This window comes from Falco punctatus (assembly GCF_963210335.1).
Source record: "Falco punctatus genome assembly, chromosome: 2".
NCBI lineage: Eukaryota > Metazoa > Chordata > Aves > Falconiformes > Falconidae > Falco > Falco punctatus.
Genome location: NC_137581.1, coordinates 61,249,119 through 61,393,297, shown reverse-complemented (window position 1 = coordinate 61,393,297; position 144,179 = coordinate 61,249,119). Strand labels below are relative to the sequence as shown.

The 144,179-nt window shown below is 39.9% G+C and overlaps 3 protein-coding genes and 1 long non-coding RNA gene across 5 annotated transcripts; 2 read left to right on the top strand and 2 right to left on the bottom strand.

Annotated features, from left to right (window-relative positions):
- The first annotated feature begins 55,840 nt into the window (after nucleotides 1-55,840).
- Nucleotides 55,841-65,354, top strand: ARGLU1 (arginine and glutamate rich 1). Of its 2 annotated transcripts, XM_080376227.1 has the most exons (4): nucleotides 55,841-56,336; nucleotides 60,442-60,667; nucleotides 63,090-63,173; nucleotides 64,430-65,354. In XM_080376227.1, the coding sequence occupies exons 1-4, from the start codon at nucleotides 55,981-55,983 to the stop codon at nucleotides 64,592-64,594; spliced, it is 831 nt and encodes a 276-aa protein (XP_080232353.1). In that variant the 5' UTR covers nucleotides 55,841-55,980; the 3' UTR covers nucleotides 64,595-65,354. The 2 variants fall into 2 exon arrangements, with proteins under 2 accessions (XP_080232353.1, XP_080232354.1); XM_080376228.1 differs by lacking the exons at nucleotides 63,090-63,173; nucleotides 64,430-65,354 and adding an exon at nucleotides 62,605-62,865.
- Nucleotides 64,686-72,337, bottom strand: LOC308059230 (uncharacterized protein). The gene is made up of 2 exons (XM_080376229.1): nucleotides 69,327-72,337; nucleotides 64,686-69,177 (listed from the first exon to the last, which is right to left on the bottom strand). Exons 1-2 carry the CDS (start codon nucleotides 69,935-69,937, stop codon nucleotides 69,105-69,107), a joined length of 684 nt encoding a protein of 227 aa, XP_080232355.1. The 5' UTR covers nucleotides 69,938-72,337; the 3' UTR covers nucleotides 64,686-69,104.
- Nucleotides 72,338-72,475: 138 nt separating this feature from the next.
- On the top strand, nucleotides 72,476-121,894 carry EFNB2 (ephrin B2). The gene is made up of 6 exons (XM_080376226.1): nucleotides 72,476-73,182; nucleotides 73,389-73,631; nucleotides 95,057-95,340; nucleotides 112,431-112,523; nucleotides 113,257-113,370; nucleotides 114,983-121,894. The coding sequence occupies exons 2-6, from the start codon at nucleotides 73,504-73,506 to the stop codon at nucleotides 115,363-115,365; spliced, it is 1,002 nt and encodes a 333-aa protein (XP_080232352.1). The 5' UTR covers nucleotides 72,476-73,182; nucleotides 73,389-73,503; the 3' UTR covers nucleotides 115,366-121,894.
- Nucleotides 98,365-103,322, bottom strand: LOC308059231. Its single transcript, XR_013926179.1, has 2 exons — nucleotides 99,670-103,322; nucleotides 98,365-99,636 (listed from the first exon to the last, which is right to left on the bottom strand). It is a non-coding gene; the product is annotated as an uncharacterized lncRNA (long non-coding RNA).
- Nucleotides 121,895-144,179: the final 22,285 nt, after the last annotated feature.

The following is a 144,179-nucleotide window of genomic DNA, read 5'->3' as shown; positions in this document are numbered from 1 at the left end:
AATTAAAAGTGTGTTATTAAAGTCAATGCTGTTTTATTAAAAGGAAAATCAACCATACCCATGAGAGAGCTTGCCTGAGAGGAAGACTGTGGAACTGTTAAAATCCTGGTCTGTTTTGAAAGAGGTCGCTTGACCTCATGTTAGCTGTCCCAGCGGTGTGCCCAGCCTAAGCTAGCACAGAGCCCTTGGCACAACCACCTTTCTAAGCACCTGCCATGCAAATGGCTCAGCTTGCCAAGGTGTAGCAGGCTCCCCAGACCCAACAACGTGTGCTCACGGCACCATTGCCCTCACTTTTGACCCTGCCTTTGCTCAGCACATGCCAGCAGTGGACCACCCCAGTGCTGAAGAAGGGAATTGCAGAGTCGGGAGTACTAAGCTGGAGACTAGAACCTGCTCGCGTTCCTTTCTCCTGCAACTTGTTGGCAACAGCACGTTGCTTCAGTGGGCCCAGGTACATCTGCTCCATACGCAAAGGGGAGACGCAGCCAGAAACAGCCTAAGGGTGGGGTTGAATATATACAAAAATTGATGGGGAGCTAACTATCCAGAAGCACCTGGAAAGATGCTGCCCAGTGTCCTAAGATGCTGGGAAGCCTCAAGACACACTAAGTCCTGTATTTTGCTTACCTGTCCCTATGCATGCATTGACTATTTGGTATAGTTATTTAGTCCCTTGCTCTTTTGGGGGGAAAGCTTATGTTGCCTATGTATGAGCTGTGTTTTGAGATATCCCTAAGGGCAGTGCAAGTTGAAAGCGATCAGAGGTATCTCAAGCATTGGATTTAAGCTGAATTTAGGCATATATGACAAAGATACAGTATCCTGAAAAGCCTTCTTCAGCTGCTGCCTAATTCTGGAGCTACCCAAACTCCTTTGGTAAGGCTGTGGAGTTTTGTGGTAGTCCAGAATACACAGAAGTATCTCTGCTTTCACAGGACTAAGTCAACAAACAATACATCCCTCTTACCTAAACTAGATTGGAATAAAAATATCAGACAGTTCTCTACCTATTTTGACATCATGTTCCAATAAGCATTATCAGAGCATACCTAGGATCTATACACAGCATTAGGGCCCACACAAAGTGTGCTGCCTCCCTTTAAGGTAAAGCCTAATGATTGTTACATTCAGTCAGGATGTAGAAAACAGATTCAGTTGCCTCCTTTATTGAACCAATGCAAATCCACAACTATCATCTCCCCTAGAGAATGTTATAACCACCAGGATATAGATTATTCAAGATAAGGGCAGTCTCAAACCAGTACTGTTGAAGCAGTGCCACTCTGCACAATGGTTAATTGTAGCCAGGAGGTCAATTTAGCATTTCTGAGGCTGCATCTGCACTCTCCAGTTTTAGGCACCCCTCTGCAAGGAAGATGTTAAGAGACTGGAGCAAGTCCAGAGGAGAGGTGGCAAGACGAGTATGTGGCATATGAGGAGAGGCTGAGAGAACTGGGTTTGTTCAGTCTTGAGAGAAGGTGAAAGGGAAATCTTACTGCTCTCTGCAGCTGCCAGATGGAAAGATGCAGGGATGACAGAGCCAGGCTCTTCCCAGAGGAAAAGCACAGATCTTATGCGCTGATGGCATGAGAAACAATGGGCACAAGTTAAAAAAACAGGAAATTCTCTTTAGATGCAAAGAGGAGAAAATGCACCATGGAGATGGTCAGATGCCTAAGCAGGTTGCACAAAAGGGTTGTGGAATCACTACCTTTGGAGACACTAAAAAATTACTGGGCAAGTCTCCCAGCAACCTGATTTAGCTGAGCCTGCTTTGTGAGGGGGACTGGAGGTGATGCCCTCAGGAAGTCACACACAGCCTCAATTTTTCTATGATTCTGCGACTCTGTGAAAGAATAACAGAAAAGCCTATTGTAACCTCATAGTTGGAGCACCTGGTTTGCAAAACGAGATCTGAACTCTAGTCCCTAGAACCAAATGTCTACTTACATATGTGTATATACACACACAGGCACAGAGGGAGGTATTACAGCTTGGTTAAAATGGTAGACAAAACTGACCCACTTCTTTTTAAAATGCCATATATTCCTGACTCCTGGACAGAGCTTGCATTCCAGGCTGCAGATTATACATGAAGAGGAGCATCTCAAGCAACTTCAACTGAGAAAACCAGTGAGAGGGATTTGAGACATATCCCCAGTCTTCCAACTGGTTAGATTTAGGCAGAATTACACCCATTTACTGACCCCAGGTAGCTCCCTCCCTCTATTCCAAGATACCTAATTTTCTCCATGCTTTTGTACAAGAAGCCTGTTTACCACATTTTCACCCAAGTCTTTGGGTGGCTTAACTGAACCATTCCCTAGCACTTAACAGTTTTCCTACACACATATCAATAGTCTTGAAAAGTTTGTGCCTTCCATGAACTAAATTCAAAAGCGTTCACCTGTTATACTGTCAATTTCTAATACACTTTACAAAAAGGCATTTTAAACTCCTGACCTTCAAGTTAGTAGATGCTATAGTACTTAAATTATCAAAGTGGACACTACCTCGTTCAGAGATAGTTTAATCCTTATAAATACATGCTTTATTTGATATTATTGTTCTCTTTCGGTCTCCTTATAGGTGTGTATTATCTGTTATCTCTTGTTTTACAATGTATTCTCTTGAGAAACTGTGAAAGGGAAAACTAATTTCCAGTTCTGTGCTTTTTTTTTACAGACCTCACCACATGAGGTCTTTGTTATGGCTGCAGGCCCCAGGTGCTACAGTTACATGATATTATAATAAACATTGATATTATTATAGACTTTGTAAGACAGAGGGATGTGTAATTATGAAATTAAGCAGGAAGATGCTATAGTCAGTGAGGACTGAAGTGTAAGGAAATAGCTTCAAGAAAACGGAAAACTGTTTTTATATCTCATTAAAAATAGGCATCAGAATTTTAGCTTCTTATATATCCATATAAATAGAATAGACTTCACCTATGCAAAAGCCTCAAAATTATCTCAGCATGAAAATAGTATTTTGCACATGCAAATCTATTGTAAATAATTTTTAAAAGATTTTCACCTTTGCTTCATGTAATTAATTATTGAAATAATGCTTCTCTTACTGTTCTTACCATTCTTACTGAGTGTGGAGGTTCTGAACTATGTATTGCTCATGAATCAGTACTGAATTTGACACTGGTAATATAAGTAGAGGTGGATGTTTAAGAGATTTCATGCAGGCAGGAAATGTTGATATGTTACAGAACAAAATAAATTTCCCACCGTGATAGGTAGGTTGGAGTCTATTTCCAAACTATAGCAGAAGTCTTTGTCTTAATGTCGCTAATCATATTAGCTAAATATCACAGCAGGTAAAAACAGTTTTCAATAACACTGCTGAGTAATTTTCCAGCTAGTTTCATGCTTGGGATAATCTTATTTTTTTCTTTGTAAGTCCTGCATGGATATACTGGGGCAATTATCTTCAGGCATTTGGAAACTAAGCTAGCACAGCAGCTTGCCAGTCTGCCTTAGTGTGACCCACTGTGGTGTTTATGTTCTTGCATGCCAGTTGTTATTAGCTCACATGTGCGTGGAATACCATTTTCCTCTTTATTGGTTTAACATAATGGTATACCATGGGGAGTGTTTTCCAGAAGGGGCAGGATCTGAAGACCTTCCTTCAAAGCAGATATTTTTTATCCATACACAGGAAATGTCATTCATTCCTCCCATTTTATTTTATTCATGAACACCAAAATAGGTATCATGGAGGCTCTTATAGATTAATAGATAATGGAGAAAATAATTGCAATTATCTTCTGAGAAATCACAGTTTGCTCAGTGTTGTATAATCGTTTTCTCAGTCCAAGGCATTTGTACAATAAAGGCCAGATTAAGACTGTCCACCACAGGAGAAGATAAATTTCACAGTAAATTTCTCAGTAAATTCAACAACCACAGGCACACGGTGTCCTTCTCTAACACTGTGATTACATCCTTCTCAGAGGTAGGGCTAATTTAAATGTCTCTGTACTTCCCCACCATAAAGCTGCTTCTAGTCTGCCCCTTCAGCTGGGCGTGGTGAGTCAGGTCAGAGAACCATCAAGGTTTAAAGACACAAATAAAACAAAACAAAAGAACAACAACAACAACAAAAAGACACCCAAAATCCTCACAAAAGAAAAGTTATTTTTCCTTTATCCTAGTCTAGTGCTTACTCTGCCTCATAAACAATTGCAGAGAAACACAAGGAGCAATGCATGGGAGCAACAAAAAGGCAGGAATGGCAAGGTCCCAAAAAGAGAGAGAAGCGAAAGGCGTCTTGTCCCCAGATTTGACCAGAATTTGAAGTTTTCATTAAAAAGAGAGATAGTATCCTAATACGAATGAGGAAATGGAAGTTAAACCGCATTCTGCAACATACCATACAGCAGTATTACATTCCTCTGGCTAGATAAGGGAGAGTGCAAGCCTGTAGTGAGGGACCGTAGATGCATAAAGGTCCCCTTCTGCTTTTTCTTCACTCAGCACAGAAGGCAGAACCCCTTGCTCTGCACTGGGAACATGCAGACTCCATCCTGCAGCAGAGGACTGAACAAGTTGCTCAAAGCCACCTGCCCCTCTCAAGACACAGACCTGCTGGTGTGTGGAGGGCAGTCTGCTCCTTTGGGTCCGGTTATTGGCAACTTCTTAAATTAATGCTTCAGCTCTGCCTAAGCATGCCAAAAATGTGCCAGACCAAGGAGTAAAAAAGTTAAAACTGCAGGGCTAGAAAATATGAACAGCCTTGCTCAAGTGAGCTGTATTAATTAAAAAAAAAACAACAACAAAAACCAGAAAAAAACAAATCAAAAAACAACAAACCATCCACAACCTGGGAAAGGTCTAATAATGCTGCAAGAAACAAATTTTTGCTCCTGTCTAATGTTACTCCCCCCGTCTCCTCAGAGTCCCTGAAGTTTCAGTCTAATCGTGCATGTCCAAAGTCCTCCGTAGCATCCAGCAAAAATGGGAGTTGGCTTAATGTCCCTCATGGTACGCAAGCATACGCTTACACAGAAGGCTGCAACAGTTCAATCAGTGCTGATATGCTTTGAAATAATTATAAATATGCATATCTCATTCATTTTGTGTTGTGGGTTAAATGTTACAAGACAACACAGAGAAAATGTTTTAGGAAGCGATTTGAATAAGGACAAGCAGTTAAACTGCTAAATGCAAAGATACTAAGAGATCCTGAAACAGACATGATTCTAGACACCCAAATGGACAGAACCCCTCTAATTTTTATTACACCTGCCTCTTGGTAAGAATCCAAACCCCAAAAGCCTAGTTTCCAACAAGACTTATCATGTGGTTCTTTTCTGTTTAAACTGAAATAGAATAAAGCAGAAAATTATTTTATATATATACTTTTTATGTACTGGGTAATCCATACAGCAAAAAGACAATTTTATGCCCCAGCCATGGGGAAAACTTGCGTCAGTGTTTGTGCCTTATTAGATGTCAGAGGACCAGCCTGTCAGCTGTGAGTAACATCATGTGCAGGTTTCTTGATAGCTAAAAAAAAATTACAAACAACGACTAGGAAGATTTTACTTTGCTTTGCATTTCCCCCCCTCTCCTCTCCAGTTAAGCCATTCATAACATACTTGGCCCACATTCTCTGATCTTTGCCTCAGTTCATGGCCAATCCCATATCCTCACTGAGGGCATTAAGCAGGTTCTCTACTTGGCTGCTGGTTTTGAGACCCACATGAGAAATCTGTACCTTTCATACACCTACCTCTCTTTCTGATTTGAAAGTTGCCCAGTGGGTAACAAAGTTATTAAGGAGAGAAAAATAAGAGTGAGCAGAGTGACAGGCAACATGGCAAGAGCAGCTTAATTTCTTTTGGAAACCAGACAAAAATATCCTTGCATATCCTAAATGACAAAATTAAGTGGAAGGCAACTTTTCTGGGCTTCCAGTCTAAACGGAAACCAGATGTTCCAGGGTTATTTTCTCTGGTCCTTCAGAGAAGAGTTGTTTTGTCAGTAAGTTGCTTCCTCTGTCATGGCCTGAGACTTTTTCCGCTGATATTCAAGTGCACTTAAGGCTGGGAGGGGGCAGGGCAGCCAACAAACCTTTCTCTGCATTTTGGAAACTCATTATAAAAAAACAAGTTCAGCAAAAATAAGTGTGTGTTCATGCTTTTGAGTTTTAAATCTGTTTTCTTCTTTCAGATAAGAACAGCCAAATCCTCAGCTTGTCTAAATGAGAACAGAATCATTCAGCAGCACTGTGTCAATTGAAACCAAGTGACAGTCCTTGTATGTAAAACCTGATTATTTCCCACACACATCAGGTTTGATAGTTGTGCTGGCAAAAGGGTGGAAGCCACTTGTTTGGATATTGCTACTGAAATAGAGAAACTGGTCTTAACTCTCCAGGCTACTGATTTGCACCTACAGACAATCAGGTGGCAATCCCCAGGGCTGCAGTTATGGAAAGGTACTGGAGAAGGAAGGCATGTGGAAGGCCAAAATAATAATAATAAAAAAGTAAACTAGGCAATATTTAAAAAGAAATATTATCTAGTTTTATTTAAAAAAAATAAAAATAATAATAAAAGGAAACCTAGCACAATAGTCATTCCATCAGACTTTCTTCTGATGGCAACAGAAGAAATAGGATTTTATTGAGGAGGATAAACATCTACTAATTCAACAGATTGTTATTATATGTTGGAGATGGCTAGTTCTAATTTGGGTTTAAAACACTCCGGTTTGGAGATTGATGCAAAAGCTTAATTTTACATGCTGAAAATTATCAAATAACATCCTCACCTTCAAGAAATCGGTATTCAGAGGCTTACACATGCATTTAGCCTTACATGCTACAGTCATGCTACAAAACAGGATGTGTAAAAGTTGAGCTAACATCTCTTTTACAGGAAAATGACTGTAACCGGTACAACTGAGGACACTTATTCTTTGAATCCAAGTCTTAATGTCAGTTCCGATGTTGATACAAGCAATGATAATTCCTTACTCTTAATGTAATAGGCCATATCAATGTATTTTTCTAGATCAAACATGACTATGAATTACATATGAAGATTTGGAGCATTTGTGTATTCTTTGTTTCAGGGTGGGTTTTTTCCCTTCATTTGTTAAAAATATTTCCTTTACTAAAAAGCAATATGCAAACTGAAAGGGGAGCAACATAAATTATATGAAGTGCTAAACTATAAACTATTGTAAAATATCTACCAGGCTACTGGGGGTATTAGGGTGAGAAAAGAAAATACTTTTAGGTAAATTTGACAATATTTAACAAGCAAGAGAGGAATTTACACACACAGAGGTAATAATTGATACAAGGAATAATTACTTTTGAACATTTTCATTTTTATTTATAAGGAAGTGCATTTAATGTATTCCAGGATATTGTTTACAAAGGTCATCACAAATACATATAAACACAGCGGGGGAAAAAAACCTAAGATGAATGAATCCTACTTTAGAAAACATGAGCTTCTTCCAGGAATGTATTATTTATTATTTATTCTACAATGATAGCAGTCTTTTAATATACTTGTTACGTGGCTAAAGAATGTCACACTTGGATTTCCTGCTTCAATAGACAAGACATATTGATACCCTAATAATAAGCATTCTAAACAGAGCCTTATTTTTATCTAGGTCCACTGGTTTCTCAATTCTCAAGCCAGAAATGGAGACACTAATTTTATTTTTTTTTTTTCATAACATGAGAATCTTCATAATGGCCCCTATGCAGAAATCAACTTGTTCATTTTTTACGGATCCCTCCTATGACTCTATGATTTCATGTAAAGCTAGCACTTAGTGTGCTGACATTTGTATTTCTTGATTTGGGACCTAGCAGTAGAAACAATCTTGCAATCTGGATTTTTTGTATCCCTCAGGAGAGTCGTGGGAAACTGTATTGCACATGTAGGCTCCTTTTTATGACCCTGCGCGTTCAGTCTGAGTCAACTGGGTTTGCATTTTTAAAAATGGAGGCAATGCTATGCCCCGTCTTACAGTGATGTTGCACAGCTGTGCACAGACTGAGCCCATATTACTGTTAAAATGAAGTTTGACAAGTGCGATGAACACAGTATTAAATGAGGCAATAGCAAGACTTAAAATAAAGAAACTACAGTTCCCCTGCTTATGTTTTAGTGACCAAATTAAGCAGTCTGTAAAGGGTATTCCTATACATGTACCCTCCTCATCAGCTGTCCAAGTTCATTTTTTAGGTGAAATTAGCATTTCAGTAGCAAAAATGTCAATGTAATAGGAAACTATATCACACAAGAGTCATAAAAGGTTTCAGCTTTCTAAAACCCCTACAAAATTTTAGAATATCAGTTTCAGAAAGACCAGGAAAATTTATCTGAAAAATGTTTCCTGACAAATAGAAATAGACCTGTCTCTACCAATGTCCAAGATCAGTTCCAGAAGTAATGGGTCTATTTGAAACTGAAGGTAGAAAGCACAGGCAAGCTAGGACAGGGAAGGCATACAAGGAGAAGTGTCATTCTAAGTTTAATTAAAATGCGTACCCATTACCTCATGCCTCCACTACTAGCTGTCATTGGAGACATGACTCTGGGCTAGACAGCTTGTTCAGACTGTGGTTTATATACAGGGCTAAATGCATCTGTCCCAGAGAAGGACTGCTCACCTCTGGGCAGGTGCTGCAGCGTGCCTTCACAGACATTACTTGGCTGTCCCCGGCTAGAGTAGACTGGCCTCATACTCACTGCATGGCGTTTCCTATGGGTCTCACCTCCGTCCTGTTTTGGTGGGGCCAAACCTAGAACACAGTATTTTTTGTGTGCGTGTTTTTCCAGTTCAAAGAGTTCAAAATGTGAGATCAACACCTCTGTCCACCAGCACAGCAGTTATATGTCACATACTAAGGAAGCTGTTGTATGTCCTGGGACATAATGCAAAGGCATTTGGGGAACACAAATCTTGCCAGGAGCATTAAATAACCAAATTTATTGACATCTTGTCTTTTTTTCTTATACTGAGGGGTCTTCAAGGTGAACTATCCCCCAAACCGTAGCAGGGTTTTGTCTGATGGAGAGCTATTGGCATGCTTCAAAAGGAAGCCAGGGAAAGAATGAATACTTCCAATCCGCAAGGCTTCGGCCCATTTCACTCTGTGCAGTTTCTTATATGGATGGACAAAACAATTACGCTGCTGCTGTAAGAAGTAACAGGAGTATCTGAGACAGCATCCCAGCTACACATCTGCAATCAGGACCCTACTACTGATCCTTTACCTCCACCCATATATCATTGTTTAGTTCATACCTGGATAAAAACCAAAGCAGTACCTAGATATAAATTACTTCTAAAGAATGCAAATGGGTGCCCTGTTCAAACACTCAGAGCTAAGGAAATCAGGTAGGGGTAAAGAGAGAAATAACCTCATAGCACTCCTTCAGAAGCTTGTCAGATCAAGTCACAGGGAAGGCATGGATATTTATATATATAAACACAGTACCACTAAATAGTGATTAGATACCACTGTGTAATGCACATGGATTGAATGTGAACAGCAGTATGCCGTGTGAGATTGTACAATGAAACCACAATTGCAATTATTAAACTTTGCCCAGACAAGCACATCGCGGTGCAGGCAAGTTATTACTTCCCTAAATACTATTTACCAATGTCTAACTACAGTAACCAAATGTTTGGTTTGAACATGTATTTTAAAGGTTGCCTTAGCTCAGCTATTCCAGTAGCCCTATCTCCAGCAAAACCCCAGCCTAGAAAAAACTTGCGGCTGGGAAATTTTAGGGAGGGACTTCATGTATTTGTACGAAGCACCGAGGCTGAAGACCTAACTAGGAGTGCTGGTGTGTGACTGCAATTTAAGTGATTCTTATAGTTCCGTTTAATTGAGCTGTTAGGTAAGATTCTGTTCTTCACTGGAAACCTCTACTTATACCAACCTGTTAGCATAAAATAACATCAGTTACTTTTCAAAAATATTTTTCCAAGGTGTGGACTGACTACATTAGTGAATAAAGATTGGAATAGAAAAAAAAAAAAAAAAAAACAAAACCCAAACAACAAAACGGGGACGAGTGTGTGTGTGATTGAAGTTAAAAAGTACATTAATCACTCCAGAAATATAATTTGCAAATTCATTGTGTGAAGTAATTAATCAAAGCATGGCTGAGTTATAGTACTTGAGAGACTTTGATCTGACAACTGGAAGAAATATAAAGAAACTACTGGGTATCAAGCTACAGTGTTAAGACGCAAAATGTTTCTCCATGCTAGTCACAAGCTTAATTACTTCTTTTTTTCTGCTGACAGACCCAAATTAAAATAAATGGGCCACATCGAGACAAATTTCAGATGCATGGAGCACTTAAGAATATATTGTTCCCATAACACAGGAATACCATGGAATTTATTAATAAAGCTGTTCATTTTTTCTATTTTAGATGCTTAATTTAGAGATTTTGGTGTTGTTTTTATTTTTACAAGAGTATATACGCCTACCCAGATTTACAGCAGCATATGACGAGAAAAACAAGTTATGGTAAAAAACCATAAACCGTAGTCAAATATTAACCAAACTGCCTTAATATTGTCATTCCTTACTTGCACTATGAATTTCAGTTTGAATTACACATAGATTGTTCTGCTAATCTATATATGCTTGAGATTGCTGAAAGTGACTTGAGATACTTTTAAAGTACCTAAATGCACTTCTAGAGTGACTAATTGCGAGAATAAAAATGAAAATACAAAATATTTCTTGTAAAATGTATGCAAATCTATGTCTCACATTTAAAGCTTTTAGGAAGTAAATTACACTATTGCTAAAGGAAATTATTAAATCAGTGTGTGTTGCTATTATACCCTGTGAAAAAACCGCTGGGGCTGGTCCATCGTACTGGAACTCCTATCAATAAGCATGCAGTCAGAAACCAGCAGTCAGGATCAGCATATCCAGGGTCAATGCTTCTAGTCATTTGCCTTAAATGAAAAACCACAAAGCTGAAATTAAGTGTCATTGTTACATCGCCTGTGTTATGGCTTTTAAAACCACAGAAGTTTATTGCCTAGTCTGTATCTAATAGTATGGATGATTATTATGTATCCAAAAAAGCAGACAAGTTAACAGCAACATATAAGAGCATTCCCCCTACCATCCTAATCCTGATTGATAGGAAGGTCTTGAATTGCTCTTTAATCTCCAGGGTAATGATCTCACTCTTTCCCTTTCCTCTTTCTCATCCTCCCAAAGCTACCTTCCAGTACTATTTCTCCCTCTGTTTCACACAGTCTCTTACCTTCCTCTCACAGTTTTCTTCCCTGAGTTATGTGTAATTTGTATATACCAATCAGCCCAGACAACACATAATGGCTTACATTAATGAAGAAGTAGAGAAAAAAATCTCATTTTTCCCATTTGAGTGGCTAGCCAAATACAGACACTGCATTGGCTGCTGCTGCTGCTGTTTTTTAGCTGTAACTCCTCTGCATGTGCTACACACAATGGCAGTGAAGGAGGCTCATTCTCCTGTTCCCACCAAATTGCATGAGCAATTATGCAGTCTTGCAGCAGTAGGCTCAAGAAACACTCCCTTTTTGCGTGTGAGCCTGTGGTGCTTGTGGGTAGGCTGGAGCTGTATGAAGAAGGTGAACTATGTAAAAGGAGGAGAGCAGTAGTTAATGTACCAGCACTTCCTCTGGGAAACATACCTAAAAGCCAGGCAATTCAGAGGATGTGAACATCTTTTTTCTGTGCAATTCACTAGTGAAGTTACCCTTAAATAGGGTTTTAAAGCAGACCGTTCTTAAAAGTCTGAGACTTTAAGTTCCCCAGCACCTGGGATACACTGGCATCCTTAGATCTTACTTCGCAGCAATGAAGGAGCCAGAAACACACATGGACTATCAAGCCTGAAGTATCAGTCCTAAAGCAAAAAAGCACAATCTTTCTGCAAACTGAATCACAATCTTAAAGCAATGAAACGTCTCAATAGCAGTTCTAGACACAATGTGCTTTGCAAGCCTGAGTCTCACCATATCCTTCCTGAGGCCCTGCTTCCTTCCAGACATTGCTGCTGGTTCACAGGCGCCTGATCTCAGCTCTCAGACTATGATTTGCTGAGTTCTTATGTCACCAAAACTTTTTTTTTTTGCAATCCATCTATTCCCACAACTTTTCAAAGGTTCCCTCAATCTCTTGCAAGGCTATGAAAGATGGTACAGCAGTGGTGAACAGGAGAAGCAGAGATTGTTTGGAAATTAAAATATTTTTTTAAAAAAGAAGACAAAAAAAAAAAAAAGACAATGAAACAAAGCTCTTGACTCCTTCCTTGATCTACATGAGTCCATATAAGCAAATAACAATAGGGAAAGCCATACCTCAAATGGGATGTACTCTTGTTCATACCAGTTTCTTTCAAAAGTACACGTATGTCTAAAAACCTAAGTAATGATTTTATTTTTAAAGATTTCAAGCAAAAAAAAAGCTTGTCTTTTCACCCACAATGAGCAACTGATTAAGTAGTTTTCCAGAAGAACTTAATCAGGGAAAAAAAGGATTGCAAGGACACTTGAAAAATCGTCATGGTTTAACCCCAGCCAGCGACTGAGCCCCTGGCAGCCGCTCCCTCACTCCCCCCACAGTGGGATGCGGGAGAGAATAGAGAGAGTAAAAGTGAGAAAACTCGTGGGCTGAGATAAAGACAGTTTAATAGGGAAAGCAAAACCCATGAATACAACCAAAACAAAACAAGGAATTCATTTGCCACTTCCCATCAGCAGGCGGGTGTTCAGCCATCCCCAGGAAAGCTGGGCTCCATCACGTGTAACGGTTACTCAGGAAGACAAATGCCATAATGACGAACGTCCCCACCTCCTCCTTCTTCCCCCAGCTTATATATACTCAGCATGATGCCATATTGTATGGAATATCCCTTTGGCTAGTTCAGGTCAGCTGCCCTGGCTGTGTCTCCTCCCCATGTCCCATGCCCCTCCAGCCCTCTGGCTGGCAGGGCTGAGAAACTGAAAAGTCCGTGACTTGGTATAAACATCACCCAGCAACAGTAACAACCAGACCCATCAGTGTGCTGTCAGCATTGTTCTCACACCAAATCCAAAACACAGCACCGCACCAGCTACTATGAAGAAAATTAATTCTGTCCCAGCCAAAACCAGGAAAAAAATAAAGCATCAGTCAATCCAGAACATCATTACCTCCGGTTATATTTCTTGGAAATTTGTTCTTATGCACTTTTTTCAATATCTTACAGATAGAAGGCAAATTATGTGACTGTAGCCTCTTTCCTCTTGCCTCAATTCCATTTTCTTTCAATAAATGTGTTTACCGTGAGAAAACAGAATAGAAGTATTTGACGCTGAAGACAAACCTGGAGTGGAAGTAGAAGAGCAGGAAAGCAGTGAAAAGGAGGCAGAATAAGGATCTTTATGAACAAAAGGAAAAGGTAAAGGGACACAAGTAAGTAAAACACAAAAGGGAAAAAAGGAGAAATGGTGAAATGTATCAAATGGTAGAGAAATTTTTTTGACAGCAACCTAACTTTTAGCTTTAAAGGACAATGTCTAACTGTTGCATTAACTAATAGTCAGAGCTTTATTTTGTCTGTACAAATAAAACTCATAAGTTCTGGTACCTTTTAGCAACTTTTTTTTTTAATTATTTTCTGATGTCTTTTTGTACCTCACAAAGAGAGGTAAGATTCTTCTCTGTTGGTACAAAGCATTTCTTTGAATTTTTGTAAATTCTTATGTTGTCTTACCACACGTAATGTGAATGTTACACGTCTGCAGACACTTAATCTTGATTTTCCTCCTATTGACGTTCAAACTGTGTAACCTTAATTTCTCAAAGAAAAGTGAACAATGTTCCACAAAAAGAAACATCTGTTTCTTTCATCACTTCGCTTTACCAGCAGGTTATTTCCAGAATCTTCTATCCTCTTATCCTCTTTCGTTTGAAGGAAATGAAAAATTACTGATATGATTGCTAGGAATTCTCCTTTAGCAACCTTTGAGGCTCCTTGAAGTTGTGAGGTATCCAGTGAAATCAAGTCATTACAGAGAATGTACACCACCATCCATGGTTCTCCATGTTCTGAATTATGAGCCTATATGAGATCAATATCAAGTCTCATGAAAAATATTATTGCTCTTTCTTTAAATAAAGTCTTCAGCAAAGACTGTCTCTGTCTTAGGTGGCTGTGGATACATTTAATTTGTTTCTTTTTTTCCAAATTGAGTAGTTTTCCCCAAAATATGTATCATTCTGTATCATTACCAGATAACATTACCATTTTGTACCATTACAAGATGTCATTCAGTTTCCATACTGTGGACGTGTTAACAACTGAAGATTTCCAAAAGCATGGATCTGATCCCTTTTAACGTCCTTTCCCCTCATAGTTAGAGCTTGGGGTTCCTCAGTACCCTCTGATTACCTTTCCATGGGGTTCCATGGGGTTCTTTCTTGAATGTGAACTGGAGAAATTTCTTAAATCTGGTTGTCCAAGAAAAAAAAATATTCTTCTCTCTTTTGCATCTGAAAATTCATGGGAAATTTTAAAAATAAAATTGCCAACATTTTTGTGAAACTCTCTAGAGGAGGACATTTTATGGTCCAGATCTTACAGTCAGAAAACAGAAAAACGAAAGTTAATGTCATAAACCCAAAGTCAAACAGGGGAAAAATGTGGTTGCATGTGGGATAGTACCTGAAAGTTTTGGATAGTATCCCCAGCTCCTCAACCTCTTAGGTTAGGCTTATAACTTAAGCTTCTGGAAATTTACTTCACTGGCTCTGAAAACTGTTCTCTGTGCTGGTATAACATACCGCAGAAAAAAATGGAAGACATCAGAAATTTGTGATTTATTGGTTCGAGATCTGCAAGCACTTAAATGTAGAATGAAACAGGAGGGGGAGCTCTCAGTACACCGGCCAACGACAGAGGCACGCTCCAGCGCAGCAATTTTTCCCAAGCCACCCACGAAAGGTGGATCAGCTCTCCTTTTGCTTTCAGCAGGTAAAAGGTATAATTTTCTCACCTGGAGAGTGTAACCTTCAGCATTTACTGGCGCAATAGTTATCTTAAAATTGTGTCTTCCCTTCATTAAAACCTTTCTTGATCACTGGTAATATATGGTACCTTGTTGGATTACACAGGAAAAAGTGAGCTAATTATCTTCTCACCTTTGCCTTGTTGATAAATATGTAACTTGGTTCAGCAAGCAACTATAGCAAACAGCTAGAGAAAGAGCACGGACACCAGTAGCAAGGCAGAGATTCAAGAAGTGTTGTACAGCAAGAGAATCACGCGCAACTGCTTTCTGCCTCATTCTGTCTGCTAGGTCTTTACTTCACATGTTTGCAGATCAGCACCACAACCTTCTGCCCTGTGGCCCTAAATGCCAAATGCAAACCACGCCTCAGTCTGTGATCTACCGATGACAAGATCACCACTAGAAATCACATCTCCTCATTGCAGCTCTTTCCTCATTTATTGCAAGGTGCTGCACTCACTCGGCTTGAAATCAAGTAGACACTTGGGATGTCTGAAAAGGAAACAGCTAATTATAGAGTTACACATGCAAGTAACAGGGCAAAGAAGTTAATTTTATAAGCAAACCCAGAATCTATCGAAATCAGTCAGGAATAAATCATCCAGCTATTGCTGCATAGCAATTTTAGAGCAGGTTACAAGAACATGCAGGAGGATTGAAACAAAGGTTTAATAGGCTAGACACAGAGGGTAGACTGTATATATTTTGAATCATCACCATTATAAATCTGTAATAAAACAGGACGATTTCTAGAGCAATAACCCTAGGTAAGACATGTATGACTCAGAAAAAAATCTTTAAATGGTTCTAAAATTACCTGATTTTACTCACCTGGTAATTCTGCAAGTATTGTATCTTCAAAAGAGAAAACAATGGGACATTTTCTATCCTTTTATTATGAGTTGGATTCAGCCCACTGAATACGGTAAAATCAATAGATTTTAGGTAAGCTACAATAAGAAGAAAGGCTTAGAGAAAGATTATGAATAAAAACAATACTTGAGACCAATCAACAGTAAATTTTGATTATTAAATACTTACCAACTGTTCATGATTGGTCTCTGAAGTCAGAAAAAACAGCTGAATTAAGTCAAATGATAATACCAGTAAGAAATCTGAATAGGTGGCAAAAAGAGTTCCCAGGATAGTCCAGGGAATCGAAAGAAGATTTAGATGAGGCTTGCTTACTTTAGCAAACCAGATGCTGAGAAACAAGCATACACTACAGAAGACAAAGAGCTAGTAAAGCTGGAAAACCGAAGTTCATCCAAGTATGATCCAAAAAAAAGTAATCTTCAGATCAGACTGGAAAATTAGAATAAGGTTTCTAATGGCCAGAGAAGTAAAACAGCAATCTAACTACTTTTAAGATCAAACTGGATACATTTCTCAAAATACGACATGGCTGCCAGCAGCAGCAGAGAGCTGTTACCCAGGACATTCTTTCTTATCTCATGTCCTTAACAAACAGCGGCCTGTCAGCACTGGTTGGTATTCCACAAACAGAAAAAGAAGCTAAATTTGTCAAATGCACTTTAGAAGTAAATTATCCACTGCAAATTATTCACTAGTTTTATTATTCTATAACTCATGCAGTGAATGTAGTTCATCTAACATTAATGAATTCTCTTAGTAGGACTAAACTAAAGATTTGTGGTTAAGCGCTCAAATGACATGCATTAGACTCTCAGGGAATGCTGGCTACTATTTACTTCCCTGACATCGAGATTTTGCAGTTTGTTTGGTTTTGGGTTTGGTTTTTTTTTTATTTTTTTCTCTGGGACACATATTCTCTCCATCAAGGATATATGTAAAAACTTCTAAAATGAAAATGTACTTCGAAAGTAAGAACTGCTGGGTCCAAAGCCTGTGTGTATTGATACATCCTCAAGGCCCTCCACTGACCTAGCATCTAGTCTCTCTGATGAAAGCTATCTACATATGATTTTATATATATATTTTTATATATATATATACATATAAAGTTATAGGGAAACATCTAAATAGTGATCCCAAAGTTGTAGAAAAACAAACACAATAGTCTCATTTATCTGTGAAAATGAAAAAAAGAGCATCAGCAATGGAAAACATTAACTGTTGTGGCAAAAGCAGAGACCACGCTAAATCAAATTGGAAATGAAGACAGATATAAAAAAATGAGAAGTTCTATACTCTGTCTTAATGGAAGGATCTAGAAAGTGGCTTTGAAAAATGCTCAACCACTAAACAAAGAATATCCAAATGGATAGACAAGAATTCACTAAAAATTGGCGAACGGGCAAAGGGAATAAAAAGCAAATTGATCATAAAAATTGCAGTTTTCAGCTAGAAAAAACAGACTGTTAATAATACAAGAAAGCAAAATCTCTTCCACAGTGGGTGACTTCCATTTTCATCCGCAGCTTTCAAACATTTTGACAAGAAAAATGCATATATAAGATGATTTTCTTTTCAACCAAATTTTGGGTCAACCACTAACAAAAAAGAACTTGTTTTCAGGCTATTAATATTAAGCATCACTCTGAATGGAATTAATAGCAGAATGGAGGAGGATAAACTGGGATCAGAGAAAGATGCTGAAGCTTATTGAAGGGTCTGTTTGTCATCACACCTAGGCGATTTGCCATAGCGTCCTATGAATTTACTAAATAGGGGCTTGAGCTACAGATTTGGAGGCGTGGGTGTTGGAGTTTGATGTGTAGCTGTACTTAATTGATAGAAGAGCTTTCACGGGAAAGTTTTGTTTTATTTATTTGTAGTTGTTCCTAATTTTCTTTCTGATTTGGATCTGGTTTACTTGTGGTATATAGATAAGAAATTATTGGTTCAGTCATGCTGTTGGTGTGAATGACATGGCTTCTTGTTTTGTTTGCTTCTATCACCAGCAACATGCTTGCTGCCAACACTGTTCCTGTATTTTATTCAAGGATGATTCAAGATATTAAGTTGTTATTAACAGCCTTAGGAGCAGGAACAGAGGCCATGTATCAGGTACACATGCTGAAGCTTCATTCGGTCTGCTGCTCCCTCTTTCCAAGACAACAGTGGTTTCTATTTCTGCAAAGCATCAGAAATGTGGAAGGCCCCTTACTGACACATGTTATAGAACAGCCTTGGACAGTAGCTGGAGAGCTCTGAGCTCCTGGAAGCTAGATCTCACGTTTCCTGGGGTACCACACACATGTATTTTTGCATGGCTGCTTGTTTTTCACAGAGCTTATTCCTGGCATTATGTAGTGTTCATGATCCAAACCAGTCTTCAGGAATGGAGGTATGAATCACTGAAATGAGCCTGGGCATGCTACAGTTAAGCAATTTTCCTCTTGTCCAAATCTTCTGAATCTGCATGGTCCAAAAATGGCCAAGTGGAGAAAGCAGAAGAGCCTACCCTTACTCAGAAGTACTTAATTTACGGTCATGTACCTTTAAAATTCATTATCCATTTGCAGATACAGGTCTTTGTGCTCCACTGTTTACACTTCTAAATCAAAAGAATTCTTTACCTAGCAAATTTAAGTGAAGCTCGGGCTCTGCAAGTGGAGCGACCCAATCAGAAAGAAAGAGAAGGAAATAAAACCAAAACAGTGAAATGACCCCCCTCGTTTCCTCTGAAAGAAGAAAGTTAAGGTGTGGGTCATTTGCAGATTTAGTTTTGGAGCACGTTGGGAGGTACTCGGCTACAGCTAAAATGGCTGCCATTATAAAATCTTGGGTAGATGAGATGCATAGTAGATAAAGTGGTAACCAGTGTCTCCCTTGGAGCACTTTAACAACTTGGTCTGATTTCGTAAGCGGTCTGATTGTACATGTGCAAATGCTTCCATATAAAGGTTAGGCACCCATTGTTATTGCAGCGTCTGTTAAAAAAGATAGCCATATCGGTTGCTAGGAGATGGCAGACTTCTCCTGGAGAAAAATCACTCCTGATAAAAAAAATGATTTTACATAAAGACCCTCTTAAATATAAATATCTTTGACAGCAGCTATTATTATTCACTGAGCTCCTTCACAACTGAATAAATGGCAGAAAAATATATTATTTGAATACCATTATATCCTAAAGTGTTAAATAGATTTTTCTCCCTTTTCTCCCCTCCCTTTTTTTGTTACTCCGAAGTGGTATTTGCTTCCAGCTAAAATTGCTGCCTTCCTTTTTCTATAGACCATTCCATGAAAGAAACATTCAGAGAACTGAGCTCAAAAATTGAACTCACTTGTCTTCCCTTCCACCATAAAACCAGCTTCACTTAAAATGAATTGTACAGTAAGATAAACACTTTATCAGGAAGGAACTTGGATGCAAAAAAAGACAAAAAAAAAACCTGCAGCAAGTCTTCACAAATGGATGGCTGGGAGAAGGCAGGTGGGAGGCTGTGCCACATGAAAGCAACCAACCGTCCAATTTCATTTCAATAATGTTTGTAATTTTCTTCCTACTGGGGTGGCTGGAAGTACAGCTGCCCTATAGTTGTGTCCATGTGCTCAGCTTTTGGTGAAAATGACCTTAACAAATAAAACATGAAACAAACTATATACTTGCTGTTTTAAACTTGTGTAGTCAATAAATGAAACAATAATCTTTCCTAATTTAGTGTGCTCATAGTTGCTATTGTGGACATGAGAACTCCCCAGCTGCAGAACACAAAGGCATGCTGCCTGCACAATATGGGGTTTCAGCAGCTGTGCTTTCCATTGACTGGAGCTGGGAGAAATGTAGATCAAATACCGACAATAAAAGATCGATGTTGTAAATATTAGCATGAGAAAGAGTGCACCAAACTCTGAGTGTGTCCTTTTTTTGTGTGGTTGTAATAAAGTTTCTCAAGAATTCTGCATGCAGGGGGCCGTGTGTGTGCACGCATGTGTGTGAAGTGCCTCCGAATCAGGCAGCAACATGTTTCCTTAAACAAATATTGACAGGAATCCTTCAGTTTATTTGGAATTTTCCTGAGAAAGCTGCAACAATACGGTAATACCTCTTCACTGCTTTTCACACAGTTGTTTCAACTGTTGGCACCAGGAAATCCTTATTGTTTTAATCAATACCACTTGGAGTGATGACATGTTTCTTTTTTTCTTCTAGTGACGGACACGGTGCATTTCCTTGCACAAAGTTCTCATGAGGGGCTTTCGTGCTGTGCTGAGTACATCCAACAGCAAATGTGTATTTGCCAGAGGGCTGAAATAAAGGGTCACCATTTTTTCCTCCTCCATTTTTTATCCTGATACTTTATGCTTCATTGCTGTACTTTCAAATTCACAAATGACCCCGAGAAAAGCAATGGGACTACTGTCAACAGTTATAATGAAACATCTGAGGAATATCTGGAAGCAGGAGTTGTTCATTTAGTGAAGCTTTGAATTTAACCTTGATGCTGCCTTCCTCTTCCGTCTCCTTTCTACTACTTTCACTTGAACAAAAACCATGCAGTAATGCTTTAAATGCATTCTTTAATGCTTTACATTAATTACAGACTTGATTAAAGTTATTAAGGTAATTTGAATGTAATATGTGTATACTCAACTAATATACTATGATGAATGTTATTACAGCACCATACTTTGCTCTGCAATTGGATACAGTATATAGCGCAAACAGAAAGGAGAGCTAAGAAATGTCTTCTCTTAAGGCATGTGGAAAAGAACTCAGTCTTTGTCACTGTGCTGGTGACAGCAAGGGAATACTCCATTTCTACTGCTCATAGAACAGGCAGGGCCCTCACTCCCTGTTCCCACAGACCCCAGGCAATGAAGGAATTCACCACCCGCAGCACTCCTGTCAATGTTTGGGGCAAAAAGAAAAAATGCACTTGTTTGCATAGTGCTATACGTGTTCACTGCCCAGCACAATGAATAACTGTGCAAAATAAATATTTCTGACTTCAAACTTTTACAACTTAACACATGCCCTTTAAAGAGCTTAATTGCAGCAGCTGCACATCCACTGATCTGCTGAAGCTTATGTGTTTTGACATCCTCTTCATTCCTTTTTTTCTGCCTTGATCAAGTAAAATTGTAGCTTCCAAGCTTCATTCAGTTAAGTATTGCAAAGCAAACAGCATTTTGTGCTTTCCTTTCTCTTTTTTTTTCCCCTCTCATTTCTTCTCTTTTTCCATGACTGAGACTTCCTGTTTACCTCTCACAGACCTTGGCATCACCCTTCAGTCCCAAACCTCCTCCTTCTGTGCCATCCTGTACCACTCCATACAAAAATGTATCTTTGACAGTAGCTTTAATGAAAGTGGGATTAAAGCCCACTTTATTTGTTTCACAAGGCTCAAGCCTATGAGTTGCTGAATGCATTTTCTTCTCATTGATGCTTGTGTATAAGTAACTGCATCATGGTTTGCATTTCTGTAATTAAGGCTCAAAAAGCCCTAGAACCATCTCATCTTATTTTGCTGGTGTAAAACCAATGAGAGTAACTGAAAGAAGTAGCAGTAATGCACATTTTAGTTTCTGAAACAGTGTAGGTATCACATGGAGCATACAAATGGTTGGATTGCTGGTTTTTTCAATCTCTGAACTAATTTCTCTGTTTCAAACATGACCGGTCTAAGATCTCAAACAGTCAGTTCAAGGAGGGAAAAAATCATTACTGACACTTAGATCTTGCAATAATGTAATAAATATGTTTTCCATTCTGCTAAGTTATAAATCAGTCACGAGGTAAATGCCTGAAATCAATTATTTTTTAGAACACTCATAATTAACCATCTTATCTGGGGCAAATGCAGATCCTTATTCCCTAAAACAATGTTTAAGGGCAAATATCTTTATCTGAAAAGAGTAGAGATCATGGTCATTTCCCTGGAAATTGTTCCAAAAGTGAGAACTCTATGAGTTGTAAATTATTATTGCTATGTTGGAAGATTAATGAGGACCTTCCTAAAAAAGTTTATAAACTGAAGAAAGAATTAAGGCATGCATAGCACTTTGTGTATTTGTAAGACTTAAATTCAATAGAAGAAAGCATACAATAAACATGAAGGGGGAAAAAGCAATATATCAGGAAGAACACCTACAGATTACCTCCTTTTTTTTGTTCCAAGTGTACATAAATTAATTGCTGCTTCATATACAGAAGCAACTTTGGACAATGGGACTATGACTGTAAAATGCTCTTCAAAAAGAGCTTTGTGAGATTTGTCCATGTTAAGTTTGAACAAATTTTTTTCTGAAATTCCTTTTAAAAATGATGAACAACTCTAGACAGAAGGACATACCTGGTTTTGTGTTGTAGTCAACCACGAAAATTAAGAAACACATTTTGAAATGTCTTGAACTACAGCCTATCTGACTATGATGGACATTTGGTTTTAACATCACCAGTGTTTAATGCCAATTCTCTAACAAATGCATGTAGCTGGGTAGGACACAGCCGGGTACACAGCCGAGTACAGCACAAAACTTTCAAAGTGTTAGGGATGGTAAAATTACCTTTGACTTCAGTGAAATAGGACATACTTCACTTAAATAACTGACTCACAACACTTTTGACATTTATCCCATCCATCTCTTTAAAAACACATCTAATTAGTTGAACTTGATCCAGGCAACTTTTAAAAATTGCAATAAAAATAAATAAATCCCTTGATATACCCATTTTACTAGCAATAAATAGAGAAAAGTCTGAATCTAAATGCTAGCTTTGACCCCTGCTCCTGGCACAAAGTTAATGTGCAGAAGGAAGGAAAAAAAAAGAAAAAAAAAAAGTCTTTTATCAAAAGTCAATTCAAAGCTCGATATAAAGTTCAAACCTTTTGCAGCATACATTATCATTAAGATGAAATATTTAGTGGCTCTATATTCTGGTCATCTTTTGACAATAACCTAAAATGTCTCAGAGGTGGCGGGTGCTGGAGAATTCAGTCACTTTTTAAAGAATATCTCATTTTTCAGGAAGAATGGTTGAAAACTGCTAATTTGTATTAGCATACCATTAATTAAATTGCACTTCCCATTTTAAAGTCCTGAACAAATTTTATAAACATTAAAAATTTTAGCTGCTTTGAATCATTTACAGTAGCTTTATAAAACCTTGAAGCATTGCTATTTAATAGCCATCTCCATCTCTTGCCCAGTGAATGGGTATAACTCTTTGTCTTGTGGACAATAGGAAGTCACATTTTGGGCTTCATGCAATATTCTTCAGAGATAAGTTCATCACAAATTATAGCTACTAATAATGTTTCAGGCTTCCCTATGTGATAGTCGCAAGGTGAACACAAGGTTGGAGTAAAATTAAAGTAGAACCAATCTTACACTTTCTTCAGATTAAAACCTCACTAATATCTAATATTTGAATTTAAGCAAATGTTTAAAAAGTAAAGCTCTTGTGTTTATTATATGAGCATTAAAGCAAAGTGGAATTTGGATTCCTAAAATCGCATTCCATTCACATGGATATACACACAGGAGAAAAAAGATTTTAAATGCTTGTTTTTGTTTGAAACTCCACTCATGGAGATAATTCACATGCACGAGGCAGGAAAAAAGATACTTCTCCGTGGGGTTTCAGAACAGCACTCCAAACAAAGAACACTCTCAGACTTTCAGTATCATCATCACCCATCGTGTTACATTTCCATGAGACTTTACCAACCAAAGAGGATTAGGCTGATCTGGTATCAAAGGCTAAGATCTTTGATATTTCATGTCCATTGCTATCAGCCATACTTACAAAGAGTGTCTTCTCCGTGACGAGTCCCACTCCAATCAGCAGGTTCAGTTGTGACAGCTAGTCATCACTGGAGCAGGTGACAGTGTGCCATTGCAGGAGACAGCAGCGGGGAATCCTCTGCTTCTGAGAAGTATAGCCCAGGTCTCTCTGCTGTAAAGGAGAACATAACCATGGACACCTTTGCCAGATCTTCTGATGAGCGTTAAGGGCTTGGGCCGAGCATGGCTCCCTTGTCTCATCCATTCCCTTCATCTTTCTTTTCTGTAATGCCACAGAGAACAAAAGAGCAGCTATTTTGCACTTGCCTGAGTAGAAAGTTCTGGATAACACTTATATAATGCAACACTTGAGAAGATAACCATAAATTTTAAGTATATATTTAAACAAATAAACTATAAACTTTTCCACCTGAATATACGCAGAGCAAAACATTAAGTAAAAATAATGGGAATGAAGCTGAAGTTAACTTAAAAAACCAGCTGCATTAACAATGGAAAGCTACTTTTTTTTCTTTTTCTTTTTTTTTTGCTTTTAATTCTCTCTCCTCTGGCAACAATGTTCCAGAGAAACCAGCTTCACAGAAAATGAGCAAGCAAACAAGTGTCTAGTGACTAGACCTACACTGGCAGTAAGGACTGCCCAGATCAGATCTAATGCCATTTTGAGGCTGATTTCACAGAGGAAATGAACCCTTTGATTTATTTAATTTATTTGAATATTTGACTGACTCTTGTTTCCTTGTCTTCAGTGATTACTTTTTTTTAAGTCTGAGAGTAAGATCCAGATTGTTGTGACAATTGTGAGAACAAATCACTATTTATACATATACTTAGAAGAAAAAGTGCTACTGCTGATAATTATGAAACTGGATAAAATCAGCAAAACATGTTGCATGGGAAACCAGTTCTTTCCTCTTCCTTTACATCTCAAACTTGGAAACAGAACTGCAGTAATCTATTGGTGATACAGTGATGTAGGCTCTAGTACTTCAGTCAAGTCTGTTGGACTCCACACTCTTACCTGAGTGTTCATGTAATTCTGCCTTTCCTGTTTTGTAGGAATGTGAAGATGACTGACTCATTTGCACAAAATGTCAGCAGCTAGAAAACTTGAATAATTTTCCCTTTTGTTCACAACCACCTAAACTGTGTAAGAAATAACTCTGTACGCTTTGGTCTTGAAAAAATCCACCAGATGACTCCTGGCTTCTTAAATGTATAACTCACGCCTCAGTTAACCTGTATTTCCTTGAAAATACCAGCCCCTGATTGTGTGGAATTGAGGGTAAAAAACTACTGGGGAAGGGAAGCCTCAGGGATCAGCTTTCCCTGGAGCCAGCTAGTCACACCTGCACACATACACGTACACACATACAACCCATGCTTCTCACAGCAGAGTTGTGTTTTGTGTGCATTTTATTTTGTTTTTACAGTTAAACAGAGGTTTGCATGCACAAAATTACAATATTTTTTTCTTAGTTGCATTATGAATAAGGGCCACGGTTTGTATGTTTGCTCTTGAGTGACAAAACATGGGTATTTAAGAATAAACACTAGAAAGAAGGGATACGTTTTTGGTTTTAAACATCTGTTTTAAAGTGTTATGAGGGAATGAAATTAAATTTAATAATCTCTCTTCCTTCCTCTACTTTTGAAATCATAAGACAATGTGGTAGGACATGTGTTTCAGATCTAGTGTGGTATTTTCAGATGTAGACAATTCATTATCCGTGGTTCTCCTTTTCTGCATAAACCATGATTTTTCTAAGTACAAAATTGTCCGCTAAATTGTCCCCAGGTTACACAACACAAAACAGCATTTGTGTATAATAAGTCATTACATCCACCTGTTATAAGATAGTGTTTATTCTGCACATTTTGTTTTCTCTGTTGGATTACGGCCAGTAAACTCAATAGTTTGTTGGAAAGCAAAGGATCTTACATGTGAAATTGTCCAATTTATTATATGTAAGTTTAATCAACTGTCAGCCCTTTTTCAAGGGAGTAGAAGGGAGGTTATTCCATGCTTTTTAATGGATATTTTTCCAGTGAAAAATTAATTTTTAATATCTTTGTCATATCCTAACTCACATGTGTGTGTGCTTAATTCAGGCCACAGGGTGTGAGCTAACTTAGACAACCAGCTACAGGACTTCTGCACCCACATTAACCACACACTTGAAAATGCTCATCAGTTGCACTATCTACCTGCTTTTTCTGACTTACACAATGTTTTCTGGACAATTTTGATCATACCTGTGCCCATCTTTATGCCTACAGCAGTATGCCTCAGGGCATTACCCCTTCTTGGACCAGATCAGCCCAACCAGGAGAACTTTACCACACAGAAGCTAAATCTTTTGACTGAATGTCCATTTAAATCAGTCAGTTGAGTACAAAGCAGCAAGTGACATAACATTTTTTTCTCTCCCCCGCAGAACAGAACTGTGCTTAATTAGGCATTTAAGAGAGACTTAACTTCTACAGTTCTCACCACACATGTTATTTTCAAGCAGCTCAATGATCTGAAACACCAATTAGTTTCAATTCACACCTATTATCCTCCTTTAGTTCACCCTTAATTCAAAGTCCAAATTCCCTTCCTTGTCAAAAAGTGATAATTTTGTCTTTTTGTAAGTGTTTCCTCTGAAGTTCTGAAAACTATAGTGCCAAATGCCATTACTTAAAACTTCATATGGAGGCCTTACACCATTTGCCAAGTTCCCTGTTTTCATGGCTTTATGCTCAGCATATTCTCTTGCTTTCCCTCTGTTAATGAACAGTGTTTCAACTCCCTTGAAACATACTCTCTCTTCAACACTCCTCTTCCTAAACCAGGTATAAATTTTTACATGACACCATAGTGACACCACCAAAGGGGACTAAGATGGCTGCAGTCTCATAAAACACTGCAAGTAAATGTGACAGAAGTTAAAGCAGAAAGGCTGAAACATCCCATCTTCCCGTTTCTCACACATCACAAGCCATTCGGCAATAACATCAGAAAAGCACTCAGTGTTTAATATAAAAACAGCAGAAGCTGTCAAAATCTACATGAGTTAAGGATGCTTACAAAAAAAAAAAACCTCCTCTATTATTTATCAGTTAATTTCCTGACCACTCATATTCACCAGTCAATAGTCCAAAGGTGACAAAGGGTGAGGAATTTTTTTATTTTTTTTTTTTTTTACGACATATGCTTATCAGCCCATAAAATCCGTGATATCCACAGATCTGTGGGCACAGGTTACGGTAATCCCTTATTTGTTCCAAATATTATTATTACTTAATACCTAAAGTAATGGGGGGGAATATATATTCCTTAAATATGCCTTTTGTCTGAATGTCTTTTCTGCAACTTAAATCAGGTCACACTTAGTAGAAGAATCAGAAAAAAACAATTCAGTATCAACATAGGCACTTTTAAAATGCATTTGTTATTACTATATAGCACTATTTTTTCCTTTTGAAAAGTAATGCTCGTCAATTCTGCTGACTGATTATCTTAATTGCCCTTATTAACTTCTTTAATAGTTTATTCTACATAATCATAAAATTGCTCAGCTGTTGCTTAGTTTGTGAATGCTTATTTTTAATTTTGTGAGAAATATAAGAGGTGGGATGACATTTCAAAACTCCTGCTGATGAACTGACAATACAGAATTACCCATCACTGCCAAATAACTTTCCCTCCATATACAGTAAAAGGTTACTTACCTGTGCACCTGATGCTCTTTCATACACATTGTCTATACAAATTAGCATGTTGCATATACTGCTTCCAGCCACTGCAAAACAAAAAATAAGTTAAAAATTAATCTTTTCTGTTAAGCTGCCAGTGTTGCTCAAAATCTGCTGGAGTGCCTTTTAAGTCCAGCCCACCATCAAATCTCTACACATTTCATGTCTATCTGACAAGTTTTACATGTGATTCTCTTTATTATGGTGACAGACTACATAAAAATGTATAGTGTTTGTATTTTTTTTTTAAAAAAACAAACCACAAAACAACAAAACAAAGCCGTTTTGGTTGTTTTTTTTTTTTTTCCAAAAAGTGGAGAGACAGTTCTACACTTGATGATGGGTTTTTCAGAAAAAGATGATATGAATCTGTTGGTTTGGCTGGAAATCTGGAACTACCTCCAATATGAACTACGGGCATGTCTTATTTTGGCACAAATGTAAACCTCAGTTTGTATGTATGCATGCTATATGCTACTGCCAAACAAACTATCTCCAAGCTCAGTCTTATAAGTCTCTACCACACTTGCAGTCAAATGTACGTATCAAAGGAAAAATTGAATTATCCCTCATATCAGCAGCTGAGAGATCTAGCATATGTACAAGGGTCAAAATATGCAGACAACTGTATTAGAGACACATATAACCTCAACACCAGATGAAATCTAAAATCCAGACTAGAATACATCAAAGATGGGCTACCCACTTGAGACAATTTTTATTTACATTTATAGAACTACCTTCTCATACTCATTTTCCAAAATGGAAAGGCTAGACAGTACAGAGTAACAGCAAAGTATTCAAGTCCCAGAATACTGTTAAACAAAATGATCCTTCTCCATGTGCGAATTTGCACAGACTCTCCACACCATTTGTAGACATCAAAACAAAGGAAGGATAAATCTTACCCACAAATGTAATTAATAAACTTCATATTTGTACAAGGGCAGTAAACAATGATTAACAAAAAACAAGCAAAGCACACCTGTAAGTCATAATCATGTCCCCAAACCTATAAGGAATATAACTGCACTTACTTTGCCAAGGGTTAATTCTGGATAACTCAACAGCACATTTTCCAGAGATTTTTGATCCAGATTGCAGTTAAATCTGGCCTATCACCAAGGATTCAGCCTCTCAAAATTGAGAATATTCAACCCCAACAGTCACAAATGCTCAGCTTTTCATCTACAGTTCCTATCAAATATAGAAACATCTTTCATATGTTTAGTTTTTACACAGATTTCAGTACTCCTCAAACTTATTTTAAACCATTTCATAGCTATCCTTCCTGCCTGTTAAACACATCAAGTGCTTCAGTGCCAGCTGGTGTCAGAAAAGAAAGTCTAAAAACAAAAAACGTACTGCTGGCTGTCTTCTATCCTTGCTGGCATCCACTGCTTGAAGACAGATTAAAACACTACTTGTAGCTCTTCCAGCTTTCCTCAGACACCAGAATTTTATAGTGGGATAGGCAATTAACTGTCCTGCTTTTCAGCAAGGGGCATTTTCTGAGTTCCATTCCTCAGTTCTGTTATGACCTTCTAATCTAATCCCCTTTTGTTCGCAAAACAGCTTTCTATGTAGCAAACAGGTTTCTTTTTTTTTAAAAAGGCAACTGACAGGGAAATGCAAGGTTGTTCCAGTGGACTTCATTTTTTTTTTTTTACTCTATTTTGGTTCGAGCAGCCAACAGGGGCAGGGGGGTGGGGAGGGAGAAAAAAGAATAAATTTATTGTGTGCATTCAAAACTTTCAGCTGATATACTCATTCAACCTGGTACAGTCTCCACCTTCCCTTCTAGCTCCCCCAGCTCTTTGTTCCCTTACAAAGACCAGGCTCCAACCACCTTAGTTCCCTCCATGCTCACCACAAGTGCTGGAAGAGATGCTAAACTTCATCAGCACATCAGATGAGACAGAGGCATACAAATCTATGTGTACAAGAGCATTATGATACTGAGAAAAAAGGGAGATTACATAAACAGTTTCAAACTAATATGCCTGAATTAAGCCCTACTTAGGCATTCAGCAAAAAAGATAATTAGGAGATGTTCCATTTACTCCATACGTTGAACTTGTTTCTTTTGTTGAAACCATAATTTCTTCAATTCAGTGTGACAATTTTCCTCTAGGCAGGAGGTTTTGTACATACAAAATATAATTGCTATATTTTGTGAGAATTAAGAAAATGTCTATCTCCTACATCATTTAATATTTTTCCACTGGTTTTAAATGTTAAGATTCCCCTTTTGCAGAAGATTTTAGGTGAGGTTCTAGAAAAATATGTTTAATTTTATGATCAGCTGTAAAGTTCCAGCTTCTCAGAGACTGTTCATGTATAAATTACACATAAAAATAACATAACCGAGCCAGGTTTAAAAACAAAACAATGCCACTCAACTTCTGTGAACCAGACTAATGACATAGGTCTAGGATGTTTTTGTCCCTGTTTCTAGGCATTACATGGTGCCAATGAGAATACAGTTTATGCCAATCTTAATCTGGACATGGGAAAGAAACAGCCAAAGAGATGTAGCCAGAACTGTTTATGAGATAAACAAAAAGTTTACTGCTTCCCACAGACTAGGGAAACAGTTGGATTACACATCAGCATCTGGTTGCTCCAGACAATACTACCAGGAAGTTAATGAAATTGGAACAAGGAAATTACTATGACTCGACACTCCATAAAAAAGTGTAATTTATCATCAGTAAAAAAACAATGGGAGCTTTGCTGATAAATTAACAAAAGAAAATATAAAGGCTGTATTGCTGTAACACAATAAATCAATTTTTCTCTGGACAAATTAGTTCTGTTCCAAAAGCTGATGTCACCTAAAATTAGAAAAGCTGCAACCTCACTCTGATGAGAAATGGTGATCTTTTTGGATTACAAGCACGATGTGAGGCAAGATGTTTATCGAAGTTTCAAGGTACTCATGACATCACCTTCAAATGAAAACTCTATTAGTTTTATTCTAAAGAGGTTTGATATCACCAAGGCTAGGAAACCAGAATACTACTTTCAGCATTTAGGATAGTCTTTTCCTCCCACAAAAGGCAAAATGTTTCTGTTAAAAGACTTGTTTCTCAGGAATCAAAATTGGGCTGCAAGTTTGGTGGCCAGTCAAAATATTCTGAAACTTTGGAATTCAGTTGCCTGAAACTTCTCCACTGGGCAGCCTTCATTCAGTCCACATTGTCTGTGGAGTGTTTCAAGATGTCTCAGATGAAAGTTTCTAAGCAACACTTTCCTTCAAAGCCAGAAAATGTCTGTTTTGGGAATGCACTTTTCATTCTCTTTGGTCACTTCCACAGCAGATTTATTCCTGAAAGGATCTGTTATGGCACTGCAATGGAGTGGACTATTTCCATTTCAGGCTCTTGGAGTATCTTCAGACCACCACAGGAAGAGCATACCTAGGTTGGTACACCCTGCGGGACAATACTTATTCACTAGGTCTCCCAACATGATTTTTCTAGGCTGGTCACATCCCCGTGCAAACATTTGTGTGCCAGAAACCTAGCATGCCCATGACCTACACAAAATTCCCTGTCTGAATCATATCAGTAACTGCCAGCACTTCTCAACAAAAGGAGGAAACTTTGGTGATGGTCTGGGCTTCTTATTCATAAGGCATATCTGTTCATGTGCCAGCACAGGAGTGGGCAGCAAGAAGACGCCCTGCAAGCTCAGTCTCCTCCCACTTGCAAATTCAGCTTGCCTAAAGACCACTTGAAAAGGACGGTCCTACACAGTGTGCCTTCTCTAATAACTTCTCATGCATGTGTCTAAGGAAACAGATGCCCCATACCTAGCAGGACCCTCCACTGGATCAGTGCAAATAGATCACAGCAGCATGCAGAAATATAGCTCTGTGGGGACAGTAAGGGATAGGACTCTATGTATATATGTTGGGGACAGAAAACTGAGTTCATGATGGAGAATCCCAGTTCTCTGGGAGTGTCTATTAGAAGACAAATATAAAATGAAGTATGTTATTCCCGTCAAAATAACAACAACAACAATAATAATAACAATAAAACAAATCCTATTGTGTTTAGGTTTTTTCTGGAGCATTCTTCTTATTTTTGTTACCACTGAAGAACAGACATTCGCTGCCAGCCCTCAGACTATATCCTCAATGTCCTTAGTCATCTTGAAATCATTCAGTAGCAGTAGACAGGACAGTCTCTTCTTCCAAGGAACCTCTACTTAAAATTAGGCCCACCTAGAGTCAGTACTAAGTTGCTTTGCATGACAACAGATTCCAGGAAAGACAGGAAACACTGGAAAAAGCTTCTTCTGTAAAGACCCTCCAAAGATATTCCCTAAATTAATGGTATCGTAGCACCTACAATCCTTGGCTCTAAGCAGCACCGAACCACACTAAAGAAAGACACAACAGGTGTCCCTTGGGGCTGACCTTCAAATCAAGATGAATGAGACCTCTTTTTCTGGTTATTCAACTGCCTGAAGTAAGTTATTTCATTCCACAAGGGAAATTCCAGTGGGAAAATAGCACTCAAACCAAAGGTCTTGCAGACTAGTGATTATCTTTTACTTACATCCCATGTATGTTCCCCAAAACTGAGCTCATGGGCTCTTAGGGAGAAGCTGGGCAGTGGGGAAGCTTGCTTCAGAGATGTGTATGGTTTGTCAGAGCTTTTCAGACAGTTGTCAATATGGAAAGTAAGCTGTCATCAGATCCCTTGGCAAGCCAATGCATTTCACTAATCTGGCAGAAAAATACAGCAGAAGAAAACCTGACTACTTTCCTGCCAGACTAGTAAGACAAATTGTCTTACTGCAAAAGCTGACACAAGGGTGGAACCGTATGTCCAGAAACTGGCGCAGGGGCACAAAAGAGTAAGGAGAAAGGATTGGGACTTCCAGTTTTCTTGGCAACTATTACATTGGCCACTTACCCACACCCTGGGTACTTACCCAATTCGCATCACAAGACAGTAAGTACTTTGGAGAACGTGCAGCTGATAAAAGACAAAGGGCAGGGCTATGCAGCAGCATTTCATTGAACCACTGAAGTTCAGGACCTTGGTCCTGGCTCTCCTGAAGTCAGTGGCACAGTTATGATCTGCTCCATCTGGTTAGGCTTACTACCCATCTACCTTATCAGAAACCCACTACAGTGTTTCAAAACCAATAGCCACTCAGAGGAGTATTCATATATGGGATTAAAAATATACAACTGCAGATAAAGAAAAAAAACCCAAACCCAACAAACAACAAACCACAGCAGGATAGAAATGCCTCTAGTATTTGAAGCTACAGCTCTCCAGAAATATATTGTCTCATTATCAAAAATGCTGCGTATTGATAAACTTTTACCAACATTTTGTCACTCCATAAAATTACTGCCCTGTGATGGTTCCCACTGAAACTGCAATAATTTAAGCTGTATAAAAGGCATGTATAAGTCATTACATGATTTAAGCCACAGATATGAAACTCCCCAGCCTCAAAAATACAAACAGTAGCATTGTAACAACCCAGGAACTGTACCAAAAGTTAAACAATGCCTTTGGACATTAAAGATAAGGCATAGAATAGGCTAACAAACTACACAGCTGATGAAAACAGTAGTGAATTGAAGACTTGAACAAAAAGCATTAAAAGGAAGAACATCTGCAATACTGAACTACTGGAGGAAGCAGAGGACAAATATCCCTGTTTCTTCAGCGGCAGTCTATATCCTCACAACAGTTAAGTCAAAATTGAATTCACCTAGTACTGCCCAGCCGGTAAGTGTACAGAAGCCAAGGATAATCATATACAATTTTATAACCCCATAGACAAAACACTAATCACATAGCTATATGGAAGAGAGCAGAACCATTGGGGGTTTCTTACTCCAAGTAGTCAAAAATATCTGTGAAATATAGGAATCAATCTTTCAGAGAGAAATAGAAAGTATCCTTATTACTGAGAATGCTTTGCTGACAACTCAGTCATTACACACACGCTCACACATGTTAAAGCTAGGAAGGACCACAGCATGTATTCCGACGGATTTCATGCATAGTTTATCACAAAGTTTCTTAACAGCTACCTTTTCAGCAAATTCATAACTGCTAGAAAGACATCCATCATACTGTAAACACTTCCAAGAGATGGAGGTATAGCGCTAAATGTAGCTAGGGAGGGAGCCCAGGAATTAGACCTGAACTTCTACATTGCTTAACTGTTATTTCAGTCCCTGGATCTGTTTTGGGCTGCTCCAACTAACCATATCCAGTACCATACCCCAAAACTATATGTAGTGCTACTCAGAGGATAGCTTACTCCAGTGACTACTCACAAAAGCAAAACAGAGGTGAAAAAGTTAAGAAAGGTACATCACAATTTACTTAAATTCTTCTTGTCATCAACAAGAAAAAAAATGATACAGCAAACATTATTTCAAAATGGCAATTTTAATTCAGTAGCTTTTTGTCCTAGCCAAATTTGAAGAGCCTGACTCAAAATGATATGAGGAGGAATCACTGACTTCAAGCCAAATTGACAATGGGGAATTAGGTAGTGAAGGTAGGTAGGAAGTTAGTAGGTACTGAAGAGTCTCAAAAGAGAGTGCTGCTGAACATTGGGTTCTACATAAAAGCATCTTAAATCCTGATTAAAACCACAGGTTATATTCTCCCTATTAAAACAAAAGAAAACAGAGTAAGATTTAAGAGTAACCAAGCCTCATAATGATACTATTAAGACTTTTTGTGAGACACTTAAAAAGAACATGAAATAGGGAAACATAGGGCTGTGACCAAATTTTAATTATTATTGAGTGGGGAGAGGCCAAAATAAAAGAGCAATTGAATCAAATATTAGGCCAATTAAATAAAGCAGACCTCCTGTACTGCTAGGTAAGGAAGGTTCTATGATCTATATTTATCCAGATGATGTTAAAGTAATATGAAACCTACTGAAGGACACTGCAAGCCCAACACCTCAATCTTGTATATTGTACACTCTGAAGCCTAAGATATGGGTTGGAAAGTCTAAGACTCCAATTCCCAAGTTAGTTCGTTTGGTTAACACAGCATTGATAAAGGGCACTGTTTGCTGATCACCATAATGAAACTGCTCCATACAGGATGCTCAGCCAAGGTAATTAATGAATTTAAGAATTTCTGGGCCATGAATGCCAGCGAGACATTTGACTCAAGAGCATTTTTTTTGTCCAAAGGTTTTAGAGGAATGCAGATTTAAATGGATCTACATAGTGTATAGAAGACCAGTGCACCCATGTGGATAATTAATCTGCAATTAGATCAATAAGGCTAAACAGATGGATAAACCATGAATATTGTTATGTGTCCGTTATTACTTAACTGAGCTATTGTATTTTTATTAAATTATTGTATTTTATTAAATTATTGTATTTTTATTAATTTATTAAATTAAGGGATTGCTGCTGTAAAAGGCACAAAGATATCAGAACAGGAAAAAAATCACTTTCCCTGCTGATGATGTGAGAGTCTCTGTTAGAGATTTATAAAAGGTCTGGCTATGTTTATGAAGGCTTAGGGAACAGTTTGGGATTGTGGTAGTATAACATGAAGTATGCCAAATCTGAAGTAACAAAAAAGGACCTCAAGCAGCAGCCTAATTTTCCCAGTGTCATTTGAGCAGAATGAAAAAACAAACAAACAAAAACAACCAAAAAACTATTTAGGGATGTGTCATTCTTATTGTACCATTTTATTAATGCTGAACCTCTAACCAACAAAATATACTGTGACCTGAGGAAGAGATACTCTGTCTCATGTAATAATGCCATCTAGTTTAGGTGAACACATGTATATGCGAGGGTGACAAAAAAATTCTTACATATATTTATTAAATTCTACTCAGACTCTTGGTGTGTGTATCTGTACATGCATAGGCTTTAAAAGTGTTAGAGAAGATACACAGCCATAAAGTATTTTATGTTAGGGAAAGGAAAAGCGTTCAAAAAATTGCAGCAGCGTCTAATCCAGTTCAAGTGCAGGAAAGAAAAAAAAGATAAGGCATAATGGTTTTAGAGCCCTAATAATATTTTACAGCTTGCTCTCTCTCCCACTCTGTGTACAATATTCAGAAGTTCTTGTGCAACCTCTGGTAAGATTCTTATATAGCTATCTTGGAGACTACATGTCTTTCCACAATCAGCTACCACTGCCTGAACTCTGCAGTTAACTGGGAAGCATATTCCCTCAGTAAGAGAAGGCAATTAATCGAGAAGGATTTTCTCTCCAGATTTAGGACCTCAGAGGCACAGTAGTTTCCACCATTCCCTTGTATGGAAAATGACCTGGTAAACACTGCTCCCCAAGAACACGAGACTGTAACTAAAATTTGGGAGAACGAAATGTCACAACCATATAATTCTTCTGTGTCGTCATTGCAATTAAAGATTTTATTCCTAATGCTGCCTACAAGAACAGCATGAGAAGCGGTATCTCTGAATCCCAGCATCATTCCGCTGATGTGAACTGCATCTCCTGGGTGTATGTAACAATAACCTGGTTTTGTACAAAAGGCACAGAGGACCATAAGAACTCACAAATTATATATGATTGCATATCTAAATGTAAATGAATTACATAATTACTTTCACATTTTTAGGATGATAGATTTCATCTTCAGAACTTAATGTGTTTGTTAATGTAACAAACCTCAAACTCCTCTGCAGTAAATGCTTTTATGTACAGCAGGAAAGAAATATGAAATGCTTCAAATGACAGCCCAAATGCTGTTTTAGTATCAGGAATAATTTAGTGGTCTCCCTCAGCTTCAGTGGCTGTTTAGGTCAGCTAAATTTGTGAATCCTTAAAAAGAGAAACGTGATCAAATGAAATATAATTCTCTAGTAAAATGTAAGTTGTTGTAAAGCTGTATTTTATATACTAATTCAACCCAGCAGTTAAAACTTAGCTCCCCGAACAACAAAAAGTTTTGCTGAGCACAGTCCTTCCAGCTTATAAACTGCTCCTTCCCCCACTGTCTTCTATGTAACTAGGCAAATACAAAAGAGACCAATCAAACAAGATTTTTGTTTACCTTTCACTGAGAGATAGAAAGTGGTGAGCCTGCATATGCTCCTTTGTCCACAGAGAACATACACTAGATTTTGTTTGATACACATTTTAAAAGTTCCTTTAAAGTTTTCACTTCTTAGAGAATGGTTGTGTTGCTATAGCTTTTGGCCCCTTGCTAACAGCAGCTTTTCCCCCCTCACTAGAATTTGAAGCTTTTGATCTCTTTTATCTTCTGCTTGCTCATAGTCTAAGAATTGCATCTGTGGCAAAGCTTGTCCTCTTAAGAGTCCATTGACTTATTGCTAGAAAACAAGGAAATAGCTTTCTTTTCACTCTGAGTCCCTGTTGAGATAATAGATTCTGAAGGGACACAGCCTGTGTGGAGTAATCAAAGCTATTGTTCATCACTGTTTGAAATGCACAGTGAAAATATGCTACTGGAGGGGGGTGTGGGTCGTGGTGGTGGTGCATCAAAAAAAGCTTCTACCTAAGAGATATATACAGACAGCAACCCAAAGTAGACCTTTCTTAAGTATCATACATCAGGTAGCACCAGGCTATGCTACAACTTGGACAGTAGCACATATTGAACATAAACAAACAGCATAAAAGCAAATACATACATTTTATTTAATTTCTGTGCTGCAGGAAAGGCAAGGCATTACTAGCACTCATCTTTCCGATTCAGAATGGCGCAGCACAGCTCACCAGACTGTCCCATTGTAAAACAAGCCCATGTTTTCAGACTGATTTCCCAAGCACTAGCGACTTCCATAGCATCCTTACCAAAATATCTCCCCAATCAACTAAGAAACAATCAAAAACCTTATCAGATAAAGGGGCTTTTTTTTTTCTCCCACAAGAGATCTTTTCTTGGAGAATCAGTTACAAAAAAAGAGAAGTCCAACTGCCCTTGAACTTAATAACATCTGCAATGATGCGTTACTACTAGCAATGAGTACACCACTAGTATCAGTAAGAATGATAACAATGAGGACAAAAATAACATCACATTATATGGTCAATCAAAAAGCTGTCTCTGTCTACTAGTATGGACAATCTTCACAATTTCATCATGATTCATGGGATATTTAACATCTTTTTCTTTAACACTTAACGCCCAGTGTTTGTGATGATACTACAGCCCTCAGGTTTAATTTTGAAAAGTCTGTCCCATGAAATTTCTAAGAAACATTTTAAAAAATAAAGTATGCATTCAGAAAAAAAGCAAAACAATCCCAAACAACAAAACAGACTCAAGTATTTCTTATTTTTTGAATCTGCACTTTTTAAACTAGTCCCCCAATTTCTGCATATTTGAAGAGGGATTCAAACCTCAACTTAAGATGTTGCTCAAGGCAGTTGTGTAGACACCAGCCACCAGCACCACCCCTCCTTCCCCCACACACACAAAAGAAAGACAGGCAGTTGCCAGGGATAATGGTTCCCACTTATGCTGCCATATGTTTCCTAGGACAGGATCTCAGCAGGTCTCCATCTTGTCTCATCGGCTATTTAGGGGCCTTAATTTACCCCTACACTTAGATGAGAGTTCCTCCACTCCAAGTTCTAAACTAAGAATAAACTAACAGTTAAATCTCCTAAGCAACAAATGAATTAAATAATATTAAAACAACAACAAAAACAAAAAACCCACCCAAAACCAAACAAAAAACTGTTCAGAAATAACTGCATTTTAAAGAACAGTTTTAGTCCTGTTATAATTCATTACTCATATAGGATGCATGCATTAGGATATATAAATAAAATAAAACAAATTAATTAATCTTTGATTTTAAAGCAGGGTTATGAAATCACTATAATTTTGTATTATTACAAAACCAAAATGATTTCAGGAAAAATGCTTCATCATCTTTTTACCACTAATAGTCCATTAGTGCCTACAACAGCCAAGCCACAGAAGGGTTTCACTTCTTGTGCATGTTATCACATTGCAAAAAACCAACAAACTCCCTCACTTGCGACAATTATCAAGAACCGAGTTCTGTGTAATGAACTTGCCTACTCTGTGATGTTTCATGTGCTCCAGTTCTTACATGATTTCACAAGAAACCAGCATGCCTCTAATACAGATTTTTAAAAAGTCACGTTTTACATTACAATTATTACTAAAGGAAATCATTACATAAAACGTTGAATCGCTCCAGTGACACTGTATTTTTCTAACGTTTTTTTACAAATGAGGGAATGCCTTCACTGGAATAATTCTGTTCCCACCAGGGTTTGCCAGTTCAGAGATGTACTACTGTAAGGTTACCCAAGAAAATCTGAAACTCCCACAGCTTGACACAAGTAACATACTGCCAGAAAGCCTCTCCCTTCACAGAGCTCTATTATTACACATATTTGCAGCCCAGCAGGGAAGGCTAGCAGTGAATCACGTACAGTCACTGCCCCAGGGAGATGATCCCTTCTTGATGTCAATCACAGTGAAGATTCTCTCACTCTTTCATTTGCAGTAAGGCTGCAATGGCCAAGGGAGGGTTCAGGAATGCAGTTATCACAGAGCCAGAAGAGGTCCTCCTTAAATGATGCTCATTTAGGGCTTAAATATAAAGCCAAACATTTCACTTTAAAGGAATATTTTACTAAACTTTACAGAAGATCAAGGAGAAAGTTCCAGGGTTCTATGATGAGTGGTGTGCACCTCTGCTGCTATGCAAAATATATTCTCTGCAGCTGAATTAGTGAAAACAGCCTCTGCCTTTCCTAAACTCAAGATAGTTGGCTTCATTTTCTACTAAGGCAGCCTAACCTCATCGCGCATACACAGAAAAAGAAAGTGTTTGGAGGAGTGGAAGAGAAAACATTGATGCCCACATCTAGTCGCAGAATGGTAAGACAGGCGTTCACTTGCAGCATCTTCACTGGAACTATCCGGGATTATTCAGTCTGAGGCCTGATTTTGAACTTTTTGTAATGATGACAACAACAGCAATAATGCATTTGGAACCACCAAATCTAGCATAATAAATAGTAATGCTGGAATCATCACTAAACTTACCATAAATGTTTCCCTGACATTAGATCAGAGCAGAATCACCTTGGATTGATGGCAAACTTTGGTCTCTGCAAGAATCTGTTCAGTAGGGGCATCAAAAATGCTGCTCTCGTAGGTCTTTATACATACAGAGCCTATTAGGGACAGCTATGAAGGCACGCGCTCAGCTAATCATCATACCTGTCTTTCTGACACCCATCTTAAATGAAGTTCCCCAATTTCACAAGGATTTGGGTGTATTTAAAAGACATGTACTATAAAACAGTATCAGGCTGCATTTATTCACTGAATAAGCTTGCTTTCAAATATTTTTGTGAAACAAGTTATTGTATTTCTAATCATAACGTATTATTTTCATCGTCATTGCCACCACCATTATTACTCATTATTAAATTGAAACACAGAAATCAGATGGGCAAAGAAAAGGCAAAAAAATAAAAAAGGATTAACAAGAAGTCTAAGACTTTAAATAGGCTGCTGTACTTTCAAGCCTACCTGCCATTACAAATACACTTTGTTTCTATAAACAAAAATTACTTTAACCCAATGATGAAGTTATTTCTTCATTAAGGAAATTAATAAGCTTTTCAGAGACTTGTGGATTCAAATGTGTGGACAATAAAGGGAAAAGTGCTCATTTCTGTGAATTGTTAACTTCCCAGTGGCTCCACTCTAACATGAATGCTGTGGAGATATTACTTAAGATCGGTTTTATCATACAAAAACTGTGGCCAGCAAAAAGGATCATACTCCATTTTACTTGTCAGTTTCTAGGCTTTATATGGAATGTAAGTTTTTACATCTTTTTACTTTGTTAATGTTTTAAAATATTTCATGTTCAACTACCAGCAAGTACACAGCTGGCATACTCAATTACATAGAATTATAGTACTTTTTATTTATGAGGATTCTAATCTTGCACTGTTGTTCAGTGACATAAAGCACCCTTAAAAACATACTCTGTTTCTCTTGAAATAGTTCTAAAGAAACTTAGAGATATTAAAGCAATTTCTATTGCAGTGTATTACTGTGTAGTACAAGAAAGTTTATCTCAACTAAGAAAATTATTCAAGACTAGTTATGAGTTGGTCCACACATAAGCTAACCTCAATTTTTTCCCCTCATGAAGGTGTGGGTTAATACTGCTTGATTTAGCTTAACTAGGCAAGTTTAATTTTGATAGGCACTGAGAATGGATGCCAGCTAGGTAAATCAAGTTGGGGTTGGGGAGAGATAGCCTCGATTTTATCTTGGAAAAATGTCTAAGTTAGATAACACGGCAATGCATTATCCGAGCTTAGTGTACCTATCAAAGGCAAAGGCCTAATTGAAGACTTATTCTCACACACTTAACATAGTCCTTTATTTACATATCACTGACAGGAGAGTGCCAAGAGTCCATAATAAGACAATCTGTTTCTGTGAAATAATATAATAAACTAAAATATGACAAGATGCACAGTAGCTACTTTCTACTTAAAAAAAAATATCAGAGGTTAACAGTATGTATTGGAAACTTTCCTTTTAATGAACTGTTTTAATGCACATTTTCAGGAATGTAATAAAGCATCTGAAGCCACAGAAAAAATTATGATCTCCAATGAAACTTAAAAATGGACAAACTGGTTCATCCCAAGATATATATACAAAAATAATTGGACTGAGAATTTACATGTCAATTTCTACTTAAAAAAAAATTTAGGGACTATTACAAACCACTTAAAATGAAGGTTCACAATGGAAATGCTGACCAACTCACAGGCTGGGCAAAAAATGGATTGAGAGCAGCCCTGAGGAGAAGGACTTGGGGCTGCTGGTGGACGAGAAGCACAACATGAGCTGGCAATGTGCACTTGCAGCCCAGAAAGCCAAACAAATCTTGGGCTGCATCAGAAGCAGTGTGGCCAGCAGGTTGAGGGAGGCGATTCTCCCCCTCTACTCTGCTCTTGTGAGACCCCACCTGGAGCAGTGCATTCAGCTCTGGGGCCCCCAACAGAAGGACATGGACCTGTTGGAGCAAGGCCAGGGGAGGCCCATGAAGATGATCAGAGGGCTGGAGCACCTCTTGTGTGAAGACAGGCTGAGAGAGTTGTGGTTGTTCGGCCTGGAGAAGAGAAGGCTCTGGGGACACCTTACAGCAGCCTGCCAGTACCTACAGGGGGCCTATCAAAAAGCCTTTTGACAGCTTTTAGAGGGACTTTTGACAAGGGCAGGTAGTGATAGGATAATGGGGAATGGCTTTAAACTGAAAGGGGGTAGATTTAGCTTAGGTACAAGGAAGAAATTCTTTACTGTGAGGGTGCTGAGACACTGGCACAGGTTGCCCAGAGCAGCTGTGGGTGCCCCATCCCTGGAAGTGTTCAAGGCCAGGCTGGATGGGGCTTTGAGCAACCTGGTCTAGTGGAAGGTGTCCCTGCCCATGGTGGGGGGTTGGAACTAGATGATCTTTAAGGTTCTCCCAATCAAACCGTTCTATGATTCCACGACTATACTTCACCAGTGCTTGCTAGACACGTAAATGCTCACACTATGTAAGAATGTGACACATTCTTTGATAAACCCTGCTTCCTTAAACAAAAAAAATGAATGATCACCTTTTCCAGCTCAGATCAGGACAGATTTAAGCACAGAAATCCCTATCCTGGATATTACCTGACTTCCCAGAACAGCTTTGAAGCAGGAATTTTTCTAAGCCATGAGTGAAGATTTATTATATGCAGCATTAAGGAGGCAAGAATTACTCTCTTCAATTTTTTGTTAAAAGACCATTCTTTTAAGAGGTTTCCATGGCCAAAAAATCATTGCAAAATTAAATTTCTCTTATCAGGGCAAATCAAAGGCATTTGTTTTACATTCTATCCAATATAATCTGCAAAAATATCAATCTAATCAAGTCACACATAGTTTTCACTACAGTTTAGCAAAAAGTAGTATCTGACTCTCAGAAATGAATCAGATATATGGGTACAGTAATTTTGGTACAGCAGTAGGCCAAGGCCAAATATGAAATAAAATTCATGGTTAATATAATATACCTTTAGCCTATGCTGTTCTTAAGACTTTTTCACTAGATCCTTTCTACAGGGAATCAAGCAGCTTATTTCTGATTCATGTTTTCTCCTTTTCTGGGAGTGGTTCCCAGTGTAGTAATCCTTGCCAATAGGACCAAATCGTGGTTATTTTAGAAGCATGTTACAGATTTAGTCCCATGATTCAAGCCACCATCTGGTTCTAAAGGGGAAAACCCTTCTCTGTGGAGATATTAACCTAACCTGTCTCCAGTCTACACTAATCATTATGTTAAGGACAGAGTGAGTCCATTAACCCAAATGGAATGGGTGGAGGCTTTGATAAACCAGTAATAACAGGCGTCAGACTAGTCAGAGAGGATTGTTCTTACTTACTTGCTTTCTTATAAAAGGGAACTTTAGGCTCACTCAAGAATTCTGTTTCCACTGGGACTGAAAAACCATGCATTTATTTCCATCAAAGGTAAGCGACTGCGTTTAGTGTAGTGCCCATAAAACAGGAAATAGAATGTTGTTCAACAAAGGTTGACCTGCTCCTGTAGATTTTGGTCAACATTGCTTTTGTTCAGAATGGGAAGCAGGGTTCCTCTAATTGTACCATTCCAATTCTTCTCATTGCAGCCTTTTATATATTCAAATGGATGCATCCATTTAAAGTTGTCAATGCTCTGAAAAAATTGCACAAGCAAAAGAAGTGTTGAGAATTGGAAGAAAGCCAGTGACCTTCAGTAGGAAGAAAAAAAAAAAAAGCAAGTACAATTCACATTCACAGGGCAACAGTTTTCAAACACAAGTTCCCTAGACCCTGTTCTAGCAGTGGGTTTAAAACAGGCTTAACTTTCATTAAGAACACCATGCAAAGAAATTCAGACAGGAATCATTTGCAACAACCGCACACTGGACCTTCAGGACTGGGGACTGTGCTCTCGAGTGCCATCTACTGACACCTAAACCATTAACCGACTGTTCAAGCATCTCGTGTACGAGTACTCACGTCAGAGCTCAGAGCATGCATGCAAATACATACTTATTTAGGCTACTCCTATTGTAGTCATATTCTCTTATGAATTTTAGAGTAGGGAAATCCAAGGTGTCTTGCAGACTGTTTTTAGAAGGGCGTGCTAATGTAATATTAATACAATCATGTTGGAATTCATCTTTAATGCACACAGTCAGACCACCATCCAACATCCACAAGCATGAGTGCAAATCCTTTTGCCAACCTCTGAGAGTCTATCTGGAGCTCTTAAAATGGTCTTTTCAATTCAAAAGTGTTAGCCAAAGTACATAATTATAGGGAAAACTCTTTATCGCATCTTGAAACAGGCAAGAAGAAAACAGGTTTTCAAGCACATTTTATGGACAAAGGAAAATAAACTGCATATAGCACTATTACAAAATATTTGAATTATTTACTTGCCTTTTCCTTCCACGTATCTCAAAGAATTGTAAGAGACTGAGAAGCATTGTCATCACAATTTTCTACAGAGGAAAACCAAAAAAGGAAACTAAAATGTGGGTGTTTTTTTTCTTACGAGCAAGGCAGTTGCTGAAATGGGAAAGTATTTCAGGAATTCTCACTTCTACATGCTATTTTTCAGATCACTGTTTAAAACAGCATATTTGAACTGATTCCTTTCATACTAATTCAGGAGGTTGACATTTTTAAATAGCTGCATACAAATGTCTAATGAAAGATAAATTTACAACCTCTTTGGAAAATACCACTGATACCTAACTGCAGAGCTATGTCAAAAAAGAACAGTTACCTTCATTCATAGTACAAATTCATGTCATAAATTAACACTACAAAATGAAGCACAGTTAGTTTCATACACAGCTGTATGAAAGGGTCCCTGCACAATGACCACTATCAGTCTTCAGATACCAACTTAGCTGCAGGTTTGGCTTTCTTTCAATAAGGAAAATATATTTAATATTAAAATACCTAAAAATCTACAAGCATAATAAACCCCCAGTATCCTTAGAAACAAATCTGCATCGCCTGTGTTTTTCACCCCCATGCTGCAACCCAGTTCTAAAAGATGATTCTGCCTGTAACATCTTTTCAGTTTTATAATCTGTTTTTGTAACAAAAAGCTCAAAGAATTCAAAGTGATGTTTTTCTTTTTCTTCTGTTCTCCAAGGTAACTACTCTAAGGGGATGTAATAATCCTAAAAGATTGATTCATTTAGGGGGTAGTGATACCCAACGTAGATGCAAAGGAGATCGAAAGAAAACTCAAAGAGGCATTAAAAAAAAGCAAAGGACAAGACCCTGAAACACTTGAAGACCTGCCCTAACATTAATAGCTAACATAAAATATTGATACCTCTGAAACAAGGCCAAAAAAAAAAATCAGGAAGGAAGATCTAGCCAAATGGCCTTCCTGCAGATGAAAAGCAGTGTGCTACAGCACTTACAAAAGGGCAGTAATAGGTGTTTTGGGAACATCCAAGCTGATGCATTCTCTAGCCAAGAGGACTGAGCTTGTTACACAATTTAACCCTTTCCAACAGCATTAGTTTGGACCCTTATCAGAGCACTGCCTCCCAACCACTCTCAGCATGCACCAAGACTTAAGAAAGTGATACTTGCCGTAGTGTTTTCTATGTAACACCCAGTGAACTAGGAACAAACCATCCCACGACTCAGCTACATGCTGCTAGTATGGATAAGATCACTGGGAAGGCGGAACTGTTTGCACTGTGACAAAGCTAAACTAGATGGTGCCATTCAGTGAGGTTACCTCTGAGGAAGTACAGAGTAAGGGCTGTGACTGCATAGACAGGCAGATTGAAAACAGGACCAGAGTACGCACAGCTTCCTTCTGTCTAGCTCACCACACACCTCTCCATTAAGAAATAATAATGCCTATTACAATTGGCCTTAACAGGCTTTGCCAGTTTGAACATAAAATGAAACTGTACTGGTTTTAAATAGGGTATTGCTGCTGTACAAGCATAAATATTTCATTAATAATGTATTTTTCAAGACTATATGGATCTCTTCTTAAGTTGTGATTTGGTGATATCTTTTTTTGCAACAGCAAGCTTTGCTCATTTGTTTCCTGGTAGATAAACTTCACCGTTCAAGAAAAAACATTATACATGCCCTCCCAGTACTGATATTCCATTACTGTTTCTGTCACTGAAGACAGTGAGCAAAGGAAGTTACTGGCCTGTGATTTGGAAACTCCCTTGCCTACCCTAAGCCATGAGGCTGTAAACACAGCTCTTCTGCAGGCTCTGTTCCACATTTGTGAGGTAGAGATAATAGCAACTCCGTGCTTGCTTCACAATAGTGGTGTGAAGTTAAACACAATAAACCCTCAGGAACACTGTGGTCATAAGAACAGTAAAGTAGCAAAGGCAAAAAGTCAGGGCATATTTATTTTGCTGGCACAGTGCTGCTCTCAGAGTAAGTAAACACATCCTTAGTGTAATGACAGGTAGGGTTGCAAGTGAGATGCAACTGGCCTGTTGCTTTTAACTGGTATTGTTACTGTTGCTAGCTTTTCAGGACACTGCAATCAAATAATTATTGTTTCCTTGGTTGCCAACTATTTTTCTTTTATTAGTAATACTGATCTTTGTTTGTTCTTCTTCCTCCCATGGGAAATTTCAACATGCCTGCAGAAGGGATGTTGTATGACTCTCATTTATAATGGGATGACTCCCTTTCTTCCCAGGGGAGACTTTCTCTTTCCATTTTTTTCCCCTCTGTATTTGTAGATGGGGACACCAAGTCAAATCTCTGCTGTGTTCACATTCATGTGATCTGAACGAGACGAACAGATCAGTTCTCATACATTTGCCTAGGAGACGTACAGCCGAAGAGAATTCATCTCAGACACCATTCCATTTAAACTGTTTAACATTCATTCTGGGAACATTAGCAACAGACCATACAGAGAAGTAGTATCGAAAATACATTTTTGTGGTTTTTTTTCTTTCCTTAATGCAGTGTGTGTTTCCTGGGGGTTTGCATCCTTCATTTCTTTGCTTTTTTGCTCTTCACTTCCTACTTGTTTTCTCACCATGCTCATTCCTTTCTCACCAATGCATGCATTTTACTGCCTGTCCCCAATCTTACTCACTCACAGCTTATTTCATGTGGGTTTGTCCTCCTTAGTTACCTCCCTCAACCCCCACCCAATCATCCTCTTTCAGGTATGTAGTTTACTTTGCCTTCTTATCATGAGCTACTACCCTCTGTTCTAGAAAATCCTTTTCTTTCACTAGGTCATCATATACTTCTGTCACTCTCATTTGTAGCCCCTAGCTCCACTACTGGCAACTCCTGCTGATGACAGATGTCACAATCAGCTGCAAGCCTGCTTTTGGCTCTAAGCCTGAGGGAAGCTCCAGACTTTTTTCACATTTGCTCTTTGCAGCATCACTTTTATACAAATGCAGCAAAGTCACCTTTTCCTGAAGTACAACTTCGTAAGAGACTTTCAGGTCTCTCTGCACCACCAAGACTGAATACCTGTAGAAACAGCTTGAGGAAAAATTGCAGACAATGCTATCCGGCGGGGTGAGTAAGTGTGGATGGCATTTTGCCTTGGGAGTCCTGTTTTGAGCAGTCGGAGCATGTCAGTGCATTATTTCATTGCCTAATATACACAGCAGGAGCTCCAGCCTTGAGTGTGCAGACGAACCTTCATCATACCAACCCTAAGCTACATTCATCCTCCCCCACCATCCAGTGCAATACTTTTCATCTCTTCCCATGCCTCCTGTGCCGTTCAACCTCAGCATTACCTTCCCCCACCCATTTCTACCACTTACCTTTGGCAAGCCAGGAAGAATACCTAATTGTCCAACAAGGAGCTAAATGAAGACAGTCTAGGGTGTGCTAACTCATCAACCAACTAGCAGGAAAGTCTACAAATTCAGATTGGCTAGATATACCAATGCTATATAGATTCAGATTGGCCAGGTGCCTATCTACCCGATGCTGGCAGCCACATACCAGTCTTCTAGCCTGCAAAAAAATGGCTTAAGGGGCTATGTCTGTATAGATCCAATGTACGAAGTAATTGCGTCAACTTTTGGCCTGTGCCTTCTACACCATCTATGTGCTCCTGCACAAAGAAGTAAACACCAAAGGACTTGCTAACTCAGCGCTACGTGACATTAGCGGCTATACCTGCATTAGCAAGTAGCACTTTACAATAGAAAGTCTGTGAACTAATGCAATGGCTGCTGAGAACCAGATGCCCAAGCTATATGCTTTTGGGAAGAGCTTTACTTTCCCCTAGCTCTAGACCAGTATTGCAGACTGAAAGATCAATAGCAGATGGAGTCTTAGAATACATCATGCAATTTCAGAGAAACATAGAACGGTTCAGGTGGAAAGGACCTCTGGAAGTCACCTTGTCTAACCTGCCTTGCTCAAGCACAGCCACCTGGTTGCCCAGGGCCATGCCCAGAATATCTCCAAGGATGGAGATTCCACAACTTCTCTGGACAACCTGTACCAGTGCTGGGTCACCCTCACAGTAAGAAAAATGTTTTGTTATGTTTGAACAGAACTTACCAATTTCAGTTTTTATTTTAGACTTAGTTTACCCAGTCTGAGACCACTCCAGTGCAATCAAATCAACATTCAAGAGATTTATTTCAACAGCAAAAAAAACCCTAGCTGAAATGCTAATGTAGATTCATTCACTGGTGGTTCTACTACAACCATGTTCTGCCACCCATATTCACAATCAGCAGTGCCTGACTTTACAAAGTGGTGTTTAATACAATATTTTTTTAAATGTATCAACATGGTATGGGCAGTTTTCTTTCTCCGTAGCTGCTTCCCTGTCTCCAAAAACAGGACACAAAGAAAAACACAGAGAACTGTCTAAATACAAATATAACACTATGCTGTGCATTGCAATGGTTTAAACCATAGGAGATACGCTTCATCCACTTGGTAATAATGCAAGTAAAATATAAAGGAGAGACCAGTGCATTCCCTTCCACATTTACTTCACTTTCCACATTACCAAGACTGTATCCCAAGAATTCATAAAGCTGCAATTAGCATCTGTGGCAGAAACCTGAAAACTTATCAAACTTGTATGCCAATACAAAACACTATCAATGACCAGTAACCACATACACATTGATGTTAGCTGTATCTCTAAAGTAGGACATCTAGGCATTACACAGTCCATGCATTTAGAAGCCTATTCCACTCTAACACTTTGCCATCTCAGACACAGACCCAAACAAACCAGGCCTGAAGCCAAATTTTGAAATCAACACACAGCAAGGCTGATGGCATATTAAATACACTGTGCACAGACTCTACAGAGTGTACAGCCACGTACAGCATAACACAACACTACACAAGCAGTGGGTTAGATGCTATGCATGCTGAGGGTGCCCAGCGTTCAGAGCTTTGTGATCAATCAAGACAGACCTGTTCTAGTATTGCTGAAGTCACGATTATGATTATAGCTCTGTGGCAGATCATCAGTTGGGACACTGAAGTCAGCCAGGTCACTCATGAAAATACAATTCAGTTTGACCTGCACAACTGCAATCATTGCAGTTGAAAAATTATCAAACCATCTACAGACAACTACTACTGATACAATTTAGGAATAAAAGATTGAGGAACAATAATACAGTCAAATGACACATGCCACCAACTTTTGAAGTCTTCCAAAAAGAGTGGAGAGACATTCTAATAAAAACTCCCAGAATGATGGACTTCAAAATGTTTATTTCTTGCTAGTATTTACTCTTCAGATCAGTAGGAAAAATATCTACAAGTACAGTCTCTCAGCTTTTCCCATTTTAATGAGATTTTCACAAAAACTTTCAAAAAGTTTAAAAGCTTTTGTTAAAATTAAACTGTATAACACTGCATCATGTCCAAACGCTTTATTCCTTCAGCCTGTAACCTAACTAGTCAGGGAAATGTATTAATTAATCAATTTGCAAAATGAAGTGCTACTTTTGTGAATACAGGAGACAGAATCTGGCACTCGGAAGACTTCCTGCTAAACTGGCTTGCCCATATAGACAGTATATTTGTCCTGCACTTTTTAAGAAAACATTTTAGGAAAGTAGTAACTGTTATTTTCTGCCCATTGATATGTGCAAATTTTAATTTTAGAGTTCATCAATTTGCATGGTGGTAAGAAAAAAGAAAAAGATTTCATCTGACCTTTTTTGATAAAATTTTAACAGAATACCTATTAACATACAAAAACGCTTCAGGGTCAATTCCCATTAATTGTAGTAGCACTGATTTAATTTTTAAGTGTACGTAGGATGCTTTTCCCATACCTGCAACCCTATTTTTACCATAAACAAGTTGCTTCTTGACTACTTTTGTAAAAAAACGTAATCGCTCCCAGTCATTTTCATATTCATAGGGAAAAAGTGGTACTGCTAGATATATTAGTGTGTTTAAAGAAATTGGGGGGGGGGGGGGGGGGGGGGGGGAGGGAGGGAATAGGAAAAGTTCTAGTTATTAATAAAATATGCAAAATATTCTGGATATAGAATTTCCACAGCCAGTACTTCATCCAAATAGTTTTTCAAAATCAAACAAGAATTAGGAATGCATAAAGTACTCATGCTAACTAGGAGTCACCAAGCCAAGCGGAAATACTCTACAGGGAGGCATGGCTGTCGCCCCGTTAAAGCCAAGGTGTCTGAGTCAACACCATAAGGGTGGCATCTCCATTTATTTAGGAACCAAAAATTAGAGTCCTGCCCTGAGGGCAGTGCCTACAGTAGCCTTTGAAGAACTGAGCATGGCTCATCCCTTTTGAAACACAGCTGCTGTGGGAGGGAGCATGTTATGCAACACCCAGGCAGTTACAGCATCTGCCAGTTTTTGTGCTCTGGCTCTCAAGATTAGCTGTTTCTTTTCTCATGATTATTTAGCAAAACTCAAAACCAGTCTTTTGAATAGACTTACATCCTGGGCAACTTGCTCCCCCCTTTCCAGAGTACCACAGTCCTTAGGGTTACAATCATGTTGCCTCCTGCATCTGAACAAGTCTATTTTGTGTTTTGTGAAATCCGCTTGGTTTCAGCTGAGGAAGCAGAAGGGGACTCTGCCCCTAACTCCCTTCTCACACTCCTCCAGCCTAGACACTGGCCTGGTGATTAACATACTGTCATGGGAAGGAAGAGACATTGATATGAATGAGGACACACCTGAATCTAATTTTCTTGCTTGTCCAACTAGTCTAACCACAATGCTAACCACTGGATCATGAGCAACCTGGTTTGGAATAACACTGTCCATTGCTACTCTGGTTTGGTTTTTTTTTGTTTTGTTTTGTTTTTTAGGTTTTTTTTAAAGGAAATACCCAAGTATTCACATTGAATCAGTCCCTCATGGGGCTCAGATGACACCTCAACTCGTTTCTGACTGGCTTAAGGCCCTAGCTACACATACCAAACACTACAATTGCTATGAAGTCTTTCAGATAAATCAGAATATGCCTACAGAATTAAAGTAGCTCTGCGATTGTGCAGCTGCTGAGGAAGGTTGGTTGGATTTTTACTAATGTCTGTCTTCAATGAATCAAGTCTTAGGTCACATATAAATACTTACATGTAATATTAAATCTGCATACTCCATATAGTATGAATAATTTTAAATAGATGTTTATTATTAGGAAAAGGCATATCAGTATGAATACACAGCCAGTAGATCAGTATCTCAAGTTACAATCAAAACTTGTATCCACTAGTTTTAATAGTATTCAAGAGCTTTTGTATAGGACCTAAATGGACTAGGCAATGTGAACAAAGCAAGTGAATGAACGTTCCTTTTCCTTTCTTCCAAGTAGACAGAAGAAAGTAGTCCAAACATTCAAAAAGTGGTAAGAGGATTTACATAAAAATCATAAAATGTCCTGTGACATTTGATAATTAATGTAATTTAAATATTCCCACATTGATCATTATTTGGAAATTTTATTTATTTTCTAAAACTAAATCCACATGGGAATGAAAACGGATATTGTTTTAAATTAATTAGATCATCATACATCCACACACTAGTCCTGATTACTGAAGCTGTGCCTTTTTTCATATACAAATTACAAAACACTTTCAACAGCATTCTGTATAGTATTGTTAATTTTCCAAGGATATGATTATCATCCGAACATATGGAAAGAGTATTTCAGCTAAAAACTATACTTATATGTACAGTCTACCCAGCCTTTCTCTATAGGTACAAAGTGAAAACCCTTCCCATTTATTTAATTTCTCATTGTACAAGGTTTCCTCTCCATTCTTGCAATTAAACAGGGTTTTGGTTTGGTTTTTGTTTGGTTTTGGTTGTTTTTTTTCCCTTTTCAAAGGAGTCCTTTGCAGCAGCAGTTTTAATGACTTTCACTCAAGTTTTAGAAAAGATACTTCTCTTTCTGCCAACTGTTCCATGCTCCTGCCTTGCCTTCCTCACAGCTGTTCTGCCAATCTCCCAGATGCTTCCATCTCCCTACCTCTGCATCTTAACAGCTCAGAACTCCAGAGCTTGCTAAAAGAGAAACAAAGCAGCTGACAGGGTACATATAAGCAAAACAAACAACTTTGCCATTAGGTGTAACAAAAAAAAAGTTACTAAGTAATAAGATTTCCACACCTGCATAGCTTCTGTGATCTATGTGACATAAATCACAGCACTGACTCAATCTTAAAAAAACCAAAACAAAACAAAAAAACAACCAAAACCAGCAATCCTGTATACATAGTTTCTAACCTTGTAATAAACTCAGGCTAAAATAGCTACTTTGGAAGAACCAACACACATTTAAACTACTTTTTTTTTTTTAATACCTTTCAAAAACTTAGCTCTTTCTGTGATACTCCTGCCTTCTTACTATTTTGATCCAGACTATGCCAGATGACAGTAAATTATATACCAAACGCCTTATCCTATTATGCTCTTGCTCTTTCTCTACTTACCCTCCAGACTCCTTCCATTTTAGACCTATTACAAACATCTTACATCCAGCTGTGCCACACTAACACAACCTGAAGTAATCCGCCTTTAATCTCCCAAGATTCCTCTTGACCTAGCTAATGACAAAAGTGATAGTGTAAGTGAAAGTATGTATGATCTGGAGATTATCAGAACACAGTATCTCCACAGAGCTACCCCCAAATGCCTACAGGTTGAGAGATTTCATGGGATGATAGTAGCCAAGGTAAAGAAGGGTAAGGTGCTTTAATTTTGCCATTTGGCTGTCAAATAAGGTGTTTTCCAACTCTAAGGAAACTGGTTTAAGCATCAAATTATGCGTTTTAATATACTGAGATATATTAAAATGGAGAAAAATAATGCAAAACCACAGGAGTGCATAGAAGTAAAGTATGGCTACCAAATCATGAATAATACAGATTTACACATGATTAAGAAAATTTTAAAATAAAATATTATTTAATCCAGAAAAAAATTACAATCAAGTACTGAAAATTTTACACAGGAACTGACAGGGGAAATGACCACCATCTTTTTCAATTAACTGAAAGAAGAAATAAAGTTATTTAACAAAACAAGGTTCTTGAATTTAGAATTTGTTAAAACTTCTTTTTGGTACTGTAATTTCATACCAATTGTAATTACACCTTGGAGTAAAAAAACCCCTAGTATTAATATTTTATTACTACTAAGCCAAGAAAAATAAGGTGATAGGATACAAAAAAACCTACCAAACGTCAAAGTAAAAAAGAAATCAGAAATGTTCTACTAGTTTGTCAGCTCTCAGAAACGTGTTTTTTAAGAGGAAAAGGAGCTTCTTCTAGAAGTAACGTAATTTAGTCCTCAGAAACAACAAAGTAAGCAAACTAATGATCATAACCACTAAGCAGTAAAAATCTCATGCTCTTAATTCACGTTTTTTAAAAAAAAAATATATGGAGCAAGACAATAATGGATTGGGGAAAATGATATCATTATACTGTACTGTATAATTTCTTAATTCCACACAATCTTTCATTGTGAATTATCTCATAAAATATTGTATATTGCATTTTATAGCTGTGATGAATCAGTATTACTAAATAGGAATAGAATTCTGCAGTTCAAATTGCTATTTCCTCAGACAACCAAGGTGCTAAATATAGGTTCTGTTAATAGTCATTTACCAAGCAGAAAACTCATCTTATGGTGAATATTTTTAAAACTCATTTATACTTATAACTGACTGTAAAACAATTAGCGAAATCCCACCCACCCTTTTTTTTTTTTTCTCCTACATTCCAGTTCAGGTTTGGTACATTCAGTATGGGATGTGGTACTAACAAAACTATGTCAGAACTGTTAACCAGAACCTGTTGTATCATAGAATTTAAAAGCTCCAGTACTCAAGTGCAGCCAAGCTGCTGTAGAAATTGTGTTAGCTGGAAACTCACCTACCCAGTCTGGAGCTAGAAGGTATGATTGCCAACTTCCTTAGTTACCTGTTGCATGAACTTCCCTGGGGCTAGAGACAAACAAGTGTACCTAGGGTCTGTAACTCTGGAATTCCTGTCATGCAGGTTTCACAATGTCCATTACTCTGATGTTACTTGCAAAGTGGTCTGTCAGAAACATGCTTCAATTTTGTTTATTTCTGGTACTAATTACAATAAGTCTGAATTTTAAAATAAGAAAGTTGTCCAAGAAAAATAAGACAAGTTAGACGAACGAATTAGATGAAAAAAACCTTTATATTAAACTAGATTTTGTCCACTGTCTAAAGGAACATTTTGGAAAGTGTACTTAAACTTATTAAAAATGCAGACCTATTTAAAAAAAAACTAAACCAGAAATCATGAACGATATCAAGGAGAAAATTTCCACTGAAAATAAAGAGGAGGCTTAACTATCTATAGCTTGCACTAGTTCACCTAAGATCAAGAATAACATCAGTTCCAAGTTTTGTTATGGCATAAAAAGACTAATGATTGCTTGTGTGGCACAACTGGGATAAAAACCTTTGTACAGGGACAAAAAACCCTCATACAGGAACGCCTAATGAACCACTTGTTCATGTACTCTGCCTGACCTGAAGCTGCTTCCTTTGTCTACAAACCTGTTGTTAAAAAACAACAATAACGTGTACAGGTAAACTCACCCTATGGTAGTGCAAATACAGAGTCACTGTGCCACGTTAGAGATTAGGTACCATGAAACAGATGCCAGTGACAATGTGGTTCAACAGAACACTCCAAAAAACGAGTTTTCACAGTTTATTGGGGACTTTAATGGCTTTTCATAACTTCTTTAACCTGCAGCGATAATTCGCTCTGTCCTCTATATCAAAACAAAAAAACCAACAACCGAAAAGAAAAACAGAAAAAAACTTTAAAAAACTTTAGTTAAAGAAAAATATGCTAATTCCTCCTTTGTGGAGTACCGCGGCCGTGGATGCGGGGCCACCCCCGCAGGCCGCAGCCGCCCGGACAGGGCACCGGCCGAGGGGCACCGGCCGAGGGGCACCGGCCGAGGGGCACCGGCCGAGGGGCACCGGCCGAGGGGCACCGTACGGACGGAGCACTCCCGCGGGCAGCCCTTGTGCTACAGACATGGGCAGCCCACAAAACACCCACAGACGGCACTGCACCCACCGGCCTAGTCCTTTTTCCCGCTCCTGGTCCTAGTCCACCGCTCCTGGCCGCTTCCCCAAGCGACCTTCCGGGCTAGGTGGGCCTCCAAGTGCCTAAAGTCCCCCTTACCTTTCCCGCCTAAGTCCCCCTTCACCGGGGGCTACGGGGCTGCCCTCACTGCGGCTGGGCCGAAGCACGACCGAACCTTACTGCACTAACAGCAAACGTGCCTACAGCGCGGCAAGGACGCTACTGCTGCTGGGGACACTGGCGAGCAAAGCAGGTCCTCAACCACCAGCCGACCCCAAACAACCTCACCCTGACCCCCTGAACCGCCCCGACGCCAAATAACCTCCCCGAAACGCTTCCGCCACCGCCAACCGCTGCATGCCGAACGTACGCTGTACGCATGCGCGGAATAGAAGCGCCGCCGAATGAGGCTTCCTCTCCGAGCGACGCTTGCCATTGGTTGCCGAAAATGAACGAGTGCTTTCGTGCTTCTCCGGTGTGACTCCAAAGGCGGGAGGGGGGGGAAGAGGGAAGCAAACGGCTCGAACGCTGCGCAGTGCATTGTGGGGCGGAAGAGGAGAGTCACCGCTCTGCTAGGGCCGCCATCTTGCCTGCGTCCGGACTTGCTCCCGTTTTCGGGGCCTGCTCCTTCTCCTCGCAGCGCAAAGCGGTGGAAAGGGAGAGGACGAGGGGCCCGCCCGAGCGGTGCCGATGCGTGTAGAGCCTCCTCGCACCTCTCTCGAGCGCCGCTAGCGAAGGGGGCGGGGGTGGTCGGGCGGTCGCTGGCGCGGCCTCTCCTTTCCTCTGCCGGGATGGGTCGGTCCCGCAGCCGTAGCTCGTCCCGCTCCAAGCACACCAAGAGCTCTAAGCACAACAAGAAGAACCGGAGCCGATCGCGATCCCGCTCCCGGGAGAAGGAGCGGGCGCGGAAGCGCTCTAAGTCCCGGGAGAGCAAACGGAACCGGCGCCGGGAGTCCCGGTCCCGGTCCCGCTCCAACACGGCACCCTCCTCCCGCCGCGACCGGGAGCGGGAGCGCGATCGCGCCTCCTCCCCGCCCGATCGCATCGACATCTTCGGGCGCACGGTGAGCAAGCGCAGCAGCCTGGACGAGAAGCAGAAGCGGGAGGAGGAGGAGAAAAAAGCAGAGTTCGAGCGGCAGCGGAAAATGTGAGCCCCGGGCCTGGGCTGGGGGTTCGGGGGGCGGCGGTGGGGGGTGGGGGTGAGGGGAAGGGGGAGAGAAGGAGCCATGCTGTGCCCCGGGCGCCTTTCTCTCCGTGCCTTCCTCCTCCAGACAAGGGCAGCCTGCGGCAGAGGTAAAGGCGCTGAGGCCTAACTCCTGCCCGTTTTCCCGCCATCCTGCCCTCTCCTAAAGCCGGGCTCCCGCAGGTGCGTTGGGAGCCGCCCCCTCGGGACGCGAGCCTCCCGCACGCTGCCTGCCTCGCCGCCCGCTCTGCTCGTAGCCCTTGCGCCGCTGCTTTCCTGCGCTGCTTGTAAACTTCGCTCTGCGCAGGGGCCCTCCGCGCCCCGGTGGCTTTGTGCTGCACTGCCACACTGCCTGCCCCTCCCCTTCGTGGCGTGGAGCTGGTTGTGCGTTGAGCGGAGGCATCTGGAATTGCTCGACTTAGGGTTTTAAGAAGTACCATGCAACGATTATATTAACACTGAGGGTTTTTTTTATTTTCTTGCCAAATGGGACAGTGAGATCCGGTGACTTGTTTTATTTGAAGCCTTTTCTTTTTTATGTTTTCATTGCGGGGAATGTGTTTATTTATAAAGTCTACAAAGATAGATAAATTCTGTTTTAATGAATGTTGGATGTGCATTAAGATGTTTAGCAATATTGTTAAGTTATGAAAGAGATCTTTATGCAGCAGAGAGAACAACGGTTTTAACACTTGTGATAAGAGAGATTCTTGCTCTTTGAATGTTGCCCTTGCTCATTGGAGCGCTGAATCCAGAAGTAGCACATGTTTGTATGTGTGAAGCCAAGTAGTTCTGTTAATTCTCAGGTGGACCTTTGAGTTTTATTTCAGCGATATTGTTCTAATGATGTACTAATTTCAGTTCAGAAGGCTTGATCACCACAAATTGTCACTTGAATTTTTGTTTCTCGATAACCTCCTTTGCTGACTTCAGAATTTGACAGTGATGTCATCAAAAACTTTCACAGTAACACAGACACCTGTGAAAATGTTGAAGGCTTTTTGTGTCATTGATCCTAATTTTGCGGTTTATAATTTTATTCAGTACCTAAATTAATAGAAGTGTTCCATACATATCTGTGATAAAGAACTGGAATGTGCTTAACAGTTTGAGAATACAGTGAATCGTTTATCTTGGTATTCTAGAACTGTTTTAGTTCACATGTAAGTAATTTTTCTATACAGGTTTTGAAATTTTAAAATACTCGTGAAGACTCTGTAGGAGGAATATGACATTTGAGTGACATTGGCAACAATAGTAAACTTTTTAAGGGAGAAACAATATCAGAAAAGATTGGGTATAGAATTTTGATGCTTCTAGAATACACTTTAAATTTCAAAAAGGAAAAGCAATAAAAGTTAGAGTAGAAAACTGGTAGTTGAATAAGTCATCTGTAAATTGTGTTACATATGTTAACATATACTCGTGTTAGTGAAGGAAAGCAGTACTTTCTTGTTGACTGAATTAACTAGTGGATAATTCATATATTGAAAGTGACTTTCTTATGTCTGTTAAAATCTTAATACATAGCCTAACTTCTGCTTTTTCCTATAATGCTAGTTTTCTATAAAGGCCTTGTGAATATAATGGGTTTTTTCCCTCAGAAGCCTGCTGAAATGTGAGCAGTTTGTTTTCTGGAGATTTTATAAAATTAGTCTTTCAGAAGTAAATGGAGCTTAATAAAAATACTTGTACATTAGTGAATTTATCTGTTTCTCTGGAGGTCCGGGTGGTAAATTTACACCTATATATAGGGTAGTCTTAAGTCCCTACCCTTTAAAAAAAAAAAAGTTCATATAAACTACAGAACAAATGGTTGAGATTTATGTCTGTGTTTGTATTTGATTTTCTTGATAAACTGAAAGCCATCATATATATATATATATTTGTAATATTGTCTTTGCCTGTGAATGTGAAAATATGTTTGCTTGGTTTAATTAAATTTGAATGGAATTTGTTGGGGTTAGGATTTAAACATGTGCAGGCGCAGTGCTTTAATTTGAGTACATTGTCAGTTGCTGAGGATATTTGAAAACTTCAGACATAAGTGTCAGGGGTATTTTTGTATGTATGTATTATCTTAATTCAGTTAGCTAACTTTTATTCCAGATTTCCCTGATGTTAGATGTAAAGCTAAAATAGTTGAATAAAACATGTGAACATGAGCCTTCTGAAGAATGATTTCTGTAGAACAGCCTCTTACCTACACTAAGCTTTATCAGTACAGGACAATGAGAGTACTCGCTGCTGAATAAATAGTCAGAAGAGGGAATAAAAACCTTTAAAAATAAAAGGGTATTTAGTATATAAAGGATGTTTAAGGATTTGTCCAGAGAGGATCATAGGTAGTGGCATGGCAGAGTCACACTAACAGGATAAGGTTGATGCATTTTTCTGGATGGTGGTAGTGATCTAGGTTTTCATTTTGGTGGGGTTTGTTTGTTTGTTTTTTCTGAAAAAAAAAATCACCTGAAGGTATTTTGTGTTGCTTCAGGAAAAGTGAATGCTGGCCTATTGTTCTACCAGCTAAGTTTCTTATCTCTTGAGGAACATAAGAAGGGTAATTGTCTTCTGGGGCTGAAAGTTGGTAAGTTGAGGGTTCCAGAACTTTGTACTGAAGGAGATAGATTGTCCATTAGGTTCAGTACACTTTTGAAAAGAGGATACATGTACCATGGAAACTGGAAGCTTTTTCACCTCAATATTTCACATGTTCATCTAGATTAGTAATCCATATTTCATTATCTTCCTGTTGCATATTTGCACATTATACACTGGGAAATCAAAATGTTAATAAATCCCGTAACATTTTTTTTCTTTTTAAATTAGTTAGGTTTATGTCTCTCAATATAAATAAGTTAGGAAAATGGAAAAATTATGAAAATGACAGGATATTAAGATGTTACAACAGTAGTTGTTATTCTAAATCCTGGTTTCTGAGGCTGACGGGCCAGAAGATAAGTTTTTAAGACTGTTCTGTACTTCACAGAATACTTAAAATGAAAGTTCAGTTTCAAGGTTAAAAAGAACAATCTTCTTCCCAAAGCCCACAATAATTCTATATAAATAGTACTATATGAAAAATAGCTATACAATATTTACTTTTATTGGTCTTTGGATATCCAGTTGCGATTTGTACTAGCAGTTACTACCTGAAAGATTTTTTTCTGATTTGGTAATAAACCTGCAAATTGACCTAATCTTTTTGTATCCTTTTTAGTGAAAACTTAAAACAATGATCAGGTTAAGTGATAATCCTGCTGCTAAATAAAAATAAAGACAAGATGACATTTGAAAATATTTCCAAAATTCAGATCATGAAAAACTGTGAAGTTTACAGGGATTTGGTTAGTGCTTGGTATTGGTATATTTTATCTTTCTTGGATAATTACAGTAGCAACAGAGTGCTGCAATTAAGAGGTTAAGGACAGGTGAGGTACTTGAAATTTGATAAGGGAAATGATTGGATAACTAGATTAGAGATACAACACCTGGAATTCTTGTTAAAATTTTCAAATTACATATGTTACTACTTCTGTCTTCTATTTTAGTTATTAGAGATTAGTTTGATGCCTTTGAGGTGAGGGCTTTAAGACAAGATTTTACAAGAGATTATTGCTACATACAGCCTAAAAATGAGACCATTTAAATTCCTGAAGGGTAAAGGATAGCCAAAGTTTGGTGTGGTATTATTTTTTTTCTTCTTTTTTTTAAAACTTTTTTCTCCCCCCTCACCCCCCCCCCAAAAAAAAAAAAAAAAGAAAAAAAAAAAAGATCAAGAAGTAGTATGATAAGCTGTCTCCTTAAACTTAGTCCCTTGAGATGTGGAGAGATGCTAAATATGGTATGGTCTGAATGGGTTCCCTGCACTGGCAACACTGATTGCCTGAATATTCACTTTCTTTAAATGTAGGGCAAAACATTCTTTAAATATATATGATCTGTGTGTATAAGGTATAAAATATTAAAAGTGATTCAGTAGCGTGGCTGCTGCTGTGTACTTGAAAGAGTTTGTTTCAGTGCATTCATTGTTGATTAGAAAAGTAATCCTTGTGTTTGCATTTTGTAGTCGTCAACAAGAAATTGAAGAGAAACTCATAGAGGAAGAAACTGCTCGAAGAGTGGAAGAGCTTGTGGCTAAACGTGTAGAAGAAGAGTTGGAGAAAAGGAAGGATGAGATTGAGCGAGAGGTTCTCCGCAGGGTGGAGGAGGCTAAGCGCATCATGGAAAAACAGTTGCTCGAAGAACTCGAGCGACAGCGACAAGCTGAACTTGCAGCACAAAAAGCCAGAGAGGTAACGCTCGGTCGTTTGGAAAGTAGAGACAGTCCATGGCAAAACTTTCAGTGTCGGTTTGTGCCTCCTGTTCGGTTCAGAAAGAGATGGAATACAGCAAATCTAATTCCCTTCTCGTATAAACTTGCATTGCTGCGAAACTTAATTTCTAGCCTATTCAGAGGAGCTCACTGATACTTAAACAGTTATTCTCCTAAAACCTGAACAAGGATACTTGATTTTTAATGGAACTGACCTACATATTTCAGAATTGTTTGAAACTTTTGCCATGGCTGCAGGATTTATCAGCGGTCCTTTCATTTTTGGGGAAGGGTATTGAAAATCTGTAATTATGTATCCTTCATTTGTTTCATTTTGTTTACCTAGACTGTAAGAGGCTTTTGCCTTCAGTCAGGCAAAAAGCAGGGTCCAGCAGTGAGCTGCAGTACCTGTCTAACAAATAGGTGTCTTAACTCTTTGTTTAAAATGAACATTTTCCTTGAGCATACATTGGACTAATTCTGGGACTTCGAGCATAAGCCCATCCATGTCTTCACGAAGGATCTATGTCCAAATCATGATATCCATTTTTAATAACTACTAACAACTCCTTTTTTTTCTCTAGAAGTTATAAAAGAGCAGGTTGCCCTTGTCTGAAGTCAAGCTGAACATGTGACTTGGGGTTGTTTTTTTTGTTTGTTTGGTTTTGGTTTTTTTTGTTTGGTTGGTTTTGGTTTTTTTGGTTTTTTTTTTTCATCAGCAGCTGGAGCAGAAGCTGAAAATGTCTTTCTGTGAGACAGTAACTTGCTACTAAAGGCTTTGATGCCTGCCTGCACCAATCATTCCAGGATCCAGAAATTTCAAGACAGACTTTAAACTGTAATGGAAATTTCTGCTAAATAATCATAAGTCTCAAATGCCTTTTTCACTCTGTACCTCCTACATAATTTATTTTAAATTACTATTTTGATTGGCTTACAAAAGGAAAGACAGTAGCAATGAAGCTTTCTCCTCCATACTAAACATGACTTGTCTGTAACATAGCATCTTTAAAAAAAAAAAAAAAGACAAAAAAAACCCCAAAACCGGAACAGTGAGTTACAACAAATATTAAGAGTATTAAATTACACTTGTTTTACAAATTCAAACCTTACTGTGAAAGAACTTAAGTTGAATTTAGATGTCTGTAGTCAGCGTACATTTCATATATAGAGGTTCTCACTTGGTCAGATGGATGACTCTTTTTTTTTTTTTTTTTTTTTTTTTTTTTTTTTTTTTCCCCCTATTGTCAGTGTGATGTGGAGAAGTCCCATCAGTTTTTTATAATGCAGAATAAACTTCCATGCCTGGAGTGAAGTGTGCTAGCTAGTAGCTGGTTACTAGTCATAGTAAGAAGTTTTCTCTTCGTATGCTTGCTTTGTTCGTATTAACTTTTTTTTCTTACACAGACACAAACCTCTGGCTAACTTTAAATCTTCCAAATATTAAAATAATTGGGATATATATTATGTGAACTGAAAAACCTCAAAAAACTTTCACGCAGTCTTCATATTTATGAGTTGCATAACAAAGTTCCATAAAATTCACCAAGAAAACAAGAATTACAAGGCTTTATTTCCTGATCTTGCCTTCCCTGGACTCCTGAATTTCAAGTTCAGACTGCAAATGACAGTTTCAGCTGTCTTAAAATTGTCAAAATACTGAATGTTTAGTCCATTCTCCCCATGAAAGAAGCCCATAGCTCCATGAAGTATGGATTACCATTTGTATTTTTCACTAACAGTAAATGTATTTTTCTTATTAATTGTTTGCCTTAGGAATGATTTACATATTTTTGTTCCTTCTTATCATAAACATCTGCATTCCTCAGCTCAGCCTTCCTTGTATGTTGTTTCTTTATAAATGGTTGAGCTGCTGATGCAGGTATTGCCAAGCTAACAGTACAAATCATTTTAAAGAGGAAGCTGGCGCGTATGGCAGCCGAGGAGCACACTCTGCAGGACACTGGACAAGACAGTAAATATTCAACTTTTAATGCTGATTAAAGGAGTATAGGTAAAGAATACGTAGGTATACTTAATTGGTGAGACAAACTATTCACTTTATTTATATTTTCTATATTACTTTTTAATTTGGTAAATACTATCCAGTTTTTGTAGTTGTCCTTGTTGATTTGTGTGATAATAAAATTCTAGTAATAAATTGTCAGGATTCTGTGATTAGGGAGGGTTTAGTTGATTGCTGTTTGGACTGGGCGGGATGATTTAAATTGAGTACTAGAAACCAGTTTTAGTGGCTGCACAATTTACCGTTGTGAGACAAAATAGGTGGCTGTAAAGCTACCACTTTAAGTCAGTTCACAAAAGAATTCTGAGAAAGATTAGTGAACATACAGAAAGGGATGTTTTACTTTACTAACATCTTGCCCTGTCCTCCCCTTTAGGAAGAAGAGCGTGCAAAGCGTGAGGAACTAGAGCGAATACTAGAAGAGAATAATCGAAAAATTGCAGAAGCACAAGCTAAACTGGTATGTGGAGATGTAGTTAACTGTTCTGTAGGGGAATACAGGTCCCTCTGCCTGATTTGCAACATAATTAAAATAAACAGATGGACCCCTTTCTAGATTTTAACTTACCATTGCCAGTTATGTCAGTAGCGTTGCTTTCCTTCCCTTGACCATAGGAGACCAGATCCTTAGCCGTAATACTAGTCTAAAAAACTAGTTCAAGTGTAGTTAGTTCAGAGGAAGAAAACTGCCTTCAGAATTTTAAAAATACATTTTTAACTATATCTCACAGGGAAGGTTAAAGTAAGTTTGCAAACTTGTTCAGCTTCTAGAACAGAAGTGACTAACTGTTTTGTTGAGCAGGACAAGTACAAACTGGATTTGAGAATAGTATAATGTTGATTTAGAAGTGTTGAAAGGAATTTTCAGCATAAGCTTAAGATGTCTATGTTATGAAAGTCTAGCTTATGTTGGTCTCCAAGCCTATTTAAGCAGGTGCCGGCCTCATGAGAACTTTTAATATGTTTTAGCTGATTCTAATCATTAATGATAAGCCAAACTAAGCTTATTCTAAATCCCAATTAACTCTTACCGGTTTCAGTTACCCAAGTAGTTGCACGTTTTTCAGGTAAAGATGATGCTTCTTAAAACTGCTTGAACTATATCTGCTTTAGATCTCTTCCTGGTTTACCCTTTTCTCAACCCCCTATGGTGGAAATAAGACAAATAGAAAATTTAAAATATTAACTGACGTAATGAACAAAATAAGCACCTTGTAGGACCACTGGAAGAGCTGTAAGAACCGTAAGTCAGTGTAAGGATTGCCTTAAGCAAGATCAAGTAAAGATTGTTCTGAATTAGGAGGGAGTTTTAGATGGGTTTTGGAGTGGGGAGACCTGTTTGGCGGTCTGTTACTTCACTGTATTGTGCTTTCATCTGACACATGGCAGGTGTCGGGGGAATATCTCTATATGCACACTGACTTCTTTAATTAAAATGTAATGTGTTGTTTGCTAGGTAATGCTGAAAAACATTGCAAGTAAGCACTCAAGATTTCAATACATTAGCTGTAGACAGTTTTCAGTGTTTCTTCTAAACTCCATTCAAGTAGCCATTTTATGAATAGTTTCACTGAAACCAGCTATGGCATCTAGCTCAGGTAGAACTGCTTACATACCTGTGCAGGACTGGACCTGTTTGGACATTAATATGGACTTGTAAGTTGCTTTTATGACTACAAAATATGCTGGCCTAAATTCTACCATTTTCATATATAGGCTGAAGAACAATTGAAAATTGTTGAAGAACAAAGAAAGATTCATGAGGAGAGGATGAAACTAGAACAAGAGAGACAACGTCAGCAAAAAGAAGAGCAAAAAATGATCCTGGGCAAAGGAAAGTCTAGGCCAAAACTGTCCTTCTCACTAAAAAGCCAGGATTAAATTGCAGCTCTGAACTCTTAAAAGAAACAAACAAAAAACCCAACAAAAAAGGAAAACAAAAAAAAACTTTGTATGGTAGCTTCATGTTGAAGTGTTGGTTGGTTTGGGTTTTTTTTGTTCTTTTTGTTTTGTTTTTTTCCTCTTTTATTTTTTTCCCCTCTCTTTTTTTGGTTTTTTTTTTTTTTTTTTTGTCTTTTGAAAGTCTGGAAAGTTAGCTTGTTCTAATAGGGGCTGTGCTCTGCAATTCTTAAATATTTTTTTTTTAAACTTCCATTAAGTTAAACCCTTATCAGATCATTGTTGCCTTTTAGAGGGTAATCTGTTCTCATCAATTTTCTTTCTGTGGTAGTGGTCTGAAGCAGATCAGGTCACTTTGTGAATTGTGGATGATCTGATAAGGTTTTACTGACCTACTCATCAGAGTTTGACTCTGATAATTGACAGAACTTTATACTGGGTATTGCTGACTTTTAATATTTTTTATTTTTTAAAGTCAGTAAATACATGAGTAAATTGCCATAGTATTACTGGACCTCTGTGGTTTATTGTTAAATCAGTGTCCTATGATACTGTCACATTGTTGCGCTTGATGTTCCTGATACAGGTAAGGAAATAGTTTGTCATACCTGCTATGAATACATAGAGGGAGTTCAGTATTGTCTCTGTTAGATTTGTTTTTATTACATTGACAGCATTCAACCAGCGTTCCCCATTGTGTAAATAAACCAATTTGCTGAATAAAGTGAAAGTCTTAAATTCATATGTTTAAGTAAATTTTTTTAGTACACTTCTATAACAGCCGAGTGACAATTTACATTGTTAAATTCGAGACTATAGTGGTATTTTTTTTTTTTTTTTTTGCTTTAAACTGTTGTGGCTTCTCCTATTTATAATGCAAAATTACACACAGTAAAAAAAAAAATCCCTGCAGTTGTGAATGTTTTTGATGGCTGCTGCTGCTGTTTTCATGAATGTTGGTTTTTATTCTGACAGAGACTTATTTCAGCTGTAGTATCATGCTTAAACAGCTGTTTGGCTTACTGCACCCGGACCAGTACTTCAATATCTAATCCCCTCCAGTTCACCTCATAATGCAGTATATTGTATAAGTTAACATCATTACCATATAATGAATCTGATGGGTCCTAAAGGATTTAAAAATGGAAGTTTTTTTTTCCCAAAGAACTGGACTGGCTAGCATACTTGAAGTGAAAAACAGAAAGTGAGATTCTGTCGAAATACACTGTTTTATCCAGAAGGCAACTGTTACTCATATACAGATCTTGAATGTTATCCATTTATATATACAGGTTTTATTTTGAAAAATGAGAAACTACAGATTGAAAACTATATATAAACTCCCCTTTTGGTATATAATTCTTCTACCAAAACCTGGTTACTATAGCTTGTCCAGTTCTAAAACTTTCTTTTTCCTGTTGGTGTGCAACATCTGTAGTAACCATAAAACAAAAACTACCAGTAGTTGCCTGAGCATTTGAATATCACTGGGCAAAGTTGGAAATCATTCCTGATGTTCCCAAAGGATCTGTTTCTGTAGATTTGGCAAGTTAAATGTGGGAGCAAGTTGCATGTGCCACTGAAAGCAGTATTCAACGTGCTTTGTATGAAACCTGGGCTTGGGGGCAGATTGATGTGTATCGCTTTGTCCAGTATGTCAAGAAAAATGTGAAGACAGTAAAATACCTACACTATTACTGTACTTAATTTGTCTAATCTTGTATTACAAAAGAAGGTTGAAGGTTGCTTAATGCATAAAAACAAAATTCAAAGCCAAATAAATTGTGTACATGACCTGTTGGCAGGAGCAGGCTGTATTTAAAGCTCAACTGATACCTGTATTTCTAAAACAGAAAACATCCCCTTTTCCCTTATGAGAAACAAGCTATTAAAAGTCAATACTCAAAACAGACCTATGCATTTTTGTTTCCTCTCCTCTTCCAGAAGCAAGACACTTAAGTTCTCATATGTGCAGCTGTTGTACCAAAGCATTTTGTCCTACACTGCTAATTTGATGCTAATTAGTAGCATTTGTTCCTTACAGTTAACATTGCGTAGGCTTAGACTTGAGAGGGTATTTTCAGTCACACCTTCAGGACTACTGTGTGGACAAAATATCCAGTCACAGTTAGGTTTGCCTTTTTTCCATTCTACAACTTGCTGCCTGTGTTTCTTTCCCCCAACCCTCAAAAAAGGGAAACCAGATACGTATTTCTATTTTTCTGTTGAGGCAGAATTTCAGTTGGTAGAAACTACTGTTCTAAAGCATTCTGTATTTCATAGGGAGGTCTCCTCGACCTGGTGTGGGCGGACATCATGTTTGCATTATTCTGGGGTTTTCTTCCTTTTTAAAATGGAGGGCCTCAGGGATACACTTGATTTCTAGGAAAATAAAGGTGGACACAGTTTGGGTAGGGGGTAAATTGACTTTTGATGATAAGAACTCGAGATATTCTTGTATTCCCTTAAAACTTGATACCTGTCTGATGCAAAGTAGGTTAGAACGTAGACCAGCATTTGCATAGTGATTTAACTGAGTATGAGCTGTGTGTGAGTTTGCATCAGGATATGAACCTACCTAGAGAAATTGCTGTTAAAAATTGTGTTGGGTGTTTAATTTTTCTTCCATTATAGTTACAAGTTTCAATTTCAGATTTTGGTTAGGCAGTTTTTTGGTTTGTTCTGGCTTTTTGCGAGGAGGTGGGGGTTTTTTTCTTCCCCCTTCCCCCTGCCCCCAGGAGGCATTTTTTGTTACCACCTATCTTGCACAGCATTCATTTCCCTTACATGATGACAGAAGAGGTCTTAGTTTTCCCAAACCCTGTTCATAAATGTCCTGGAGAATTATTCTAATGGTGAACAATGCATCTATCCAGCAGAGGCAGGGGAGAGTGGGAGTGCAGCAGAATCCTAGCAGTGTGCTGTTACTTTGGAGATTTGTTAAACTGCCCTTTGAACTTCCCATGTTTGCTATCATCATTTGTCCAAGCACAAGCAGAAAGCTGACTGCTGTGAAATGTGCTGGAGAGCTGGTGTCCTTGAAGCTTAGCAAAGCAGAGACGATTAGGTTGGTGAAGATGTCTAAGCTGCCAAGCAACTGCATACCTACGTACAGGCAGATATGTCAGTATTACCTTACTGAAGTATCACTACTTCATCCGCTCCTATCTTGTCTTGAAAAAGAAGGATCTTCATTGTCTCTGTTCTCCTAAGCTTTGTGTCGCCTCATACACGTCACCATGCCTATTGCCCTTGCTGACCCAAAGATTATAAACTCCTCTTTCCAGTGCTACTAACATGCCCTCTTACGATCCTTTTGAGCTTCTGTGCCATTTTTTGCACGTATACTGAACGTGAAGGTGTTGGTTGTGATTCACTCACTGTGTGAGGTGTCTCAAACATCTTCAGAGTATTTGGGGATGTGTCATCCCTTTGGCAAGCAGGAGGAGAAGGATGAGCGCTGTGACCGCAGGGTCTCAGCTCAGTGCAAGCTCACATGAAATTCAGGTTGATAAACACTTTTCATTTTGCGTTACAGAGGTACATTTCAGGAGAGAGCTGTGGAGCTGCCTGTCTGCCTACGGCTCATTCCAAGACAGGAGAACCTGGTCAAAGTGCCCAGGCTGGTGCAGTTTCAGACCAACAGGCCTGTCCGGCTGGAGCTGAACCATAACTTTTGCACATCTCTGTTCCGTTTTCATGCTAGTACTACCAAATGCGTGTGTTCTGGGTTATCCCCCTCTTCCCAACGCACTGTTCTGTTAGCCAGCTGAAGAGTGCTGAGCCTCTGTTGACATTTCCACAGGGAACAACCTGGTCAGCTCTGCTGCACAAGGGGACGTAAACCCTTAGAAAAGGCTGGTCATATAGAAGTTTGATCCCTGGTCTTGTTTCCCACACCACATATCTCATCACAGACCACAACATAATGTAAGATTTTTGTTTTCTCAGGGTAATACTGGGAACCAGTGTAAAAATAAGTCATAAACAGAGAAGTAAAATGTATGGTTAGGACGTTCCCACTTATTTTCTGATTTTTATTACAAGGCTGCTTGAATTCTGTGGCTGTATTTAGGAACAACCAAGCTCATTTTCTAAAGAAGCTATGGTTAACCAAGACTGCGGTTATAAAACAGACATGGAGAAGGCAAATTAACATCTACATATATACTCGCTCTACAGTAAATGCAGAAAATGTATTGTTATGGTGTGAATGAGATTTTAGGAGCCGTTTCAAGTATCCAGCATGTTTGTATAAACAGTAAACAATCCACTTAAATCAGTAAGTGTTAATCATGCCATCATTTGTCTTTATTAAATTTAGCAGTAATTCTATAATCTCTTCGACTTTCAAAATGGTAGATTTTCAAGTAATGGTGAGTGATGGTAAGCTGTTCCACTTAAAATATTTCACGTCCAGTGTATTCTCACTGCCGATGTTCAGACTGATGTTTAAGAGAATCAGGGATTGTGGGCCCGATCCTGATCCCATTCAGACGAGGTGCCTTTTTGTTACAGATTTCGCAGGATCAGAGCCAATGCCTATGTAATTATTGCCCAGATCACTGTCGGAAAGAAGCCGAAAGGGGGTTATTCAGCAATAAACCCGATTTTTGCTCTAAAGCTGGCTGAGGCGCAGGAAATAAAGGTTTAAGCAGTGCAAATGGCAGATTCCAGGTTTTTCCCTGAAGGATGAGGGAAAAGCAGGTCTCACCTGCTCGCCGGCCTTGCGGATCCGGCCATCCGTCCGTCCTCCGGTCGGGGCGGCCCGGGCGCGGGGGGACGGGGCGCCGCTGGCCGGGAGCGGCAGCGTTTCCTCCCCCCGAAGCCGGTCCCCTGCGAGGTGTCCGCCAGGGAGCCGCGTTCCCCGCGCAGCCCGGAGTATCTGCGGGGCCTCCTGCCAAACAGCCCCGGAGAGCCGCTGCGGCGGCCGGAGCCCGCTGCTAACTTCCTCACCTCTGTGAGCTTTTTGGCTTTTAAACCCCGGTCCCCAGCCCGCACTCTCACGTTTTCTCCGTGTCCGAGGCGATTCCTGCTGCTTCTCGGAAGCGAGGCGGGAGAGTCGGAGGCCGATGCGGCGGCGGGTCGGGGACAGGGATGGGGAGGGAGTGCGGCCGCACCGCGGCTGCCCAGGGGCTCCGAGCGCCGCCTGCCGCCCCCGCCCCCGCCCCCGCCCCGCCCGGCCCGGCCCGGCCCGGCCCGGCCCGGCCCGGCCCCGCAGGTTGCTCCGCGGCGCACAAGGCGCCCGCCGCCCCGACCCGGCCGCGGGGATCGGCCCTTCGGGCAGAAAGGGCGACCCGAGTGGAGCAGCAGTCGAGCCCGCATTTCCCTAGATGTCTTAACCTTTGTTGCTTGGCTTAGCTCGGAGATAAGTTCCCAGTTGTTCTCCAGGTTCTTACTTACAAGTGATTTTTATACACCTTCCCCGTGCATCACCAGGATGCTGGGGAGTAGAGTAAAACAGCTGTATTTACCTAAAATGATTAGCCGCTGGACAATAGAAGTGGAATGATATATTTAGCTACAGGAGGATATTTTCAGACAATACCAGGGCTCTTCATTTCCTCTGGTTTACTTAAAGCAAGGATACGGGGAGTTAGAGGTCACCGTTTACTCACAGCTTTTACAAAACACCGCTCGTAACCTTTTGCTTCAAAACAAACAGAAGCAGCAGCATCAAAAAATTGAGGTAAACCTATCTTACACGTCTAGAAGCATTTATCAGGCTCAGTGTTTACATTGGCTCACGACTGGATACACCCCACACATTTGTTTAAAAGTTCAATAATTAAGTACTTTCCTCCCCTCACTGGCGAAGCCCTCCTTTGATGCCCCTCGATGCGCATAGATAGCCTGTCTCTGTCTCCCGCTCGAGTGCTAAGTTTCCGTCCCGGGAATCAGATCCTTTCCCACCAAATTGCGTCGCCGGATCTGCAATTCCTTCCTCACTGCAAATTAAATTTAATTAAGCAGTTTACTTAAAACGTATTCGATGTTTTGTGTGAAAAGCAAACTGATTTCTTTGTTTCCCTGAGTGGTAGTTTTCATTAGAGAAGCTACCTAACACAATTAACACAAAATCTATGGGGCATCGAGCGCGCCTCAAACCTCCTCTCCCCTCTGTTGGGAGCGGGAGGAGCATCTGTGCCAGGCGGGGCGACGGGGGCTGAAACACCAGTTTAGTTAAAATCGGGGGGGAAAGCCAATATTTTTCTTCCAAATGGATCAGGGACATAAATTGCAGTGCCAGTCGTTTTCCTTATAAGGGCTTCTCCGCATTCGTCTAAAAGCTGAACGAGCAGCACCACTAACCCGATTTTTAAGTAAGTGCCCATATTTCTTGGGGAATAAAATGATGCGAAATGGGCTCTTTATTACGGTCTTGCCTAGCATGCTCTTCGCGTGCCTTAACTAGAAGGTAGGGAAATGGCAGAAAGAGCGCCGTAATTTCCTGGGATTTAATTTTTAATCCTTTCTGCAGATACTATTTTAGCAAGAAATCCCTGCTAGAAGAAATTCGGTAACCCCCTTCATCTTACGGGAGCGACTGTGACACGACACAGCCGGCGCTCAGCCGCGGCGCAGCTCCGGGCGCGGACCGTTGGCTTGTGCCGCCTCCCCGGCCCGGTGCCACCGCCCGCGGCAGCGGCACCGGCGCCTTACGTCGCATCGGCCGGCCCGTTTGGCGGGATAGCCGCGTAGGCGCCGGGCAGGGCAGGACCCGCGGCAGCCGCGGCCGGGGGGGACAGCCGAGGTGGACCGCTGTCCCCTGCGGAGGGCTGGCGCTGGCCGCTAGTGGGAGCTGTGGCCCCGTGGAAGCGCCGCGGCGCGCCGGGCACCGAGCGCGGCGGCGGCCGCACCCGCGGGGGCTACGGCACCCCCCCCCACTCCGGCACCCTCCACACTGCCGAGAGGCCCTCCGGAGCCGCTGGGGAAGCGTCTCCAGCGCTGCCCGCGGGCAGCTCCCTCTGCCCAGGAATTAATAATAAAATTAATTAGAAGGGCCAGGTGTCGGCGAGATACGTGGGGTCTGAAAAAGAACTGGATCCGACCCCCTCCCACCCCCGCGAGGGCGGAAGGGAGGGAAGAGGCGCTGAGCCATCCCCAGGGAAAGGCGAGGGAGCCCATCCCCTGCCTGAGCGCCGCCAGCTGCCGCTGCTCCGCGCCCCTCTGCGGGGGCTCCCCGTGTCCGACTCCTCTTTGCGGCGGGACGGCCCGCGGCTTCTTGTTGCGCAACCAGACAAACCTGGGAAGCTCGGAGACCCCGTGGAAAGGGTCAGTCGGGACCGAGCGTGGGAGAACCCCCTGCCCCCCCTTCACCCGGCGGGGCACCCGCAGAAAGTTGAGCGGGGAGCTCCTCGCCAGCGGAGGGCCGGCCCGTACCGTCCTTGCGCAGCGGCGCGGAGGTGGCCGCTGCCGCGGAGCGCGCTCTGCGCGGGGGCAGCGGGGAGGGTGCGGGGAGCCCCGCGCCCCCCGGCCCCGCCGCTGCCCCCCACTCTTGAAAGAGCGGCACGCTCGAAAAACGCTTAGTTTTAGCAGACACAGATTTTGGGGGTATAACTAATTTCACGCTATCCCGCCCCCCTCCCGCACAGCCCCTGCGTGACTAAGAGCGAGCGCGCCGTGCCCTCGCCCCGCGGTGGCCGCCCGCGGCGCGGCGGGGCCGGGGCTGGGGGTGTTACCTGCCGGCCCTGCTCGGCCGGGCTCGGCGCGGCCCCGCCCGCCGCCGCGGCGGTAAGTGACACGCGCAGCGCCCAACCAGCGCGGCGGCCCGGCGGCGGCCCTATGAGCGGCGGCGGCGGGGCGGCGGGGCCGCGCTTATATGGCTACGGCGGCGCGCTGCCGCCGGCCGCGCTCCTGCGCCGGGGACTCGCCGCGGCGGCAGCAGCGGGAGGGGCATCATCGTCGGCATCGCGGGTTGACGGCGCCGCGGTGGGAACGGCCGCGGCTGGCGCCGCTTTGCCTTCCCTCTCCTGCGCGCTGGGCTGCGCGGCGGCGCAAGTCCCACGCCCGGTTCTCCTCCTCCTGCCGCCGCCGCGCGCACTGCGGATCGCTCAACGGGAGAGTGAGGGACGTTTTGACGCTGCGACCACCCCCCTCCGCCCCCGTTTTGTGTTTGTGTTGGGTTTTTTAATTTATTTTTAAATTTTTTTTCTCCCCCTCTTTCTTCGCCTGCTCCGCTCCGGGGTCTTTGCCAGCGACAAGGACAGCAGCGCCCCTGGGGAAGCCGGAGCCTTGCGGATGCGCCTCCCCGGGACCGGGGGCGCTGACTCTCGGAGTGGATTTATTGACTCGCGGTTGCTTCCGAGCTCCCCCAAACAGCCCGGGCTGGTGCCTGTGCGGATTGCAAACTGCAGGGAGCAGTGAGAGACACGCAGGAGGAGCCTCCTGCCGAAGCTGTGTCCCTTTCCCTCGACCCCTTTATTTCTCTCACCACCTTTTATTTTACCTTTTTTTTTAAAACTCATTTTCACGCGAGCCGTAGACACTGTGAACGTGTATGGCGCACTGGATCCAAATGGGAGTTGGCAGCTTGAGTGGTATCTTCCAAGGCAGCCAGGAGACCCCCAGTAAGAGGAAGGACTGAGGCGTTTGCATTTTTTTGTTATTGCTGTTGTTACTTCGGAGGTAGCTTGGATCTTACCTCGCAGGAGAATTTCCTACATGCGAGTGGCGTACATGACTCAGTAGATCTGCTTGCAGCTCTCACCGAGTGCATCGTCGACCCTTCGCGTGTGATTTTTAATTTTTTTTTTTTCTCCATCTTCCGTATCAGTCGTCCCGGCTGTTGGGATACCGAGCACCCACTTTGCTGTCGCTGCTCAGGTGCGGGGGAGCCGCACGGCGGAGTTGGCGAGGCTCCGGGGAGGAACTCGGTGCCGCCTGCGACCATGGCAGCGCGGAGGCGAGACGCCTCCGCCTGGAAGTACTGTTGGGGAGTCGCGATGGTTTTATGCAGAACTGCGCTGGCGAGGTCCATCGTTTTAGACCCCATATATTGGAATTCCTCCAACCCCAAGTAAGTTTCCATCCCGCTCCCGCCCGCCGCCTCCCCCGGGGGCTGGCGCTGCTCTCCGCGGCGGTGCGCGGGGTGGGGGGGGCGAGCGGTGCCTGGCCGCCGGCGGGGACGGGGCGGGGGGCACACGGCGAGCGGCGGCCGCCGGCGCCTTCGGCCTGGGCTGGCGGCGGGATCCGGCCTTCCCCGCGGTGGGCAGCCCGTGTCGCGGCGGAGCTGCGCCGCCGCCGTGTGCCCCCGGCGGGAGGGTCCCGGGAGGGAGGGGGAGCGGCGGCGGGAAGGGACGGGACGGGGCGGTGGAGTGGGAGCGGGGCGGCGGCGGCGGGCTGCAACCTGCGGGCGGGGCCCGGGCTCCTCTGCCGCGGGGCCGCCGCCTCCCCCGGGGCCGGAGCAGCGGCGGAGCCGGGCCGGGCTGGGCTGCCGGGAAGGGGTGATACTCTTCAGCTTCTCCGTCTGCAGATGCAAACTCATCCCATTGACTCCAGCGAAGTTACATCTGCTTGTAACAGGGCTAAATTTGGTTGTGGAGTTGATGGTATCGAGGCACATGTCAGTGAGTAATGAACTAAGCATTACCCATCACACAACCATTTAGTGTCATGCTTCATTAACAAACCCAGGCAACAAAGTACATGCGTTCCCAGGACTTCACTACCAAAGCACGCTCTTAAATAGAGGCATATCCTTAAAAAAACCCCAACTTCCTAAACCTATATATACAGTTACTGCTGCTGGGATGACGAAATTTTGGGGAAGTGGACCCCCTTTTTAAAGGGAAACCTGAGGCAGTGATGAAAACCTAATTCTACTTCTCTTTTTGTCCCCTTCTGTTTTTGACAAGCGAAATAAGTTGGCCTTACGCAGTTGTGAAATCCTTTGAACTTTTGTGATTAAACCTACTAGTTTAGAAAAAGAGAAATCACGGTAGGAAGAAACAGTCTGTAATGAGTTCAGGGAGTTCAGCACCGGAAATGGGTTAAAACAATTTATTGTAATTCGTGCTATATCTTCAGTTATACGTACGTAAAAGCAAACCATATGCATTCTGTTAATTGGATTTGGAATGTCCCATTAAATCCAGTAAGTACATATCTTGTGTTCCCAGGGGACTTTTTAGAGGAAATGTTAGGTGGTGATGAGATGAGGACGAATGGAGTATTTCCTGGATCAGGGATTAATTCTGTGTAGGTGGCAGGATCTCCGGGAGTCTGCTGAAGGTTTCAAAGTTTGATTCAGGAGCAGCGTCTCAAGTTTATCAAGTAGCCTTGCGTCACGGTAGTCATTACCTACTGTTGTTTCCATTGAAGGAGAAGCGCGCTGCAGATTTCTGCCAGTATTTTTCAATAATGGGCATATTTGCTGTATCTCTCTCCTTCCCAGAAAAGTTTTCTGCTATTTCATTTTAAAAAAAAGGAAGAAAAGTAACTGGCAGGAATGCTGTGGACTTGCTCAGTTCAGCGTATTTATTCCTAACATTGTGTGACAAATGATCATTTTATATATGCGCCAGGTGGGAAGCCAGTCAAAATAAAACCAAATTTAGCTCCAGTCTGTGGCTCTGCGCTTCTGTGACGCTGTGTGTGTAGCTAGAGCTTTCCTTCGGCTTAGGAAAGGTACCATGTAACATTTGAGAGTAAAGAGACCTGGCCGGTTATAAAGCAGGCTTTATAATGCTGTTTGAATTCTCGAAAGTCAAAGGCTACGAGCCGGGGTTGCGTTGCATTAGTGGGCCTGCTGTGCTGGGGGAAAGCGGGCTGGGCTCAGCCTGGGAGGAGGGGGAAGGCTTTCGGATACCCAGCCCTGATGGGTTATGCCTACAGAGGTCACTCTTCCAATGCAGAAGAGCCGCTGCTGCGGCCTCTCCTCTGCCAGCCCCAACCTGCTTTCCCTTTCTCAACTTACCTTGATAGCTTTTATTAGCCATCAGTGAAATGAAAGTATCCGAGCAGCTGAATTCAACCCATCTTGCAGAGCCCGGGGATATGCTTCCTTTATCAAATACAAGTTGTGTTTCCATTTGGCTAATTCTAAACTATTTGATTACAAAAAAGCTTTGAATGTTGTTAATGGTAGATCTAATGATAATATCTAATTACTTTTTCAACTTAATGCACGCTTAAAAATAGGTTGTGTTGTTGATGTAATTGAGTTTTCCTGAGTGATTCATTGAGGCTTAATCACCACAGTGAAGGAGCACACTATTAAAATTACTCTTTTCAATTGCTGGGGCTAGTGATTTATAGGCCACTTGGAGGCCCGTGGTTTGAGGAAGCTTACAAATGCATTGCCGATATTGCTGCCGGTGAGACAGCTTCTCTTCTCAGAGCAGGATTTCTTACTAATTCTTGTCACAATTGTTTGCCCGAAGGACATGGAATAATTTCTTCTTAGATGAGGTTGTCCTCACTCTGGATTCAAGCTGAATGTTAGCTTGAGAAGTAAGCTGCTGAATGGATCTGGGGATCATATAATAATAAAGGTGCTTTCTAGGTTTGAAATAATAACTATCTTTGGTGCTGGTTAATTTATTCAGGGAAGCTGTGCATTTAACTCAATTGAAAGCTTCAACACATAAATCTGCTGAACAGGTAGGCAATTAAATGCTGGGCGAAGTTGTTAGTCAGGTTAACATAAAGTATGAAATAATAAATTTTAGGTTAAGGTGAATGTATAAACTGAATTGGTTTTGCACTGAGTTTAAGAGGTTATAATTTTCTAGCAGGTGGCTGGGACCGAGGGCACGCAGTAGCTACATGAACACTGAGCTCCCTCCCCTGGAGGTCCCGGTCCTGTTGTGTCCTGCGCCACCCCCCATCCCACCCCCCACCCCCTTTTTAGAGATTGGCTTTTACTGCCTCCACCAAATCACAAAATTGAAATGACATGCATTAAATAACTTATGCTTGTGACTTTAGACTTTACAGACTTCTCATCTGAAGAACCTTAGATCTCATGATCTTGAAAACACCAAGGAAAATTATTCTGTAGACTTGACTTCTGTTGACACTTTTTAATGGAGGACTTTCTGCCTGTGTTGTTTCTGCCAAGACAAACAGTGTCTATAGATAGCACGCATTACCTCAGTTTCACCTCAAGGTGAAGCTCAGCACTGCCTTTGACACACAGGACGGCACATAGTGTTATGGGGCACCTTTCAGTCAAATGGCGGAGAAATCTCATTCAAAAAACCCACTGCTAATGTCTTAAGTGTCGCTGTTCCCTGTGTGCTATAGGCTGGTGAGCAAAGTGGTTCTCCTTAGTGACATGTGGAAGGTTATCCTCACAAGTGGTGCCTTTGACACTGATTAAGTTAGATTATATAGCTGTTTTTTTCTCCTTCTGATAACCAGTTATATATGGGATATTTCACAGCCTGCCTCTGAATGAATGTTAACATGTCAGAAACTGATAAAATAAACTGCAATTGATGACCCTGTTAAATGTTCTATTCAGCAGCATATAGACTAGTCTGCTTCTCATTGTATCTGGAATTCTTATTTTTGTAGGTAAACAAATGCACATTCACTACAGATTGAATAGCCCCTTGAACTATGCTCTGCAGTTTGCATTTGGGTTAATCTTGTCGGTTTTAATATAGAGAGAAAAAAAGGAGAAAGCACCAGGGGTGGAATTGTTAGTGCTTTCACATCCACATTCCTCACATTTTGTCAGGATGATAAACTGTAGGTAATGGACAGCCGTTGTTTCACAGGACAAGCGAGCCAGCCGGAGCACAAAGAGCTTGCTAAAACGATATCTCACAACATGTTTGGGAGCCTTTCAGCTAGACAAGAATTTATTTGGGAGTCCTGTGTCATGGGACCTCAGCAATTACAGCTTCAAGCTGAAGAAACAGGAGTGGAAGGTTAAAATGATTTAAACACATGCTCCTAAATTGTACCCAAAACATAGCTGTTGACACTTGGCATGCTAATACAAGGAGTGAGTGGTGGCTTCCAGTCCATTTGGTATCTCTGGAGTTCGTAGCCAAGTCTCCAAAGCACAAGTGAATTAGCAAAATTAATTCAGAGCAAACTGAAGGCCGAATTCTTGAGGTGGTTATTTTCTCCAGCCTTTTATATGCGGAGTATAATTGCTATATTATTTATAGTAGTTATCTTAAAGCATGTTATCTGTAAGCTGTGTGATGTTATTTCACTTTGTTTAATGAAGTAATGGCCTTTAGAAAGGCAGTGACTAAAAGTCAAGCTAAAATCACTTAAGTTCTCCCTCTTCCCACGCACAAGAATGCCTCCTGCCATCCACACCCCCCCCCCCCCCCCCCCCTTTTATTGAAAGGAGATAACATTGCTTTAGGTGTGACACTGGGGATCATCTCAAATTCGGCCAAGGTTCCTGTAGTGGGATGTCAGCGGATAACCTGAGGTGACTGCTGTGACATGCTGGGAAAGACAAGGCCTTGCAGCCCTGTACACCCAGGGTTGCTTTTGGGGCATTTTAAAAAAAAAGTATTTTTTTTTTAGAGTCTGGTCTTGTCGTCGTGCAGACCTGCAGTACTTGAAATTGCTTGTTGCAAATGAGAAGAAAGTGTTCTTCTGAGAAAAAAATAGGGATTAAAATGTTATTCATGTGGGCCTAATGTCTACCTGCCTTGGTTGCTGACATAAAGAAACCTGTTTTTCTGGTCATTTATCATACATCTACATGGATTTGCCTATGAGCTCATTCTTTGTGAGGCGTTGTGGAAACTTAAATAGGAATGTTAAACTGCTTGAAATATTTTGATTAAAATATGCAGTGCTACAGAATATAGACTTTTAACCAGAATGCTGTTGTCATGAGTGAGAGGAGTTGTGGGGTTTCTTTTTTTTTTTTATTATTTATTTTTTGTGGGTGGGGGGGTAGTGCTGCATGAAAAGCAGAGGAAGGGAGGATGGCAAATGGACAGTGTTAGAAGAGCTTGGAAAAACTCCTGTGGCTTCATTGTCTCTTTAAAGCCAGAGAACACAAAGACAAACGCAGTTCAGCCTTTCTCCCATGATGGAAAATGTAAACCGTTGACACAGCTCCCATGTTTAACTTGTTTAATTCTCATTTTAAATTCAGTGCTATACCAGCCGTGTGAACTCTGAAGATTTCTTTAGTAATCCATTTTGTAGTTCCGAATCAAAAACAAAGTGAAAAGGTCTGACACAATTTGCTTTTATTTTTAGGCAAATCAACCCTGGTCATAGTTAATAAGGGGATTACAACCCAGACTAGGTCTTTACAGATGTAATGTAAATCAAGGGCAGAGTATAAAGAAACTGATCCCTTTTGATTGAAGTATGGTAAAAAGGCATAGAGAAACTAGCAGCAGTAATCTGATTGTATGGCAATAAAACCACCATTTTCTGTCTTTCAGATAAAAATAATGTGGTAAATCCATGCAGTTCATAAGATGTGAAGGTAGATAAAGGGTGATGCCATGGCAACATATAGATTGGCTTGATGTTAGAAATGACACGTCTCTGAAAGGGGTGTTGGAAACTAAGGGCCTTGCTCGGGGCTGTAAGGTATTATGTGAGAACTGCACAAAACTTGGGGGCTGGGATTAGAAAGTATGAAAAGCCTACTTGTGGCTTGGGATGGTTAAAGCAGTAAAGAAAAGCTGCTCAGTTCTTGCTCATTGGTGGCGTATAATATGGTAAAGATAGATTTCATTTACTGCTTTCTGCCGAGATGGGGACCGATTAAAACTTAAGATGGCTGCAATTGTTAGGTGTGGAAGATTTTCCTTTTTAACTCCTGCCCTAGCAGCAGCCTCTCTGAAGAATTAGTTGCACTTGGGGTTTGTTGCCTTAATCTATTTGGGCTTCGGGCAGGAGCATGCTGGCAGGGAACAGAGAGCAGAGGGAATAGGTAGGACTGGGGTTATCTGGAAAGAAAACAGAGACCTTTTGATTTCAGCTGTGTTTCAGGCTGTGGTCTCCATCTCGCGCTCCATGGGAGCAGTGTAGATAAACACGCTGCATTGTCTGTGCCTTGGCCAGGTGATACTTCAGCATCTCTTATGTTTCCCATCTGTGGAAATATAAAAGAAAAAAAAACCCAACGCAAACAAACCAGCATCCATTCCTATTTACCAATAAAGCTGCAGATAACCAAACTGATCTGGCTTAGTCTCTAGGTGGTGTTTATTTCCGAAAGGCAGGCTGAAATCCAGTAATGAATGAGCTAAATATCTGCCTATCGCTGCCTCCCCCCCCCTTAAATTCATTGCGATGAGCTTGCTGTCAGCCCCTTGAGTTCAGCATGCAGACAATTTAGCCATTGTTTTGTCATTTAAGTGATCTGCAGCTGTAAAGGTAGTGAAATACCTCTCCTAGTGCAGCTACTTGCATTTTTTTCTTCCCTTTTCTTTTAAAGAGCCTTCAAAGTAGTTAAGACTTGCTTTTCTACCCAACTGACAACCGTAAACACCCACAACTTAAACTCAGCATTACATTGCAAATCAGGGGTATGATTCAAACGAGAAATATTTACTTTATTGCCTGCTCATTTGTCTCCTGGGGGGGGGAAGAAAGCACTCTGCATTTCTTAGGCAGAGTCTAGACATAAGGGGGAAAAAACACTGAAGCCTACAATAACAGTTGTGTCTTTAGTGGGAATGAGCCTGGGATGAGCTCTGCAAAATGGAATTCATGCTGTTTGTTTGGCAGGGGCTCGGACACTTTTAAAGTTTGGTTTGTTGGTGGGGTTTTTTTCTTCCTTTTCTTTTTCCTTTTTCTTTTTCTTTTTTATATAAAGATGTTAATTACATGCTTGAATTTATCATTCTTATCCTACCCCATAGTAAGATGGAAGTTCTGACCGAAAAGGGAACTCCAAACCCAAAACTGTCAAGCTGCTGATGTGATTTAACAGATGAAAAATAAACAAGTGCATATAGGGAGCTGAACAGATTGGCAGAATATTCGGGGCCTGAAGTGCTCAGATACGTTTCCTCTCTTGCAGCTTAACCTTCGCAAATCTATATCAAAAGATCCAATTCATTTGCTGAAATTCTCAAAAGCGCAGGGGCACCCTCATCTAATTTACAGGCTGGTCACATCCAAGCACCTTGCATTCTGCATTTGACAATGATTGCTAATGGGCCATTCAACTAAAGTATTTGCTTGTTAACAGGGAACAGAGCATGATAAATGTCCAGCAAGCTTGCGGCCTCCTTCAGCTTTTCAAATGCAGACTGGTGCATATTTATGGCAGGCAAATGACAAAGAGAGAAGCTGAATTACTCTGGCCCTATGCTTTCTGTTCGAACAAGGGTTAAAGTAATTAAAGAAATAATGCAAAAAACGATGTCCTTTGTTTGCCCACCATTATCCAACATTTAGCTTTCGAACCTGCCTGTCATGTCACATTTCAGAAATGTACCAGATAAGGCTCGGTAGGTTTGGCAGGGCACAGAAAGGAGTGGGTAATTCTTTACGGAGCGCATCCTGGGCAGTGCAGCATCCTTGGCAGTGCCGGCCAGGTCTCCTTGTTCCCATACAGAATCCTCTGCAGGTTCCCCTCCCCTGAGATGGTTTCTACTGACATATGTTAACTCGAAGATGGAATTAGACCACAGAGCTTTGGCGATTTGCACTTCTGTTCCCTAACTGGGGGGTGGTGGAAAGCAGCTCCCCCCCCCCCGCCGCCCCCAACAGTGGAGAGGCTTTGAGAAAACAAGCACATTGCACTCAGCGTGAAAGCTAAGTATGAAAACGAAATGGCAGAACAAAAAACAGTGTTCCCGTTGCTCCGCCGCCCCCAAGGGCAGTTAGGTCTTAAAACCTGAAACCATAAAGCATGCACAGAGAAATTCCTGAAACTTGAAGTGTCTTCAGTGTCATTTTGAATTATTTCTTATGTTTTGTGCTTGTGAATCCATGTTTACTCTTAGCCTGATTTTCAAAAGTTTTCGAGCAGACTTAAATGCAGAATTGAAAACGTCATGTAGTATTTTATGTATTTGCAAGTAGATAAACATGTTCGAGGCTTCTGTCTAGCTCCTCTTCAACTCTGTGAAAAAACCTCCAGTGATTTCAGTGAGTATTACATTAGCTTGCAAGGGCTTTAGATTATAATTGTTTTTTCATTATAGGCAAAATTTTGTATTTTTTATAATGAACAAAATGTATCATTTTACTCAAGGAAGGAGAACATACAGATATTTTTTTTTCCCCTGTTAACTGTGATGCAGAGAAGTTCCCTTTGATGTGATTATATACATTGTCAAAGACAGCAAATAAGAGCAGTACCTCTATCTTTTTTGGCAATCCTGGCCAGCCAACACCCTGTGTTTATTGCGGTATCAGCATGATAATTATAATGCAGCTGATTTAAACTTTGATGTATTAGCCTGTGCTTTCTTCTGGTTTTAAACATAGGTTCCAAGCCAGAAAAGATAAAGGCTGGTAGAGGATTATGTTGCTAGGTGAATCATTCCTAATGTATGGCATATACATAACTATAGGATGGGGTTTCTACTATAGTGTTCTTTTGAAATGTCTAGTGGTTAATAGCTAAAACAGGATTTACGAAACTTTTATTTAGTAGGATTCAGAGCTGTGTAGACTTTAAAGCATAATCAAGTTTTACACATGTCAACAGAAAATTAGAAATTTTATGGCCTGTCTTACACAGGAGGATAGGTTAGATGGTGGAATGATACATTAGGCTGAAAAATCTGTGATGCTGCAAATTTTTTATCACTGTTCTGTTAGCTTTTGCTTTAATAGTGCATTTACTTAGGTACCCAAACCAAAGAACAACGGTGGGAAAGATGAACAATGCACTGTAAAGGGAAGTGCATGTTCGAGCTAATAAGAGGGATTTAAAATGTATTGTTATTATTATTGTTACTGTTAGTTAAAGCCCAGTTGCAATTGAATGCTATTTTATTTTGGATTGGGAGTTCTGCCAGACTCCAGCCTGTCAGAGCTAAGAAGACTGAAATCAAGTCCAGGCCTATTTCTGCAGCGAACGGGAATCCTGGCTCCTTGCCTGTGGATTCATTCAGGAAGACCCATCTGGCTTTTGATGTTCTGCAAGTTTGAAGCAGTTTGTTTAAGGAACCTATGCGAGCACTAGTGAAAGCACACAAAACTGCACTTCTGACTCTTCGAGTGGTGCATTGTTTCACATTTTCATTTTTGCTGGTGCTCACCATCTGCTTACCTACTGCCTGAGCACCAGTTGGTTTCTATACCTGACTGGGTAAAAGTGTAAATTTGGAGTTGGGAATATCTTGACTCCTTTTGAGGGTTTGCAATCCCATAGCATTTGCTGTCCACACTTCAGTTGCTTTCTTCATGTTTAATTAATTTCAGTTTAGTTCAGAAGCTGTCTAACTTAATCACTGCACAACACCTGACCTTTAGGGTTTTTTTGGGGTTTCTTTTTCCAAGCTATGTAGAATAGCTGAACAGGGAGAGTCACATTGGCAGGCAAGGTTATTAGTATGCCTGATAAATATTTTAGAAGAGATGATTTTTAGCGGTAATCATTGTTCCTTCTATCAAACAGTTTTCAGGCACTTTTTGAAGAAAAACAAAACCCAAATCTTCATAAATTTACTGCTTACATCGTCTTTTACATTCTGTGGATTGGTGTGTGACACCAAGGCAAGCAAGACTGCACTGTGCGCCTAGGGCCTGACTCAGGAAACTGTCCTTACTCAGAAAAGCTCATGTTGAGCATGTGCTGAATGCTGAATATTTTTGCTGAAGCGGGACAGATTTAAGCATGAGCGGTATTGAATCAAGGCCAGAGTGAAAAGGTTTTTTGGGGTTGGACAAATACAGAGCTCTGAAGCTTCATGATTATTATTATTTCTTTTTAATATCAGAAAATTGTGTCAGAACCTACAGTCCTGTCTGCGTTTGCAAAGAGTCTTAGTTTCCACATATCTTGCCAGTAGTCTCTGTAGCCCCACCAGGGGTATGTGCTATGTGCTGGCTGGGACAGCTCCAGTGGGTCCATCAGCTTTGCTCCTGGAGGTCTGGCTGCATTGGTAGCTCTGCTGGAACAGTTTTCTGTGCTTTTGCTTGCAGTTCAGTGTAATACCAGCAGCACATTTCCACTGACGACTGACTGCCGAGAGTGACCCGGCTGCTCCCAAGAGTCCCGATCACCCCCCTGAAGGATAACACAGTTTGCAGCTTGCAGTGGGTGCACAGGCTGAGCATCCATCTGGTAGAGGCAGAACAAAATGCCAGTGTCTTGCAGGTACAGAGCAGCAGGTTAAAACTGACTGGGTGGAGCTCCTGCTGTCCCTAGCTGTCTGCTGAAGCCCTGATGGAGTCTTCCACCCAGGGCAGGGATGTCTGTTGTCACGTTGAATGCACTTCTGGACCCTTAAAGCACTTTTTAAACCACTACAGTGCCAGTTTAGCTTAATTTGAGAGGTTTAGACCTGCAGCAGGACAAAAGATGGTTCTTGGTAGATCTGATATTACTACTGCTTTGGAGGTGGCAGTGGCCAACCCAGTTCTACTCTACTTCTGCAAGTCAGTCAAACTTTGGAAAAGTTGGTATTTAAGGTAAGAATGTAGGATCTCTGCACTTGCGAGTGGCTGAATCTTGGGTTTACTGTGAGACACAAATGCAGGCTCATGTTAGAGCTCCCATTTGGATTTTTACTCAAGGTCATTTTCTCTCCCCTGAAAACTGTCTTTTCCAATATAAAGAGAAAAAGGATGTGGCATAGGAGTGATAGAGAGTTGTAAGTGGATTCTGGAAATCTTTGCATAACATTGATTTGCCAAAATAGGTTTTGGTCTGTCATACAATGCTGTTACTGATTCGGCATAACTTTTCCTGAAAGTTGTGAGTTAACAACTTTTGTTCTACTTCCAGTGTTTACTTATGCAGGCAAATGGTATGCAATAATATATTTTCTAACAACTGCAAAGCAGCTGGAATTTTTTCTTTGAATTTGAGATACAATCGCTGATTATTAATGTCTCATCAAGTAACAAGACAGTCTCCGCCCTCTTTTATAGACTTTGCTGGGAGCATGTCTTGGAACAAGACCATACAGGTGTGAACAAATTGTAGTTAAGAGAAGGAAGACTGCAAACTTTGGTTGGTATCCTTCTATTGCAGCTGACATAAGACACCTCTTTTTTTTGTAATGGGAATGGTGGAGAAGAGCTGAGTGTAGCACAGCAATAGAACAATCTGGTTTTATTGTTTATTTCTTGTGATTTACAGTGCCCTTTTTGAAAAGTAGTTCTTTGGCAAATGCCAGCTGCTCTCTGTTAGCTTTCTAAAAGCAAAGACTTTAGTGACTTGTGTAAGAAGCACACATGGTTTGGTTTGACTTTCTGTTCCATGCTCTGCATCTTTTCAATAAAGCGCCATCTTTCTTGGGTTTGGCACGCCCTGCCTCCGTGAGCACAAGTCAAGTAGGGCATTGGTTTTGTGTTACGCTGGATTCATGGCACAGATTTTTTTTATTTTTCTTTTTTTTAAAAAAAATCCAAACCATATAAATACCAGATTATCTTTGCTGTGAGAGCAAAGAACTACTTTAATATTCCCAGTAGCATATTTTGAACAACAATTCTTTAATTAAAACAACATTGGTCTCTTCCTGTATTTCATGGCTAGCAAATGAGAGAAAACACCAGTGTTACTATCAAAGGGCGTCAGTTTTCATTACAGTAATGGTTCAATTGTGCAACGCTGTAGGCAGTGAAATTTAATATTATTGTGACTTGTGTTGTAATTGTAGGATGACAGAGGAAAATGGATTAAGTTTAAATATAAGTGTACACAGCAGCACATGGACTTTGTCAAATGGAAGCTGAGGGCTGGGGCAGGACTGGTCCCCCTCTGGCTCTGTCATAATGAATTAGTATTTTGTAAATAACTGGCCACTAGACTATAGATTTATTACCTTTTGTAGATATATGTGGACACACACAGACATACATGGATTCTGTACCGACTGTAATTGCAGTGTGGAGTTGCAGAACGGGTTTGTGCCTGTAGGCTTGCAGGGTATTTGAATGTCTAGGCTTCTTGTCTTCACCTTTCAAGAAAATATCCCTGCCTGCCAGTTTGTGAAGTTTTCTTCTGGATACACCCATCCTTTCAGTTAAGGGATTGCTAACACATGAGTGGCCTCAGACTGGGAAGCCCTTTGTCATTCTTTCCTTCCTGATGAATAAAACTAAATTCAAGTTGCACATGATCTTTGCTTTAGAAAATCTCTAGAGACAACTAGTGTTAACGAGCAATATCCCATTCTCTCCCAGTTGCCCATATACATGCAGATTAAAATGGAAGATGGTAATTTGCCATCCATTACTGGTCTCTTCCATGAAAGATCAGGGACAATGAAGCTAGATGTTTCAGTTGTTTACAGTGTAGGCAAGTGGAAGATGTCCCCAAAACAGTGCCTGATAGTCTGCTAGTGTGTAAACGTGAAGCCCTGTCGTGTTACCCCGTATCTTCACAGCACGATGTTTCTCAGAGGTATGTTCATGTTGAAACCTGTTCTAATGTTAAAGTGCAAAAGGGGGCAGTAAAGTGCTATCCAAAAAAATGTTTATTTTTTAAAGGTATTTTTTGTGGCAAAAGTTGCGTTTCTCAGTAGGCTTATAATCCTCTGTATTTAAAATAACAATCACATTAATATCTTCTGTTTGAAAGGCTTACAAATGTCACCAAAGCATATCGTTAAGCATTGCGGGATCAGTGTTTGCTGTGAGTATTTCCATGTTCTGTCCTTTAACCCAATCCCAAAACATGCTACATATTTGGAAGGAATTGAAGGCAGGAAGCTTTCCTCGGATATATTTAGGACGCAGCTATACGAAGCACTTCTGAAAGAATTCCAACTTTGCTAATCATGTCTGATTCTCATGTTGTGCATTACCAGCACTGTGTTTCTGGAAAAACAAAATGAAAAGAATGCTGAGGCTAGGGGTTTCTGCCTGAAGTGCTAAAGTGTGTAGTGGTGGCATGGGTCAAGAGTTGGGCTCTCATCCAGACCCGCATGCATCATTTGTCAAGAGGTAACTAGAAAGAGCAACTAATTACAATGCACCTACTGAGTGTTTTCCCTTTGAGAAATTCTTCAGAATAAACCGTTTATACAGATTGGCTGCTACTCTCCACTGCAGCCACTTGCAGTTTTTAAACTCAATATAGAAAGCATGTTTCTGCTGAAATGCAGTAAAAAGGAGAATGTGCCTGTGTGTGTTCCCATGCTTATGCACGAGAGTAAGCAATGATTTGAGGAGTGAGTCCCTGTTTGCTGAAGCTGAGTAAGTCCAGCACTGTTGTGAGGGTTCCTATTTCTGTAAATGCTGATGAAATGTTAATATAATACACTTTAAAATAGAACATTGGTCATATCCATCTTCTTTTTTTTTTTTTTCTCTTTAGTGCGAAGCCTGTCCTAAAGCACATTAGTGGTTCTTTTGTGGTTACCAGAATTGATTTAGTAAATGGATCAGAATTCTCTAGTGCTTTAAGTACTTCTAGCAGAACAGTAATTGCTTTCTGCACAATAATACAAAAAAGTTAATTGCTATTAATAATGCTTTATGTATGTCACGCATGAAAACTGAATATAAAATCTGTTATTTAAAAAAAAATTCTTTGCCAGCTTTAGTAAAAAATCAAATTGTACACATTTTCAGCATTTCAAGCTCCACCTGTGTGGTAAATATTCTAAGCCAGGCTGCACGTTCTTGTGCAAAAAACCCAGATCTTGTTTACCATTGTAGAGGAAAAAATATATCGGTGTTTTCTCTGAGAGGGTGTTTTTAAGGCAGAGGAAATTGTGCTTCCCTTTCATGGGAGGAAAACCGCACATTCATTTTTGCACCCTGGATTTACGTTGGGGACGGAAGGGTAAAGCACGGTTTGGTCTGGAGGTTTTAGTTATGCAAGTGTGTATTTTTGCTTTGTTCTGTGAGTGAGAGTCAAGCAGCGAGGGGAAGGGCAGCTTTCCAGCAAAACTAAACTGTCTCTGGCAGGTGGAAATGGTGTCCAGTTGAAACAGACACACTGTCTTACAGCAAAACTCTTCTGGCAGCTGCGCACTGGGGGGCTGAAAGTGAGGCACTGCCGCTGCTCGCCGGGCTGGGAAAGGGGGCTGCCAGCACCCCCCAAGTCTGTGGTCACCCCAAGATGCCACCCTTCCTCTGGACGGGAGTTGCAGTCAGCTCCCTCTGCCAGAGCCCAGGGCTGGGGTAGCCCCAAAGGAGAGTGTGGCACCTCCTTTGGCTTATTTACTTTTTCCATGGAATGAGATCACATCCATAATCTCATACACCGCAGCTTTTAAGGAACCAGATTTTCTTTTAGATAGTGTCTCCAATAAGATGTGTTTGGTGCTGGGTTGCAAGTGACCTTCCACATACATCAAGGGCAAAAGGGGTATGGTTCTTGCCAAATATATCTTAGCTGCAGGTTTTGTGCTCTCTCGAGTGCAGGGCACCTTTTAGACTTGTGACCCATCATAAGCTGAAGGGAGTGAGGAAGTGGGTGTCTGTGCTTCTGCAACAGCAATAGTCATGCGAGTTACTTGGTGAAGGAAACTCGTGACACATCTTTCTAGGAGACTAGTCAGGGCATTTTCTGGTGTATTTTAAGAGGAATGGTGTCTGTGGGTGGCTCTATATGCAGTGGAAACTCCGTGCCTTTAGGACTGTGATGTGATTTGACTGTCAAATCCTGCAGGTCCATGCAAAAAAAATGTTTTCTTTGGGATAGCGTGTATGCATTCTGAACCCATCCTTATTTTACGCCTATTAGAAATCCTGTGTTATATTTTAAATGCTTTCCTCTCGTATTTTGCCAAAGGTAGTGAGATGATATGATAAATGAAACAGCTAAAATTTCATACATGCTCCTCATTCTCTGTCCCCTTAAAATTTTGAGAATCCATAATCATGCTGCAGAATATTCTTGTGTAGGTTATGAAGATTTCAGTTATAAATGTATTGCGTTGTCATGCCCTACTGAAGTTAATGGAGGTAACAATTTCAGTAAGAGCAGGTCCAGGAAAAGGCACCAAGAATGGCGGTGTCCATTTGCATGGCTACTTGAGACACACAAAATGGTGGCATCACTACCATTTTGTGTCCAGGGTGGTGATTAAAACAAAATAAACCCTTGACCATTCCTCTTTTCAGCGCACTGCAAGCATTTCCACCAGGTAGTCTGAAAGAAGGTGGGCTCCTTTGGCGGTGAGGAAGGAGGAGGACAAGGAGGTACCACAAACTCCAGGATGGAGATTAGCTACAGTTTCAGGCACTGTTTCAAAGAATTTATGGGCTTGCTGCACTTTTTATTGCAGGGGAGCCTGAGCCCCAAAAAGAGGTTCTTTCCTTCCAGTGGAGGTGAGAAATACAAGAGTGAAGCTTTAGAAACTTGTGTTACGGTGTTTTATAATTTGGCTGTGTATAATGTGGTACTTACCATTAAGGGATGAGCATGAATGTATTTGTTTATTTATTTGTTTGAATTCCATTTAGTTTCTACCCTACAAGTCCTGTTAATGCCAGTAACCATTGCTTACATGAATAGTTTAATTAACTGTGTGGAAAAATGTTACATATAAATAAGGTCAGCAGATTAAACTTAAATTTTATTTAAATTCAAAACCAACCCTATTTAGCATGTTCTGTAGAAAATTGTTACAGTATTAAAATGATTTAATAATCCTCCACTGGCAAAGAAAAAGAGGTTCCAAAACTCACTTTAAAGTATTTTAATAATATGAAATGCTATACTACTTTTGTTTTGAAAGTTTCATTTGCTAGTCTGTGTATAAAGCCAGTCTTGTCATCTTGCTGTGTCACACTATGGTAATTTTTCTTGCACAGACTTCACGTAAGAGTAGTGCCTTTCTTTTTAACCAAATTCTGTACCCATTTTGAGACAGCGACTCCACATCAATCTTTTTTGATGAAGCTTGTTTTTCTGTCCATTCCATGGCAGTTACTGATCCTCTTCTGACTGAATTCACATTCACTTAATCTATTTAAACTTGAGTGAGATCAGTCCTGTAATATCACTGGTTCTGCAAAAAAATCATTTCAGGTTTACAGCTGGGTGTATCCCTTATCTCCACATGGTTTTTATATGATGATGGTTATGACAGAAACTAATGTGAAAACTGTGTGGCACACAGGACTCTTACAGAAGTCTGTGGTCTATTTGGGATTTTACTCAGTTCAAAGGAATCAGTAAACTGGTTTTCATCTCATTCAGCAGGCTGTGATCAGCCCACTGCTACTTCACTGAAATCACTAAGACCTTTTCCTGGAACTTTTGTGCTTTGCATCAAGCTGGTAGGACTTTTGCCTTGCTTAATCACTTCTCCTGTAGACAAAATGCTTTTCAAAATATGAATATTGTTATTTTTTCAAAAGCCAGATGATGAATATGTGTACTTTTTAATAACCGTTTCTTCTAAACAGTAAGGGCTTGTACATGGAATGCTATTCTGTATTCTGTTTCAGTTTGCACTTGTACAAGTAACGGACTAACATACTGTGTTATTAGTATTCATGACATTTCCTTAATAAAACTTTTCAATGAATAACTTTATAGTCAGGCTGGTAGTTAAACTTCATAAAGTTAAGTGGGTAGGATTCCCCAACAGAAGGTTTCAGGCTGCATTTTAAGAAGCATTCTTGATTGTTTGCATTTTTAGGGTTATTTTTGTTACATTAATTTAAAGCTAACTGCCTACACCAATTAGTTCAGGTAAGGTATTAAAGCAGAGAAATTTGGCACTGTTTCCCCAGTTAAATATACAAGACTTGCCACAAGTACTAACACGCTTTCTAAAATAGCATTTATTTAATAATTACTAGGATATAGTTAAAGCTAAGTGTGCATATATATATTTATAGTATGTGTGTATATGTATATAGTTTTGCAAGTTGGGAAGAGCGTGACAACAGATTGTTACATCAGTCAATACTGATTAACAAAGTAAGAATTTATTTCGCTAAGAATTTTATCTGTAGATAATTTTACAATTTCAGACGTGACTGGTAAGGAATAGTAAAATATTCTCAGTGCAAAAGTGCTGACAGGTAAAGTTGGGTTTTTTTGAGAATTTAATATAATGAAATTAGGCAGGTTTGAATGGTTATCATTAAGGAAAACTTTATAATTCAATAAGGTTGAATTTGCTAAGTTTCTTTAAACAGGAAGTAGATTCTTAAGAAGTTAGTTGGAAACTGCATAATATGAATTTTATTTTTTGTAAAATTTCAAAATCCAAGTTTAACTTCTCTAGGACTTTGGCCTACATTAGTACATTAGTGCCAGGAATTATTTGGCCTTAAAATAAGTGTGATACAGAAAATTATTCTAACATTGGTGGGAATGAGGAATGGAATATTCTGTTCCTATTTTCTGTTCATGTGTCATGTGACTTTTTGGTCTAATACAATACTTTTAAAAAGGTTTGGGAACTCTGCATGTTGCTGTTATTTGATAAGCTGCATGACTAGTTGGCCATGTGGGAGGGATTCACATCCATGGGTTTGCACAGATGTCAAGTGTTGCCCACAGTACACCAGTTTTGGGGTGACAGTAAAAATGCCATCTGTATCCAAAAGTGCCAGACAGAAAGTGCATGAATTTCATCATACATCTTTTACTGTACTTAATATACTTTTATGTGCTTTCTCACAGTGAGCAATAGGATTATTAATTGTGAGCAAGATACTTTGAATGCTCTAATCTCACTATATCTGACTGCTGGCAGAAATGTATGCTCGGCTTTTCTCCTAATTTTCTGTACGGGGTACAGGGACTTGTAGTGGTATGTAGGTTTCCCACTAAAGAACATATAGAGCTAGAAAGCAGAAAGTTAGAAAGTTGGGGTTTTATAGAAAGCAGTGGTTCCAGTGCTGTCGCTATCCTGGCTGCTCAAGAAGAGCATGTCACTGTCCCAGCCAGCTATTGGAGTAACGCAGCTTCCTTGGAATCAATCACAGGATTCTGAAAACCTCTTGCTCCATCTTTATTATATTTCTGTTCAGGGCGGGGGAAGTTTTTTAGTTAGTTGAAGGCACATTCTGATCAGACTTCTAAAGCCAGTTCATCAACTTGTTTTACAGATGCCATCCTGCAAATGTTTCATAAGTGTGGATGCTACCCCAGAATGCTTAAGGCTACATCAGCTCTTGCAGAAAGAAAGATTCAGGATTAATCCTGAAGTTTTTGTTAACCTCTATCAAGGCTGAATGTGCATTGTCCTTTTCTTTTTTTTAGATACAAGTTTTTGAAAAATAGGATCATAAAACAGTAGCCTTAATTCTCCTGACACTTAGTAAATAGCTTCAGAAAATGCTTAGTACCCAGCAAATGATTTATTTAAAGTCTTTATGAAAACACAGTAGCAAAAGTATTACCCAAATGTAGGGATAATAATCATGCCTACTACTCATCAGCCGCTGTAAGTTTTGTGGTCAAACTGAAATGCATGAGGGGAAACCTTTTTATTCTCTTCATCCATATTTGGGCTTTATTGTTGTAAGAAAATAAGGAAAGTAAATTGGAAAAATATCTTTCTCACAAAGGTCATGATCAAAACTGCAAACTGTGGAAAAAATTTCAATACAATCAAGTTCTCGGATTAATCCTTTCATTTTCAGCCTTTTTTCTTTACTAATCCCATCAGCATTAGATCTTACAAGTTCAGAAACTCAAGTGGAAGGAGATTTACCGAGTTTAGTTCTAAAACTGTACAGACATTAGAGCCATAGCAAGAATATTCCTCTGCCATAAAGTCTTAACGAGTGCATTGGTTTAAAGCTCTTGTAAAACATAGTTTTAGCCGTCTGTTGGGGGGTGGTTCTGTCCTCTACCTTTTATGGGACAATTCCTGGCTACTTAACCAAGGCACACAAGTGTGCTTTCTCTCCAGTAGCTGTTCCTGAGGGTTGCCTGGCATGCCATCTCTGAACTCGTTTCTACTTGGAGTTTGCATGGAGAATGTATACTGCTGCTGCTTCATTACATCCGTATATATATATACAGAAGCTACAATGAGAATCAAGGGGTTTTGTTTTTCAGGGCAGCTTTTAGGTCATATTACTGGTAATGACAGACAGGTGCATGTTTCTAACCTTACTAATTTCATATTTGTTATGCATGGGAATGTAAATCAATTAATTTAAAAACAAAGATCCGGTCCTCTGAAATCTCATGTGTTTCATATTACATATTCCCATTATGTGAAGAAGAATTACTAGCAAGAACAAGTATTTGCAGCCGTGGTGTCACAGAGTGACCAGCCTTTGTCCTGGCTTGCAGATGGGGGAATACAAGTAATTTTCATCTTTCTCGTACAACACTGCTGCACAGAAGCAAAGTGAAATGGGGCTGTGGTGAGACGAGGTGGTAAAGTCAGTCACAAGTAATGGAGGTTAGCTCAGAAACTCCATTTGCTTTTGCCTGGTCAAAGTCAATCGCCGAGGAGAGTTTGAGTCAGGATCCATGCTGCTCCCCGGGGACATTTGCTGGGTCTCTTCCTCCCCTCCATTCTCTTGGTGCCCTTGCAGAGCTGGCCTCTCCCTCAGTCACGCCTCACCAGGCCAGTGATGCCAAGGAGGATGCATTTCCACCTTTCCATTTGTTTTGCCATTTCGGCTTTTGGGAGGTGGTCACTGCATTCCTGTGGCATGTCTGAAAACTGGAGGAGGAGGTGCAGCTTCGCCACATCTCCAGTGCATCTCAATTTGGACAGCTGTGGCCAAGCTTAATTTCTGTAGTCTGGAAATTGCACTGCATGACACAAAAGAGTGCAGTGATTTATACATCAACAGTCGCTTTTCTTGCCATAACATTTCATTGTTCTTTCTCCCTAAATCTGTAATTACCTGTCTTTGTCCTGCTACGTGCTGCTTCACAACAAATACAATTCTTACACAGGCTTTGTGAGTGAAAATATTCCTGCTTAATTAGCACAGATCATAAACTTGCATTGTGTGGGAAAAAGCAGTTGTAAATGATGGATCTGAAATTTGGGGTGTCGCATCATTCTTTTCTCTAACTTAGTAAGTTCTCCTGCAGCAGTACTACATGTTGGTGGGCTCCTTCAGCCAAGCTGGGGGTTGGAGGACGCCTGCAACTTTGTTCTGCTTGAGTCTTAATGCTCTACAGTTTCCAGGAAGGCTGCCTGTGAATAAGCTGGATTTACTACGAGTGCTGTTTAAATGCGAGCACTTGGAGAAGGGTGTTCATTAGGCAGCAATTGTTTCAGTCAGTTTTTCAGGCCGATTCTCCATTAAGGAAGACCTTTGGAAAAGGCTGGCAGGCAGGAGAAAGAGTAAAGAAAGTCAGTCTTTCAGGTCTGTGCATTCGAGGATGTTGTGTTGGCTGTAGTTCTAAAACACGCACTTCTTGGCCTTAATTGGAGCAAATATATCATGGAGAAAGAAACAAACAAACCTGCTGTGGCTTTTGTCCTTGTGAGAACAAGGCTCCTCATTTTGTGGATGAATCAATACTATAAGTAATTATTTATATTTTTATTTGTGAAGAAGTGGTGAAGTTTGGCTGTTAATTAGTATGAGTAGGAAAGATACAATATTAAGGCTAACCCCAAAGGTTTACGCTCGCAGCCGGTTTGTGTAAGAAGTCTTCATCTACGCTAAGGCAAAAGCATACCCGTGTTTCACTTGCAGCTCAAGAAATTAAAAAAAGAGCTAAAATAATGACAGCAGTGGTGGAGTTTATGAAGAGAAGAAATCATCGTAGTGTAGCAGTTGCACTGTCTTGGAAAAGTGTTGTATCAGAAGCATGTGTGATCCTTGGGTCAGGTAGATCTCTCTTCACTCCAGGTCTATAAGCATCATCCTGGTGAGTGACAGATGTTCCTTTGTCTTGTAATATCAATCAGCATCTACAGTATATTGTTAACGCTTGAAGTCTAAGTTGTTTCCTTTTCCACGTGGTTGATCAGGGGCTTTGAAAGATTATTCTTGTCATTCTCCCATGTCCAAAATAAGCAAAATATGTGCAAGAATAGTAGAAATGTTACCAAAGCAGCAAAACAGGATTGTAGCCCGCCAGACATACTCGCTGCTGTAAATGGCCAAATGTGGAAGAAACAGTAGTGCCCGCCAGAGAGACATAAAATATACTAGAGTTCCCAAAACTGGGATAAGGACTGTAAGACTCAATCCATCTGTAATTTCAAGATGTAAATAAACATCTTGTTGATATTTCATGTTGATATTTAATCGAGCCAGGCCCAAACTATTAAGATCGGGTTTGCTCAGTCTGTTATTTTGTTTTTGGAAACTATGCATTTGTTTCTTTCTGTCCACTGCAGTTGCTGCTTTTCTGGGTGAGATTTTATCAAGTGTCTCACATTTTCCCTTTTTTTTTTCCCCCCTCTGTCTCTTTTTTCTTTTTCCCTTCCCACCCCCACCCCCCTCCCATTTTAGATTCCTTCCTGGACAAGGATTGGTACTATATCCACAAATAGGAGACAAACTGGATATTATATGCCCAAAGGTGGACTCTAAAACTGTTGGCCAGTATGAATATTATAAGGTCTACATGGTTGATAAAGACCAAGCAGATAGCTGTGCTATTAAAAAGGACAATACACCTCTACTCAACTGTGCCAAGCCAGATCAAGACGTTAAGTTTACCATCAAGTTTCAAGAGTTCAGTCCTAATCTCTGGGGCCTGGAATTTCAGAAGAACAAAGATTATTACGTCATATGTAAGTTCAAAATTTCAGTTGTTCATTCTTTTAAATATAATTGTTTGTTCTTTTGTATGTTGTCTTGTACATGATCAGCAAGCTAAGAAGAATGTGAATAGGTTTGTATTGTTTCCTCTGAAAATATTTTCTTGCCAGCATGTTTTCAGCATTATTCGTGGCTTCTATGGGGTGTCTGTCTCTTTTTTTTCCTTGGTTTGTGTAAACCAAATTAGATTGTACTTCTGTGCCTGTAAAGGGCTTCTCCTCCTGTTCACTGTTTAGTGGTCTGTATTCTCATTGAAAGTTGCATGCAGCTGAACCATGATGTTTCCTGCTCATAGCTGGTGATGTGCCATGATACTGGCCTTGCCTTCGGGTGCTCTTACGCCAGGAGTAGGAGTAGAGTGGCCTGGCCATTCTGAGCTGAGGCATCCTACGTGAGATGGCTGGCCATTGCTCGAAGTAGTCCAGGGATTCTCGCAGGAAACACCTTTTGGCCACTTTGATGCCAACTTTGACAGTGTAATTTGCCCACAAGGGTTATTGGTAGGCTCTAGTTCAGCATGCCTAGCCACAATACATACCTACTGTGTCCATACAGTAGCTAGCAGGGTTCTTGGGCAAAACCTGGACTAGCATGATCTTGAATTTCCTCCTTTTTCATGGTCCTGGACTTGTAAAAAGAATGTGCATGACACAGGCCTGTGTCCAACAATATAAACTTTGTGTGAGTTTTAGTCTGATCAGGGACTTATGGCTGAAAGCAAGTCTGGAGGTAACTGCTATGTTTAGTGATTCAAATTACTTATGACATGTGAAGTTAATTATGTGAATCAGGAGTTAGCATAAGCAGACATCTCAGCAGTACAACAACAATTTACATTAGTTTAGGTTTTATCATTGTAATATTATGGCCTGCAGATCTCATTTAACCCCATGGGAACTTCTGAAGTCTTGAACAAGGATCACCAGTTAGTAGGAGATGGACAAATTCTGTGTGTGGGCTTTTCTGCAGTTAAAGGAAGTAACATACTGGTGTGTCTTATTTCATAGAACGATAGAATCATCGTAGAGTAGTTTGGGTTGAAAGGGACCTTTAAAGGTCATCTAGTCCACCCCGTTGCCATGAGCAGGATCATCTTCAACTTGATCAGGTTGCTCAGAGCCCCATCCAACTTGGACCTTGAATGTTTCTAGGGGTGGGGGCATCTACCACCTCTCTGGGCAAACCTGTTCAGTGTTTCACCAGTCACTGTAAAAGATTTCTTCCTAATATCTAGTCTAAATCTGCTGGCTTTTAGTTTAAAACCATTATCCTTTGTCCTATCACAGCAGGCCCTTCTAAAAAATTTGTCCCCAAACACATTTCTGCCACCTCCTTGAAAATAGGAAGGCTGATAACTATTTTATGTAATGTCTGCCACTCTAAATGTTTCTTCATTTTTTTTTAGTTAAAAATACTGGTAATTTTACAGGTGCCCTGAGCAAGTACTTTCAGAATGGACATGGAAATACATTTAATATAAGTTAATGCGTACTTCCCAGTTATATCCATAGCGGTACACACTGTGTATAAAACAAGTTGTATGTCACAGGAAATATGTAAGAATTCTCTGTATTAAACATTAAATACAGAAAATAATAAATAACCGTTATGTGAGATACAAAATACCATTTTTTGCACTTTAAGGTTTGACAAAATGATCACTTAATATAGGTGCTTTCTCTGTTTAGTCAAGGGGATATATAAAAACCTGACCGCACTTACACAGCATTTAAGTTTGACAAACTTCCCACTGAAATCCAGTGAGATTTACTAGGGTAAAAGCTGCAAGATTAGATGTTGAGAGATAGTTGTCTGTAACTCCAGTGAAAATGTGTAGCATAAAAATGACCACGCTCAAATAATGGGCTTTAATGATGAAGTATGTTCAGTATTTAGTGCTGCTTTTAAAAACATCCACAGCGAACCAGCTGTAGTGGAACGAATGGCTGCAATTATCAGCTGAAAATTATGGGCACAAATGGAGCTTTCTGATACCCTGTCAATTCTGTCATATCTATTTCATGGGTTTACCCAAAGAATTATTAAATATGTCTCATTTTCATTAGTTTTGTATAATTATTTCATTATAGCAGTAAGACATAATAGACGTTGCATTTCCTGGAAGATTACAGTGGGTTTTGGTTGAAAGAACTTGCTCAGTCTACAGCCTAATGCCTCAAAAATCACACTGGCCTTCCAGTAATAACGGAGTGCCTTAGGATATTACTTTCCCTACTCATTCTGGCATAAACAAATGGCAAATTTATCGTTATATTGCTAGCATACTAACTGAGCTGCAGCAGGGGTACCCATACATTTTAATAGGTTGGACCAAAAGAACCCCAACCCTGAAAACCCAGCCATCCTGAAGCTAAAACTCTCGCTTTTCTACCATTCAGGGAGAAAACAATGAACTCAGTGATGTTGGTCTCAGAAACACTTAAGCAGGGTAGAAAACTAGGCCAGGGCTCAGCTAGGACACCGTTTTACAGGGATACTGGCGCTAGATAGGATTTTAACAGTTTGTGTTCAAAAGCTCATGACCTGACACAGCCTTGTCAGATGCAGTTTCTGGTAGTCAGGACGTTTACTGCCATTTTTATAAGTAATATAATACATCTTAATCATGTACGCAAATCAGGCTGTAGATCATTTGCGTATATCCCTGTTCGTAAACCTGTAATTTAACAGGTGTGCTTGGGCCCAAAAGAGGAATGCACTGAGCTGACTCCAATACTGCTCTGTCCTTTTCCTTTTCCTTTTCCTTTTCCTTTTCCTTTTCCTTTTCCTTTTCCTTTTCCTTTTCCTTTTCCTTTTCCTTTTCCTTTTCCTTTTCCTTTTCCTTTCCCTTTCCCTTTCCCTTTCCCTTTCCCTTTCCCTTTCCCTTTCCCTTTCCCTTTCCCTTCCCCTTCCCCTTCCCCTTCCCCTTCCCCTTCCCCTTCCCCTTCCCCTTCCCCTTCCCCTTCCCCTTCCCCTTCCCCTTCCCCTTCCCCTTCCCCTTCTCCTTTTCTTCTTTCTTTTTCTTCTTTTTCCTTTTTCCTTTTTCTTTTCTATTTGTTTGGGAGTTTTGGGTTTTTCTTGATTTGTTGGGTTTTTGAGGGGGTGGGAGAGCTATGAAGTGAAGACAATGCATTTTATGTGCCAGCTTTTGCTTTTGAAGTATTTTAGGATCTTGAATTCCCGCAACTAAGGGGCATCAAACAAACCTGTCAGAAGCGTTTACTGAGCCCAGTGTCTTTGCAGTGCTTGCTATGGCTCTGTCTACAGACCAGTCTCACGCTGTTTATGCTGGCAGGCTGTTGTCAGTCCTTTAAATGTTTTGTGCATCATCATCTACCTTTATCATCCTGCTATTATTTGGAAACATGTTTTGTTTTTCTAAGGTAATAGTATGTGGTTGGTGGAGCTGTATTAAACAGTAAAATCTCTATTAAGATTAGGGGGTTAGTAATTTTGGGAGGAGAGCTGTAACACAGGATGAAGCAGCTTCCTGAACCCTGTGTATCTTTAGGGAAATGTGATTGTACAGGAATTCTTGAAGCCATAATTTTTATAACATTCATATGTATTCATGATAGGCATAACAGAAGATCTTTTCTACTCAGTACTTCCCTAGGTCTAAGCATATAAAAGATGCAACTTTTCTCATTCCACAGTTCAGAATTCTTTAAAAAAGTAAAATGTAGATGAGCTTCTCATACCTGTTTTCACATTTAATGGTATTTTAATCCAAAAATACTCTATTTATTTCTTGGCAAGGTACTGCTCTGTAGGAGTATCAGGATCCAAAGAGTTAATTCCATGAACAGCAGTACTTGGAAAGACCATAGTGAATGGTATTGTGAAAGCAAACAACAAATGATCTAACAGAGTGTCCTTGCTTTTCTTTTCTTTGCCATCATCAGTTTTTGGTTCCTGGGAAATTAATAGATTCATTTTCCTGTGGTTACCTGATTTCTTTTCAGCAGAACGGGAGAAGGTCAACTGTACTTGAGATCTCAGAAGTATTAATGTTAGATTATCCTAAAATATATGACCATTTAGCTAACATAAGTCTCTGAGGAAATCCTTAATCAGATGCATGAAGGAAGATACATCATGCCCAACAACATAAATATCTGTGCAAAGGGCAAAGTTAAGCAGAAGAAGGGTATGCAGATTTGCAACTCTGATGTTTGCATTAAAAAGTCTTTTTATGTCTTTGCATGGTTAGGGGATGGAGTATATTTGTCCACTGTTGTGGACTGCTCAGAATGAGCAATGAGTATCTTCTCAGTGCTAGGAGATTGATCTGCAAGTACTTGGGTTGTGGTGCAACTGTTTTAGTACCTCTCTCAGATGCAGTGTTTCTTCTATGGGAGGGAGACATGTTAGCATAGTACAAGCATATATAACATGCCAAAGATGTTTACTTTTGGTGAACAAGAGTTGTTCCAAACAAACTCGGCCTTTAGTCATAGGGCTTCAGGAGTGCTGCAGTACCCTGGATTTGCACTGAGGCCGTGCCCTGGGGAAGCCTCACCAGAGGGAAGGGAGAAGTGCCACTTGCCTTCAGGCACCATCATGCTCCTGAGATAGTTTGGCAAAGTGAGCACATACTCTGTTCACTTCATCTTTTCTTTTGCATGAGTAAGATGAAGATTTTGGGCTGGCATCATCAGCATTAAAAAATAAGTCATGTGCAATGAAGCCTTCAGCTGTTAAAAATTCATAAAAGAATGGCTTTAGGTTTTGGAAGGGCCTGCAAAATGATGTCAGGGCTACCTAGAAAAGGTTCCTCTAAAATGCTTGCTCTGCCTGCGATCTCATTAGCCAAGCTTGCCCAGCTAATGATGCTCATTGGCTTTGACATTGGCAAAATGGAATACTCAGCTTTCCTTAAATGTTTTTTGTCAACTTTTTTCAAGCGACCCACTTCCACAATTCGTCTCTGGCTTAAATTAAAAAAACCCCTCATATATATATGTGTGTGTGTGTGTTTGTTTGTTTGTTTGTTTATATATATTTATTTTTGATCCCTGACAGATTTAAAGGTTTATACTGGCTAGTAGCACTACATTTTGGGTAGCTGCTTTAGCAGTACCATGGCTTTTAAAACTGATATGGTCATTCTGAAGATTTAGCATTAGCTGGGTTTGAAAAAAATCACAAAGCTTTTTATGTTTTCACTTTGTCATTCTGGTACAATTAAAGGGCAATAACTGTCTGAGGGAGAACACATTAAAAGACAATATAGATTGTGCCCTGAAATACAGTGCAGCTGGATAGAATAAATCTCTTTGCATGGCCAAATAGATTTACATTAAAATGTTATTTTAGTGTTCTGACCAAACAGTTTAAGTGCTGGCTAATCTGGCTGGCTGGGGATTCTGACACCTCTCTGAGGCAGGTTCCAGTCTGCAGCCCACTGCAACCTCCCAAATACCTAGTGAAAGCAACCTGAAAGGAAACCTTAGGTTTTCCTTTGTTTGGAGGTTAATTTCAAACTAGCCAAAATTGGAACAAAAATTGTATCAGAATTTCAATTACATTTCTTTTGCAACAAAGACATTTTTTGTGCTTTTTGTTAAAGACTCTGTGGTCCAGGAGTCTATTATTTATTTTTGGTGGTGGTGGTGTTAATGAAAGCCTATGCGATAGTAGCCACCCCGATTCCAGTTGTACAAAGATCATGTTTTTTCTTTCCTTTGTCCTCTTTCCTCAAAAAAATTAGACGAATTATTTCTTCTTGGTGTAAAATGATACGCAAAGGTTCATCTTTGACTTTGCTGAGAGTAGAGTCTTTTAAGGAATATAACAACAATACCACTTAGTTCTTGTTGAATTAAATATAGATACAGCTCACACAAATAATATTATTGGAGAAAAAAAAGACTGCCTGTGCAGCTTCAGATTTCTAACACAGTCTAAGACTTACAGGATTAATGGAGTCATGGTCCCTTTGGGGTTTTGTCCCAGACCACACAGGCCTTGTAAGACAATAAGGCTATTTTAGATTGATGTACTTTGTTCATATTCGGTGCCATTACCTAGGCAATACCAACCGTTTATCTCCTTTAAAGTAGACAGAGATAGTTCAGCAGGAAATCTGTTATTATTTCTCTATTCCTAAGGGAAAGAAATGAAAGAGAGGAATGCTCGGTTTGTTAATTGACGGCATCTTGTGAAAAAATACATTTATCCTCCCCTTCACCCCCCCAAATATTCTAGATAGATACAGAATCAGATGAAAATGAAGAATATTTATTTAGACTGGAAGAAAGACTTAACCAGGAAATACTCAAGAATTAAACAGGTTTTTACATTTCATAGGAAGCTTTTTAATATTTTTAGTCACTATATTAGTTTCTCATTTTTTTTAGTTCCTTATAAACAATTTATAAATACTGGCAATACAGTATATTCACAAAGAAAGATACAATATTCTCACTTGGAAGTCTTTATGTGTATAGTATACATATTAACAATAAGGGACATTTGCAGTGCTTTGCAAAAAACAGCTTAAACCCTGATCTTGTGCAAGTTGTGTATGTTCTTAGATTTACATATGCAACCTTAATAGGACTACATGCAGAAGAAGGTGGTGCTGACTGTGTATTTTATCCTTTATGTGCATGGTATGAGTAACTTTAAATCAAGGGAGTGTGTATTGAGGAGACATGCCATGCTATGAGGAAAGTATCTGTCTAAACTAAAGCGTAGAAGTGCACTAGCGTACTGAAACACATTTAACTTTCATTTTGTACCCAAGTTTGGTGATGTGCATTTATCTCATCAAGTGGGATAATGTCTTTTTGTTTATACAGTTACTTCTATTACATCTGTTACATCTTACAGTTTTTTAAGACCTAAAATAAAAGACCAGGAACTGCATAAGCATTTATAAAGGGTTTAGTGAAATTGATTTTAAATACTTGAAATTGTTTGCCTCATTGAAGTCTTTGCATAGCAAGATTGGAGGGAAACATACTTAGAGAACTGCATTAGCTAAAACACAGGGTTGAAATGGTTGAAAACCAGGGTAAAATGTCAGTTTGGACTTTCTTTTCTGACTTTAGTCAATCCTGGAAACTTTGGAGGAAGAACATTTCAGGAATAATTTCTGATAAATCCGAATATAAAACTAAGCCCTAATGGGCAGTCTTCCAGTTTCTTTTTTCAGTCCCAAGGAAATCATACAAGTATTTCTGTGAGTAAAAGCAGGATTAGTCTTAAGGTATCTAACTTAGCAGTTCTTGAGCCCGTATTAAGCTGATAAGGCTGGCTTTAAAAAGCATGTTCACATCTTTCTTTAGAATGATTTATCTGGTTTTTGTTCAGTAGATGAAGACAGCAAAAGTCACCACACCACAGCAGCAGACTAGGCCTCACGTGCTCACTGAGCTGCTGTGGGCAAAACAGAAGTCTGCCAGGGAAACCAAGAATGAATTTATTTTTCAAGTATTTCACATCGGCACGTAAACACATTAGACCATGACAGTGGGGTGGACAGCAGAATCACACAATGGTTGAGTTTGGGTGGCACCTCTGGACATCTAGTCCCCTGCTCAAGCCCTTGCTCCAGCAGGCCCGGCTGCATCCAGCTGCCCAGGACTGTGTCCAGCAGAGTTCTGAGTATCTGCAGGGATAGAGGCTCCACAGCTGGCCTGGATAACCTGGTCACCCTCATATTTAAAAACATTTTCTCAGGTTTAAACAGCATTCCCTGTATTTTGGTTTTGTGGCCATTGCTTCTTGTCCTGTCACTGGGCACCACTGAGAAGTCTGGCTCTTCCTTTTTTACACACACACAGAGAAACACAGACACAAACACACACATATCCCCCTGGTATTTATACACATGACTAAGATGCGTCTGAGTCTTCTTTTCTCCAGACTGAGCAGTCCCCGAGTCCTCAGCCTCTGTACAGGTGCTCCAGTTCCTTCATCATCTCCATGAACCATTTACTGGACTTGTCCAGCAGAGGGGAAGGGTGGCCTGCCCCTGCCTGCTGGCAGTGCTCTGCCCAATACAGCCCAGCAGGCCATCGGCCACCTTTGCTGTGAAGGCACAATGCTGGCTCATGGGCAGCTTGGTGTCCACTGGGATGCCCGGCACCTTTGCTGCAAAGCTGCTTTCCAGGTGTTTGGCGCCAGCCTGTGCTGAAACTATTCCATCTGCCATCCAGAGGCTGCCATGGCAGATTCGGTAGCAGAATCAAGACATTAATTAACCTGTGTTGCAAAAAGGGAAAAAAACCCAAACCACAAAACCAAAACTTAATGATGTTATACCGTTAAAACACTAGTGGAATCTTAAAAACCTTATGGACATAATTACTAGAAGTATCGGCTCTCCTGTCTAGTTGACTTCTAAAAATCCTAAACGCTGGAGCATTAACACACTCATCCCGTCGGAGTTTCTGAAAATGATCCGAAATATGCCTGCGTGGTACTTTTGAAAGAAGCTAAACCCTGTGATTTCTTATGGTGAGTATTTGAATTAGAGGTTCTGTAGCACCTTGGAATTCCAGATTGCTTTATTTCAGCGATGTTCCCTCATTAAGTTTTACTCCGTGGATATTTTAAAGTTCTAAACACAAACAGAAGCATACTGCAATCAAAACAGTGCTTAACTTGTGATCGTCTTTGCCAAGTGCACAGTCATCCGATAGTATCATAATTGATCTTGGTGCTAAGGTGCCAAACTCTGTGTTGCTGAAGGATAGTTAGATGATGTAAATAGCTTTTTGTGTTTTGCAATAAAGCACACTTTTGTTGTGCTTGATGTAAAAGCAGGAGATGAAGGTATCTTTTATTGAAGCAAACATGTGGAAAATTGCTCTAGATTGTTATAGTACAGAGCATCTCCCCTGAAAGGAATGAGGTTCATCTGTAGGGCAAACTCTGACTGTGGCACTTCATTGGGGTTACTCCTGGACTCCATGTGGTCAAAGCAAATAACATCATGTCCATCTAAACTGTTACAACCATGAGACTGGCACATTTTCTCATCTATAGTGTTATATTCTAAACTGTCACTAGGCATTAACTCAGTCACTGGTGAAGTCCTACCACCTAGAGATGAACTCTGCCTCAAAATGATGTTTTCCACTTCAGTGCTACTCGTATAGCAATTACTGGGTCATTAATATCATTGCCTGCAATTAGTGACAGTAGAATGAGCAAGAGGTTTGTTATTTATTTAATACGAACTTTCACTATAACCCTTTCTTATCCAAGTGCCATAGGCAGAGACCAGAGAGATTTTCAAGGCAGATGAACATACTTGAAGGGTGGTGTTGAGTTTGTGCAGTACAGAAAACAGGCCCTCATTTAATGTTAAGGCTTCTGCTTTTGTTTCCAGCAAGCCGTCTTGTCATTAGCAACAATCAGTGTAACTTGAATGCTAACTAATTCTATTAGTTCTGTTCAGCTGAACTGTTAAGCAAAGCTGGCTGTGGCAGTGGGGAGATATTTCTCCCCATGCATGAAAGGCTTTTGCCAGTAGCGTGCTGGGAGAAAGGATAAACTTACCTAAAATACCTATTTGTGGTTGATGAAGTTAACTAGCTAGTAATCTGTTTTAGATGCATACTTTCTGATATACACAGAATACATCATAATTAGTGGGCTTCTATCTGCCACAGTTACTTCAGCGCTCACAAATATATAATTTGTTTATGTAAACTAGAAGCAACCATGTGTGCAGTAGATCATTATCTGATGTTTCTCAGAGTATGTGAAATACAGAACTGAAATACTTGTAGAAATTCTTAACTATAATGAAATACTTAAATTGTCATTCATAGTGATACAGTATTGAGGCGCTTTTGGTTGGGTTTCTTTTGGTTTTTTTTTTTTTTGTTGTTGTTGTTGTTTTTTTAATCTCTAAATAATTCCAAGAGAATTTTGACAAAGGACACTTGACAGCAGTGAAGCGAGTAGGATTTTATTGTGGGTGGGTGGATGCTGTGACCTTCTGTAATGGATAATAATTCAGCAAATAGTTTACTGTTTAGTACACTTCATCTGTGGTATTCCTTAACCCAGAGATAAGGTAGTGCTGTTTTTAAAATGATAGGCAGCAGAAACCAGTTTGAGCTCACAGCTTTTTCAATACTTTCCTGTTCCATCTTGTTCACTGTCTCTTTTTCTCTTTATGGAAAGACTGTTGAAATGAAGGGCAGGTTTTTGTTTTGTTTTGTTTTGTTTTAACACCTGTTTTCTTGTGGTATGATGCCATGTCTCCCTGAAATTCATAGAATCATTTCGAATGTAGGAAAAATTACAAGAACTCTCTTCCTGTTTTGTGCTTAATACTTGGGCGGTCTTTCTCAGTAGAACAACATGAGATGTGAGAGAGAGTCTACAGATTTCCAGCGGTGTGCCTGGAATTAAACAGTTGGTATATACCAAGGTATATTATAGTACAGAACCACTTGGCTCTGTCTTGCTTGTGTCCTCCACGTTGGCACACACCCACATCCCCCACACCCCCAAAAAAACCCCCACCAACCTGAAACAGTAATAAAATCTGTCCTTTTTTTAATACAGGAATAGAAGTGGAGACTTTTATGGCGATTTATATAAATACCCCTATATCGCATCTAAGTATCACAAATCACACCATTCGCATTTGGACACTTTTCGAGCGGTGGTTAGAAAAGTGAATCACAAAGTTTCACTGCAGAGCTTTTGTCTTCTTCCAGGCAAGAAGAGGCCTGTTTTTTGTTTTACTTCATTTTGTTCTGGTTTTAGCTTGACTGGGTAGGGCATTGCTGCTTACTTGCGGCGCAGAATATAATTTGTGGATCCTGTTTAGATATAAATCCTGAGACATACAACATAGGACTCAATTTAAAAACCAAAAAGGATGAGAAGTGGAAAAGAAGGGAGAATTCTTGTCCTTTCCTTCACATAGAAGTTTTGCCTTATGTGTAGATAAGAGGGGAAGAGGCTGGTTTCAAGAGTATTCATAAACACTCCATAAGCTTTCATTTAAGGAATAAAATATGAATCTTAATTTGAATAAATTTGTCAAATAAGACTGAGAGAATGAGTGTCTGAATGGCCTTTAGGTTGGGAAACTGCACAAAATTCTGCTGCCACCTTGTCTTTGCACGGAGGACAAATAAAAAAACCCAGACATTAGAAAATTGCAAAATGACTGGTAAACCATTTTTATATGTATTTTGTGACTGTCTCATTGTCCTAAAATGTATTAATGGAGCAAATTCAGCAGGTTCTTAATCTTTATTTTATTAAAGAGCCTTTCCTTATCTCTGTAGATCAGTAGAAAAGTTAGGATGAGATTTTACTGTCTGTAGATAGAAACACAGACGATATGTTGACAGTATCCTGTGCAACTGTTTGTAATACATTTAAGCTTTAGCACTTGTGTTCCAGGTTTGGGGCTACTGATAGTTAAATTTTGGAAGACAGTTTCATCGTATTTGTAAAAAGTGAGAAAGTTGCAAAGTCAGTCTCATTTTTTGTCACTACAAGCAAGGGTAAACCGTTAGCTGCTAGTAGTGGGAATTGGTATGTTTACCTTCTCTCTAAACTTGCCGCAGCTCACCCAGCGTAGTGTTTGCCAAGCTACCTGTTCTTTGGTGAGCAGCCTGAAGAATTTTTTTTAGGTTGTTTCAGATCTCCATGCAGATCTGGCATTGCTACTAAGGGTGTGTGTGTTAATTTCATTTAATTAAAACTCTCTTTCTATTACCTCAGCTGCCTTGTTCTTCATCCTTGACTGGTCTAGAAACAACCTCTGTGTTGTGATCTGTGATTTGTGGTTCCATAGTATGTGATTTCTGGTGGTTTTAAACCTGTCCCATAAATTTAGATAATTTATGGGAAAGAAGAATTATTTATTTGGTGCTTCACTAAGTGAGTCATTAGAAGGACCAAAAGCAGATGAAAGCAGTCAGCACAAACACATAATGCCTGGCTGAAACAGTGTTCATTACTTAATAAAATAAAAAAAACCCTCAAAACCTTTACATGCATTTAGTAATCCTGTGAGTACATGTGAGATCAAGTGCAGCTTTGCTTTTAAGAATAACTTCTTATTACTGTTGATCTAAAGCTTTCATGGATTTTTGCTGCTGTTCAGGCTTCTCCGTTCTGTTTCTAAGCATAGCTGGGGAAAAGGGGAGATTGGTAGGGTTATTTGATTTTATTTAGCTCTGATTTGGAGAAACCTGTTTTCTGATGCTGAATTCAAGCAGTATTTAAGAAAAAAATGGTGAAAATCACTACTGTTGGACAGTACTGATCTACCCCAAAGTAACCTGTAATTCTCATTCTTCTATTAACACTAGCAGCAATTAATTCTTGATGACCTTGTCAACGATGTGTCTTCGATACATTGCCAAATGGCTTGTATTGTCCGGCACACTAAGGAGGGGCAAAACCAATATTGCCCTTGCCCATCAGTTGACATCACTCTTCCATTCCTGTAGTGGATTAGGGTCCATTTAGTTTTCACAGGAGAGTTAAGTACGATGATAATTTCTCTCTTCAGCTGTGTAGTCCATTTCGTATTCAAGCTCTGTAAATAAATGTGTTATAAAGTTGTGTTGGTTCAAAGGATATGACATGTAATTTCCAAGTAGGCAATGTTTTTCATAATCCTAAAAGTATGGTAATAATTGTGGCAGAATTAAGAGCTTAAGTTTTTTGTCTGCTGGTGTTTTCTTTTAAGTAATTGTGATGGCATTTTTTCATTTTGTAATGTGTGTTTTTAGGAGTGAAGGAAGTTGAATTTTTGTGACTGTGCCTTCATTTCTAATCTCTTTGTGAATGAAAAACTACATACAGGCACAAATCCAACAGCTTAATTCTCCATCTGATTAGACCAATGTTACCAACCTGATAGGTTGAAAACAGCCAAGATCCATGCAGTGGCTTTGCCTCCTGGGAGGCAGAGTAATAACAATCAAATGAAGACATATTAAAATGTAATATTACTTCCTCTCCATGGGGACTGTATGAGAATCATAGCCAGGAACTATTCTTGTCAGCTGACTCTGTTTTGCTCACTGATTCCCTGCCTCTGCATTTATGACTAATGCATTTTGTACAATAAACACCACTTGGGAAGTTTTAAAATCAAATAAATGTAAAACACAATACATCGATTCACTTGGGTTACAGCTTTTTTTGTTTGTTTGGGTTTTTTTTCTGTGTGTGTGGTTTTGTTTTCAATAATTTATATATTTTGAAGAAGGGAGGGCAGAGCTGGAATGAAATTTTTTGGTCTGAATAATTTAATTTCCTCTTGTGTAAGGAAGAGGATATGTTAAGGCAGTGTTTTACAAAACTGAAAATGTATATTAGCTTCTTCAAAGTAAGTATGTATCAGTAGACTTTTAACCATAATTTTATAACAAGTAATTCTTTTTCTGAAAGTTGAAACCCCAAACTTCTGTTCCTTATAAAATGGCAGCTGCTATCACATACGAGGAATGCAGACATACGGTATCTGTGTATGTGGAGCTTGAACATCATTTTTGACTGACTGCTGTAAACATTACCTATAAATTATTACGATTTTTTCAGAGAGTCTTAAAATTAATAGAGATTTTAGGGCAATTGTATGTGGTTATTTGTAGGTGTGGATAAACTGTTGACCGAGTAATTTGATGTGCTTTTGACTGTAATTATTAGTTGTGCAATTGACACCAGTGGAACGGGACAGGTCTCAGAAAATCAGAGGTACCTATCCATCAAAAGATGTAAAGATATTTTGCTACCTGTTTAGCAAAATGGTGCTTACATTTAGTTTCCTATGTGTTACTGTATTAATACAAAGTGTGGGATCCTGAGAACATTTAATACTCATGAGAAACTTTATGTTAATCATTAATTATACTTATTTATGTTAATATTTAAGTAGTATTTAGTCTTGTCAGCACAGGGCCGTGTGCTGGTGGTTCGTGTGTGAGTAATTGTCTCCAAAATATTTAGACCTAAATATAAAAAAACCCCAAACCTGTTCTTTTGTGTATATATATATATGGATATAAGCATAAACTGGATGGACGGTCTAAAATTTGGTCATATAAACACACCAGAGAGTAGCATTTCTGGTTTAGACACAAGAAACTTGTGTTACGTTTCTGTATTTATACCCAGCTATCCTAGACACTTTTTTTTGGAAATACCCTTTAAGTGTGAGCAGAGCTGCAGGTACAGGGTCACTTTACTGCAGAAGTGTGAGTGCAGTGGAGGAACTTATGTGATAGTGGGTATAATTTCCATTTGAAGATCAGTAGAGAAAGGCAGCAGCAAGTGTTTGAGGAATATTTTGTACTCCCTCCCTTGTTTGACTTCTGCACTCCACACTGTCAAGGGGGCATTAGCAGTGTGAAACTGTTTTCTCTCATGTCCCAGATTACTACTTCTTTTCTGTGCAGCTTTTCAAAGCTTGGAACAATGTGTTTTAAAACAACCCGCTTTCTTCCTGGTACACTAGGGATATGTGAGGTTTTATTTTGAAAGTCTTAATGAATTTTGAAAAATAATTTCCTCCAGTGGCCTTGGGTAATTGTCGGCTTAATTACAAGGAGAAGCTGAGATGGAAACTTTGCTTTGTCACTGAAATGCTCCTCTCTGACAGTTCCCAGTTCCTTGGGATGTAGCAGTCTGTACTCTGAGATATAACATAGGCTTTCCGAAAACCCCTTGAAGAACTCTGGAAAAAGTGAATACTTCTGCAAATTCATTCATCTGACATCAAAGCTATGAAAGCATTCTTTTAGGAAGCAAGCGAGGCAGATTGTGCTCGTGTAGGCACACAACCAGATTTATTGTACATGTGGGCCCTGCCATTCGGAGACTATATTTGAAGTAATTCTGCATTCTTTTGGCTGTCTTACTTTCTTGTTCTGTATTGAGGTCAGACTGCATCCTCTGCATCTTATTGAGGTCTCCTGCTCTGTGGGTTAAATGGATAGGCCTTTAAAGCATAAAAAGGCATTGATGTTCAGAAGAAGCAACACTCTATTCCATTAAAATCAAGTGGTTGGTGGAGATCTGAGCTCCCATTGCCTCGATTAAAAACCAAACGAAGAACAGCAAAAAATTCAAGACAAAGTCAGTGTTTATTAGTTGTACTTTCAGTTGATGCTCAGCTTTGGTATTTCTATTTACTGCCTTTTTTTTTCTCTTGTCCTTGTGCTGGTACATTGGCGAATAGGTCATAAAAAACACTTTCAGCATAGACACATTTGATTTATGTCCAGAACGAGTTCTTAGTATTGATTTTTTTTCCCTCTGGAAAAAAAAACAAAAGAAAACAAAACTATATGTCTCCATTATTTTCTGAGCCTGGCAATGCAGTGGCACATTTCAGATCGGCTTTTATCGTAAATTACTCAGTGTGCTCTTTCATATTTTCAAAAGTCTTTTTGCAAGTCAGAAAAAAAAGAAGCAGTTGCACATACAGCTATTGTCACATTTTTACAGGGGGGAGGGAACAAGAGGAGGAACTGGGAGGGACCACGTATGAGGAGAAGGGAATTTTAGGAAAAGAAAGCACAATTTGGGAAGTTTGTATGGTGGCTGTAATTTGAGTTAGTCACAAAAGAGGCAGAAGTGGAACAAAACCAAAAAGTAGATCAAAGGCTAGGAAGCAGGGTTCAGCGGTATGGGGTTTATATCTTTATGGCTAGAGAGAAGATTAGAGCAAGAAAAATACTGCCATGGGGCTAGGAAGACATTGTGAAGGAAAAAGGAAATATACATAGGCTGCATTTGAAAGAAAATCCCCAAGGAGGACAAAAGAGAAGTAGCGAGAATTAAAAACAAAGGTCTGAACAGTGAAGCCCTGGTTGAATTAGATCCTGAGCTGAAAGGAGAGGGGTAGAGGCAGGAAAGTGCTGCTTAAAGTAGTTCACCACAGCCATGACAAGCCGTGAGCTCCATTACATGTCATTTTCTATTTGTTTTCTCCAGTTGGTGGCCTGGTGCTGATGCGTGTGCACGCATCCGCTCGTATGTGCCTTGTGGGCCTTGCATAAACAGCTGTAAGAAATTTCAACGTTGAAATTTCAACCTCCAGGACAACCTGGGGTGGGAAAACCCCTGGTGCGTTCCTGTAAATAGCAGAGCCGGAGCCCAGTGCTGGCGGATGAGCCTGCATCACCACCGTGAAGGGGCACCAGTGCGGACATGGATAGTGGTTCGGTGCCTGGCATGGTGCAGGCTGGCGCCGTGATGCCTACAGCTGAGGAGCTGCCAAATAGTTTTCCAGCAGCTGTTGGGGGTTCACAACCCTAGACTTGTGACTCAACGTTTTTGATTCTCTGAGGGAGCTGTGCTTCATGCTCAAATCACGTTGCAGTGCCAGCTTCCAGCAGAATTGGGGTTTTGTGGTGCCAGCCAGCACCTAGATAAGCGAGAACGATATAATAAACACAGGGGAAAGCATCCGTTTGTTTGTACGAGCTGAGAGGTTTCCATGAGAATAGAGTGTATTCCCCCACCGCCACCCACCCCTGAGGAGGCTCCTCAATGCTGAGAAAAGTGAGATTGTACTTTAAAATATTAAATGGTTTTCCAATCAGTGCAGAATCTCAGCTTTTACCTGAGTCTTTTGTATGTGTTCACTTCTTCCAGCAGGAGATTTGTAACAGAGGAAGCAGGTGTAACGTGGTGATTATAAAGATATTGTTGGGGTCAGGGTTGGGGTGTGTGAATTTTCAATGCTTTGCTCCTCTGAGTCTGCCAGGGCTTCCTTTTCAGCTGACTCCCATCACCTTTTAGCAAGGTGCTGTGTTTTCGTCCAAGTGAGTCAGTCAGTCAATTGTGCGTAGAAAAAAAGGTTGCTGGGTAAATTTGAAACCTTGATAACGCATTCCTCCATTTGTATATATTGTATGGCTTACAAATGTGTTCATTCCTTTGGCTTTCAACATTTCACAACATTCCGTAGGTCAGCCTGAGCAACAAGAACAGGTCCCGGTAGATTGAAAGGTTTCTGCTTTCAGACATTCATGTTCACATCACTTTGCCTGTTGATTTCCTGATTTTTATTTATTTTTATTTTTTTTATTTTTCTTTTATTTTTAATCAGCAACATCAAATGGGTCTTTGGAGGGCCTGGATAACCAGGAGGGAGGGGTGTGCCAGACAAAAACCATGAAGATCCTCATGAAAGTTGGACAAGGTAAAGACCATCTGCTGTTTCATGAAATCGCTTTGATCAGCATCAATGTCCTTTTAGTTTCCAGACTTCCTTTAGCCATGTAGAGCAGAGAGCCAGCCGAGTCTAGTGTGGTCATTCCTCCCTAATAGTCTGAAAGCAAAGCCTATTTTCTCTTCCTCGGCTACTGACAGATTTCTGCAAAAGGAGGGTTGGTGTAATGAGATCTCTTCGTTGGAGAGATCCCTACAAGGAAAGGTCACCTGGGAGTAGTGTGTTTCTGTCATTTTTATTTTTATTTTAAAAACAAAAGCCACAACTCTGCTGCTCAAAATTATTTAAAATACATGAAAGGAGGGAAGCTAATATTTCTATAGTTTGCTTGTTATGAATTGTGATTACAGAGAGGGTTTTGTTCATTGTCTCTTCACATATAGATAACCTATTGTGCAGGAAGAAAGAATTATTCTTCTACGCAGAAGTTGGTTTAGTAGTCAATCAACTTCCTCAGTTAAACTGAAATGTCATCTGCAAAGCTTTTCTTGCCTGTTACAGGAGTCCCTCTAGTTTCTGCAGATGGCCTCACCATTTAAACCTCTGAAATAATATAACCATTTTGCTTTAAAAGGAAAAGGTCCTTTGCATAAAGATTCTTCCGTTTAAAAACGTTTGTGTCCCGTGAGGTACCCAGACCTGGCTTATAAAGCTCTGTACCATCAAGTGCTGAAGCTGTATGAGTCATCTTTCTCTCCCCCAGATCCAAACTCAGCGGGGCTGCCCCGGCACACGGATCCCACCAAGCGCCCTGAGCAGGAAGCTGGCACCAACGGGAAGAGTTCCACCACCAGTCCCTTTGTGAAGGACCACTCAGGTAGGCGTGGTGGGGCTCACGCCTGGAACAGGGCTCTGGCGCAGTCTCCTCCTTCGTCCCCAAACGCATTTTATTTTACCATTAAAGTGACAGAAAAACAAATGTTTTTGTACCGAGATGGTGCAAAAGCCTGTACTGATGCTCAGGTGCATAGTGTCTGGGAGTTGCAAGTTCTGGCAACAGCTGCTTTCTCCCCTCTTCCACTCTGCAGCAGAAGTCAATTACATCTTGTGAGAATATCACTCATTTACAGGAAAGTTTTGGATAGGACATTCACTAAGCAGCTTTACGATGGTAAATGCCACCTTACATTTAGTACTCTGGCAGATGAACGAGTCTTTCTGTCTTTCTCTTCCCGTATAATACATTATCAAGTGGTTCTCGACAGCCATTTATAAAGTTTATTTCAAGGCATCTATAATTAATGTCCTGGTCTTTTAACTGACCATATAATATCTACACATGAATAGTTGGTCTTTCACTAAATTTAAAGATTTTTTTTATTTTTTTTAAAATCTAAACAAGATAAACAGATGGTTCTGAATAAGTATCTTCAGGATGCATTTCAGACATGAGGTGAACAAGAAACAAAACTAGATTTTAAGACCTTGGGTCTGCAGAAGAAAATTTGGTGGATTGGGTGTGCTACAAAGCAAAACTTGCTGACAGTTGATTCTGGGGTTTCTGAAAATGGCTGCAAGATTTCCTTGCTAATTCTGCCATTAGTTACCGGGCTAACAAATCTTTGATTTGGCAGTCACTAGGCAGGCTTCAGCCATTTCCTATGGAGATGCTGGTGGGAAAAGTTCACAGTTACATAGACGCAGCATCTGCAGAATTCCTCCACCTGTGAGTGAGCATCAAGGGAGGGAGGTTGGTTCAAGTTTTCAAGTGAGAAAGTGTCAAATGAGCATTCATTTAACTTTTGTGACAAATAATACGACAGTGCGGTGGCACCAAATATGCATCAGGCTGTTCAACACATGAGGTTTTCCTGAGTACCAAATGTGTGTTGTTGTTTTAAGTAAATGTAAGTTAATACAAACAGATACATGCCATAGGCATTTTGCCTGTCTCCTGCCCTGCCTCAAGCTCCTTTGTTTCATGTGCAAGCGAGAGGAGTCCACGGAGGGCGGCACTGAAGGCAGTCTAACTTAAATCAATATGCGAAAGATAAAATAGCAGAAGAATGGTGTGACACTGAACAGTACCAGTTGTCCTGAGAATTGTCATTTCCCTCTGTTATTTTCGCTTTGCAGTCCTGTCCCACCCTTCTTTGCTGCCCGGGGCTGGCTAGCATCTGTTAAAAGATGCGGCATACATCAAAGGCTGCCTTTGTCAGTGCCAGTCCTGGCCGCTGATGGATGATGATGTATGAAACAGGGTGGTTTGGGAGCAGCACAAAAGTGAGACCAACAGACACGAAGTCTTGTTTAATATTGATTGCTGACTTCGGCTGTTTGCATTTAGCTATCTAACAGGGTAATTGGTTTGTCAAAGTGCAGCTGTCAGTTAATTCTTCCAGTCTTGCTTACTCTACACATTTTTAAGCAGTGTAAACAGGTCGTAGGATGGCAATAACTTTTGTCTGTTGTATTTCCGTTCTTTCCAGGATCTAGCACAGATGGCAGTAAGGCTGGGCATTCCAGTATACTGGGTTCAGAGGTGGCCTTATTTGCAGGGATTGCATCAGGGTGCATCATTTTCATCGTCATCATCATCACTTTGGTGGTTCTTTTGTTGAAGTACCGGAGAAGACACAGGAAGCATTCCCCGCAACACACGACAACTCTCTCACTTAGTACGTTAGCCACCCCAAAACGCAGTGGCAACAACAATGGTTCTGAGCCCAGTGACATTATCATTCCTCTAAGGACTGCAGACAGTGTCTTTTGCCCCCACTATGAAAAGGTCAGCGGCGACTATGGACATCCTGTGTACATAGTTCAAGAGATGCCTCCTCAGAGTCCAGCAAACATTTATTACAAGGTCTGAGAAACACACAACCAACTCCGTGGTACAGTTGAGTCATAGAGGAAACTCACTGGTCAAATGCTTTCTGTTGGGGTTTGTGATGATGCCTTGTGCACTAGCATTGACTCAAGCACAGGGGGGAGAAGGCGACAGCACTTTCTCCAGGAGCCGGTGCGAGCTGGACAGCTTACCTAGTCTGTAGAATTCCTATCTCGGTGAATAAGTATTCACTAAAAGCTGGAAGACTTTTACGTAGAAGATGCCCATTCTGATTGCTGTACTCTTGTTACATTCATCATCCTCAAAGCCATGTGCTGCAGGCGTTCACGCATGTACGAAAGCCAAGGGAAGATGGAGTGATCCATGGATGTTAATAGTTCTAGGCATCCTGGGAAGGTGCTCTAGGATATATCAAGCTTGAAATGCAATCTTCTGACTTTTGTGTGTGTCTCTCAGTGCGTACTGGATTTGTCACATAGACCTTGGTGTCTAAGTAAGACTTGTTAAAGTTCTCTTGCTTTTAGTCTGTCACTGTTCCATTTGTTTCTGTTATCCGGTGCTCTGCCATCCTTCACATAAGATTTCCTTTCACTCCACCTCCTGAATCACTAATGGAACATTAATGTTTGGAGATCTGCGCTCCATCCATCTGCTACAGCAGCCTCACTTGAATGGGTAATGCGGTTATAGAAATTGTGTTTGATAGTAAGGAGCCTTCCAGCCAAAAAGTTGGGCTGTCAACAAAGTCAAGAGCCGGACTGGGTGGTGGAGGGAAGGGCTGACTGCAGTTGCAGTTGAATACTGCTGCCTCAAAAATAGAAGCTGAGAAGAAAAAACAAAAAAAACCCAACATTTAGGTAGCACAGCACTTTGGTATGCTAAGTTTTAAGAGGCAAGTAGGAGACACAATAACATGCGCAGTGGATTAGGGCTGCATTGGAAGGAATTAATGGTTATCAAATACCAGTGTGCAGAAAAAAATAGTACCTTCAATACAGTAGAACAAAGCAAGTGAACAAGCTTGGAGAGGACAAGACAATAGCAGGCCATTAGGATATATTAGGGCAGGGCTGTTGTGGTACTGGCAATAAAATATACAGCTTTGAAGCTGTAGCGAAAACGTAGTCTGCTTTGGATGACTTTTAAGCAGACTCAGCTGCTATACTATCACATTATACTAAACACAGGGAAAGCATGTAAGAAAATAGCAGAGAGCCAAATCTGACCAAGATGATTATAAGCCAATGGGTCAAACAAGCTGTAATTCTATCACTGGTAAGGTTGTGGAAAAAAAAGCCTTTCTCATCTCTAAAAGTAAGACAGAATTTCTTTCTGACTGAGCCTTTTGACACTTTGGTTTATTGTAGTGCTGTCCCTGCACAGTGGGTGTAGGTACTGTGACTGACACAGGCGTTCATTGGTGCTCTGTTGCAAAGTTAAAGCACATATGGCAAACCTCTTGCAGTCCGTAAGAATAAAATAAATTATGACACTGAGCTGGAGAAGGAAGATATGTCTTATTTATAATTGGTGTATAGAACACGAGGGATATAAAGTGAGTTTTTCTTTTGTTCATTCTTTCTTACTTTTTTATTTTGGTTTGCTTTTTTTACTAATATATATTTTGAGATTGCACAGAAAAGAAACTGCTTCTGGGAAAAAACATCAGCCATCCAAACAATGGGAGCATATTAAAAAAACCACAACCAAATCCAAAGCATCTCGTAAGAGAACACTAGGAAATATAAGGCCCAAAATATGAGGAAGTCAATGTTACTGCATCACATATTTAACAGTGATAAGATATGCCGGCATTTATTTTGTGTGTTGCATTTTCCCTTGCCTTATGGGCTGATGTGTTCTGTAGATTTCATTGAGGTTTGTAGAGGGGGGGTTCAGGTTAAAGTTTTCTCTTTAGTATGGCTATTCCCCTAAAGCTCCCACTCTGGGGAGGAAATAAAAAAACTCTACTTTTATATGTGCTATGCAAATAGACATTTCTAACATAGTCATGTTACTATGGTAACACTTTGCTTTCTGATTTGGAAAGAAAATGTAGCAACAGCATTTTGGGGTTCTTAGACCTCCAGTGAGCACCTGAAAAAAAAAAAAAAAAAAAAAAAAGAAAAGAAAAAGACAAAAAACCTGTCATAGAAATGATCACTCTGTTTCCTGAACCTGAAAATGATGTTGGGATGTTGGTCCAAAAGAGAGAAACAAAACAAAAAAAAATCCCAACCCATGGTTCTGTGGAGGGTTACCATGGTGACTAACTACAGTACATATGTAATTCTTTTCAACAACCCTTCCTTTCTGTGAATCCATCCATACAAGGTTCTCTTGTAAGTCATTAAGATTTTATTTTGGGGGAGGGGGAGGAAGGGAAAAGATGGGTTTACTGATACTGATTTTTATTAAATCAAACCTATGCTTCATCAGTTGGCTACATTCTAGTTATGTACTAAACTGTGAAAAAAAAAATCAGACGAATTGCTCAAGAGCAACCTGCAACCAATTAAAAAAAAAAAATGTACTGTGCGTCTGTTTTGTGTCTAGTGCAGAATTATGACAATCTACCAACTGTTCCTTTATTTGACGTTGGTCCAGCTTTGAAAAGTTACTGTAAATGCCTTGCTTGTATGATCATCCCTAGTCACCCGACTTGGAATTTGCACCATCATGTCTAAGTGAAGATGCTGTAAATAGGTTCAGAGTTACTGTATATGGATTTGGGGTGTTACAGTAGCCTTATTCACCTTTTTAAATAATAATAATAAAAAAAAAAACCACACATGAAAACAAGATAAAAATGGCTTTTCTTAACCAGATTGTGTATATAGAGCAATGTTGGGTTTTTATAAAGTCCGAGCAAGATGTTTTGTATAAAATCTGAATTTTGCAATGTATTTAGCTACAGCTTGTTTAAAGGCAGTGTCATTCCCCTTTGCACTGTACCGAGGAAAAAAATGGTATAAAAGGTTGCCAAATTGCCGCATATTTGTGCTGAAATTGTGTACCATGAATATTTATTTAAGAGTTTCTTTGTCCAGTTTGTAAGTAACACAGTATTATGCTTGAGTTATAAATAATTTCTTTTTTTTTTTTTGGTTTTGGTTTTTGTTTGTTTGGTTTGTTTGTTCTGTTTTAAAACTAGCCGGTCATAAGTTTGAAATCTGCTTTAGTTCCACATTGCAATTAGTTCCCGGAAAATGAAAATTATGAAAATCACATTCCACGTCTGTTTGAAACTGAATTTGTTCTTAAAAAAATAAAATATTTTTTTCCTATGGAAAGCTTGCCTTCTAAGTATTTCCTTATTTTGTTTTGCAATTTTTTTCCTTTTCAAAACATGAAAGTAAATAAGAAAGCCAACAAGCCTGCCTCCCTCTGCCCCTCCATCCCTCCTTTCTCTCTCTCTCCCTCCTCTCCCCCATCTCTCTTATTGCTAATGACTTAGAGGAAAGAAAGCTCTTCATAATACACTGACTTCTGTTAACCTGCTTCTTTCCCAGACTTTCTCTTACATCATATATCATATATATAACACCTATCAGCAGATTTTAAAAAACATAGGGGGGTCTTATGCCCTTGGAAGTCAGTGAGCTTGAGTCAGGTGCAGTAGCCAGATTGCCTGGATGATCTGGGAAGTGAGATCATAACCATGCAAATAATTCCCAGACCTTATAGAGTGGATTTACACTGTGGGCAGAGTCAGAGAATAAAATATACCTGGAGCCTTCTGGGCACTGTTGCTGTCACCGCTGCTCCTGAGGAGGGGGAGTGAAAGCCTGGGGTGGTGGGGCTGAACAAGAAGGAGCAGGGGGTGGAAGACATTGGGACAATGGCAAAGGATTAGAAATGCTGCAAAGTCAAAAGATCTCTGCGTGGTTCTTTCCCTGGGGCTGTGCATCATCCTGTCCCTGCTTTTACTGCGCCTTAAGTTAAGGGAGATGGGGGCCACTGTGCTGATGACACAAGCCTTAATATGAGATCTGTGGTGGTGTTTGCACTAATTTTCATTTAGGATAAGCAGGTACCTAATTTAATAAATAATACTTTCATGTTTTGACAAAGTCCGGTCACCCTGAAAGTGAAGCACCTTTCAGTTTGTTAGTACATAAATGGCATGATCATCCATGGAGCGACAGGTGGGAAGGTCTACAGAGGGCAAAGGTGCATTTGTAATTGTAACAACAGATGCAAGTTTGTCATAGAATTTTCATTGAAGAAAGGCAGCTAGTTATTCATAGTATTGGTCACACAATTCCCGGTTGTCAAATTACGTTTCTGCATTATCAGGGAAAAATTGACTGTATGACAAAGGCACTAGATGCTTTGCAATGGCACAAGTATTCTGAAACTGGATAGACAGAATGCCCTAGAGACAGTGGAAAATTGGGGTTAGCGCAGCTTCTTGCTGACAGAGCTCATTTCACAGATCCAGTTTACAGAATCAGTGCTGGAAGTCAACTGTAGGTGGAAAGTCACGCAGTGGCCCTTAGGTTCACCTCCTGACTGTGCCACAGGTTTCCTTGGGAGAGTTACTTGGTACAGCAGAAGGCATATGTGTCCACGGTAGAGCATGTGAGCTTCCTCGGACTTCTCAGTAAATCTCTTGGGCCTAATCCTGCATTTATGGCTGTAAATCATTTCAAAGGAGATAGACTTCTGTACTCAGAGGCACGCACATACTTGGCTGGATTCAGGCTTCACTCCCTGCTTCGTGCCTGCACATGGGGCATTTCGCTTGCTCATCTTGGTTGGTTGTTGTGGGGTCCCCATATTGGTAATTGCTGTGAGGTGCTCAGGTGTGATCTATGCTAAAAGTCTGTCTGATACAGCTGTCTGTTAGAGCTGTGACTCCAGCTCTGTTAAGACTAAGGCTATTGTTTTTGTTTTAGGCCTCGGTAAATGCTGGAAGATGGTGATAAGAAAAAGAATTTGATAGTGTCAAGTTTACATGGCATTTTCAGTACTGTGCCTCTTTGTGTCTATGGTAAACATTATTATATAATTACATATATAGTATATTTATAACTAGCATGTATACTGACACCCACCTATTTTTGTCACTCTTTTTAGCAATAAGGTAAAAACAGCATTGCTATTGTCCTGGTTTTGTCTGGGATAGAGTTAATTTACTTCCTAGTAGCTGGTACAGTGGTGTAATTTGTCTTTAGAGTGAGAATAATGTTGATAACACACCGATGTTTTAGTTGTTCCTATGTAGTGCTTATCCTAAGTCAAGGACTTTTCAGTTTCCCATGCTCTGCCCGTGAGCGGGGGCACAGGGAGCTGGGAGGGAGCACAGCCAGGACAGCTGACCCAAACTATCCAAGGGGATATTCCATACCATAGAGCATCATGCTGAGGGTGTAAACTTGGGGGACTTGGCCGGAGGCTGCTGATCACTGCTGAGGAGCTGGCTGGGCATCAGCCAGCAGGTCGTGAGCAGTTGTGTTGTGCGTCATCTATTTTTATTGGGTTTTCTTCCCCTCTCTCTTTTTGTTATCTCCCTTTTCATTACAATTATTGTTAGTAGCACTAGTAGTATATTTTATTTTATTTTATTTTATTTCAATTAATAAACTATACTTTTCTCAGTCCCTGGGTTTTACCTTTTTCCGATTCTCCTCCCTGTCCCACCAGGGAGGGGGGTTGCAATGAGCGAGTGGCTGTGTGGTTGTTAGTTGCTGGCTGATGTTAAACCACGACAGCTATAAATGTTGTCTCCACTTGGGGAGCAGGGGAAGGGGTGGTGGTGGTGGAATGGTTTCAGATGTAACTGTTACAGTTACCCCTGGGGACAAGGATGCTGGGTTAATGGCAGGGCCTTGCACATACACCTTCACAAACATAACGGAACTCCACTGAGTCTGCTAAACTCATTTTAGTAAATGATATGTGCCTTAAGACAGTCAGCATAGTCATTAACTTACAACCCATCTTTTGTAACTTGTAGAGGAAAAAAAATCACACTTACATTGTGCATTGCTGCTGACACTGCACTATTAATTATCAAACAAGCACAAAAATCAGAATTTACTGCCTTTATTATATAACTGGTTCCCCGGCAAGAACTAGTCCAAGTCAATAGGCTCCGCTAAGTGGAAGATAAAACTATAATTCACAGTTGTTACCCACATGGAGTGGAATAAGGATCTGTTACATAAAATAGTGCCTGACAAAGTAAGCACAACAATGTTACTGCCCAGGTTTAAAACATACCTCTTTCTTTAGCTTTTCTCTTTAGCTTTGCTGTGATGCATTGATCAAATGCTCAGTCAGCAGCTTGCCCATTTTGATTCTATGGGCACCACAAATTTTCTTTTTGCAGAAAAGCTTAAAATTGTGTAGTGGTTAGCAAAATAAAGGAAAATGAAAACTAACTCAGTCTAAGAGACATTCTACGTCTTCATAGCCACAATATAGATTTTGGTGGAGAAAAAGCTCAGGGTTTAAAAACACCTAACATACTCATTGTACAGGTGGCACATCATTATATGAAGCATCAGATCAGAAATCAAGTAATGTTTGTTTAGGAAAAAGATGAGTATTGGAGGATATACCACAGTCTATTCATGATTGTGCCATGCCTAATCTGAATGGTGCTGGGTTCAGCTGGCTGAGCTACCGCCTATGAAATAAAATACCTGTCTTTCACACAACTTATAGAAATACATCCATGCTTAATTAAGGCATAATGCAGCCCATAGGAGTCACCCTACAGATAAAATCGTGGGGCTGATGGTGGAGCTGTGGTTCCTATTAGAAGTAGCATGCAGGTGATATCCGTGCCTGGATCTGTGGATGGTGGGTGAAGTGCTGGCTAACAGGGGCTGGTGACTTTTGCGAAACAGGGGCAAAAGCCTGCCCATGTGTGACGAGGATGGGGAGGGGGGAGCTGCAGGTGGCTGTTCCTAGAGAAAAGCCTGTGGAGCACAGGGAACAGGTGAAGAGAAGGAAGGTGATTGAGAGGGCAGTGACTTCCTGAGGAGGAGGCTTGGAGACACCTGTAATGACAAAATCGTGGGGAGAAATCAGACCAAGATGACAGGCCCAGCTGTGGAGGCAGCTGGAGAGACAGGGTCTTTACAGCTCTGGTAAAGGCTTTGGTGGAAAACAGGTAACAGCAAGCAGAAGAAAAATCTTGATACATGAAAGACAAATAAGTGTAGCATTCAATAAGCGTTGGCTGTTGTTTCAAGCAGGTGAGGAGGTCAGGCCAAGTTGCTCTGCTAGACACTGAGAATAGAAAGAGCCAACATGGGATGAAGAACCGAGACCAGAACTGTGTTTACTGTGAGCTGGGATCCTGTGAAAGAGAGGTAAAAGATCTGCAAGAATCGACTGTAGTACTATTAAAAGTCTCAACAGCAGGGAACCTTGTGCATAGCTGTCATAACCTCTGGAATAGGACTTGTGTTTTCATAAGTGCATTGACACAGCCTCATGTGCTTAGGCTGCTGAAGAAGTGCAATTAATTTAATATTATGGGGAATCCATTGAGGCTGGGAGAATGGTTGCCTCTAAATCAGACCTTCAGTGGATATAAATTAGCATAGTTCAGTTTGATATCTGATCCTACTTATCACAGTTCAGAACTGCATATGCATAAGCAATACTCATACAGATTTTATTATACCTCTTAGCTATGAGAAAGTGCTTTATAAGAGTGTTGTCCTGAATATTATGAAGACTGTATTCAAAAACATACCAACAATGACATGCTTTTATAAAAAACTGCTATTAAATGCCATAAAAATTGTAATTTGTATTTTATTGAACATCTTCAGCAATCTGCTGTATCTGTTCATTAAAAGTAGGTTGGATTACTAGCAAATGTATAATAAAAATTGTTGTTCACATTTTAATGTGTCTTTTTGTCCTCTCTTCTAATATTTAAACTAACTCCTTCCTACTTCTGCATTCAATTGTATTCCATATACATAACTGGCTGGTCAGCTGTCTGCTGTTATTACATTATCTGTTCATCCACACACCCCACATTTCCAGTGTTTCCAAAGCTCATAATTTGATCAAAATACCTAATTTTGGCTTACTTTAAACTCAGCTGTTAGAAGTATATGATCACATGAACAACTTTATGATTATTCAGAAGCAACAGCATTTTAGCCTTCATCACCACAAGGAATACTGGAGGATGTGAGGCCAGAAGGCAAAAGAAGATGCAAAAGAACTCTTTGTATACCACTGAAAAATCCCAAGATTTGGGGAAACCCAAATAATGATGCAAGAGTTAAAAAAAGTCGCATGTGCTGCCTTTACCTCACACTCTTTCCTTCATTATGTGTTATGTTTTCTTATTCTACCTAAACAACAAAGCACATGTGAGTTTTGCAGGCCTCAAACCAGTTTTCAAGCTGTAGAGGGTTCATACTGATTGCTGGGTCTGGAGATCTTCTCTTGAATTTCCACTACTGAGAAAATGGTGGCTGCTTTGCTTCAGCCTGTTAATCACATACCCTGATGCCATGCCCTGATCACCTGCTCAGGATGCCAGCCCTATCAGTCCCAAAGCCCGCTCTGTGGCTTCGTATCTTCGCAGATAATGTTGCACTTCTGGACAAAGCTTTTTTTGCTCACTATGAAAGTTTCTTCTCAAGTGTCGCCCTAGGCTTTCCTCCTTTTATATGGATGGCTCTGGATTTCAACTGGTGACAACATTACCATGACAAAAAAAAAAAAAAAAGTTCTGATGGAACACAGGAATAGTCCTTGTACCAACAGCGTGAGTGTGTTTTCCTCTAAGAACCATATTTTTCAGTCAGCTTTATTTGAATTTTTCTGCGGCTTTATCTCTTCCTTTTGTATTTATTCAATTCCATCTGAAGGAAAATAGCATGCAGTAAAATTTCTAAATACAATTTAAATATAACTAATTCAAATCTGTTTGGTTTTACATCTCCATTCATCAATACATTAAGCTAAAAATATCTCAGACTAGTTTTTCTTGTTTCTTGTAATTTTTAAAAAATGAAATCTATTAAAATCTTTTTTCACAAAAGTGTAAGCAGTTCACTTTGGAAGGCATCTCTGGTGCAGAATTAACAGTGGCTGGTGTGCAGCTCAAAACTGAGTGAGCATATTGTATGGAATGACTTTTGGCAATAACCAATATTTGGTTTTGTTTTGTTTCCTTAAGTCAGCTCAATACTGAGAAACAGCAAGTGCTGTTGGTTTTACTGTCAGTGCACCAGACTGGTGACAGCCAGCTTGGGGCTTATTTAGGTATCTTTGTCCTTTCAGTCTCTTATGACGAGCAGTGATAAAATAAAGTCTGGATGCTTTGGCCACCAGTAGGTGTAACCTATGTGATTACACACAATACAAGGGATTTATACTAAGACATTGTTCCTGCAGGAGAAACATAAATCCCTTTTGCCAGCTCCCCTCCACCATCTTCTAGTGCTGTGTTTTAAAACAGCAGCCGCTATTCCTTTGGATTTTTCATCCAGCCTAAATATTTCAAAGATAGCATCAGAACTATATTTATCAAGTTATGCAACACCTTTGTTTTTCTGCGTAGCTTCACTGCTTGCAGCATTTCCACAGTGTCCCCTCACTCAAGACACCATTAATAGACCAGCGCCTACGAACATTGAGATGAGACTTGGAAGACTTATTTTTGCATCAATTTTTTGCGAGAGGTCTTACTGTTGCATTTTAGTTGTGTCACGTAACTGACAGATGAAATATGAATACACCTTGGCGCAGAAAGGCCTCATCCCTGCTCCAAAACTTACAAGGACTGATTTTATTTTCTCTCATTCATTCACCAGCAGTAAGGGATTATCCTGGGCTGTTCAGGCTTTTGCAGGGAGGCAGAGAGGAGGTGACGAGGCCTCAATCCCCAAGGCTTTGATCGTGACTTCTGAAAGGGAAGAGCTACTCCGTGTTGCACAAGATGGGAGTTCCACATTGCCCTCGCCGTGGCACTGGGTGTGTGATAAATGCAGGGCTGAAGCTCTGAGCCTTGGTGCTCAGTCATTCAGCTTTCTGCACACGGCTGTGACACCAACCATTTGGAAATCAAAAGATTTCTTGGAAGTGGGCTGATAGTGTAAGGAAGGCATGTGGGGGCTGATCCAGGGCTTTTGGTGTGCCTTAGCTCATCTGCTGTGCCGCGGCCCAGTGCTCTGCCCGCCGTGTTTTGCAAGAAATGAACAATGAGAAGGATCCAGCTTGATTAAATGCTTGGAAGAATCCGGGAGGCAGGGAGAAACAGCTGCAACTATCACAGCAGCATCTTCTGCAGACCTGGAGGTGGTCACCAGCTTCTCAGGAGAGGCGGTTTCTGGGTTGCAGAAGGAGGACTGGGAAGGCTTACACTCCCTGTTTATTGCTTATTTGGTGGCTCCACTTCACATTACTGCTGGCTCCTAGAACAGTGTCCCAATTGTGGTTTCTTAAGCCTGGAGTTTTTCACTGATATAGTTGACTGATTTCAGTGCCTCTGATTGCTAACCAATTGACAGCCATGAATCAGGTGGCAATTAAATCACTGTAAAATATAAGACTCATTTAATAATATTTCCAGGTCTCTTAGAAATGATGACTCTTGTGAAAATCCTACCCATTGCCAGCTATTTTAAGATAAATGTAATCATTGAGTGTACCAAGTTCTTCTTTCAAAACAGTGAAAATCAGAACTCCGAGCACTCTTAATCAGTGTTTAAATTCTGATATATTTTTTAAAAATCTTTCTAAATTCTAAGCCTGAATGGCTTTCTGTGGAGGTGAGTTTTATAGTTCAGTCACACATTATATAAAAGAGTGTTTTCTTTGATCAATTTTTAGCTTTCCACCTTTGAAACTATTCTTCTGAGACAGAGAAATCAACTTCTAGGTTCTATCACTTCTTAGCATATTTCTACCTTCTAAAAAACCACATTAATTTTATTCTTATTCTTATGGCATCCATGCTCCTCAGCCTATTTCCATTTAGTGAATTTTCCATGCCCCAAACAATTTTTTCACTGTACTTTGAACTCTCCCTTACTTCTGCTTTATTCTTTAAAAACAAAAAGAGAGAAAATATATGTAGTTTGCTAGTCAAGATTGCATGGCTTTTTCCTATAGCGTAATCTTGGAATAGCTGAGGAGGAACTGCATATGAACAGTTTGGATGTCATCGTGGCCAATTATTGTGTCCACAGTGTTGTGGGAAACTACTCTTGTAAAACATCTTGGATGGTGATAAGTACTTTAAGCTTGCATTAATAGTAGTAGGATTTGAAACTGCTCAGCACCTCTTAGGTATCGTAACCAGAGAGAGAGGATTATATTTTTGGCTGCAGTCACAAAGCTTAAGAGGTCCTACCTGATTACAGCAAAATCAGGATGTTCCCTTCATAATACAGTAACAGGAGATATTTATCTGAATACTTTGTCACTGTATCTTCCAGTCTGGTGAATAAAACTCCTTTTTCAAACAGGCCTCTATCCAGTTTTTTCCTCACAACCCAGATGAATCACTCCTGTACTAACAATTTGGACATATTTCTCAATCCAGCTTTTGTAGACAGAGCACACTTTGAGCAGAGGCTGGGTCCTTTCCCATGTACTACATGTCCCTGCTAGCAGCCAGGCTGTCACCATCTCCATTGTCTCTAGAAACATGCATTTGCCTTCCAGTTTAGGTCCTTCACCGGGGGTGGAGTCCTGGGTTTAAATACATGGCCAGTGTGACTCAGAACAGAGATATGGATGTATGATTTCAGGTTAGTGCTCTGTCAGGTATTTTGAGTGTGTCGTCTTTTCTGTTGGATTTTTGTCGCTTTTGGTAGCTGAACAGCCACTGCTCAGAAGAGCCTGTAATGTACTACAACTCACAAACCAGCGGTTGCAGGAGTCAGGCTCTAACCCCGCTCGTCCAGCCTCACCAGTTATGTGCAGTGGCGTTATCCTGCTGCTGTTCAGTAAGAGAGGTGGATCAAGGATATCTCAAACCCTGACATTTAGAGAATTCCCCTTTCATATGGAGGCACGGCTCGTGTCTCAGAAGAGACTGCAAACCCATCTACACAGCCTAAACCCTGTCTGAGGGCTCTGACACTTATATTGCCCTGATTCAGTGCATGTCTTAAGTGGCAGATCAGGTCTTGCTGGCAATGTGCCGGTTTGTAAGCTCTGCACTGAGCTTTTGGCTTGGGCTGAGATGCCACACATGTCATTAATGGTGGACAGTAAGATCCATCAGGAGGGTATTTTTCAGAAATTAAGGTACCCGCTGGGTCCAACATCAGGCGGAGGTGTCAGCAGCACCCATCTGAAGGATTTAGATGAGGAACGGCACAGCAAAGAGCCTTGAATGCTTCTGAAGATCGGAAAAAGATGAATCTGTCAATTTTTGCTCTAAATGGGAAGCTGAACTTAAAGTCATGGCTTGACCAAAGGGCAGCATATGGCAGGTCTACAGCTGTTTGAAATCCCCTTGCACTTCACACTGGCACTTCGGCAAATGCTATTGTGTTACAAATACTGGATGACACAGTAAATCTAAGGCCATATTCAGCTGTGGCATATACAGTCATAATTCCCACTGACTTTGTATATATCTACACCAAAAAATGAACGGAAGCGCATAGGACTGAAACGAGCATACGGTGATTGAAAGCAATCCTTCTGGCAGACTGAGAAACATTTGATGCGGTTAGATCCCTATAGCAGGAAGCATGAATGCTATAATGTGGAAATGGAGGAAAAATTAGGGAATGCATGAGGTCTAGGAGACACCTGGTGATTTTAAAGACAAAACTGGAATTTCTGCATTGGAACAACAGACACTCTGGCTGTTCATTATAAGGGGAACGGGGCTCCCCCCACAAAAGATCCATTTGCCACCTTTCATACTTTGTTTTTCATCTCTCTGCCAGTTTCTACAAGGAAAGAAAGAACTCAGAAGGGATTGTTTTCTGGAGTGAGAGCCTACAGGAGGCCTAAAAAGAGCATTATACAAATATATCAGAGAAGAGATCAAGTTGCAGGGGAGCTGTGGCTGCCAATGATGAGATCTTCAGTTTCTTAGTCACTTTAGGTCAGAAACCAGGTGTTATGTTGTTGATCCCATGGCTGCTTGCCATCCCCTGCCTCCTCCTGTAACGAACAGTCTCAGCTGTATAGCTTATGCAGCTCCAGATGTTTAAAAATACACTTTTAGAGTACTTGAACAATAAAGTGCTCTTTTCAAAGTACTGCTTTCTATGTTCACTGGCTGAGCTGGTACTGACTCCTATACACTGATTTTTTGATTTTTAGATGGTATTTTAAAAGCTTCAACAAGTATGGACACATATTTTCTTTGCTTAAAAACCTACTTAACTCCTTCAGCGCTGTGGTTTTAGATCCCCAGAGGTTCATATAACTACTAAGGGCTTAAAATTAGAACAGTGGAAATTAAACAATAGGAAATCAGTACCCTTCTTTTTCTCAACAAAAATAAAGGCAGAAAGGATGGCTGCTGTAAACATATCTTCTGAATTCAACTTACTTGTGCATTCGTTACCACTAAGAGCCAGAACGAGCTAGCTTATACCGAATGGTCAGACAGCAAGGACAGTTTTGTAAAGTGTACAGTATCTGAAGAAAATACCCTCCCACTGGAGCATTTGGGGGACTTTATTTGCAACAGTCACAACTGTGAATTTATTAAACCAAATGACATTACAAACAGTTGGAAAAACAGAGCAGGAGAATGGTATTTAAGGTTCAATAAATAAAACCTAACCTCACGTTAGAGACATGCACTTTATCCTGCAAGAGGCAGAGCTCGTTCTGGCATTGAAGTCAAGGATGTCAGCAGGACATGCCAGGGAAACAGCTGAGGCCTTCTTCAGAACTTCACAAAGCTTAGCTTTTGGTGAGAGATGTTCCCATGAACAGTCAAGACTCACAGATGACATTTTCAGATGTCTTCAGTATTTTGCATCCAAGCAATCACATGATATATCCTATGCCATATCTCTTTTTCCATGGGCTTCGGTTGCTAGGTGTCTGCAACTGTCCTCAGTTCTCCATTACAAGGTGGAAAAGAAGTGTATGAAAGCCCCCCTGGTTTGTCTGGTTATTGTAGAATTAATTCCATGAGATTTGGACAGATTCCTATCTCTTCCATTAACAGAGATGACAATTTTTAGCTGCTTAATGCAGTGTTAACCATTTTATCCGACAAGGACATGGCCAACCCATCAGATCCTTGACAAATGATTGATTTAACCTAGAAATGTCTATTTACAAGCTAATGCAAGAAAATATTAAGGATGAGTAAACTAATTAATGAGCAGTGTATTCCCCATGGCAACATGAATAAAATTACTGCTAGGTCAACAGAGAATTCAGCATTGCTCCATATGCTTCTTTCAGTGGTGTTCAAATAGTACAGGTGTAAACTTTGGGTCACCTTATGGTTTCATATTTAAGTGGGTCATTAAAGGAAGCTGTCACCTATTGAATTAATTGGGTTTTTTAATTCCTTCCTGCTGCTGTGAAGAGGAACAATAAACTTCTTATCTTGTTAATACATCTAGAGTTCTTCTAAAACTCCTGTTTTTAGAAAAAATCTGTATCCCTAGAAATGAGGCTGAATATTCCCTAAAATCAGAGGCACCATCTTAAACATTTATAGTCTAAAGGAGGGAAAAAGGGACTGTGTCTTTAACACCCTTCACCTATATATTTGCTAAGGTGGGGCAGGAAACCTCAGCCTGAAGGAGCGTGGGAGGGAAGGCAGCCTTAGGCACAGCTGCTGTAGGTCTCTGTGCCCCAGATGTAGAAAGAGTTGTAGACATGGCAATGTTCAAACCTAAATTTTAGGTGTCTGACTTCTGTAGTGGAATCCGGAGGCCCAAATGTGGTGCATGAATTCCCCATCGAGTGCCTGAGGAGAACAACTAAGTGAATCATAATCTACCCAGCTAAGTTCAGCTATTATGTACAGGCTCTGAAGTCAGTGGGGTTAAATTGAAAATTAAATGGAGAACAGTTGGCCTGTGGTTTACTTGAAAGAAAAGAAAAAAGAGTAAAAGTGTGTATTTCTTTAAATTTTCTGCTGACAGACCAGAGATAATTAGCCTACAGCTGCAGACTGGGGAGAACTGCTCTTTTTTTCTGCCTTGAAGCAGCAGGTGAAAGCCTAGAGAGAGAAGCTGGGTGCCACAGACTTAATTTAGTTGCTTGAATTGAAGGCAGCATATAATACCACAGAGAAACAGGGAAGTGGCAGATCTTCAAGACTAGGATTTCTAAAGAGTGGCAGTTAATAAACAGAGATGAGAATATGACTAGGGAGAAGAAAGGATTAAAACTATGTGCTTATGACACCCCTGTAATATCTTAGATGCCTTACGGACGGATCAGCTAGACACAAGTCTTGTCTCAGAAGTATTGCAGTCTGACAAGAAACATGATATAGCAAAGGAGAATTGTAAACAATAAAGATGGGAGAGAGTTACCAAGAACATCACGCATTTATATACTGCTACACACATATCTTATGTAAAAAACCTTTCCCCAGTTGTCTGGTGGTGCCCTACTAAGTGCTGCTTTTTCACAGGCATTCCTTGTGACATCCACTCACTTCTGTTGTGAGGCAAAACATGCAGCTATGCATTGTTTGCAATGCTTGTATTGGGAGAACATCTATTTTAGAAATCAATTAACATGAAGATTATTTGATGTTTGTTAAGGGGGAAATTATTTGTCTGTCTTAATGGGCAATCATTTAGGAATAGGAGAAGCCACTAATAATAATAAATTACCTGCCCAGACAATTTCTTATGAAACCTGTTCTGTTAGGCATTTGTTTGAAGAGGCTTTTTATCTGTATGAGAAGATAAAAATTTATAAAGATAAAATTGCTCTATCTTTTTTCAGGAAGGATCTTCAAAGTAGCTTGATGACTGCATGCTGACATTTTGATAACATCAATGGATGGTCTTGTAGAATAAGTAAGTGTGGCAAAGTGAGGCACAAGATTAAAATGTATTAAAATGAATGTGTAGAAGTTGTCTTTCCAACACTTTCATTTGAAGATGAGAGAGAGCAGTGTCAAAAGAATACTGTGCTGGTTTGTGAATCAGGACATAAGGTTTCTATTAACAATACTGGCTGCTGGCAATCCCCAGTCTCTTCTTCTTCCCATGTGCCATGAACACACAAGGTCAGGTCTGGTGACGTGAAAGGAAACACTGGTTTGAGACCTCAATAGGTACAAGTGAAACATGAGTACAGCTGTGATGTAAAGCCAGCTATGACTTCACAGAAGCAACACAGATCTGCCCATACTTATTAGATCAGGTATCGTGTGGCACGAATACTTGGAGCCATTGCCCAGAAACAAAGAAGCTGCATTTGAACACCCTTTACCCAACATTAATATTCTAGTATTCTAATATTTCTAGTTATAAGAGGGCTCACCAGGTAGGGCACAGATCCAAGTGGGAAAAAAAAAAAAAGCCACTGTACCTTGTGGCCTGAGCTGGCTCCCTGTGCTCACACACTGCTGCACCTGAGCAAATAACCCCTCCCAGAGCAGCAGAAGCCCAGAAGCAGATGGAGAGAGAGTACCATGGAAGAGCCAGGTCAGATAAGGAAACAAGCTGTTCCTGCTCATAATTGTTTTTTTTCCATTTTCTTGTTATGTCAGGATATGGAGAATTTGTTTCTGAGATGCAATAATGAAGCATGTACATGCAGGATAAGTTTGAGGTATTACAGAATGTTGTGGGTTTTCTTGAAAGCCTGCTCTAACAGCCATTCTGTTTGATAAACCATCACATCAGCAAATTTATATGCTTTTGATTAAACTTTTTGTTTTAGAATGGCACCTCATATTAACACATAAGAGAAGAGCCAAGTAGAATAGCAAACAGAAGGAGGAAGAATGCTGGAGGAAAAAACCTGCAGATCTTGGATAGCTTCTTAGAGATTTTTTGCAAAAAACTGTGAAGATTTCTTCTGTCACCGAGGAAAAAAAGATTATTTTGGAGGTTTATAAGAAGTGTTAACAACTGCATACTAGGCATTATTTCCCCCTTGTTAAGCAAGATAAATCATTATTGTACCAAGGCTTTTCAAAGACTGTACTAAGTGGCAAGTGCCAGCTTTTTGTTTATTTTTTACTCTTATAAATGAGTGATATATTGGATGCAAAATCATTTCAAGGATTGCAAATTTACCCAGTGAGCATAAATCTCAAGGCCTGAGTTAGATTTCCAGTACAGTCAAACTCAGCCATGCACACACACCTGCACAAAGTGGGTGTTTTTGTTGCTTGGATCATGCGGATTATCTCCACTGTAAACTATGCATTAATAAAAAGCAGAGTAGGCTCTTACCTTACTCCCTTTTGGAATTTAGAAATAAAAGACAACTTGCATACTTGGCTGCCTTTGGGGAAACTTTTGGAAAAGAAAGTTCAGAAGGAAAATGCCAAGAGTATAATGACTAATAAAATAAGTGACATTTTAATGTAAACGTATCATGGAAATACCAATGCAAAATGCTACTGAATAGCTAAAGAAGATGTCTATGTTCTAAGTGCCCTTTTTGCTGACTACTTGCAAAAAAACCCCAAACAAAATCACCAAGCCTAAAAATTCTCTTTCACAGTGAAATCATATATAAAACGTAACTTTCAATTAATCTCAGACCTGAAATTTTGTATTTATAGGTAATAAGAAATGTCAGGACAATCACTTTGATCTTTCCACCAGTGCTGGCCTCAGGAAAGGAAACAGAATCCATAAAAACTGTCACACCTGACAACTATTTCATCATCTGTTATCATACTGCAATGTTGCGGCAAGGAACAAGGGAACAGTTTCATCGGGAGATTAGGAGTGTGAAGAGTTGGAAGTGCACAGAGGAGGTATTCCTGGAGAAGATGGACGGGAGACTGAGATGCAGGATGGGGTGGATTTGGTGAGGGCAACACTGTACAGATGTAGCAGGACAAAAGCAGAGGAGAATGCTGGTGGGCAGGGAGCAATGCTCTATAGAAATCCATTTCATGTCCTTTTAGTTCCTTATTCCCTGTACAAGCAGCTTAAAATCAGTGTGGCTGTTCATAGGGTGCAGCATGAAGATATTAAAAACTGGTCCTGGCTAATCAGAAATATCCTGAGGCTTTCGATCACTAAGATCTGGGGGTGCTGGGAAGGTGGAAAGTAGTCTTATTCTGTTGGCTATATAAGGATTTGATTCCTTATTAATTTTGTAGTAGCATATACACTAGGTATGGAACAGATCAGTATTTCTTGTTGTTGTTGTTATTCTATTACATGTTTGTTACTATGTTTTCCAAAAATATTTTTTTCATATAAAAAATGTCACAGTAGTATGTATTAGTGCCACTTTATTTCAAGGAAACACATATACATTACCACAAGACTAATCACCTTATTCAACAGCCCTTCAGTGCTTTGTGCTGTAGGCTTACATTACCTTGCTCTTACAGGAGGATTGTGGCTGCTATTTTTCGTTAATTTGTTTTCTGCAATATCTCTTATTTTTCTTTAGGCAATATGCAACTGTTGTGGATAGGCAGGGAACCACTATCTTCCATTTGTCTCTTCATTTTTCAGGTGTGCTCACACTAAAATATTGTGTAATTTCGGAAGGATATAAATAAAAGAACAGATTGAAAAATAAGTAACTTCATGCATGTTTCAGACTTTAAACTTGCATCTTTCATATATAGCCAAAAATTAAATAACGGTATACCACTTTTTCCTCTTTAGGTTTGTATTTGACCATTTATTTAAAAAAAAAACAGTCCAAACTAATCGAGTCTGCACCTATGTGCATATACCCATTCCCCGAGGCAGAATTATTAGGCAGATTGTTGTACTACAGTTTTATTTAAAAAAAAAATTGCCATGTTTTCAGTTTATTTTTGCGGGTTGGTCAGGATAAATACCATCTCTTCTCATGTGTTTGGCTGTTCAGTCTCATCTGATTTAGCTCAACAAGTGTTTGTGCCAAAATACACATGGGCCAACTTTGCAAGGCAAAGTGCTAATTGAAAGAAGCCACCTTTGCCCAGGGCTATCCATTTTGCATCTAGAACAGCTGATTTTAATGACAACATTACCTGCCAATGTTTCCAACCTAGATGATGAAAATGGGAAGATTTGAACTGGGTCATCATTTTGACACAATTAAAATGAAAATGTTTGTTGGGTTGCCAGGATTTAGCAATCTGCCAGTGGCCACTGCAACTTTCAGCATGGAGCATATCTGTGTCAGATTCAATTCAGATAATCACAGGTCAGCTTAAACACTACTATTGTAATGTTTATCTCTTTTTGTAATAGAGCTCATTTAGGCACATGGGTTCATTGACACTAGGCTCTTGTGCAAGAACTTAGAAGGGCAGAAAAGGTTCCTGGATTACTTCATAATTGTGAAGGCCTTGTTCAGCTTTTAAAAGAACAATTTACAAAAGCTCCTCAAAGTGAAAGCCTGGAGGTATCCAAACCCCACACAGAGAGGGTGCCAGTCAGTCACTGGGGTGGGTCACAGAGGTTACTGCAGATAAAGGAATTTTGCAGACCCTGCATAGACACTGCGTGACTCAGCACACCACGACTGGGAATGCACTCACTTTGCTGAGCAATTTAATGTCCTTGAGTAATGAAATGGTAAGTCTGTTTCACACAGTGGGCCACTAATAATGACAAGGAGATTCCCTTAGGAGAAGTCTGGAAAGTTCTACTTGGAAGATTTAAAATCTTTAATTTTTCTGATGCAAAGTTGTAATTAAATCCAATAAGCTCCTGTGGCATATGGTGAAATCAAGTTAAACACTAACATTCAGAAATGTTAATTCAGCCATTTTTATCCTTTGCACATGGCTGAAATAGTTAACTACTCTTGTCCCTGTGGAGCGTTATGGTTTGCTGGAGAGGAAAAGACAGCTTGGTCCAGGAAGCGTGTACTTAATTTTACCTCAGCTTATGTTTCATTTATTTATTGGTTTAGCCTCAAACTAGATGGAAATAGAACCCTCAAATTAGACCTTATCATTCCTTTGCAGGTGTATTGTGCCTCTCCAAAAAATAACGTATACACATGTATGTGCCACAGTATGTGCTTTCACGTCAATGCCCCTGTAATCTTCATATGCTTGCATTTAATTAAAACTTATTAAATTAATACTTGGGGAAAAAAGGAAGACAATATGTCACAACTGCTCTATTTCAGAACAACAGCTATTTATAAAAAGCATGCATAATATTTAAAAACAAAAACAGGTGGCCTATTATGATTTTTTCATGTTATGTATTCACACTCTGCAGAAGGTCTGTACACTTAGTCTATGATAGGTTGCAACACTGTTTTTCTAGTTAGACCTCATTTTTACAAGCTTTGTTCAGGTACAGCAGGATGAAAGATGACTGGTTCTATCTAATGAACACTATTACAATTATGCCCTCAAAATCTTGCTTTAAATTTAAGCAGTAAGATGGAGCCTCTATCAGTGTGAATAAAGGCATTTTATTGTCATCGCTGATAGCATATAAGCTTCAGATAATTAATTAGCTCAGTTTTTTTCTTGCATCACACACCGCGTTTTGCTTTGCTTAACCACAAATTTAGGGTAAGCTTGCCACTAGCACAGCAAATACGTGAATTACAGCCATTTCATATTCAGCAGTAACTGGGCTTTATTATATTCAGTAATATCCAACACACAATGACTTGGAATGAAGCCATCTCTGGAATACAGCTTTGAAACTAGTTTCAGAAATCATGCATAATAGAGGAATGAAATACAGTTGCCATACAGGAGTTATGTTTGGACAGTTATATTATAATTGTATGCTGTATTTCCTGAAGTGAAATCCATATTTAAGTACCTGCAGATATGAACCTAAGTTCAAAAATCTACTGATTTTCTACCAAGACTTTCTGTCTACTTTTCTATTCTGCTTGATTCTAGTCCTATGTCAGAATATCTGATGTCACTGTAAAAGAAAAGAAAGGTCATTCAAAAGCATATATATTACCTTGTTAAGTTAAATTGCATTTCCCATTGAAAGATAAAGTTTTAAAGAAAACCCTCAACATTCCCAAGTTTCATAAAAGATTTTACAAACCACATTACCTCTGTCCTGATTTTTAAGGATAAAGTGTCTTTATCACCTGACTTAGCAAATGAATTGGTTGATTACTTGATTATTTCTCTCTGTATAAAACCCTTAACATTTTACTTTGAAATAGGCATTTCTAAGCTCAGTGCTAGCCTGTGGAAGGTCTGGTAAGAGCTCAGAGGCCCAGATAAATATGCTAATTCATTTAACCTTTACTTCAAATCCACTTATTTGTTACAGACACCAGTCGTGTGTAAAAGCTTGAAGAGGAATATACAACCTGCATTTGGATGTGTAGTTTGTGTGGTCAGGCGCATAAAGTCATGAAGTACTCGTGTCATGTAAGCAGATAAATCCCTGCAGAAGTCAGCAGCACAGACAAGGTGTGAAATAACAGCCTTGCAGCTTGAATACTAGATCAATGAAGCCTTTTAAAGTTGGGTTTAGATATCTGCTGCTAGATTTATACTGCCTGCATTAAACATTTTTTTGTTTTGATAGTTAATAATCTATTTGGTTGGCTCATACAACTCAACATTTTCAGTTTTCTTCAGCTGTAGCCCTTGATTTTTGTGCTCTATATCGCAGAGATACCATGTCAAACTATATTTTTCTAATCCTATTAGAGCTGTATCTGTTATGATATTAATTGGTGGAAAATAGTATTTAATAGTTATCGTATTATACAGTCTTTTCCTTTATCACTAGTTTGTTTTGTATCTCTAGAGCTCAGATTTTCCTCCGGCATTAATTCAGCACGTTTCAAAATTCAGAGCCTCAACAAAGGCACAAATGGAGGAACAATATCCTCACTCCTTCTTCTTGGCTAACACAAAGAAAGTGCAGTATATCTCTCCTTTGTTTCTAGGTAAGGATTTAGAATGGCTTTTAAAATATCTCAGATTACTTTTCTCACATTGTTTATCCAATATGACCAATCATAGCAGGCTCTCTGCCAATCCTCTTGTTTAACTTATCAACTTGCTTAGTTCTGTGGAATCTTTCTCATACATTTTTTTCCCTTCACACAACACTCACCACAGGTGAAATTCATTCCTGGGTCTAAAGCCAGATCAAGGCTTATATGGTAAGTTATTGCTTAAATTTATAGCAATATTATGAGGGTTTAAATTCATTTTAAGAATCTGTCATGGCCCTCTGAACAGGTGTGAGTTTTAACTATGAAGATAAATAAGAAAACTTGTGCCTTTGGTTGTAGTTTCAAACAATTTAAACTTTCAGTCTCCCTTAGTATAAGCGCAACTTGCAGTGAGTGAAGCCCATAGTAATGTGATGCTTAGGTTTCAGTTGTATGGAAGACAAACAATGGCTGTTACAGTTTCAGAATGGTGTGTGGGACCACATTATCAAGTCGTTTCAGTATGAGTGATTCAATGAAGACATTTAGAAATTTCAGAAAAATCAACCGACACCTGCATCCTTGGTATTATCTACAGCTCAATTAACTGAGAGAAGCAGCTACCAAGAAAGTAATTATAATAATGATATGAAAAAGAATGAGCTAATTTCATTGCTTGCCTTCTTATTTTTGCACATTGATAACTCCATACTAGATCTAATTTAAATTAGATAAAGAAAATACTTTTCTTTTAAACATTTTGTTTCTTTTTTTACTTTGGAGAGGAAGGGAAAAGAGTAACACAAAAACCTTAAATAAGTCTAACATTTTTTTTCCTTTCAACCAACAATCAACTTCTCTGTTGGAAAAGCAAACGTAATAGCACATGTTGACAATTTCTATTCCATATCTTAGTCAAAAAGTCAGTAAGATTAAATCATGTACCATGTGATATTTTTCATTTAATTCTATATAAAGATCCGTGGTTTCTGATACATTTAATAACAGTTCTTTGCATAATGATAAAGCCAGGACCTGCACTAGAGACAAGGTCTTGTAATAGACCTTAAACTGGAAGCAGTGGTTTTCTTGGGGGCTACCCTCCTTCCCCTGCAATGCAAGGCCCATCACATCCATAAATACAACAGTGGTTTTTATTCTTTGATGTTCGCTAAGCACTAAGAAGGATAACAGAAAAAAAAACCTCTTGATGCACCTTTCACAGCTCATGTTTTGAGCAAACAGTTCAAGCACACTCTGCAATTTGTAACCTGTACAATGATACGACAGCAGTTGTGCTGTCTTCCTGGAGGCATTGATGGTTAGTGATGTTGGGTGCACAGATGGAACTTCTCATCAGGTTCCATATGCAAAGTAGAAGTAGTAGAAGGCGTACTCCCTGGCTATGGCTTTGTGGAACAGGCTGTCCTCTATGGCACGTCTTCTACTTATTCCTCTTGAGTACCTCTCCTTTCACTTTTGGTGATACAAATCTGCCACGAAGGTGTGCCGTATCTCCTGCTGTCTTGGTGGGAATTGTGTGTCACACAGTGGAGTGTTTATCTGGTCAGACTTGTCCTTCATTGAGGTCGTGCAGTCCTACGCACCTACATGAAGCAAGGGGTGAATTTGGTACTGAGGGTACCTGCTATCAAAGATAATGTTATGAAATGCTTCCTAACAGCAATGTGCCTGTGAAACAAAAGCAGCTATTAACTGAACAGTTATGTCAGAATAGTAATAAAACCACCCTAATACAGTACTGGAAATAAAGTCCAGAAATAAGCAGCAACTACTGCTGACCGAGACAAAGGAATAAAGATTAATTTTAATTAAATGAAAAAAATCACAATGTTTTTAACTCTATCTTTTCTTTTTCGAAGTGCCTCTCTTTCTCAATGTTCTCTTCTATGTTTTCATTTTGCCACTAGTGAAAAATATTCTATCCTGGATTGCATTTTGTCACTTATTTTCTTATTTATTTCCAAATATTTTCAGTATTAAAACTTCTGATTCACCATCTATGATATCCAATACTTGATATATTAGACAGTGTTGCTGCATTCACTGTTTTGCCAAGCTTCCTTCCTCTCTTAATATCAGTCTTCACAGTTACTCAGTCATTATCTTTTCTATTGTCCTGTTTCGCTTGTGTCTTATCTCTGTTTCACTCATCTTTTCCATCCCTGCAGCTGGCCTCCCTCTCCTGTCACCTCTTTGGAGTCTAAAACTAGGGATGTATCTTCAAAGAAATATCTCATATACATTGATTTTTTTCTAAGTGCATCTGCTTGTCTCATTAGTTCTGCTACTTGATCTTTCAGTACCATGAATGATAACATTTGTAAATGGTCAGTTTTGCTTCATCATTTTATCCCTTCATGGGAAAAAAAAAAAAAAAAAAAAGTTTTGTTGCATACCTGAAAATCTGTCACCACTTAAAAAATCCCCAGTATATTATACAAAGGCTAATGATGATTTACTGTACCCATGTTAAAAGCTAACTTTAAGAAGAGGTTGTACACTATGTCTATGGAAACTGGCTATTTCTTACTCTAAGACTATCTCCATCTAAGAGAAATTTACTCTTGAAGAGGAGAAATTAGCTCGACTGCTGCCACTGGAGTCGTAATGATGTCTGAGCTAACTAGATTAAGTTAGTCCAGATAGCTCTGTGCTTCAGGGAACTCAGTTCTGAGCAGCTGCATCCCAGGAATAGTGAGATAATTAGGAAGCAGTCTCAGATAACTGATGGCAGAACTTCCCTTTTTTAAGGTATTTCTGTATATGCTAGAAAATTGAGATTTTTGAATTAGTGGTTTCAAATGCCTCAGCTCCATCCTCTAAAAATCGAACCTTTTAAACTAAGGATGGTTTCATAACATCAGGACAATCAAAATCATACATCACTATTAAACACAGTGGCAGTATAAGTATTCTAAAGAGCTAAAATGTTTGGAAGTACATTGCCTCCTGATTAACAGTGGCTTTTCTGACTTTCTTTAATGTGAGGATGACAAAAGCATTTCTATCTTCTTGGATGTTTTGCAAATCCTTTTAGGTAGCTAAACCTCAATAGTAACTTAATTTTCAACTTCTCGTGATGAGATCCTTTTCTGGTTATTGTGTTTGGGAGGGTGGGAAAAATTTGTTTTTCCTTTCTTTGCATCTCAGAAAGCCTAATGGGTTGTCTAAGGAATCCCTAGAGTTATAAGTCTGGACCTTCAGCACCTTTTCATTTTGCCCCTTCCAGACCGCTATTGAATATCTGAAATAATGATCAGTGAATGCTTAAAGTAAATGGAGATTGTTGTATCACCCTGTACCATATTAATCAATGATGTTTCTTTACGCTGTTTCACAGCTATTAAACAATGAGGTTCTGGTGAGTGAGACAAGATTTTCATAAACAACATATGGAGCTGACTGTGAAGTGATTTACTTATTATTTTTCTAAAAGATAATTAACCTGACTGCCAATATTAGGTGGAGTTTGTCATCTCCATGAGATCCTTCTGGAACAAAAAATAGGATACTCTTCTGACTGTTTTTTTTCTCCTCAAAGCAGGATTTTTTCTCCTTAAATATCACACTTCTGGTCATATTTTTTACCTTCCTTAAAAATAAAAACAAAAAGCCCCAACCAAACAAAAACCTGTAGGGAAGATCTACCCAGACTATTTTGAAAGCACCTATTTGAGGATTTTCATCTGTACCCTGCCGTTAAAGGAACAGCAGAAATGAAAAGATGGGGAGTGCAGTCATCAGTCCTATGGAGCCTGAAGAGGCAAAGGCAAATTCGGGGCCCTTTGCAGTGTGGTAGAGAAGTTTCTTCTTGGTGAAGGTAAGATTTCAGAAGGAAATATGAGATACCCTCTTCTCACAGTTATCTGTTGGTAGACAGATCTCTACTCTGAGGTGTTGCAGAGATGGAGAAGATGAGGAGGGTCAGCAGCATAGGCTCCTGTTGAAGTGCTCCCTCAGGCCACAGCTGGGGAGGTGCTGCAGTTGTGTAGGCACAAACAGATCTTGCCCTGAGAGCCATGTTGATAGCAAGACATAGAGAACTCTTTATTTTTTGAAGTGAGGCATGTGACAAAATGTTGTGGAAGTCATGCAGATCTGTGTTAACAAAAGCACGCCTTTTTTGGTGCAAACTCCAACAGGAATAATGAAAATCAATGTTTTTCCACCTGTGAAACCAGCACAGAAGGGCTGCACTAAGCTAAGGAGTAAACGGGCTTGTATACTGTATATGTGCGTACTGTGAAGATAAATTCTTCCTTATTCCTGTTTCGGGCTGCTATACCTAAAGTGAAACCATAGAAATGCAGAACAAAGAAGCCTGGAAGAACAAAAATCCAGGCTCCTTGAGTGGGAGCAGTGACCATTCTCTTCTGCCTCATACTGTCACAAAAAATAGCAGCCTCTTGAAGCGGGACAGAGTCTTTATGTATATAAAGGGGCAAACAAAAGCAAACAAAGGCATAAGAATTTATAGCTCCCTCCACATCTTTTTATTATTCTTTCCCCCTCCTTTTCCTTTTAGTGGGAGGTTCTATACAGTCCATCAGACTTTAATGTGAAACATTTGTGCACATATTAAATCTTGTGATTGCTACTTGCCCAGAACTGTTGGGTAATGATTTGGATGATGGCTATCTGCATATTTTGTATTCTAAAATTATAATAAAATCTCTGAATATTACATCTTGCTGTCATTCTCCCCTCTCTCTGAGTAAATATGTAGTGAAATGAGGTAGAGTTCAAAAACATTACATTGGACTGTGATGGAATCAAGATGTAAGGACATCTGTCAGAAACAACCTCATGGCTAATATTTTCACAGTAAAGTTTCTCTTTATTTATATGTAGAGTGAGAAAATGATTCTCATATATGATTTCCTCTTGTCTCAACTACAGGCTTTTCCTGAGGAAAGGCAGTTGGCTCAGATTTTAACCCTTTGTCCCCTTTCTTTGTTTTCTTTGGCTACTTGTACAGCAAAAATTATTATTTTTTACATTAAAGCCAATTATGTTACTGGCTGCACATGTCTGACAGACCATCAAAATTTAATTGCCACAAAAATTGCTTGCAAAAAATCAAAGTTACCTACACATCCTGCAAGATAAAGACTCTTACTCTGCAAGCCTGTTTGATAACAACAGGTTAGAAAATAGGGAAAATGCAAGGAAACTGGAGATGATAATTATTTATTATTGGTGCACCAGAACCAATGTTCTTATAAATCCTCCCTCACAGATTGAAACAAGAATGTCAGCTCTAAACATCTTACAGTTTAATAGGTATCTGATTTATTTATGATTTGTTCTTCCCAGAAACAATGCTTGCATACAAAACTAAGCTATATATAAACCTATGAAAGTATAGAACATGTAAAAAAAGATTAGGATCTATCTGCGCAAGAGAACTATGTGGTATGGAGTACATTTACTCTGCCAGTTTATTGGCAAGTGGTTTATATATTTGACAATGTCTTTGAATGAATAGAATTATTAGATAACTTAATGTAAATGTTTCTAAGTCCTTCTATCAACATTATCAGGATTAGAATGGTATCGTGGGGACCGGCTAAAAAAATAAAAAAAATTAAAAACATGAAGTTATTTAGTCATAAGAATATTTTCCAGCTTTTCAGCTGAATAAATTAATTGAGCCTGGAAAGTAGATAAACCAATCAAATAATATAAATATTCCCTCCCTACCTCACATATGTGAAGAAGTAAAAGTCCGTGATTAAAAACACATTCAAAAATGCCTGCAGAAGTCTCTTGTTTTAACACAAAACTGGCAAGACTCAGCTCATTTTACTAATAAATTGCTTTTGTTGTTATTTCACTCTTGCAAAACAAAGATTAGTGGTGGATTGCAGTGGAATTCTGACACCTGTGAAGCCCATTTTGTTTATTAGCTAAAGTAGGTCATAGCTTCAGCCTTAAACTTTGCTGGTGGGAATTGTGTTCTTTTTACCTATATCCTGCCTTGACTCAATCACTTTGATGTGTTGGATAGACATTAATAGAAAGAACGAGATATGCCATTGAAAACAAGAGGAAACGATGTTACTGCAGGACATAAGCCTGTTTAGGGCTGGATCCAGCATCCTCTGATCTTCATTGCAACGTTCCTCCTGATGCCAGTGGAGCAGGAAACATAAGGGGAATAGACATAACAATTAGTTTTGCTTCCTTTTCACACAGAATACTACTTACAACAGGGAAGGGGACCTCTGTGAAAATAGAGAAACTTGTATAGACAAAAAAATTATCCAAAATAAACTATATCCATTTGAAAATAGTTTAATTCTTATGGGACGTTTTGTGACTAATTTTATTTCAGGTAAAGAAAATAAAGCTTATGAGTTACTGGCTGCAGACTATATGAATCAGTAGCAAGAAGCAGTAAATCTTCACTCTGACCTGCATTCGGAAGGAGCACAGAGGTGGGATGTATTTCTCACTTGAGGTATTCCTACTACCTCTGAACCCCCAGTATGAGAGCCTGTGCTTGTCCTTCTGCATATGTGCATGTGTACATGTGTGCGTGTGTGTGTATCCAGGGATATGAGAAAGCAAAATGGATAATTCCCATCAGACTGGCAGGAAAATATGAAGTGTGGAGAGATAATTGAAATAAATGGCAGACAGCTGAGCTTGGAAGACTGGAATCCCAATCTAATATGCTATGTAGGGAAATAAAGGCTGTTCAGGACTATCTCAGATCATGTCAGTTGAGGAAACAAGAAAGCTAAATGCTGCCTTAACTGGAATTACATACAGAAAAGGATCTAGACAAGTGTTTAAATAACCCTTGTTGTATCTATATCTTAGAGGTGTAC

Excerpts from the sequence above, each read along its gene's own strand:
- ARGLU1 (XM_080376227.1), top strand. The coding sequence starts at position 55,981 with ATGGGTCGGTCCCGCAGCCGTAGCTCGTCCCGCTCCAAGCACACCAAG. Across the intron at positions 56,337-60,441 it reads TTCGAGCGGCAGCGGAAAAT|TCGTCAACAAGAAATTGAAG; the intron begins GTGAGCCCCGGG and ends TGCATTTTGTAG. Across the intron at positions 60,668-63,089 it reads CAGCACAAAAAGCCAGAGAG|GAAGAAGAGCGTGCAAAGCG; the intron begins GTAACGCTCGGT and ends CCTCCCCTTTAG.
- LOC308059230 (XM_080376229.1), bottom strand. The coding sequence starts at position 69,937 with ATGCGGGCTCGACTGCTGCTCCACTCGGGTCGCCCTTTCTGCCCGAAG. Across the intron at positions 69,178-69,326 it reads TCCGCAAGGCCGGCGAGCAG|TGATCTGGGCAATAATTACA; the intron begins GTGAGACCTGCT and ends TCTTTCCGACAG.
- EFNB2 (XM_080376226.1), top strand. The coding sequence starts at position 73,504 with ATGGCAGCGCGGAGGCGAGACGCCTCCGCCTGGAAGTACTGTTGGGGA. Across the intron at positions 95,341-112,430 it reads CAAAGATTATTACGTCATAT|CAACATCAAATGGGTCTTTG; the intron begins GTAAGTTCAAAA and ends ATTTTTAATCAG. Across the intron at positions 113,371-114,982 it reads CTTTGTGAAGGACCACTCAG|GATCTAGCACAGATGGCAGT; the intron begins GTAGGCGTGGTG and ends CGTTCTTTCCAG.